This window comes from Ipomoea nil, unplaced genomic scaffold (genome assembly GCF_001879475.1).
Source record: "Ipomoea nil cultivar Tokyo-kokei standard unplaced genomic scaffold, Asagao_1.1 scaffold0688, whole genome shotgun sequence".
NCBI lineage: Eukaryota > Viridiplantae > Streptophyta > Magnoliopsida > Solanales > Convolvulaceae > Ipomoea > Ipomoea nil.
In genome coordinates this window covers 461,433-593,011 of record NW_017617116.1, presented here as the reverse complement: position 1 = coordinate 593,011, position 131,579 = coordinate 461,433, and the positions used below count along the sequence as shown (strand labels likewise).

Genomic DNA, 131,579 nt, shown 5'->3' with positions numbered 1-131,579 from the left:
CAAAGCCCTCGCAGATGTCTCTGCAGAGGTCAGGTGGGTTGTCTCGCTGCTTTGTGAACTTGGTCTCCACTCCGGCGAACCATCCACTCTCTGGTGCAATAATCTAGGTGCCACCTATCTCTGCGGAAATCCTGTCTTCCACGCCAGAACCAAACATGTTGAGATTGATTTCCACTTTGTTCGAGACAAGGTTGCCTCTGGGGACTTGGTTGTTAATTTTGTGTCTACAAAGGATCAGCTGGCAGACATTTTCACCAAACCGTTACCGGGGCCCCGTTTTGAAACTCTCCATGACAAGCTCAATGTTGTGGCTCACCACCATTGTGCTTGAGGGGGTGTGTTAGCAATATTATTATTATATGTTACATCTTTGACTAGTCTTTGTAATAGGTTAGTTCTCTATGGCTTTCCTGATAGATAGGATTAGTTTACGCTGATTGTTTATAGTCTATAGTATTGTAATCTCTATTCTATTGGAATTGAACTGTTAACGTTTATCTCATCGTGCGTAATGTGCACATATTGACATGTGTGTTCTTTTCACCTTCTTTCCTCTGTGACTAATTGAGCTACTCATGCGGATTCATTGACAATATCATAACATAGAAAAATGTAAATACTCGATGTGTCTGAGCAGAGAAAATAAGAGGGACCTTAAGCTGATAATAAAAGACTACCTATCAAAAACAAGGTAGATTGTCTGTCGTCGATTGTTTCGTTACAGGTCGTCACTATGATGTGTATACTGTTTTTGATGTGTATACTGTTTTTTAGTTAAAACTTAATATTTTTTTATAAACACATAGAAAAAATATTATATTTTAACTAAAAAATATTATATATCTCACACACCTTACAGTGAGACAATCTCAAACAAAACCTATATTCTTTTTTAGGAATATGTTTTTTTTTTTTGTCAAATTAAGTTTTTGTTTTTCTTTTCACTAAAATGAATATTTTCCTTTAACGATGTTATCATTTTTTATAAACATTGAAAAATCTGAAAAATAACTTAAAACATTTTTTGAATTTCTAAACAAATTCTTAAATCTATTAAAGCAAGTTTGGTTCACGGAATGAATTTTGAGGTAATAGGAATGCTATTCTACAAGGAATGGAATAGGCAAGGAATAGAATATGAATTGAAGTTCGAAGAATTCAGTGAAGAGTGGACTTCCAACAGTAGCAGCGGCAGAGGACAAAGACGACGCTGGTTTGTTTTATTTCTGAGCTTATTCGATCTGCTTTATTTTTTATGATGATGATAGATCTGTGTCTTCGATTTTCTGAGCTTCTCTGGCTCGGCAATTTCCGATGGCAGAGGACGATGCTTCTTTGTTAAAGTTGAAGGCACCAAGTCCGAGACCACCCGACACCTTGAGGGAAGAAACATCATCTCCAGTTGCGATCGCAACCTCTCGCCGGTCAACAAGGTCATCATCACATGCAGTGACAACTGCTCCACGTCCAGACAGAACTAGGGTTTTTCATTAAGGGGCCAGCATCACCACCAGTTTCATTGTTCGTGGAGACAATCACCGATTCAGATCGAACTTTAAGCTATTCTTGAGAACTCATGAATAGCCTAATACAAGGGAGTGGCCAAGAATCTCTATTCCCTTTGCAAGGGGTATAGGTTATTCCCATGAACAATATTCCTAGGAATAGGTGGTTTTACCAAACAAAGAAATAGGCCTATTACTGGTAATGTTATTTCATTCCAGACCTATTCTGTGAACCAAATGTGCCATTAATCTATTATGTAAAACAAGTATTACTAGCCTTTCATTTGCAATGGTTTTTACTAGCCTTTCATTTATAATGATATTAAACGTCACACATGGTGTTATTTTGATGTCAAATAGCATATGTTTCCACCATAATAAGAAAGTGATTTATATTTTTTGTTTTTAGTTTAATTTGTAATGACTTTTACTAGTCATATATAAAGTACTATATACATAATTTATAGAGACTTAAAATGTTTAAGAACAACTAAAAAATCTTTTATATACAAAGATTATATATTATTTTTTGCGCATCAACATTTAACCTTTATGCTGAATCATTGAGTCACCGTGATTTAAATCCTCCCGAATACTTCGTCAAACCAGGGTGTAGGGGACTAGGGGACATACCTTTTGGTTGGAGATTCAACCTTTTTGGAGAAGAAGAAGCTTAGACTAGCGAATTGTATTAGCTATTTATAGAAGGTGTGTTTAGTAAAATTAATTATTAACTATTACAGCTAAATTTATAAGGGTGTGTGTGTGTGTGCGCGTGCGTGCGTGTGGAAAATTATATATAAATAAGTTGGATAATAAATAAGTTTAGTGAACCCTTATTAACTGAACCAAACACATAAAATGAGAGAAGGGAGTAATTGGAATCCTTGTAAAACAGTTGCAAAATTCAATAAGGAAAATGCAATTTGTACTCCCAACGAACTTTTACTCATACTACTGGAAATTATTGAATTTCCGACCACCTGAAAGTGATCTTAAATTAAGTAGAAAGTCTTGTTCCGACCACTTTTGGTCTCCGGAAAAAACTTTGTTGCTATTTCCGACCACTTTTTGCTTTCGACTTGATTTAAGATCACTTTCAGGTGATCGGAAATTCAACAATTTCCAGTAGTGTCACACACACAAAACTTTGGTGTAGATACCTGTATTGGGACCCACATAAAAAAAATAGCTTATCCAAACTCGTCACATCATGAAGTAAAATTGAAGAAGTAAGATTTGGGAGTAAATGTAATAAAACTCATTCAATAATTTACAAAGTGAGCCGAATTTGGTTAGTTTAACGACATGGATGGGAAAATTGGAAAAAGGATGCTAAAATATACGAAAGTGGTTGTAAGAGTACAAGAAGAAAAGCACAAGGCATAAATCAAACACAATCTATTAATCTATTACACTAATCTGTTTGGAAACTCGGAAAATGACTTCTGGAAATCATTTTTCGGGTTTTTGGTGTTTGGGAAGGCTGAAAATAAAATGGTCAAAGAAAAATGCTAGTTAGTCAATGGAAAATGAGGGCTAAAATCCGGAAAATGACTTCCCCTTTTTTTGGCGGAAGTCATTTTCCATCTTCCAATCAAAACACGCTCAAACCTTCTTCTCCCAAAAAATGACTTCCCCTTTTCGATTTTTTTTTTCAACCTTCTTCACTGGTTTCCCCAGCCGGAAACCAGTTTGGTTTCCGGATGGGGAAACCAGTGCAGTCACTGGTTTCCGATCGGAAACCAGTGAATTGGTTTTCTGCATCGGAAAGCAGATTTGGTTTCCGATGCTGAAAACCAGTTCCGAAACCAGATGCAATTTTTTTTTAATTTTTTTTATGTCAAATTATGTTGCTGTTATTTTTTTGTACTGATTATATAATAAAATACTTTTGCTTAATTTGTGAATTTTAATTTTCAAGACTTGATTATTTATGTATTTATGTTGTTTCTAACATGTAATTGTGATTTCAAATTGTCATATTCGGTATATAATAATTAAAATGTTTTAGTATGCCATTTTGTTCATTTTCTGGAAAATGAACCAAACACCAAAAGACAATTTTCCATCATTTTCTGGAAAATGAACCAAACACCAAAAGACAGTTTTCCATTGTGCAGCCAAACACAGGAAAGAAAAATGACTTTTAGAAAATGACTCATTTTTCAGAAATCATTTTTCGAGTTTCCAAACAGACCCTAACATTTTTTATTTTTTTTTTTTGGTGTAAACAATCTATTACACTAACAATATTTATCCCTGTTTGGACCTAACCATTATATTTAACAATGCGCATGAAGGAAAAACATAAAAACATAAAAAGAAAAGGGCTAAAATTGAAACGTATTTTTAAGAGTACCAAAAAAAAAAAAAGAAAAAAAAAAGCGCAAGATATAACAATTAATGGAACCTATTACATCAATAGAATTTTTATTTCCATCTTAATTAACTTAACCATATTAACTCTTATTAGATTTGTTGGATAAATTTAATAAAACAAGGAATAAGGGTCAAATAGGCCATCGAACTGCACAGGATAATGCAATTAGGCCACTGAACCTAAAAAACCAACAATTAGGTCCCTAAACTAATCAATTTCAAACAATTCTTCCAATTTCAAGGTTTCCAACAGGTCAACAGGTCATCCTCTCAAATTAATTATTTTTTAAAAAAAATAAATTATAAAAAATAATTAATTTTAAATTTTGTTTAAAAAAAACATACGTTGTCTCCGGCCAGTCCAGTTTTTTTGTTTTTTTTTTTGTTTTTGTTTTTTTTTTGTTTTTTAAATATTTTTTTAAATTTAAATAATTAATTTTAAAAATTTATTTTTAAAAAATAATTAATTTGGAAGGATGACCTGTTGACCTGTTGAAAACCTTCAAATTGGAAGAATTGTTTGAAATTGGTTAGTTTAGGGACCCAATTGTTAGTTTTTTAGGTTCAGTGGCCTAATTGAATTATTGTGTGCAGTTGAATGACCTATTTGACCCTTATTCCATAAAACAATTAAGAAGAATAAAACTCAAAATACATTAAAACAAAACTAAATAGCCCCTAGTTGATTAGACAGGGTTCCACAAAGAAATAATGGACCAGATTTTGCCGACAAGAGAAGTGTCACCCTGAAGATGACCAAAAAAAAAACGGTAATCTTATTTAAGTTGTTTGAACATGAATCCGGCGGTGCTATTATTGCTTTTATAGTTTTAACTAGATATATACACGCATAATGTGTGATTAAAAACTGCCCAATAAACAAAAAATAAATAATAAATAAAGTTACATAATTGAAGTGAGTTTAAAAACGCCTAAATTTTATAGTTATTACAAGATGAAAATTTTATTTTTGATGATAAGTCGTATAAACTTTTAACAATATATTAAATTTAGTAGATATTGAGTTTCTAAATGATTACATTTTTAGCAAATACAAATCGTTTTCTTTTGATAATTGTTTATGTTTTAATTAAAGTTTTAACAACGATACAATAATAAAATGAGAATATTTTGTTTACAATATGTTAATAATGCACATATTCCACATCAAGTAAGATACAAATGAAAAAAAAAATTACATTTAAATTCTACTAGAAAAAGTAATATTTAAAATTGAAACAATGGTCAAATAGACCACTCAACTGCACACCAAATTGTAATTGGCCATTGAACTAAAAAAAATGTAATTGGGTCCCTGAACAACGTAACTTATGCAATTCAACGCAAAATGACATGTTTACTTGTAAACATGCTGACGTGGGCAGGTATCGAATTTAAAAATAATTTTAATTAAAATAATTATTTAAAATTAAAAAAAAATGCTCCTTCGGCCGAGACGAAGCCGATCCCTTCATCTCCGGTCGTCTCCATGGCTAGGGAGAGACGAATTGAATCGGCCCGATTTTTTTTTTTAGAAGGGTTATTTTTTCTAAATTTTAAATAATTATTTTAATTAAATTTATTTAAAAAGTTATTTTTTAAATTCGGTAACCGCCACGTTAGGTAAACAGGTCATTTTAGGTTGAATTGCATGAATTTGCGTTGTTCATAGACTCAATTGTACTTTTTTTTTTTTTTTTTAGTTCGATGGCTCAATTGCAATTTGGTGTGCAGTTGAGTGACCTATTTGACCCTTATTCCTTTAACATTTTAAAAACAAATTAAAAAAAAATAAAAGTTTTATATTTTCGAATATGAGAAATTGTATTAAAATAGGTACATATTATTTATTGATTTAAAGTATAATTAAGTTAAACTATAAAAAAACCACGTACACAATATGTGTGCATGTATTTGCATTTTACATAATAATAAAGGTATAATTGTCAAAAAGAAAAATATTGATGGTATAATTAGTAATAAGATATAAATTTACAACCCAAAAAAACACTAAAGAAAAACATTTAATTCTACCAAACATATGTTTTTTTTTTTTTAATTCAAGTAAAAGAAAATGTCAAAAGAAAAAATGTGAATGGTAAAATTGAAAAGAAAATGAAAATGTACAACACAAATAACACTCAAAATTAAAAAAATATTTAATGCAACTTATACTATCAACATAATTTTTATTTCAGTTGGGAACTAATATTATTGATTTTCATTAGATTTTAGATGAGATTAGGATTTAGAGGTAGAGATAGATATAAATGGGTTCGTTTAATAATGTTGTGTGTGACAACTGTGAATTATACTGTAATGGTGAATGGGGAGGTGGGGGGACGGGTCAGACCGACTCGTGGACTCAGACAGGAGATCCTCTTTCTCCTTATTTATTTATTATCTGTGCTGAGGTACTTTCGATGTTGTTGCAGAAAGAACAGATGACAGGTTCTATACATGGATGTAGAGTGGCCAGGGGTGCTCCCCCGGTGTCCCATTTATTCTTTGCGGATGACAGCCTGCTTTTCTTTAAGGCAAATATCCAGGAGGCTACTGTGATTAAAGAATGTTTGATGAGATATGAGAAACTATCTGGACAGGTTGTGAATGATAACAAGTCAAATATATGTTTTAGCCGTAATACCCAACACATGGCAAGAACACAGGTGGCGAGCTGCCTTCAGGTAGTGCAGGCGAGTAATTTTGGAAAATATCTGGGTCTCCCATCGTTTGTGGGTAGAAATAAAAGAGCAGTTTTTTCCTATGTGGAGGAAAAAATCAGGCAGAGAATTGGATCGTGGAACACAAAATTATTGTCTCAGGCTGGTAAGGAAGTTTTATTGAAAAGTGTGGCCCAATCTATGCCAACTTTTTCCATGAGTGTTTTTTTGCTACCTGAAACAGTTTGTCAATCCATTGAGAGGGCCATGAATAGATACTGGTGGGGAAGTGGCAGGGATAAGGCGATTCACTGGAAAGCATGGGATAAGTTATGTATCCCCAAGAAGTTTGGTTGTTTGGGTTTCAAGGAGTTGAGGGCTTTTAATTTAGCTATGCTGGGCAAGCAAGTATGGCGCTTTTTGACAAATCCAGAGTCTCTGGTGGCAAGAATATATAAAGTCAGGTATTACCCCACTTCTAGTTTTGTTGATGCTACTATTGGTAATTGCCCAAGTTTTTGTTGGAGAAGTATTATGGCAGCACATCCAATAGTGGTAGCTGGGATAAGACGCATGATTGGAAATGGGGAGACAACTCTTATTTGGGGACACCCATGGCTCAAGGATAATCCAAGTCCCTTGATACAAACAATTATGCCTGAGGAGTTGAGAGAGGCACGGGTAACAGGTTTGATTGACCCACAAACACAAACATGGGATCCACATATTTTATCTGATTTATTTATCCCAGAGGATGTGAGCAGAATAGTTATGATTCCTGTTAGCCCTGGGTATGATGACTCATGGTACTGGATGGGTGACCCAAAAGGTATTTATTCAGTAAAGAATGCCTACAGGCGTATTGTTGGGGATTATGAGAATAACTCAGGTGATTTTGATAAATGGGTTAAAATGTGGAAATTGAAAGTACCACCAAAATGGAAGACTTTTTTGTGGAGAGCAGTCTGTGATATTTTGCCTACTACCACAAATCTAATTAATAAGAGGGTGGAGGTTGACCCGACATGCCCTATGTGCAGATTTAATAATGAAGATGTGTTGCATGCATTAGTTTTTTTGTGAATATTCTGTATTACTTTGGAATATAACACAATTACCTATCACGAATATTATTACAGATTCTTTTGCGGAATGGTTAGCCGGGGCTATGGCAATTCTGACAGAGGAACAAACACAACTGTTGGTGGGTGTTCTGTACAATATTTGGAGAAGCCGCAATTCGGCAGTGTGGGAAGGGGCCATGACACGGCTGCAGGCCGTAGTGAAGGGGGCGGCAACCTTGTTGAATGCTTATGGTGCAGTACACGGCCGTGCGGCGAGAGAGGGAATACGGACACAATCCGAACCGGTGTTGCCCGGCAATCACATGCGATGCTATATGGATGCGGGATTTCGGCAAGAAACCGGGGAGGCTACGTATGAGATTGTGTTATTGGACCCCGATGGCTCGTTTGTGGCAGCTAAGAATGACAGATCACCTTTTTGTTTCACACCACTCATGGCGGAGGCAGTGGCTTTTAAAGAGGCACTGTCCTGGTTAGAAGAAATGAGTATAAATTCAGCCGAGTTGCTCACGGATTGTATGGTTCTGCGAGCTGCTATACATCACCAAACTACGCCCGTTCACTCGTACGCTGGGTTAGTAATTGATCAGTGCAAGACAATGATGTCCTTATTTAGTTCTGCTTCGTTAAGCTATGTGTCTAGACAGTTTAATTTACATGCGCATACTTTAGCTTCGTTAGCTTTTACACAGGAACATTCTATGTATTGGGAGTCTATCCCTCCTGATGCTATTATAGCTTTCATCAATTGATACAATCGACATATTGATTTTTTTAAAAAAAAAGAGGTAGAGATAGAGATTAGAGATTCATTCCAATCTTGAGTATAATCAAACAAGGAAACATTGCGGAGAAGGAAATTTGGTAAATTGGTAGGCTAAATTAATTAAAACTATATAATTTCATTTGGTATTGTAAATTCATTTGCGACGACTATTATTTTAGTGTTAAAATTTATCACGTTGGTGACCCCTCCATTTAAGACATGTCAAAATTTAAAAATTTTAAAGGCATTTTTGTCCTTTTAAATTTAAGATTCCAATTTGAGCATGAATAATGGATTTAAGCCCTAAGATTGACCCTAATCTTGAGTTCTTCTCCTCATTTTATCTTAATTTGAGGGGGAGAACTGCAAATTGGATAGATGACGAAAATACCCTTAATAAATTTCATATTTCGGCATGTCTTAAAGCCAGCGGGTCAAAGTCAAATCCAACTTGGTATTTGACCCTTCATTTTAGGGGGCCCTTCTTCCATTTTCCTCTCTCTCTACACTTAGAGAATACTCTCCATTCTCTCTAAACATGCAAAAACAACATCAAGTCCGTTTAACAGTCCAGGTCCACCCGATTCGCATCGAGAGGCACAGAAGCTGGCCCAAAGGGAATCATCACTTGTGGGAATCGAACCCAGGTTATCCCAGAATTCTCCCCCACAAAGAGAGCTCATTTGCCACTTGAGCTACCATGTTGGGTTTGTGTATTCTCTACATTGTTTATACATACAACATACATTCTACATACACCGGAATTACCCTTATCAGTCGTGGATGAAAATTGATACTGAAACAATAGTTGTAGATGAAAATTTATATGAATTAAACATGTGGACCAAACTGTCATTTTGCTAATACTCGTGGGATCAAAATTAGTATTTGTTCATAATAATTATATAAACTTGATCTATAATCAACAAAAAGTTAACTATCATTTTGAAATATAACTAGTATTTTACATGTACAATATAATGAAGAAAAATTTGAATTATATTCAACAAAAGTTAGTTATCTTTTTTAAATATAACTATTGTTTTACCCATGCAATGCACAGAAAACAATTATGTTATCATACATTTAAATAAAAAATTAGAAAAAAAAATTAAAAATATGTTAAAATGTACAATATAAAAATATAGTTTGGACTTTCATACATTTAGTTAGATATGTATTTTCATAGATACAAAATTAAAATTTGTATGGTTAATACTCTAATCAGGTACATATTTATTAGATAAATTTATAAACAAAATTTATATAATGAAATTGATTTATTTCTAATTGTATTATATATATATATATATATATATATATATATATATATATATATATATATATATATATATATATATATATATATATATAAAGTAATTCCAACAATACTGCAATATGAATAATAATTAAAGGAATTATATTTAGAAATCAAAAGATGTAAATTATAAATTTTGTATGAGTAGATTTAGACTATAACCGGACATATTTCATTATATTGTATATACATATAATATTTATTAATTTGTATTTTGAATACCAAATGATTCGAACCCTTGGCCTTTATTATAGCCAAACATATGCATGCTCTTCCAAATTTGTATTTAGGAAAATTTTATAATAATAATTTCTCTAATTATAATTTATATTGCTAGATTTATAATTAAGATAATTAAATTTAGAAATTGAATAATTTGTATTTTAATTTTGTATGATTAAAAAAATGTACATATTTTCATAGCGTACAAATTACTATAAATAGAATATATGTCTACATAAGTGGATAAAAACAAACATTGATAATACTTTTTTTTTTTTAATTATGTATATATATATATATATATATATATATATATATATATATATATATATATATAGAGGCGGGTTCAGGTGCGGCAGTGTCTTACGGTGCGGTTATTTCTTACGGTGCGGCAACACCAATAGTTCACCAAATATGCACCATCAACGTTAGGAAATACACCACACAAAACAGAGTAAACAGAGCCCTGCATCACCAAACACACACCATTAGGTGTGAGTAAAAACACCATACACTGTTCGGAAATACACCATTGGGGGTGGTGAGTTATATGGTGTGTTTTTTTGAGTCTGTGGTGTATTTTGTGATGTTTTATTACATTTCATTGGGGTGTGTTTTTATTACACTGTTGGTGCATATTGTTAACACTGTTGGTGTATTCTGGAATTTGACCGCACCGCCGCACCGTAAGACCCCGCCGCATATGAGCGCTCTTCTATATATATATATATATATATATATATATATATATATATATATATATATATATATATCATATTTTTCTTTGTATACAAAAACATTCTTATTTTAAAATTTTGTATTGATATCCGAGTTTTGTTTTATAATTTACTTTCATCATATTATAAACTTTTGCTTGTTATCATAAATTGTAAATAGATGTTTGGAAAACCATTAGTTTTGTTTCTAAATGTTGTTCAAACCTTCAACTGTAGCATAATCAAAACCACTTTAAGTTATCATTTAAATAATGTTGGGTAAGTTCACAGTAGCTTTTGTGGTTCAACGTTAGTTTGTGGATTTAAGATAAGTTTTTAACTAATTTTTTGGAATTTTGTTTCTTCTAATTCTATTATCTTTTATTCGTTACGTTTTAAATTGATACATAAGACATCATTCTTACCCCAAATAAGACATCATTCTTAAATATGTGGTTAAATGTAATACATTCACCCATGAATTCTTAATGGAGGCTAATGGTTTAGCCCTTCCTAGTTCCTAGTGGGGTGCGTGATGACTAGATTATTCTGTGTTATTTGGGTATAGTACCCCTTCTTATCAAATAATATAAGAAGAAATAATTGGGAACAACAAATAATAAGAAATGATTCACTTTTAATCTTTAAATTATATGGCAAGTGTAAAGTTGATCCTTAATTAATTATCATAATTTGTAATTTTAGTTTTTAATTAAATCATATATAAAAGTAGATATTTTTGCCCATTTAGGGACCAATATTGCAACTTTTACATGTAATTCTTTTTTGTAGTACTACTGACTCTGTTACAATGTAGTATATGTCCATACATACTTTCTCAACATATTGAAACACAAAGAGTTAATGTCCTATTTGTGATTCGGATTTGTGACCTCCCATTTGGGAGAGCCACAGTTATGTCGCTTGACCACAATGTCTTTGGCAACTTTCACAAGTAGTTACTTGACCAAAATATCCGCTTTTGTGATTAAGGGGTTAAAATTGTAAGTCATGATCATTAGAGACTAAATTTGTACTTGGTCTATTACTAAGGACTAAAAGTACAATTATTCCTAATAATAATAAGTAATGTGATTTGTATTTTTTGGGGGGTGTAATATCTTGTGGGGAATTTATATGAGTAACTTGAAGTAGTAAGTTAATTCTTGAATTAAATATGGATGATATAATGTGCTGCGTATAAATGATTCAAATTATACAAAAAAAAAAAAAACAAAAATTGAAGGTAATTATACAAAAATTAGTGCAAAAGATTTAATATAAATAGTATTTTCTCCTTGTGACCCTCCGCCGCACAAAAAAATAATAATAATAAATAGTATTTGCTCTGTATAAAACATCAATTTATGTTTGTTACTTGTATATTTAATAATTAAATTAAACAATAAATTGTGACATTGAGACTGGCTTTTCATGTGTTCCTTTGAGGTTGTGCCCTTCTTGTCTTCATAAAAAAAAATTAAATTAAACAAGTTAGGAATTTGTGATTGGATAAAAAAAAGTGTAATTTAATTTTGATGTTTGTAGGATGAAGTAGAGGAGGGCCAAGCTAAGCGAAGTTGGCGGCGAGAAGGTACCCAGAATTGAAGTTGAAGTTCACGAGTAGTGTGATATATATGATGAAATATGAAATAAGCGTGTCAACAACCAAACCCCAATACTATATTGTACCATTTTTCAACTTCAACTCTATTACCATATCACCTATGTCGACACTTTAATTTTCTCATCTGTTTTGTCTTGCTCATCACACGTGGCGTAACAATTGCAATATTATAGTAGTAATATTTATAAGAAAAATCGTGCTCATAACGTGTTGTATTGCAGGCCTTTTAACTCGTGAAGAACAGTAAGAAGAGGAAGAGGAAAATAAAGAACAAAGAAAAAAGAGATTTCTTATTCATCATCAACTCTGTACATCATTACATCAATATATATAACAGCTATTACAAGATCATACCATAAATATAAAGCCGTTACCAATCATATCATTAATGCTAAAATAATGTCCATAATTAGATTTTACAACAGATCTTTGAATTATTACATTATTCTTTTTGTTTTTCCTTCGATTTTCTGAAGCTAAGTAACGGTTTTAACCACATATCACTCTTGAAATGCATCATATTTGACGAAAAATGATATATTACATAGATTATCAAGAACCGACGAATAATTTCATAGAATTTTCTTCATTTCCCTCTAGGCTTGACCACGGTTCCGGTTTTGATTCGGTTCCAATTCGGAATCGCCAGTTCCGGTTTCGTAAATGGCCAAACCGGAACCGAAACTTTATAGTAAGGTTCAGGTTGGAACCGCCGGTTCTAACCGGATTTATTAAAAAAAGTAAAAAATAACTTTAATTTTTTAATTTTTTCCGGTTCCTTGTTATCTCGAACCTTAATCGGAACCATATTGGTTCCGGTTAGGAACTGGAACCGGAATCGTACGGACGGTTCGGTTCCGGTTCCGGTTCCGATTTCAATTCAACAGTGCACGGTTCAGTTCAACCGGACGGTTCGAACCGAACCGTAATCACCCCTATTTCCCTCTATGAATTGTCATGTGTAGTTAAGCATGAGAATAAATATTCTTAGGAATGAGTCATTCCATTTAGAAGAGGAATAATTATTTCGGAGGTGCCCATAGTATTAGACTATTCCTAAATTCTCAAAATAATATTGATTTCTAATTTACTCTCACATTAAACTTAAAATTTGTTAGATTTTTGTTCTCCACATTGCTACACCTCTCTATCTTCTTGTATGGCATTTGCTACAACTAATCATTATTCATATTTACATTTTTTTTTAACATTACTACTATTATTCATTTATTTGGAATTTATTGAACATTATTAATAACATTTATGTTGTTTTTGAATATTTTGTTTGAAAAAGAAAAACTTATGTTATTCTTCTTTGGGATAAGGGTCAAATAAACCCTCCAATTATATATCAAAGTGCAATTAGACCCTCAAACTAAAAAAAACATTCAATTGAACCCTTAAAGTGATTAAAAGTGTGCAATTAACCTATTTAACAGGTTACCAAAAAGGTAACCGGTTAATTTGAATTCCTTTAACATCTACGTGGCATTTGATTTAAAAAAATTTTAAAAAATAGTTGTCCACGGTGAGAAGCGGCCGGATTCTTAGTCAGATCCGACGAAGAAGCTGACAGGCTTCTCCGTGAACGAATTCTCTATTCAGATTTGGACGAAGAAGCCCACTGACTTCTCAACGGAGAAGCCATGGTTGCAAGCTGCCATGTCGACATGTCGTTGTGTACTTGTGTGCTGGGTTTTTTTTTTTTTTTTTTTTTTTCTTTTGAATTCTTTTTGACATGGAAGAATGTAGTTTTCATTTCCTTCCTCAAATGTATATTCACACAGGCTAAGAACATGGTACTAATAACAACAATACACAGTAAAACTTAGTAAAAACTGGACTAAATTCTATCTACCCAAGGGAGGAAAGTGCTATTCTGGAACAAAATCAAAATCATATCAATGCCTGATCACCATAGGAAGTTTCTTCCCTGCATCTAATCTTCATCGGCGGAGGCTTGAACGAGCCGCCGGTCTTCTTGGGAAGCAGAAAGTTGTGAATGTTGGGCATGACGCCGCCATTAACAATAGTCACATCTCCGAACAACTTGCTCAGCTCCTCGTCGTTCCTCACGGCCTAATCCTCGTCTTCTTGTTGTTCCTCACCGCATTTCCAGCCAATTCGAGGACCTTAGCAAAGAGATATATAGACCGGAGCTCCGGCACCAACACGCTCCGACCGGAGCTCCGGCACCAACACGCTCCGTGTACTTTCTGGCCTTGAGGAACCAAGTGATACGACTGACGGGGAACTGGAGACCGGCCTTGCTGCTCCGGGACTGAGCCTTCTTCGCGGCACTGGAACCGAGAGTCTTTCTACGTCCGACCATCGCTACTATCACCGCCAACGAACTAAAACAGAGAAAAACCGAAAGCAGGAAGAGGATTTACATGTTCGTAGAGAGAACAAATGCGAGTGGTAAAAAATAAGTTTAAAAATTAGTAACCTATTAATAAGGTTAATTGCACACTTTCAATCAGTTTAAGGGTTCAATTGAATGTTTTTTTAGTTTGAGGGTCTAATTGCACTTTGATATATAGTTGGGGGGTTTATTTGACCTTTATCCCTTCTTCTTTTGAATATTGTTAAATGTTCTTCAAAAAAATTATTTCTTATATAAATATTTTGTTTGCTTATAATTTATATATCTTTTTTTTTTTTATAATATTGTAGTTGCTATATAATAATATTATTTGATTTCATGAATAGTAAAGTACTCCTTTTCATTCACTTTGGTACAAATAAAAAACGATCCTAGCATGTTTGAAGTCTTGGCAAGAAAGCATTATCTTGGTTAAAGGGTGCCTGGCAGCCGGTAGTGTTAAAGATGGATTTCCAAAACATTTGTCATCTTCTCAACTCTCCCTCACTTGATTACTCTTACACTGGTTGTGTTATTCATGATTGTCGGTGATTAGTTAGGCAGTTTGAAATAGTGACCTTTCATTTTATCAATAGATTAGCAAATTTGTTAGCCCACACTCTAGTTAAGATGGCAGATTCCCAGTCTAATTCCCCTCTTAGACAACTACAAGGAAAATGCACAAAGACAACACTGCACAGACAACAAATTTTTTTTTTTTTAATAAAAGTGTTGTCTTTTGTGTAAAAGACAACAGTTTTGTTCAAAACCGTTGTCTTTGACGCAACACTTTATCAAAGACAATGATTTTTACCGAACCATGGTCTTTAGTATGTCGTCTTTGTGCATTTTGTAAAAAGACAACACCCAAAGACAACAATTTTTAAAATGAAATCAAACGTTTTGTACAAGATTCCATTTCCAGTTCTAGTTCTTCCAATATAGGGATCGTGAATTGCCAATTCAAAACCAAAATTGAATTGCCATCATATCTAGTAATACATTCTCAAAGATACTAAGAACTAACCCTAAATTGATAATTAAAATCTAAATTGATTAAAAATCCTTGAGTTGTATTAAGAATTTATAAGTTCTGCTAAATGATAGTGAAATGAACACATAGTATTAATGTTATCATATCTCTAGATTTGAAATGATCACATAGTATTAATGTTATCCTATCTCTAGAGTTGCATGCTACACCTTTCAATCATATGACGATATAAACATGCAAGTGGTATCTCGATCTCAAATACATGCATCAAACAAGAATCAATAAGTCAAGAAAAATTAATTCAAAAACAATAAAAGCACATGATTGAATCAACAATAAACAATTGAATTAAGTTAAAAATAACAATTAATCACAATGTCTCATCATATGGTTTATGACAAATACAAGTACTACAAGTTTAGCCTCTAAACATAATGAAAAAAAGCAATGAATTCATAAAAGCAACAAGGAAATTAAAGGACATGAAAAATCGTTTGATTTAAATCAAATCTTATATTGGAACTTTAAAAGCACTCCAATTCAAAGATGTGTTCTTGATATAGTTGAAAGTCTCCAAAGCTTCATTGAAATATAAATTCCTTGAAGTTTAGTATCACAAAGTTTTTCAAATCAACTAGAAAAGCAACTTTTATAGAAAGTCAACAAGTAACAGATACTAGTGACACGATGCATGTCAATGTCTTATATCTTCTTTAAAAAAAAAAAAAAGATTTGCAAAGATAATTTTTCTTTCTTAGTCCAATATTCAACAACACACCCCTAGACATGAGAGTGTCTTGGACTTGTCATCCTCCCTAGTGAATTTTTCTTTATTAGTCTAATATTCAACAACACACCCCTCACATAGGGCAATAATTGCCCTATGTGTCTAAAAATGTTTTTCTTTTTGTTGGTCAAAACACATGGAAATAAAATAATAAGCAATTAAGTATCAAAAGCCTACCAAAATTAATTTATACACAATTAAGAATGCTATAAATTAGAAGAAAAAACATAGGCGCAAATGATGAGCACTTATTAAACTCCTCACACTTAAGCATTTGCTTGCTCTCAAGCAAATATAACACAAATATGAGCTCCAAACAATAATGACATCAACCAAAATTATCTTCAAAAACTTCGCAAGAATAAATCCATCACAATGGATTCCTACAATCTAAAATTATATCCCACAATAGATGTTAACAACCTCTTACGAAAAACACTCAATTACTCGAGTCTTGCAAGAGATTATCTCTCACTCACAATCTTACGCTCAAGACATGATATGAAAGGATTGCAATTATATTGGTTTAGGAGAAATGATCATAACTCTTGTCAATATAAGAAAAGAAAGAAAATGCAAGTCTTTTTTTTTTTTTTTTTGGAATACTACTGACTCTATTACAAAGTATAAGTTAAATCGTCATTTTTCACAATCAGTCTCAAATATCAAATTATTAATTTGAAGTACATACACATCTCTCATTAAGTTGAAAATCTTAAGAATTTAATCTTTCTGTCTCTCTCTCCTCATCCTCTAGGACCTCTTCACATCAAACATCCTCCCCTTTGCATTTTCATTTTGCTCAGTAGGTAGAATACTTTCACTTAGCATTGCCTTTTTCTTAGCCTACAAACTCTCATGCCTTTTAATTTTCATTTGGTGGTAATCTCAAAGTCTCTCCTTTTGCCTTGTGTCATACAATAATCATACAATAAAAACATTTATTTAAAACATTACCACCTATCGCTCTAATAGACTAAACTTGCGCATTATTCTTATCAAGTAAAGACAAAAAAGTCATATGGATAAAATAGAGCTCAACTTTTAACAAGTAATTCAAAAGAAAATTAAAGTCAAAGCTCACTTGACTCATGAGTGTGTGCAAATGTAGTTCTAGAATGCTCATTGTTTGGCTCATGTATGTAGTCACTCTTACATATTTCAATTTGAAATATCATTAGGACACCACTGAATGCATACTAATCATTCATGCAAATCAAATTATCATCATACTTAAAGACTTACACTGCTTTCAATATATGTGATGTAGATAAAGGACTAAAGAATAAGGGAGAGAGAGCTGGATTAATAATTATAAGTCTATAAATGTCATATGTAGATAATCTACCTTAATTAACACCAATTGTTTGATGTTGTTGGATCCATTTATATATCATTAATTTAATTATTTGTTGCTCAATTATTGCAAAATCTTGAACTACACTTATATATTGTTATTAAGTATAACAATATATTGTTGCAAAGTATTTTTTTTTTTTTTATATTAGGCGGTAAGTTAAAAGGGAGGATTTTGTTTTTAATAATAGTATTGACTGATTAGATTAATACTAAAATAATGCCCTATAATTTTAATCTAAATTATTAATAACCGATTTTTTTTAAATTTTTTTAAAAATTTTTGCAAAATCTTTCTTATATTCATATTCATTAGATTAATAGTAAAATAATGCGTAAAAGTAATTTTAAAACATTATGACTTCTTGAATTACGGATTCTTTTCCATTTTTCCTTTTTACTGCTAACTTTATTATAATTAAGTGTTTCGGCGGGAAGTTAAAATGGAGGATTTTGTTTTTAATAATAGTATAGGAGTATAGATTATTAATAACCAATTCTTTTTTTTTTTTTTTTTTTGCAAAATCTTCCTTATATTCATTAGATTAATAGTAAAATAACGCCATGTAATTTTAATCTAAATTATTAATAAGCGATTAATTTTTTTTTTTGTTTGCAAAATCTTCCTTATATTCATATTGTGAGCATATAATATATATAAACATAAATGTGCAATTCAACCATTAGCTTAGGTTTTTAGTTGAGATGGAGCACGTGATTCAATTTTGTATCAGAGCCATATCAAAGGTTATGAGTTTGAATCTCGGGTTGGAGCCCATCAAAAGTAATCAGCTTAAGCTTCTCAAATGCTACTCTTATTATAAGTATTCGGGCGAAAAGTTAAAAATGATGGTTTTGTTTTTAATAATAGTATATATAGATATAGATTATTAATAATTGATTCTTTTCCATTTTTTTTGCAAAATCTTCATTATATTCATTAGATCAATATTAAAATAACGATCTGTAATTTTAATCTAAATTATAAATAACATATTCTTTTCCCTTTTTTTTTTGAAAAATATTCCTTATATTCATATTCATTAGATTAATAGTAAAATAATGCGTTGAAATAATTTTAAAACATTATGGTTTCTCGAATTCCGTATTCTTTTTTATTTTTTTTACTGCTAACCTTATTATTATTATTAAGTGTTTGGATGGGAAGTTAAAAAGGAGATTTTTTTTTTTTTTTAATAATAGTATTGATTGATTGGAGTAGTACGTGAAGGAATAGTATTGTTGAATAGGAATAGGAATTTTAATATTGTTTTATTGTATTACGAAATATGAATTTTTATGTAGAATTGTAGTACGGATAGGAAAGTAGGAAACAATATATCCTATTAGGAATTGTATTACACTATTTTACAATATTACGCAAATCTTAATATTATGGAACTATTTTGGAATGGAAATTAAAATTGAGAATTTTGTTTTTATTAATAGTATAGATTATTCAAATAAAGTATTCTTTTTTTTTTTTTTTAAAAATCTTTATAATTTGAAATTTAGCATTGTGTATTTAATATTATTTTTTGTGTAATTTTAAATATATAAATTTTATATACTAATACGAAACTAAATATTATAAAAGTTAAATTATAAATAATTTGAGTTAAGTCTCGTTAATTAAACCAAACATAAAAATAAATGAAATAATATGTTTACTATTCTAACTTTAATATTCTTTATTTTTAAAAACTGGTTTTATATTATTTAAGAAAAATGATAGCTAACTATCATGTAGTGTTATGGCATCCCGGTTACCATTCTAAATGGATGGTCATATATAGGTTCGAAACCCGATGACGGGGGCTTAGATTCTTTGAGGTGAAATTATTTGAGAAAGTATAGAACGGATATTGTCTTGTAAAGAATCATGAGTATTTCAAAATAAAAAAAATCACACACACACAAAATAAAAAAGTAAAAACACATTATTATTACTCTTTGTCAACTTAACCCTTAAAACCTGGACACAAGGGATCGTGGTAATATGGTAATTTGTGCAAGGCGAGAGGGGCTCCGGGTGGGGGAAGATTTAATTGAAAAAAAAAAGAAAAGAATCATGAGTATTTTTTTTTTTTAAATCATGAGTATTTCAAAAAAAAAAAAACTAAGAAAAATGATAAATATACTTATCAGATTTTATTAGCGAAATAAAACAATAAAAAACAAAATCACACACACACACAAAATAAAAAGTAAAAACACGTGATTATTACTCTTTGTCAACCTAACCCCTAAAACTTGGGCACAAGGGGTCATGTTAATATGGTAGTTTGCGCAAGGTGAGAGGGGTCCGAGTGAGGGAAGATTTAATTAAAAAAAAAAAAAAAAAAAAGATTCATTGCAGCTGTTCATCTGTCCAAATCTATGAATCAAAAATATTGTTTTTGTTTAAAATTTTATTTCTTTCTTTTAAAATAATATTTCACTTGGCGCAAAAAATAAAATAAAATAAAATCTTACCCAAAAAAAGATAAAATAAAAATCACCACTATCATTGCTCAAGATGGTTGGTTCAATTGCATTTAATGGTAATCGTGTATGAAAAATGGATGGCTAGGATTGGTTTTCCCAAATGGAGGGTGGAGATGTTGGTGGGCATCACTTTCTATCATATTCACAAGATACCAATTTATTGGCGGTGTACTTGAGTATCTCAATTTGGTAAGAAGTGCATAAAGTCAAATCTCTTAACCTGGGCAATCTTATTGCTGGATTGTTTTCATGTTGTAGTCCCAATTATAACTTATTGAGTATCTTTATCCTTGCAAATTTCTCACTCTAAAAAAAATGTGTCTCATTTTTACATCATTAATTTGTAAATCATTTACTATTCACACTATATAAATGTAAATCTAATCAACTTTCAAAAGTGAACTCCAATATATTAAAATAACATTATTAATTTATATTAATTACACTTAAATATTAAAAATGGAAAGAAACAAAATTTTTTTAAAAAGAAATACACAAGCTGCCGCAGCTGCTATTGCGACAGCTTTTGTACAAGATTTGCAAATTTACAAATCCTATTAACCAATAAATAAATAAATATATATATATATATATATATATATATATATATGATGTGGCATTTTGCCACATCATTTTGCCAATAGCAAATTGGCTGGAATAATCCTAGCCTTACAAACATCTCTTTATTTATTTATTTATTTATTTTGGATAAATCATGAGGAATTGAGGGAAGGCACACGATGTGGTAAATACCTTAAGTACCACAAGTACATAGCGTACAAGGTCAAATCGTAGGTCGGTCTACTAATGATCTGCATGCTAGTTTAAGTTTTTAAGCTTGGTTGGTGACGTAAGGTTAGAGGTTCTCGAGCTAAATATGACTAAGCAGAAGTCTCTCCAAAAGTCTCTCCTCCTCGCATTTAATGCGCTATTTATAGGGGAGTTAGGAGAATACATGCAGAAGCTCGGCATGCGCGACACATGCTACTCATGCAGAGGGGCAAGCCGGAGGCCTCGAGGACTTCACCATGTGCCCGAAGATCCATGATGCTTTCACTTTATCCGCCGTCGGGTTAAGTTAATGGGATCGCAGACCAACTCTCGAAGTGAAGGAGGTCGGGTTGGTTACCCCGCTTCCCAACCTAAGAAGATCGGGAAGGATCCTGGATCTGAGGCCGCTAACCTATCCCTGGTCAGTATATCAGGGAGGTCGGGCCGAATTGTTTCAGGTCGGCAGATGGTCGGGAATAATTCCCCTCGGCGATCCGCCTGTATACCTAGCAGGCATATAGTACAGTCAAGTACGGGTCCCTACGTATATTCCCTATCAGCACAGTAGACAAAATAGATTATTGTTGATATTTTAAATTTCATTAAAATAATAATAAATGTGTAGCATTCAAAAAAAAAAAAAAATGTGTTGTGATAATTATATAATGGTAATATAGATTATTGTCTTAAAAACAATTTTGCAATTATGGTGTCGATATCAACTCAGTGTTCAGGTGTTGTTCTTCAAATTTTATACATTTATCTCTATATTCATACACTCATATTAGAGATTGGATACTCACACTTTATAGAGTTTTTTAGGAAGAGATGAGGGATACAAGAGAACAAGGAAAGTAATAAAGAACTTATAGGATGTCTGATCTTATGCTTCTCCAATGCCTTCTTTATATAGTGACTCGATAATCGCAAATTATGTTGTGCAATCGTGTGCACCATGCAAAAACAACGTCGTTTTGACTAAAAACGCGCGTCCCACTTAAAAAAAAAAATCAGGTTCGATTCCTGACAATAGTATTTTTTTTTGTACATAATTTGAATTATATATCCACAAATTCATAACTATACATCCACAAATTCATAACTATATATCCACAGTGAATGAATTACACAAAATCCAGAATGAATGAACTAAATATCCATAAATTTATAACTATATATCCACAAACTCATAACTATATATCCACAATAATGCTGTTGAGGGGAATCAAAACTATTTTTTTTTTTTTAAATGAGACACGCGTTTTTAATCAAAACGACATCATTTTGCAACCGTGTGCACCATGCATAGTGCACATGGTTGCACAGCATAACTATTGCCCTATAATATAATGCTTATGAGGAAATCCAGATTGATAATATTCTCAAAAACTAATAGAATTTTGTCGCATACATTTCTTAAAGAACCTCTGGCCCATTATATTATTTGTTATGATATTCTTTTATCAAGTAAATGAATGAATCTTAAACTCCTAAATGAGATAAAATCAAATGACATGTGTCTTACAATGAACAACCGGTAATGACCACATAGCATCATAATGCCCATGAATACTTTAGAAAGATCGTCTTTAGTCTTTTATAGAAGAGGACAATAATTATCAATTGGTATATGATTTTATCAAATTTATATTAGTATAGGCTGCTGAGCAAATAATATATCTACAAATCTACAAATACAAATCTATTAAGAGTCAATAATGTTAGGCCTTAAAATGAATGGTTCATATTATTTTGATTTTAGTATTATTTAAGAATTTTCCTTATTTACATTCTATTATATTATTCACTTCCCTTAAATAACCTAAATTCCGTTAGTATAAACTTTAGTAACGGAATATTCCGTTAACTATTTATTATTCTTAACTTACTCATTAATTTCTATAAAAAGGTCTTAGGTTCGAACCTCATCCCAATTGGAGTTGGCATAATTGTTAAACATATACTACGAATATATTATATATATAATATAAAATTTAACATAAACTTTGGTCAATTTGACCGACTAAATACATAGCATTCAAAGTTGAGCATCAAAGATTATAAATCAGGAACTTTAAACATCATTTAATTTTCTTACATTTAAAAAAAAAAAATTATGTTAAGTTTTTTTTTTCTTTTATTAATCTTCTTTTGATTATTTAGAACAAAACTTAATATTTCAATTATGCTTTTGCATTATTGGAATGATTTAGGTCATTATGGTATTAATATTTTTTGTATGTATTTTTATAATGGTACAATTGTACATTACTTTACAAATATTATACTATTATTTTTTTATCGGACAAAATTGTTCTTACATTATTGTCAGACCTGCACGACCTAACTACAAAGTTGTTGATCATAAATACAATTACACATGGACTCTAAAAGGGTACGACCATTTTTTAAAGAATTGACAATGTTGACATCCCACTGACCTCAATTGAATAAGTTTACACATCAGAATATTATCAATGCTTGAAAACTTCTAAAGAAATTTGTAAGTTAATTTAATTTTTACTATATCATTATAACAATATCTATTGTGACCATATATTTTGAATTATTTATTATCAATCGACAGCAATTGTAGCAATTGTCATTGACAAACTCTCAACAACGAATGGAAATTAAAAAAATCAATGATTTCATTATTTTTGTTGATGAAAAGTATGTACGCCACTTTATTACTCTTATTAAATTAAATAAATTAGTAGCCACAACAAAAAATAATACATATGCATTTAATTAATTTAGAATTAGATGTCTATAATGCCTTTATTTAAAAAAATTATTCAATATAAAAAATTTAAAAATAGATATAATTTTATTTTATTTTTTTTGGATAATTTCATTAGTTATATTATCTTTATTTTCTACCATTCAAAGGTTCCTTACCTTCAAATTTATTAATTTATTATATTCACTACATTGTTCATTGTCTTCTTTTTACATCATCTTGTAATTAAATATCAAAGTTATAATACAAAATATGTTATATATATTTATTTACCAAGTATATATTTTATACAAATATAATAAATATTAATATTTTGTTCAATACTTTCACATGATAACCTACGATACACCTCTCACAACACATGAAACATGTAGGAGAAAAATTACCACTACCAAATATTAATAGTTGCTTGTAAGACCAAGAGATCATAGTACAACTAAGATCACAGTCATATACACAGCAAGCCAAATCTAAAGCTTCATACACTATAATCTTATTGCACGATGTATCCCTCTAGGCTGCTACCACCAGTAACCCAATTGCACATGACACACACTACCAATTAAAAAAAAAAACAAAACAAAAAACAAAACAAAAAAAACAAAAAAAAAAAACAAAAAAGAGGACATGTACTGAAGATGAAGATAATGATAATGCTACCCAAAAGAGAATTAGAGAAATTTAAATCAAAAGTAGTATTTATTTAGACTATCGTTTTTAGACTAAGTATTTAGACTAGCGTTATTATAAAGTTGCAAACATTTATTTTAGTGACAATTATAATCAATCTCTCATATATTATCTTGCATTTATATACTTTAAATTACCAATTTAAATAAACAAATTCAATATTTATTTACCTATGTATGAACGTCTCATATGTAATATTGCATTGATATTTTGAAATACTTATTTAAAAATAATTATTGGGCATTATTTCATTCGCGCAAAGCGCGTAAAAAAAAAACATGTTTCAATTTGCATGTGCTCCATTTCAACTAAAAGCATAAGCTGATAGTTGGATTGCACATTTATGTTTATATATGTTCAACACGTTCGCTTACGTGTGCGAGCCGATTACTTTTGATGGGCTCCAAACAACACGTGGATCATAGCCTCTTTAGCATGACTCTGATACCAAATTGAAACATGTGCTTCATCTCAATTAAAAATCTAAATTGATAGTTGAATTGCATGGTTATGTTTGTATATGCTCAACACCCACCCTAACTTCTAGATCGTTAAGAGCAATCTATGATCAACCTCCCAAACATCAAGCCATGAACCTCTATCTCAATAGGCCCTTGGGATTCGAGTTTAGCCTTTTAGAAGAATGAACCTCTATCTCAATAGGACCATCCAACTCATAAAGATGGATATTGACCATAAATTCCTTACCTATTGTGTTGTAAACTCAATCTCCTTAATGTGTCAAAAATCAAATTAAACTTGATTTATTCATTTAGGGTCGGTTTGAGAATTTAGAAAATGTTTTTGCAAAAATATTTTTTTAGAAACTAACTTATTTTTAGCATTTTTTATTATTTGGTTAAAAGTCAAAACATTGTATTTTTTTATTTGATTATATATTTTATAAAAATCATTTTCTAAATTTTCAAGCAAACCTTTAGTAAAGATCAATCAAGTTGCTTTTAGATTTCACATACTCTAGAGAGTATTTTACTTGTTTTTTTTTTTTCTTGAATGTTATTTTTGGTGGAAACCACACATTGTGGTCCGGGTCTTTCTCTGTCCGTTTAACGGTCCAGGTCCACCCGGTTCGCTCCGAGAGGCACAGAAGCTGGCCCAAAGGGAATCGTCACTTGTGGGAATCAAACCCGGGTTTTCTTGAATGTTATTGACTGTATTACAATGTAGTATTTGTTCATAACTACTTTCTCAATCTACTAAAGAACAAAGAGTCAATAACGCCTCCACTGAAACTCGAACTCACAATGTTTTATATGGGAATCCAACCTGAGTGTCGTGCTTGGCTTACTTGCAATTTTAATTGTCTTAGAATTTCGTTTCTAACTTGATCAAAGACACTCATTTGACAAAATTCCTAGTGAGTCTCAATAAATATTTGGGCCTAGTTAATCCCAGAATTCCATGATTGTAAATATATATGTTTTTACCCAATCAAGTTTATGACAATGGGTTTCAAAAAAAAAAGTGTGTGACAATGGAATCATATTCATAATGGATCGGCTATATAAATCTATTAACTACACATCAACATACGTCAATAGACTGCATATATTATATAGGCAATTTATATCGTGGATTAGGGTCCAAATAGCATTGTGGACCCTGGATCAAAATGACGTCGTTTGATGTGTAAGTTTTAACAAATTTCGTAACTTCTCGTTTCTCATGTTTTAACACAAAATTTTAATTTATTCTATGCACAGAATTTTTACGCTTAATGTACAGAAATGCATAACATGATGTACAAAAACGCATAACACGATATACATACACATATTTTCTATTTTACTTATTCTCAGATCTGATTTATGTAAATAATTTATGGCATATAAGCACATAATTGCATAATACAAGACATAAATTCGTAAAATAAGACACACAATATGTTTTGTGTTATACAACTACTAATCAATTTCATGTACAGAATCCTCACGCTTAATGTATAGAATTGGATAACATGATGTACAGAAACGCATAACACAATACACATACACATGTTTTCTATTTTACTTATTCTCAGATCTGATTTGTGTAAATAATTTATGTTATATAGGCATATAATTGCATAATACAAGACATAAATTCATAAAATAAGACACACAATATGTTTTGTGTTATACAACTACTAATCAATTTCATGTACATAATCCTTATGCTTAATGTACAGAATTGCATAACATGATGTACAGAAATGCATAACACGATATACATATGCATGTTTTCTATTTTACTTCGAGATACATACACATATTTTCTATTTTATTTATTCTTATATCTGATTTGTGTAAATAATTAATGTCCTATAGGCATATAATTTCATAATACAAGACATAAATTCGTAAAATAAGACACACACTATGTTTTGTATTATACAACTACTAATCAATTTTAGGTACATAATCTTTCCGCTTAAGGTACAGAATTTCATAACATAATGCACAGAAAAACAAGATGTATAGAAACATGCTTTACATTAAAAAAAAAAAAAAAACTCTATAACGCGAACTGAAAAACAAACAGTTTCGGTTAAAATTAAATGTCAAAACGACGTCGTATATAATCAGGGATCGCGGTATAACGATTGTATTATATAAGACCAAGTATGATTTATTAGGAACATTAAAACTCCCTAATAACACAAGTAATTTTTTTTTCCAAATTTTAATTATATGCAAGGGATAAAAAATGATGGAAATCGTATCTCCACATAATTTTAACAAGTTAAATACATCAATAAACATTATAACAACGTAACATCGAGAGAAAAAAAAATTTGAGTTCAGTCATAGCTTTGATAGACATACATGATGGTACAAATCAAATATCAAAATGAGCGACTGAAAAGTGAGTTTTCAATTTGCAAAAAAAAAAAGTTTTTAATTCTCGGGTGCACTCTTCTAGAACACGTTAATTCTAATATTAAAAAACTAATTGTAATTTTAATTATTTTAGAATTAATGTTCGTAACCACCATGTTAAATTCCAGATTAAGCATATACTTTATGAAGGTTACAAACTGATTTTAAAATAAGTTTTAATGTTAGGTTAAATGTCATTTGACCACCTCGATCTCCTATATATATAAGCAATGGTTGAGAAGATGGATTTACGTGTCAAATACATATTCAAACTTTTTCTCTCCAAAAAAATCTATGTAATTGTTCCTCCAAAAACTTTGTATTTTACCCGTGTTCTCGTTCATCGAATTTATGTTTTGAGTGTTCAAACTTTAAATTGAAAATCGTTTTATTCTGAGAAACTTAGGATACAGAGTTCCTAGCACTTAAGAGAAGTAACAAATATGATTTTAAGGAAAGTGTGAGTCTCGAATTTGAACTTGTAACCCTTTCATTTTTGTGCTTGTTTTTCAAAAAATAAAAATAAAAAAAATCGTAATATTCCAACACATGATACAAAGGTTTTTGTTTTTACATGGTTATCCTCATTTTGCATCTATATCTTGAGAACAATATTTTTTTTAAGGGATGGAGAGTAATACGCTCTTAATAGTATTAATCATAAAAATATATATCATATTAGCTAGGTTCCGCATATTTTTTGAGTGTATTAGGGCACTTTAGGATTCCATTTGCACCCTTTGCACGCGAGAGAACATATATACTATATAATTCAAACTTTTCAAAAAAGTGTAATTGTATATATACTAGTGCAAAACTCACATCGATCCCTTTTCATTGTACATGGATTTATTTTACACTTATTAGATACAAAATCTATGTACTAATATCTATGTACAATGAAGGAGTAGCAACAGTTAAAATAGAATGTATTTGGTCAACAGGCCGGCTAGGCGGAATTTAAGTGTAAAAATAAATCTATGTACTGATATACATACAAAATCTCCATTGTCATGGCTAGGCGGAATATATTACTATATATAATGTATCAAATGTATATTTTATAGAATTTAAAAAAAAAAAAAAAAAAAAGAGTAGCTAGGAACAGTTAAAATAGAATGTATTTGGTCAATATCTGATTGAATGAGACGAAAAGACAAAAAAAAAAAAAAAAAAAAAAAAGTGATAGAAAAATGGAACTTTGCATGTTAAAACGGAAAGCAGAAAGTGAAGGGTTATCACTACTTGGAGGATGTTAATTAAGTTAGGAATAAGGTTTAAATTGGCCACTGAAAGTGCAATTAGGTCACTGAACTAAAAAAATGTGCAATTAGGCCACTGAACACTCCAAAAATGTGCAATTTCACCTGATAGCATGTTACCCTCAATTTTAACAGATTATCTGCTTACGTGGCAGCTGAGTTGGCATTTTTAATAAATTTTAATTAATTTTTAATAAATTTTAATAATAACTTTTTATTAAAAAAAATTTTTTAAAAAATAAAAACGACTTTATTTTATTTTTTATTTAATTTTTTCCAATTTTTTATAAAATTTATTATTAAAATTAATTATTAAAAATTATTTAAAAATTATTAAAAATGCCAACTAAGCTGCCACGTAAGCAGGTAACCTGCTAAAATTGATGGTAACCTGCTATCCGATTAAAATTGCATACGTTTGGAGAGTTCAGTGGCCTAATTGCACATTTTTTGAGTGTTCAATGGCCTAATTGCACTTTTTTTTCGTTCAGTGGCCTAATTGCATTTTCAGGTTACGTTCAGTGGCCAATTTGAACCTTATTCCATTAAGTTATTTATCCATACATGGCTCCGTTTGGCAGAGCTTATTTAGGAGCTTATAGCTTATTTTAAGCTACTAATAAGCTATAAGCTCTGTTTGGTAATGTTCTCAAAATAAGCTACTAGCTTAAAATAAGCTCCTAGCTTCTTAACTTGTTTTCCATCTTTATCCTTATTATTTTTAAAAAAATGACATAATTTACCCTTCCCAATTAAAAACATTTTCTCTTCTCCTTTATCCGCAACTTTTTCACCGCAATTATTATTATTATTATTATTATTATTATTATTATTATTATTATTATTAGATTTGCAACAATATTGCTACTTCATTATGAGATGTTAGATCATGATTATGCTAATAGTTTTATTTCAAAATGTTAATTTTTTTAAATACAAAATGTTAAATTTTAATATGTAAACAAACTAATTTAAATTTTACGAAGATGGTCTTTTTAGTCTTTTTACATTTATCAGCTTATCAAAAAACTAATTTTATCAAACACTTTCAATCATAACAGCTAGCTTAACAGCTCTTCAGTTTTCAACTCCAAGCTTATAACTTTTCAGCTTTCAGCTCCTTTTCAGCTTTCAGCTCCTAGCTTATAGCTTTTCAGCTAGGTTTGCCAAACAGAGCCCATGTAGATAAAGGCCCTGTTTGCTAAAATGGCTATTAGCTGATAGCTGAGTTGATTGTGTAAATTAGATGGTATAATTAATTGATAACATTAACTGATTGTGAAAAATGTTTGGTAAATTAACTGTTAGTTGATAGCTGTTTGGTATAATTTCTTTTCTCAAAAAGTTAATTGAAAAATTTGTTTGGAGTAGCTTTTTGAATTTTAGCATTTTGAAGTTGGAAAAAGCTAATTAACTAAATCAAATAAATTTATATTGATATTTTAACTAAATCAAACAATTAATAATGGTCAAATAAGTCAAAATTAGCCTATAGTCCAATTTTTTTATCAAACTGGGCTAAAGTAAATATTTGCCTGAGTATTGTTACCTGTATTAAATTATTATTATTATATTATTTTACATTATTATTTAAAAAAAAATTAAAAAAAAAAAAAAAAAAAAAAGGTTCTTATAGCAGACCAAATTTCATATGAGACGAAGAGTTTCGTCTTCGACAAAGCTGCTATTCCAGGTGAAACTTCGTCTAATACAAAGATCTTTGTCTTAAACGAAGCTTCATTTGAGACAACTTTTTATCTCTCAAACTGAGGGGTGTATTCAATCATGTCTTTCATAGAGTTTTAAAGACTTTTATAAATTTTAAAAGTTTGGAGGTATTCAATTCAAATTTTTAGAGAGTCTTTAAAAGTCAGGCGATATTCAATCAAGATTTTTAAAGAGTCTTTAAAAGTCGTGTGGTATTCGATTAAGACTTTTAAAGAGACTTTAAAAGTCATGTGATATTCAAAAAGTTATGAACTTTTGTAGACTTTTTAATTTTAAGACTTTTGTAGACTTTTCATTTTCAAATATAAATAGTTGAAATCCAACCATCAACCCCAAGATTTCAAAATTTTCTTTCTAACAACTTTGAATGTTTTCTCTCTCTATTTAAACTCTATTTTTCTCCCTATTTAAACTTTATAAACCTATCTAAATTCAATAAAATTATTTTTTTCTTCGTTAACCTATATTTTCCTCATACCTAAACTCTAATAATTTTTCTCTCTCCTAAACTTTACAATCTTAATCTAAAAATTCGAAATAATATTATTTTTACTTCATTATTGCTTGTTTATATTGATTTTTATTTTTTCTATGAATTTTTTATCCCTAACTTTCTCTAATTCTCCCTAAATACATGAACAAAACAAATTTTTCATCGTCAAATTTTAGTATATGTTTCATAATATTTATATAAATACTTATATATTTTGATTTTTATTCCTTTTTATGTTTGTATTCATAATATATATTTTTCCTTTTTTTAATAGCAGGTTACTACGAATAGCGAACTACTATTAGCAACAACAATTTGGGATTGCAAACAATAGCACACCTTGTTGTTGTTTGCAGTATCAAATTGTTATTGCAAATAATAGTACTTTGCGTGATGCCTAGCAATATATCAAGTATAATTTTTTATATATATTATTAATATTAGATTTTTATTTTTTTATTTTATGCAACTTGTAATTATATTTTTAAATATTTTATTTGATCAATTCTTTTATTATAAATTTTATTGTTCAATATTGTTATGAATTTCTAATGAATAATAGTTTTTTTTTGTTGATGTTTATTAATAATATATATAAGTAATTAGCTTTAAAAAAAAGAATAAGTAATTAGCATATAAGTCTCGACATACTATGGATAAAAATAATAATGTTGAGAATGTTGATGTGTGTGAAAAACTATATAATAAGAAGAATTTTATGATATATTATAAATGTTTTGTAAGAAAATTATAACTGATAAGAATCAAAATCATTGAAAGTTTGTAAGGATGTATTCAATTTAGAATTTCAATGACTTTTGTAGACTTTTTAAAATAAAAAATTGATAAAAGTCTATGAATGTTTTGTATATAGATTTTTATAGAGTCTAATAAAGTTCTGAACGACCCTATGAAAGTCCATCAAAGTTTATTAAAATCTATCATTTTGAAAGTTTTTAAAATTCTACAAAAGTCATGATTTAATACACCCCTCTAAGCTCATCTCAAGCAAAGCACTTATTTGGGAGACAAATTCATCTCTCAAATCAAAGACGAGTTTTATCTCTAGGAAACATCATATCCAAGATTGAAGACGAACTTTGATTTGAGACGAGGTATAGTGCGGCAACAAACTCTTCATTTAGTTTGAGGATTTTCATTTCTTTGTGGTCATAATAATCACTTTTATTGAAAAGATGAAAATATGTGCTCTAAGTCCTTTGGTTGTTGAACACAATCCAATCACATTAGAATGAGTGAACAACGGTAACTAAACTCCAATTTCACATCTTCCATTTCAATCTTTGTTTATGTCTTTATTTTGTTGACAAAGGAAGAAGATGGCTAATGAAAGTAATGATATGGATAAAGAATTTTTTTAAATAAAACATAAAAATTGCAAACAAAATTAAAATAAAATAAGCCACATGAGTAAGGTGATTGCATATTTACTAGTATATTCGGTCATTTTAGTGTAATTGCACTATGTTAGCTTGTTCAAGGGCTTATTTGTACTTTTTATAGTGTGATGCTCAATTATATTTTCGTAATTCAATAGTTTATTTGACCCTTTTTTTTTTTTCAATTATGTATATCAAACTTTGTATTATATAATGTGATTATTATATATATATACCCACACATGTTACAAATTATATTAACCCAAATTAAATAATATTTTTAATGAATAAGATGAATGTAGTCAAATTGTATGGTTGAGTGGCATAATTGTGGCTCTTCCAAATGAGATTTCATAGGTTCTAACCTCAGTGGGGTGATTGACTTTTTGTGCTTCAGATACTACATTATAATAGAGTCAATAGTATTCCACTTTTAGATTTAATTAATTCATGATAAGATTAATTAATTTATAACCATTGAATTAAAGGATTGTCAAACCACACAAGTATAGGAAATTAAAGCTTAATAGCTTATGTGCCAACATCTTTTTCCATTCAATATTACCAAGTACTTTGTGTGTGATTTAGGGATCCATTCTTGTGTGATCTAATCTAAAAGGTATTTTACATGCATGGTTTAAAACATTTTTCAATGACTGATTTATTTTGATTACTTTGCATATTTATTAGAAAGAGTGATGAGACACTCTTTGTATCATGTCTTTCTTCACAAAGTTACATCATCTTATAATTCAACTTCTTTGTCAATTTAGAGAACTTTTTAGAGCCTCTCAAGTTATTTGAAGTAACTATGTAATAACCTTAAAAAATGCAATAAGCTCGAAAAAAATAAATCACTTTTAATCTACAATTATTGTGACTATGATTTCATTGATATATACTACAGAGTACTATATTTAATTTGATCCTCTATTACAAATTTATAATTACTATTTATTTGATTTTATGTCTATTAAAAAAATTTGATAATTCACAACCTTAACCTCAGTATCTAGTATCCTTTCGGTCTCGGACTACTTTGATAATCAATAAAAATACAAATTACATTAGTACAAATGCTTATAATATGAACTCTACCCCCCCCCCCCCCCCCCCCCCCCCCCTTTTTCCCCAAAGATCCCCTTACAATGTTCTTGCTATTTATACAAGCCAATGAGAGCAAGTAATGATAATCATAATGCATTACCCATTGCACAAAGCATCATGGGAAAAAAGTCGCTCACAGTGAGTCGTTTTGAATATTATTGATTCTATTACAATGTAGTATCTGTTCATAAATATTTTTTCAACCTACCGAAACACAAAGAGTCGATACCTCACACTGAGACCTCTCATTTGAGAGGCCACAACTATGCCGCTCGATCACAAATCTTTAATTTGACTCTTCCTCTATACTTCTTCACCCAAAGCCCTAAATACCGGCTCTTTGGCATAAGCACAATTACCCATTGTGCCATCAAACCCAAATACCCAATGTTCCATCAAACTAAACAACTAAAAAAGAGAGTTCAAATTTTTTAAAGAGCAACTAAAGTGATTGAAGCAATTCAATGCTTCAATAGTAAAAATTTTAATTAAATGGACAAAAGTTTGTTAAACAAAAATACAATTAAAGCAATTCAATTATTTCAATTTCACTCCTATTTTCATTAACTATTTTGATATTAATATTGTTTTGGTGTGTTAAAATTTTCCTCCTTCCAATTCTTCAAATTTTAAATGTCAAATCTAATTTAAATGTAAAAATAAAAAATGAAATAAGAAAATAATATAAAGAGTTAGAGCAAATTATATTGTGAACCATGATTTACATTGTACAATAGATCTATGTACATACAAATAATATAGTATGTACATAAAAATTATAATGCAATATAATGTACATAAAAATGACACAAACAAATAACAATAGTACATGTAACTCTATGTACTTACGGTAATAAATTTTTATATACATATTAGTGATTTTGTGTATATACAATAGTGAATTTATGTAAGTACAATAGTATAAATTAAATTTATTTTAAAAAAAACAATATTTTTTTGGCTATTAAAAAAAAACAATATAAGTATATGATAGGATACAGAGATCATCACCGGAGAAGAAGATGAGACCTTTTCACTAAATTAAGAGCCGAGTCCTCCTGACAGCTGGGGAAGGAAGGCGTGGCGTCAAGTGTGCATATAGGGAGACTCATCAGAATAAGTGAATCGTTAAAAGGCAGGGTCATAGGAGAAAGTAATTAGAGCATCATTAAGGGCATTAAATACTCATAATTAGTTCATTAATTGTGGTTCGTTGTGGCCGAGTTTGGTCCTCACTCGGACCCCTATAAATAGCCTCTCAAAGCACTGTACCAAGGACAAGCTTTCTAGATATACACAATGATTTCCCGCAAACGCTATATTTATCTTTTATATTTCCTGATGATCTATCACCTTTTCCAGTTGTGTTGGACCCTTAATAGGCTTTCCAAAACTCTAAAAACCAACCATATAATTTAAAATATTTCAATTAAAACCTTTTAAAGACAATTTTTTATGCATTAATTTTTATGTGTAAAGTAAAATTTGTGAATCAAAGCCACCTAGTGAGGGTGAGGCGACATCTCCTGTCTCCACAACTACAAGGACCACAACAGTGACAATATAAAAGCATCCCTAATAAGGGGGTTGTGCACAGATTTTAAGAAATGAAGGATGATTTGAATGAAATAGAGTGAAGAGAGAGAAGATAAGAGTCGATTATGCTAATATGAGAATTTTGCAGCCACTGTAGGTCCCACTGTTGGGGAAGAGAGTTGCGCCTCATGATGTGTGAGGCGCAACTCTCGCGCCCAGGCGGGCGTGTACAGTGCTGGGCGCATAAATATATTGTTTTTTGTTTTTTATTTTTTTCAGATTTTAATTTTTTTTCTTTTTCTCTCTCATTCCATTTTCTTTTTTCTAATCACACATATAAAACCCCTCAAAATCTTCACACTATTTAAAATGCTCTAATTACTGAAGAGTGTTTAAAAAAAAAAAAAAAAAAAAACTACTGAAGAGTTGGTGCGGCTATGTATCCTAAAAAATCTAAATGATTTGGGGGTCCAATCAAAAGTCTAAAGTCTTTTCTCTCTGGACCTTTGATTAATTGCATCCGCGCTTTATTTTCTACTGTATCTTTCATGATCTGATTCTGGGACCCACCTTATATTTTTTCGAAAATGTTAGCGGATTACCATTTTATATTCTCTTTTTTTTTTTTTTGAAAATCCATTTTATATTCTCAATTTTACTTTTTTACAAAATTTTTGATGTCGACATTTTTTATGAACTCATATGATGAAAATAACCTATCATTACAAATATAAGAGAGTATAATTTGAAAATATATATAGTAGAACTTTATTTTTTTGAGTAGCTTTTTTACTTTTTCTAATTTATTATTGCATAAGTAAAAGATACAAGGTGTTTATTGTCAAATTATAGTGTGAATCATAACAGAAAGTATATTTTTAATATATTAAAAATATATTATTCGTGTACTGAATGTACATTATACAAAATAATGTACTTTAAATCAAGGTTGTAAAAATCGCTAGGCGCCTGGGGATCGCCTAGGGCGCCTAGAGCGCCTAGGCGGGCGCCTAGAGTGATTAATCGCCGCCTAGAGCACCTAGGCGGCTGCCTAGGGCGCCTAGGTGGCCGACCGCCTAGCGCCTAGGCGCGATTTTTGCAACACTGCTTTAAATATTCAAATAATATTTTTTTTTTGAATATAATATACATTTTAAATATATTAAAAGTACATTATTTAATAATATGGTCTCATGGTCCACGCAATGATGATTGGTATTTATTACGTATTGGCACGCGACCATGGAGTTTAATACTCCGTACTCCGTATTTAGACGTAAGCCCAGCCCACATTGGTTTAGGCCTGCGCCACACAAATCTTAAAGTCCACTAATCCACTATATTAGTCTCGAGTACTTTTGACTTCTCCCTAAGATGCTTAGTTTACAAATGTCAAAAGAGTATATGCGAGACTACATGAGTAATATTATATTTATTCTAATGTTTTATTTAAACTAATTTTACTTTTAGTAATCGATTATTATAGTATTGTCACATTTAAATTTATTTAAAAAAAATTGTCTTTCATAGGGTAAATAGATTTGTGCATACATATTTTTATCTATACTACTTAATAGTGTGGGAATAATATATAATAGAGGCTTTATGATTGTCTTAAGTACATGTGATAGGGAAAGCCGGCCATAGGAGGTCGGGGAAGTTCTGTTTGTACTACATACAACAAGATGAGTATAATTGTACAAGTATTAAAAGGACAGGGTATGTAAAGTATAATGGTAATTGAGAGGTTGAAAAAGCTCTAGTACAAGTTGTGAGAAATTATCCCTCTACATTAGGAGAGAGTTCCTATTTATACTATTGTTAAAATGGATGATTTTATTTTTATATAGGGAAAAAAGTTAAATAGGCTCTTGAACTTTTTCTTAAAAGTTAATTAGGCTTCTAAATATTTTAAAATTGCAATTGAACACATTAACATCTCATTTTAGTGCAATCAAACTCAAAAATCAATTAGTGACCTGCTATTACGGGTCACTAGATTTCAGTCAACATCCCGACAACCTCCAATGATATTTCCATCAACAAATCGACCGACGATCGTAGAATGACTCGCCGGTCAATTTTGAATTAACGGAGAAGGCAACTCTTTCCGGTGGTTGCTTTCTCACTGGAACGACAATGGTTGCCTTCTCTCCAGTGAGAAGGCAACCACCGTCGTTGCCTTCTCCGGCAGAAGGCAACCATTGTTGTTGCCTTCTGCCTCCAGTGAGAAAGACAATTTCCGTTAATTAAAATTTTGACTAACGATCGTTACGTTTGTTGGTCGGTTTATTGTTGGAAATATCGACGGAGTTAGCTTGAGGTTGTCGGAAATGCCATTCAAATTAGGTGGAGGTTGCCGGAATGTTGATTGGAACCTAGTGACCTGTAAAAGCAGGTCACTAATTGATTTTTGGACTTGATTCTACTAAAATGAGATATTGATGTATTCAATTGCAACCTTAAAATGTTTAGAGACTTAATTGACGTTTGAGGGCCTATATAGATTATTACACTTTAAAAAAAAAAAAAAAACAGATTATTACACTTAAGAGAAGAATTTTGCGTAAATATTGTCAAATTTTAGTCAAAGATTGTTTTGAATGGCGAATTAGGAATTTGAGTTCTATTTCTGCCCCAACAGGGAGTGACATGAACGGATCGATACGACGTCGTCCCATTAACCACTCCGTACAACGTTTAAAACCCTTGTGTTTACCGATTCAGAGAGAATGAGAGAGGTTTCGAGGGCACATTCATGGTTGCTGCTAAGATTTCTTACACAAAGGTCAGTTCTTTCAATTGGTCTTTCTCTAAATCAGTAGCTTTTCCTTCAAATGTTTCGGTTGATATCAAGAATTGTTGATCTCCATACTAGGGCCTCCTCCAGTATTAGAATTTCATCCCATTTTGTTCAATACACTCCATTTTCGTCATCATCATCAAGAACCCTAAAATCCAAATCGAACGATGCGGATAAGCACTCATTTGCAGTTTCTTATCTCATAGATAAATTCGGGTTCTCACCAGAAAAAGCTGTCTCGGCTTCCAAGTATTTGAATTTCAAGACCCCTGATAAACCCGACTCCGTGTTGTCGTTCTTGAAAGATCATGGCTTTACAGACAGGCAGATCTTGAATGTTGTCAAAAAGCTACCTAGTCTTCTCGTAAGTGATCCCAAAAGGACCCTTTTGCCCAAGATTGAGTTTTCCCGGTCTTTGGGTTTCTCACAGGACACTCTAACTACTATACTAAGTGCAAGTCCCACTCTTTTTAAGAGCAGTGTGGAAAAATGTCTTGTGCCATCCTTGAATTTGCTTAGGACTATGATTCCCGAAGAACGAGCGTTGATGACTTCCTTAAAGAGCTGTATACGCCTCCTTTCTCACGATCTCAAGCGTAATTGGGAACCTAATATTCAGCTCTTAAGAGAGACTGGAGTTCCGGAGTCGAATATAGTTTACTTGTTGAAATACCAGCCTAGGGCATTCCTTTATGACAGAGATAAGTTTAGGAAGCTTGTGGAGAAAGTGAAGGAATTAGAGGTTGACACGAAACAAGTAAGCTTTGTTATTGTACTTAAGGCGATGAGGATGGGCAGATTGACTTGGGGAAAGAAGATGGAGATCTTTAAGAACGCGGGCATGTCTGAAGATGAGGTTTTGGAGTCTTTTAGGAAGTATCCTTGGTTGATGATGATTTCTCAGGAGAAGCTTGTGAGGCTCTTGGATTTTCTCGTCAATAAAATGGGGTTGGAATCCTCGATTCTTTTAAGAAGACCGCAACTTAGTTCGTTTAGCTTGGAGAAGAGGATTATTCCTAGATGTGTAGTTTATCAAGCTCTGTTGGAAAGGGGTCTGGTCAAGGAGGATGGCAGCCTGTTACTTTACATTTTGAACGCTACCGAACCTAAATTTCTACAGAAGTTTGTGAAATGTCATGGGGAGCATGCTCCCACACTGCTAAAGATATATCAGGATTCACAAGAAGTAGGCTTTTCCCAATTATCTCGAGAATTAGTTTAATGTTTTTTTTTTTTGGTTCTTTTTTTAAATGTTGTAGTAAAAGCATTCAAGATTGCTTTTTGGATGATAATGAGCATCACTGGATTCTAATTTGGGAATTTATTATCGTGGCTGCTGCTTCCTCTTCTCTGTATCTTTTATTTTATGGGTTCTCAATTGCATATTTCTATCATTTTGTTGCAAAATTTTGTTTCCCTAATGGATTGTTAAGATCTATGTTAGATGCAATAGTTTTGGAAGCCTGCTATAGGTTCCCCTTTACTGCAACTGCAATGTGCCAATATTATTACTTCTGGTTTCTGTTGCATCTTCATAGTGATCTTGTTACTCAATAACCCAGCAATTGTAACTGCCCACTTTCAACATTTCCTATTCTCAAAGATTGTTTTCATCGGGACAATTTCAACCAAGTTGGTTAGACTATCGACTTGGTAACCACAAGGTTTTGACTCTTAGTGGGAGCAGCCTTACTTCCTTGTGGCCCTTTGTCGGTTAGGGTTACAAGGTGAGATTTCCCAAATGCACACTCTTGGATAGTGACTGAGTTTCCTTCCTCACTCCAAATTTGTGTGTGTGTGTGTTTTTTTTTTATTTTTTTTAATTTTTTTTTTAAAGTTGCATCCATCAACAATTTTGAACAGAACCAAAAATGGTAGCAATGTAAATGGAAAGTTAGTTTTAAACATATTGAATGAGATACATGCTACAAAATAAGATTTGCAGAATATTGGGGTTTTGATTTTTACTGTATTAGACTTGGGATATACGGAGTATATAGGCCTCAGTCAAAGTAACAAAGCAAGGAGAACAATGAAGGTTAAGGATCCGTTTGGAAACCCAGAAAATGACTTTTGAAAAATATTTTTCGAGTATTCAGTGTTTGGATGCAATAGGAAAATCTAGTCAACGGAAAACATTTAAGGAAAACATTTTCCGTTGACTGGGGAAAATGAAGCCATTTTGGTGGAAAATGACTTCCGCCAAAATTTGAGGGGAGTCATTTTCCACCAAAATGTTTAAACATATAGTTCTACTCATTTTTTCAGAAAATAAACTAAACACACCAAGTTTTCCAAAATGCAACCAAATACTGAGAGGAAAATGTTTTCGGAAAATGACTCATTTTTCAGAAGTCATTTTCCTACTTTCCAAACGGACTCTAAATGGGAAAAAATCATTATAGGACAGTTAAAACTCAATGTGGATGATTAAGTGGACATTGAAGGTGATAGAATGGGATTTGGTTGGGTCCTTCGAGATGATTAGGGAGCTTTCAAAGTTGCTAAACGTATTTTGTGGACTCGTGGAGGGGTGTCTTTTATCCAAAAGAAGCTGAAGTTATTGCCATTCGAGAAGCTTTGAGCTGGTTGAAAATTCATAATTTTGATAGAATTTCGATTGTAATAGATGCTCTATTGGTCCTTCAAGGTCTCATAAGTACTATTGGAGTGTCTTCTTTTGAATTACTTTTGCTTGATGAGTTAATTTGCTCATGTTTTTATCTTTTTTGTTAAGCAATATGCGAATAGGATTGCATATTTGTTAATTCAAGAATCTTGTTCTATAGGCTCTGTTTGGTAAACCTAGCTGAAAAGCTATAAGCTAGGAGCTGATAGCTGAAAAGGAGCTAAAAGTTGAAAAGCTATAAGCTTGGAGCTGAAAATTGGAGAGCTGTTAAGCTAGCCGTTATGATTAAAAGTGTTTGGTAAAATTAGCTTTTTGATAAGCTGATAAATGTAAAAAGACTAAACAGAGCTTATAACTTATTAGTAGCTTAAAATAAGTTATAAGCTCCTAGCTTAACGTTGCCAAACAGAGCCAATATCAGATTGTAGGGAGTGGGTTTACATCCTCCTCCTTTTATTTGTGAATAGGTATTTGAACCTTAATTAGTGTATTTCACGTTTTCTTCAAAAAAGAATAATGACGGATAATAATTGTACGATAACTATCATATTATTTTAAGAATAAAGGACAATTATGAGAAGAAAAATGAGATGTGAATATATATGTGTTCCAAAATATAAAAACATTAGATAGCAAATGTCATTAACAAATCATTAACAAAGTAGGTTTCATTATTAAGCAATTAATGTTGGTCTATTGCTAGTGACATTGGGTACATTGTTGTTCGTCATGTCAATAGGTCACCGAATCATGTGGTTCATGTGCTTGCACGGACGACTGATTCTTCCTCTGTCTTTGGAGTTTGGGATTCTATCCCGCTTGATTGTATTTTGGATCTTTTCGTAATTTAATGCAAGTTATTCTTTGATTTTCAAAATAATAATAATAATAATAATTAGTTAACTGGTTAAGTCATTAAGACATGAAATCAGGTCAACTAGTGAACCGTTCATGACATGATAGGTATAAATTTATTTTTTTGTGCTCATATTTGTTGTTAGAGATGTCATTAAATTACAAGTTACTTGATGTTTATCAAGTTAATTAATTGTATCTAAAATTATCATGTTTATATCAATTGCTTGATTTAAGTGTAAAATTATCTTTTTTTTTTTTGAAAATAAGTGTAAAATTATCTAATTGCACACTTTTTTTTTTTTTCTTTTCAATTTGATGATCAGCTATATTTTTGCGTAAGTAAAGGGGCATATTTGACTATTACAACAAGAAAAGAAAACATGAAGAGAAAGGTTAAAATGAAATGAAAAATAAGAACTGTGAAAAGAAAGAGAAAACAATTCAAAAAAAAAAAACAAAAAACAAAACAATTGCATTCAAAAAACACAACCAAATGTTGGGTAACCTCAACTAAGATGGTACGACATTCACACTTGTAATCACAAAGTCACGAATTTAGGTTAATTTACTTTCTTGTGGTCTTTTACCGACTAAAGTTACAAGGCATGCTTTACTTACACCCGAAAGGATTGTAAGATTTTCCTCATCATCTAAAATGGTCCTCGACTATGTCGTAACTGTGGGGCAGAACCGTGATTACATGCATGATGTGGGGCGGAACTGTGAAGGGGAAGGAAAGGGAAATTCTTGGGTCAGAGTTTAAGGAGATTGTGGCACAAAGCTGTTAGGCCTCCCTAATGTTTTTGATAGTGGTGTGAGGTGTTTTTGATAGTGTTGTGAGGAAGGAGAGGGAAGAAAGTGGTAAAATGACAGTTCTGTCTTTATTATTGACAGTCCATTAACAGATACATTAACAGATGACTAAATTAGGTAAATATTGTATAGTTAAGGATTTAATTGGATAAGAATAGTAGTCGATGACTAAATCGGTAATTACGACATAGTCAATGAACCATTTTGGTTATTAACTTAAAAAAAAAAAAATGTATTAGGACGACGTTTGGGACGTTCTGATTATGAAGTCCCTTTATCCCACTATCACCTACAGAGGTTTTGAAGGGAAATTAGGGTTTTACAATCGTGTAGGATATTCAAAATAAGAAGAGGTGAAGCTTTGTCAATTGATCTGTATTGAATTTTATTCTGAAAAATGTTCAATTTCATGGCGAAGATGCTTCCTCATCTGAGGTATTCAGTGAATAGATATTCCCCGATTCAGAGGTTCTACTTTCTTCACTTCGCCCCACTTTCCTCATCATCAAAAGCAGTGAAATCCAACTCAGAAAATGCAAAGAATGGCGACTCATTCACAGTTTCTTATCTCGTAAACAAATGTAGGTTTACCCCGGAGAGGGCTCTCTCAGCTTCCAATTATATGAAGATTGAAGAGGCTGGTAAACCAGATGCTGTGCTTTTGTTCTTGAAAAATCAAGGTTTTACAAAATCCCAGATCTCAAATATTGTCAAGAGGTTCCCTCCTGTCCTCGTATGTGATCCCCAGAAGACCCTTTTGCCCAAGATTGAATTTTTCAAGTCCTCTGGTTTCACACTGGAACAGTTGACTGCAATTCTAAATGGCTCACCCAGCACCTTCAAAAGAAGTTTGGAGAATCAAGTGGTACCTACTTTTAATTTCCTGAATAATTTTATTGGTTCAACAGAGAAAATTGTAAATGTTGCCAGGAGGTGTACTCACATTTTTGGTGTTGATGTTGAAGCATCTATAGGGCCAAATATTCAGCTTTTGAAAGATGTAGGAGTGCCCGAGTCGAAAATTATAAAATTATTGATACATCAGCCCAGGGCATTTGTTATAGATAAAGAAAAATTTAGGGATATTGTGGAGGAAGTCCAAGGAATGGGGTTTAACCCATTGAGATACAAGTTTCTTCTAGCAGTTCATGCCTTCAGGGCAATGAGCAAAGAGACTTGGGAAAAGAAGATGGAGGCTTATAAGAAGTGTGGATTTTCTGAGGCTGAAATATTCAAAGCTTTTGAAAAGAACCCTTGGTGTATAATGGTTTCTACAGGGAAGATTCTTGCAATGATTGATCTTCTTTTCAACAAAATGGGTTTTGAAAGATCTGTGTTCCTGAATAGGCCAGTGATCATTTCACTTAGCTTGGAGAAAAGGGTTATTCCTAGATGCTTGGTTTATCAAGATCTGCTAGCAAAAGGTTTGATTAATGAGGGTTTCAGGCTAGCTAATATGCTCGAGGCTTCTGAAAAGAAGTTTCTGGAGAAATATATAGCATGTCATGAAAAAGAAGCTCCTCATCTATTGAAGTTGTATACAGAAAAATTGGCTCTTCTCCATTGATCCTGACCCATATGAAGAGAGAGCCAGGTACTCTTTTACCTGCCTAGGTGTACATTTCACCATTTTTGCTAGAATATTGGTTGTCAATGGATGACATTTAGGCTTTCACACAACCAAGATGTAACTGAAGTGACTCAATTTAATTAAATGGCTGTGTTCTTGCCAACAATTCATTACATGTGTTTAAATCAATTGCCTCAAAAGTTTGGTTTTCTTCTCATTGTATAAAAGTATCAGAATTCATGTGGTTCCCGTGTGATCTTGCCTTTTCATCTATTTGAACCCATTTCATGTGATCTAATCTCCATATTGATACCACCGGGATTCATAATGGTTGACAAGTTGGATGCAGGGTTGCAGCGGAAGGCTCGGGGGTGGTTGCACTGCTATTATAGGTTCCTTAAAGCATGCTTATGAACTGAGATTTTTGATACATCTGATATTTGTTTGCACTACAGGAGCAGGGGTTTTCACTTGGAGAAGATTCCCTTATGTGCCTGTTTTGTAAAGCCATTATTATGCATCATGATTATTGTTTATGATCATGGGTTGTGAATAATTCATAATTCATAATTCATAATCTACCAACTTATAGATTTCTGGCTTAGCTGAGTTCAAATGTGTTGTGTAGTCCATAATCTTTGCCAAACTTAATTAAAATTGTTTATTTAATTAATCTATAATAAGGAGTGTCTTTTCTCCAAAAGAAGCTAAAGCCATAGTCGTTCGAGAAGCTTTGAGCTGGTTGAAAACCCATAATTTTAATAGAATACAGATGAGTCAATTCAGATTGAAATAGATGCTCTACTGATCCTTCAAGGTCTCAGGTCTCAATAGTACTATTGGAGTGTCTTCTTTTGATTTACTTTTGCTTGATGTTAAAAATTTGATGTGTCAATTTGCTCATGTTTTTATGGCAAATTATACTATGAGTAATTCTACATGTATGCCTGTTTCATATTCCCATTTTCTACTCCCTATGATTTAGCATGCCTTGATTGTTCAATTTAATAGGGGGCTATGATGTTTATCCATTCATTTTTCTTCTCCCAATCAAATTTAAACACAAGTGGGAGTAAAAGTTGTGAGTAAGTTTTTGAGAGTCCATGAAGTATTTTTCTTATATTATGGACCAGGGTATGCATTGCATTGTAGACCTTGGTCAACTTTCAAATTATGTATTTGCAGTTGACACATTATGTACATGCAGTTAACGGTTTCTGTACCTGTAAACAAATTGAATGCACATTACATGGTAATTAGTAATTACAAACACATAACATGATAATTACAGATACATGGATTGTTAACTGCAAGTACATAATATGTAAACTGTAGACACATAACATATTAACCAACATCTTATGTGTCTACAGTTAACATATTCTGTATCCGCAGTTAACAATTCATGTGTCTATAGTTATCATGTTATGTGTCTATAATTACTATGTTATGTGTCTTCAATTTGTTTACAAGTATAAAATGTTTTAACTATAGACACATAATTTTTAGAACAGAATTCACAATGCAATATGGACCTAATCCATTGTATAACAATTGTGTTTTTATCTTTTTGACGTTTTTGTTAAGCGATTTACGAATAGGATTGATCATTTGTTAGCTCAAGAATCATGTTCTATGTAAAATTGTATAAAGTGGGTTTTACCACTGTTGCAAAAATCTCGCCTAGGCGCTAGGCGCCCGGCCTCCTAGGCGGCTTAGGCGTCCGGCGTCTCCTAGGCGGCCTAAGCGTCCGGCTAGGCGTTCTAAGCGCCCTAGGCGGTCCTCAGACGCCTAGAGGGCGCCTAGCGATTTTTTCAACATTGGGTTTTACACTCCTTTTATTTGTGATTTTATGTATTCGAACCTTAATTAATGCATTCCCTCTCATGTTCAAAAAAGAACAATGTAGGATAATAATTGTACTATTACTATAATTCTTGAAGAATAAAGACAATTATTGTACTATTTTGAAGAAAAAAGAGATGTGAATATATGTGTACCACAATATAAATTTCAAATATATATATATATATGGAAGTGATCATGTGCGGGTGGTGCGTCCCGTGCGGTTGTGCGAGTGGACTCACATTAAGCAATGGCGCACTTTAAGTACACAACAGACGCACATTAAACACACAAACAAAATACATTCAGAACACAAACTCACGCACCTTAAGCACAAAACTCACGCATCTTAAGCACAACCCTCATGCACTTTAAGCACAAAACTCAAGCACATTAAGTACAAAAACACACGCACCTTAAGTTTTTACAACAACTCACATTAAGTACACACTCACGCACCTTAAGCACAAGACTCACGCACATTAAGTATAAAACTCATGCACTTTAAAGTTTCAACAACAACTAACATTAAGTACACATTCACGCACATTAAGCACACAACTCACGCACCTTAGGCACAAAATTCAGGCACCTTAAGTACAAAACTCATGCGCATTAAGCACTACACACTCACGCACATTAAGTACAAATCCCACGCACCTTAAGCACAAGACTCACGCACATTAAGTACAAAACTCACGCACATTAATCACCAGCACTGGAACTTTCATATATATATATATATATATATATATATATATATATATATATATATATATATATATATATATATATATATTTATTTATTTATTTATTTATAAACATTGGAAAATACTATATGTACTCTTATTCTCTACTCTCAAATTTTTACTTCCACACCTTAAGATTTTGATGTCCCATTTACAGAACCCACATGAAGAAAATAGCCTATCAATGTCCCCACCAGATTAGGGAGTAAATTTGAGGGGGTAAGATTTGAAAGTACATGTAGTAGAACTCAAAAACATTAGATAGCAAATGTCATTAACAAATCTAGTTAATACCAAAGTTAGTCTTCGACTATAATGGTTTTTTTCAATTTAGTCTTAAATGACTTTTTGTGCTTAATTAGGTCTTCGACTTTAGTGGTTTTACCCAATTAAGTCTTCGGGTGTTAGAATCGATGACTAAATTGAAAGAAAAAAAATCACTATAGTCGGAGACTAAATTGTATAAAGCAACTATAATCGAAGACTAACTTCGGTAAAACTACTATGGTCGATGACTAAATTTAGTATGAGTAAATTCCATTTTTAACCCTCAACTAATGTGGCATTGCCACATTTAGTCCTACTTTTTAAATTTTGACATATTACATCCTCGACTTTAATTTGATTGCCAATATTGATCTTCCGTTAAAATTTCCGTTAATCTACAGTTAAGAATAAGGTCAATAATATAATTTAATAACTTGTCTCAAATACATATTAAAATTCATCTTTTTTATTAGACTTCCTCCTCATCTCTCTCAAAAAAAAAAAAAAATTGCGCTATTTTTTTTTTTTTTTTTTTTACTTCCTCCCTCCGTAACTCTCTATGCTAAATTTAGAGTAAATACCTAAAATGGTCCCTCGACTATAGCTAAATTCACAAATTGGTCCTCGACTTTCAATTTCAATCAATTAAGTCCTTAACTTTGTAATTTTAACACAATTTGGTCCTCTGTCTATTTGACCATTTGTTGACTATGATTTTTGAGGATATATATGTAATTTCATGGTCCATCATCGGTTTTTTAAGGTTCCGGTTGCATTTCCACACCACACTATTACATTCGAATCCACTGCCGAAAGCAATCTACCAAATCCGGTCGCCTTTCTTCATCCCACCTTTGGATTCAATGTAGTTGAGTTCATACTAGAGCGAAGAAGACGGCGTGTTTCAGAACCGGTGCAATGTCATCCTGGAGGCTTCCACATGCTCCGACGAGAGCTGAAGGTTCTTCTGGAGATCGTCAATCACGGTCAACAAACGGTCAAATAGATGGGAAACCAAATCGTGTCAAAATTGCAAAGTTAGGGACTTAATTGGTTGAAATTGAAAGTCGAAGACCAATTTGTGAATTTAGCTATAGTCAAGGGACCATTTTGGGTATTTACTCCTAAATTTAAAAAGAATCAAAATCTCCAGGAACTTAGGGAGCTCAGTGTACGAGGTTTTTTAGTGATGTTATCAAAATATCAAAACTCCAGAAAATTAGGAGAAAAATCAAAACCTATCAGAACAACTGAAAATATCACACGACAGACCAGAACCTACAAATTCTTCACTGTTATGAGAACCCATTTGCCTTTACCTTTACCTTTATCACAATATGACAAAAAAAAAAAAAAAAAATTAGGATAGCGCGAAAGTTTTTTTATTTATTTTTTTTGTTTGTTTTTGAGAGGGGGGAGGAAGTCTAATAAAAAAGATGAATTTTAATATGTATTTGAGACAAGTTATTAAATTACATTATTGACCTTATTCTTAATGGTAGATTAACGAAAATTTTAACAGAGGATCAATATTGGCAATCAAATTAAAGTCGAGGATGTAATATGACAAAATTAAAAGAGTAGGACTAAATGTGGCAATGCCACATTAGTCGAAGACTAAAAATGGAATTTACTCATTTAGTATTAATAGATGTGAAATTACCAAGCTATCTAAACAAAAGACTAAATTGAGTAAAACCATCAAAGTCGAGGACCTAATTAAGCACAAAAAGTGGTTTAGGACTAAATCGAGAAAAACCACTATAGTCGAGGATAAAATCGGGCATTAACTCTTAACAAATCTATAACAAGTTTATATAAATTAATGAGTGAATTTTAATTTTGGTCATGTGACTATTAGGGTCTTGTTAATTGCAATTCATGACTTTTAAAACTGTTAATTTAGTACTTAATAATCAATTTTGGTCACTCCGGTCAAATTGCGGGTCAATTCTCATTGTAAAATTTTAATTAGCCAATTAACCTTTAATCTAAGGGGTAATTTCGTCTTTAACCATCATCCCCATCCATCTCCGCCAGCACTCCTTCGTCAACCTCCATCATCCTTCCATTCTTGGCGACCTCCGTTGCAGTTCCAACCCCACCATCCACGTTGACCATGGCTTGAGTATATCCTTCATCTCCTATCTTGAGCCCCACCGAAGACCATCGGAGAAACGGCGACAACGACGAAGAAAATAAATAGTAGTGACGAAGGTGACTGAGTGCGACGGCAGTGACAACCTCCACCGTGAGCAGACTGGCGACGTTGAGCAGGAGTGAGCATATCCACGTTGACCATGGTTTGAGTAGATCCTTCATCTCCTATCTTGAGCCTCGTCGGCGACCATCGGAGAAACGGCGACAACGATGAAGAAAATAAATAGCAGCAGCGGAGGTGACGGAGTGCGACGGCAGTGACGACCTCCACCGTGAGCATATTGGCGACGTTGATCAGGAGTGACTAGATCCACTTCGACCATGGTTTGAGTATATCGGCTTCCAGCGTAAGCAGACGTCGTCGATGGTTGTTTGAGCATGTCAGCCTCTAGCGTGAGCAGTAGACGATGACCGTTGTTTGAGCAAAACTCAAGTGACGTTGACCTGAAGAAGCAGTGGCGACCAAGCATGACCATCTCCGGTGTTGACCTCATTTTTCGACCACACATACAAAGACGAAATTGCCCCTTACATTAAAGATTAATGAGCTAATTAAAATTTCCCAGTGAGATTTAGCCGGCAGTTTGGTCGGAGTGACCAAAATTGATAAAAATTGAATAGTTATAGTACTAAATTAACATTTTTAAAAGTCGTGGATTGCAATTAACAAGACTCCAATAGTCACATAACCAAAATTGAAATTTACTCTAAATTAAATAATTTGTTAACTAGTCAAGTCACTCAGACACGATCATATGAGGTCTATCAAGATCAACTAGTTAATGGTTCATGATATGATATGTATAAAGTCAAACTTTTTTTTTTCCACATTAGCATATCCTCCGTCAACTAAGTAGTAACAACCTAGAAACATAAGTTTATAGTTTAATAAGAATGTATATTATATTACATGATATTTGGAATTTAATATTATAATGCTTACCATTAGGGACCTTAAGTGGATGCCTTCTAGATAATGCATTCCGAAGAACTCTACTATCTGCTACAGATCCTTCTCATCCCGGAAGAACGTACACAAATTGCATATTAGGTATACATACACCTAATACATTTGTTGCAATTTCACCCTTGCGAGATCGATATCTACGGCTTATCTTCTGATGACACTTGTATTCTAATGAAAGTTCCATCTAACGCGCCTAGACAATTCTAGAAACAATATCAAATATTATTAAATATATATTCACATTGTAATTAAACTTATAACTCAAGTGTAGGGGATATGTTTAACTACCTTAAACCATTTCCATCTATGATCTGTAGAGATAGCTGGGACTGGTTCAGGATCTTTGAATAAATGATTTCGGAGTTTCAAAACAGCATTTAATACTATATTAAAGTATCGACTAATAGTTTCTCCCGACCTTTGAAAATTATTTTGAATGATCCTATTTTTTACGTGACGAGCAATAATATGTAAAAATATTGCTACTTGCTCATCAACAAGCATATTTCTTGTTTGGCCTTAACCCTCCTATAGTTTGTAACATTGCACACAACTTCACAAAAGCACCTCATCCTAAGTTGAGATATGCATTTTTCATCACACGAATACACAGTTCGTAACATATATTATCGAGACCCTAAAGTATTAATAATATAAGATTTCACTCGTTTTTTATTAGAACACAAAGTTGTCAAGGTTGACATCATCATTATAAACAATAAACTCACAGAAGCACACATATCCAACCATACACGCAACACAACTACACATCTTTTCCTTCTTTCAGTACGAGTTATTAAACGCAATCGAGCCATACCAGCAAATTTAATTTAAAACTTGTAATAACTTATACAAATTACAATAACACTACTGTAAAAAAAAAAAAAAAAAAAAATAATAATAATAATAACACTACTGTGACAAAAAAATCAAAAAAAAAAAAAAACACTTTTGCAGCAAAAATAAAATAAAATATAAAATCAATAAAAAATAAATTAAAAAATAAAAATAAAACAATACTGTTGCGGCTGCGGAACCCTCCGCGCCACAACAGTGTATATATATATATATATATATATATATAATATTGCTGCGACGGCTCGCCGCAGCAGTATATATATGTATATATTTATAGAATTAAATATTAATAATAATTAATTTGTAAAAAATAAAATGCAAAAAATTATCTTTATTTTAAGCTTTAATTTGATGTAGATGTAGATGATAGAAAGAATTGCAAAGATTGATGCAGAATGGAGGACGAAATTGTTTGATTGATGCTGATGATGAAAGGAATTGGGGAAGGAATCGTAGATGTCGAATGATTCGTAAGGAGAGAACGCAGAGAATGATAAAGGTTAAAATTGAAAAAAAAAAAATCTATTTCTAAGGACTCAGAAATAAGTTAATACCAGGGGGGCCTGGTAATAGCTATTACCTTATTTGAGGTAATAGGCTATTGCTAGGAATATTATTCTGGTAATAGACATGGTTACCAAACAAAGGAATAGATCTATTACTGGGAATGCTATGTCATTCCCGGCCTATTCCGTAAACCTAACTGGCTGTTAAATTTTTGTCCCCTTTACTTTGAACCGATTAATTATAGACAACATTTACTTGTGATCCTTTATCAGCTACGATTATAAGACGAAGTATACCTACAACCAAAAAGGTTATGGGTTTTCCTTGTCATACCAAAAAAAAAAAACAAAAAAAAACAAAAAAACAAAACAAAACAAAACAGAAGTATTACGACGACGTTTGACGTTCTGATTATGAAGTCCCTGTATCCCACTATCACCTACGGAAGTACGGAGGTTTTGAAGGGAAATTAGGGTTTTACAATCGTGAAGGATATTCAAAATAAGAAGAGGTGAGCTTTGTGAATTGATCTGTATTGAATTTTATTCTGAAAATGTTCAATTTCATGGCGAATATGCTTCCTCATCTGAGGTATTCAGTTAATAGATATTCCCCGATTCAGAGGTTCTACTTTCTTCACTTCGCCCCACTTTCCTCATCATCAAAAGCAGTAAAATCCAACCCAGAAAATGCAAAGAATGGCGACTCATTCACAGTTTCTTATCTCATAAACAAATGTAGGTTTACCCCAGAGAAGGCTCTGTCAGCTTCCAATTATATGAAGATTGAAGAGGCTGGTAGACCAGATGCTGTGCTTTTGTTCTTGAAAAATCAAGGTTTTACAAAATCCCAGATCTCAAATATTGTCAAGAGGTACCCTCCTGTCCTCCTATGTGATCCCCAGAAGACCCTTTTGCCCAAGATTGAATTTTTGAAGTCCTTTGGTTTCACACTGGAACAGTTGACCGCAATTCTAAATGCCTCACCCAGCGCTTTCGGAAGAAGTTTGGAGAATCAACTGGTACCTACTTTTAATTTCCTGAATAATTTTATTGGTTCAACAGAGAAAATTGTATGCGTTGCCAGGAGGTGTACTCGCATTTTTGGTGTTGATGTTGAAGCATCTATGGGGCCAAATATTCAGCTTTTGAAAGATGTAGGAGTGCCCGAATCGAAAATTATACAATTATTGATAGATCAGCCCAGGGCATTTGTTATAGATAAGAAAAAGTTTAGGGATATTGTTGAGGAAGTCCAAGGAATGGGGTTTAACCCATTGAGATACAACTTTCTTCTAGCAGTTAATGCCTTCAGGGCAATGAGCAAAGAGACTTGGGAAAAGAAGATGGAGGCTTATAAGAAGTGTGGATTTTCTGAAGCTGAGATATTCAAAGCTTTTAAGGAGAACCCTCGGTGTCTAGTGGTTTCTGCAGAAAAGATTGTTGCAATAATGGATTTTCTTTTCAACAAAATGGGTTTTGAAAGATCTGTGTTCCGGAATAGGCCAGTGATCATTACACATAGCTTGGAGAAAAGGGTTATTCCTAGATGCTTGGTTTATCAAGATCTGCTAGCAAAAGGTTTGATCAATGACGGTTTAAGCCTAGCTAGAGTGGTCGAGGCTCCTGAAAAGAAGTTTCTGGAGAAATATATAGCGTGCCATGAAAAAGAAGCTCCTCATCTATTGAAGTTGTATACAGAAAAATTGGCTCTTCTCCATTGATCCTTACCTGCATATGATGAGAGAGCCCCCCCACCCCCGGCTACTCTTTTACCTTCCAAGGTGTACATTTCACCCTTTTTGCCTAGAATGTTGGTTGTGAATGATTGACATTTAGGTTTTCACACACCCAAGATGTAACTGAAGTGACTCAATTTAATTAAATGGCTTCTTTCTTGCCAACAATTCATTACATGTGTTTAAATCAATTGCCTCCAAAGGTAAGTTGGTTTTCCTCGATCTCATTGTATAGAAGTATCAGAATTTGCGTGGTTTGAGTGAGTTCTTGCCTTTTCATCGATTTGAACCCATTTCATGTGATCTAATCGCGCTTCTAGTCCATATTGGATACCACCGGGATTCATAATTGTCGAGAAGTTGGATGCAAGGTAGCAGCGGAGGCTCGGAGGTGATTGCACTGCTATTATAGCTTTCTTAAGCATGCTTATGAACTGAGATTTTTGATACATCTGATATTTGTTTGCACTACAGCAGCATGGGATTTATAGAATTTCTGCCTTGTTCTTTTATGTGCCTGTTTGGTATGAGTTATTATTATGCATCATGATTATTGTTTATGATCATGGGTTGTGAATAATTCATAATTCATAATTCATAATCCACCCCAACTTATACATTTTTGGCTTAGTTGAGTTCAAATGTGTTTTGTTTTTTATTTTTTTTGCTTCGGAAAAAATCATGAATTTATTATTATCTCATTTCTTTACCTCTAATCACTTGTTGCAACTCCAATATGGAAACAGTGTCTCATCTCTTATAGTCTTATGTGAATGTCCTCTTGCCTGCCAGATTTGGGAATCCTCAGCCGTGCTGCAAGGTTCGTCTTTTGTGCAGTTTGTTCAAAATGTTCTTTGCATGGGGGATCAGGATAATATTATTCTGGTTGCTGCCAAATTTGGAGGGTATGAGGGGGCAGGTTGCGGCTTTGTGTACGATGTGGAAAGAGGCGCTAACTAGGTCCAGTCCGATTTCGCATGGCGCGACTAGGCAGGAATCGTGGACTCCTCCGCCGTTGGGCATATTGAAATGTAATGTGGATGCGGCTCTCACGGGTAGGGTTTGCTTCTTTGGAGCGGTGGTCCGAGATCATGATGGGGCATTTGTGGCTGCTTGTAGCCGAGAGGTATATTGTCCATCCGACCCTTATCTTGCGGAGGCTATGGCGGTGAAGGAAGCTCTCGCGTGGATAAAGAGTAGCATAGCTACTGATTATATTGTGGAGTCGGATTGCTTGAGTTTTTGTAATGCTTTTCATTCTGTTAGTATAGACTACTCATATGTTGGTTTACTAGTTCAGCAATGTCGTTTAATTGCTTCTGCATTGGCAACGTTAAGATTAGCCATGTCAAAAGGATGTCGCTCATGTGCTGCTTACACGGGCTGCTGGTTCTTCCTCTGTCCTTTCCTTGGTGTGTGGAATTTGTTTCCTCCTGATTGTATTTCAAGCTTAATATAATGCATGCTTTGGTTGGTTTTCAAAAAAAAAGAAAAAAAAGAATCACTTGTTGCAACTAATACCTCACTCATCATTTACAACCAAAAAAAAATAAAAATGAAGTTAATGTTCTCAAATGTCCTAGACCAATGACCAATCCCAATTCCCATATACACATTTGAAAAGTTTGTTATAATACTCATTGTGAAATGAAAAGCACTACATTTAGTGATAGACAAATATATCTAAGTGTTTAATTCGAATGTACATAAATTTTTTAAGATAAGGATGGGGAAGGGTATTCCCCGAGTCCCCGTCCCCCATCTCCGCTTCCGTCAAAGCGGGAAATTGGATTCTCCAAAGACCTCTGTCAAAGACAGCGTCCCCATCTCCACATCCATCAGAACGAAGAATCGGATTCTCCGAGGGCAAGATAAGATCCCCATCTCCACATCCATCAGAACGGAGAATCAGATTCTCCGAGGGCAAGGTGCAATTGACATCCCTAGCATAGCAAATTTTAAGTGCAACTTGGGTTGTTTATTACTGCTCTTTGTATCCTTAAATCAACTTGGAGCATTGAGGGACTGAGCAATGAAACATAGATTTGAGGTTTGTTCAGAATACAGAGCTCCCTTTTCCCAAGCAAACAAGAATAGAAATGGAGAATCAAGACAAATATGAGGAGAAATTTATTCTCAAAATTTGTGACTTCTTAAATTCTCAGGGTTTATGGAATATTTTTCACAAGTTCCTGTGGAGGTAACAAACACAAAAATGTATAGACTGTTAAATTTTTATTATAGGCGATTGCTACAAAGATATTCCCAAACTTCAAATACTAACACCAAATGATAAAGTAGCTAGAGAAACAACACATCTCTAAAAATTTATGAAATATTCAAGAAGAAACCAAACTTCAAATACTATGAAGTTAATTGTCTATTATGTATCCTTATTCGTTAATGAACAGAGCCATCTTAACAACTAAGAATGAGTTTGCAGATGAAATTAATTCTAACTTAATAGATAGATTCCCAGGAGAGAGTAAGTGCTATGTTAGTTTTGATGAACCAATTGATTCGAAGCCGATGCATTGTAAAGATTATTTACACACTTTATCCCCAGCTGGCCTGCCTCCTCACAAGTTACTTCTGAAGAAAAATTGTCCTATAATTTTATTGAGAAATCTGAATCCATCGGAAGGATTATGTAACGGGACAAGATTAGTTTGTGATTCATTTGAAGATCATCTCATCAGTTGTTTGATTGCAGTTGGTGAATACAAAGGAAAACATGTCTTCATTCCAAGAATTCCTCTTGAGCCATCAAAGGATGAAAATTGTCCGATACCCTTTAAAAGAACCCAATTTCCTATTAAAGTGTGCTTTGCCATGACAATTAACAAAGCTCAAAGACAAACATTAGATTTTGTGGGAATCTACTTGAAAGAGGCAGTTTTTTGTCATGGACAGTTGTATGTGGCTATGTCTCGGGCAAAAAAAGCAGATTCGGTCAAGATGATTATATTTAGTGATGATGGTCACAACAAACTGACTAATATTACAAATAATATTGTTTATCAAGAAATCTTGGACTACATTTCTCAAACAACTGTTGCACCAGACAAAAACTAACACCATGTCCAACGTTTATTGATGTTAGTTTTTTGTACCCTCTTTTTCATATTTAAAAAAAAAAACATTTTGATATACTAATTATTTGCAATTGACAACTATTTATCACACATGTGCCACAGGATTTCTCGATATCAATCTGCAAAAGCTGTTGAATTCAGACAATTCAATTAAAGTGATATGTGTATCTATATTTGACAAATCATCTATGGTTCATTAAAGTTGTGTGACATGTTATTCAAAACGAGACCAGGTAATTTCTAAATTTAATTTCCTCTTTTCTCTTGTTTTCAAATGTACTCTAAATTCAAATGACAAATATGTGGTGTGATATTCTATTTAGTAAAGAATTACAATATAAATCTTCTTTAACATGGTCAATCAACAGCGTTGGACCCAAGCACTTAAAAAAAAACAAAATAAAAACAAAAAACTTTGGATACATACATACTTCATAGTTTTTGAAACTGTATCAATTTGAGTAGGGATGAGAGAATGTGTATATGCATAGTTTGAGTACTTAGATAAGTACAATTATAAATTGTAATGACAAAAGATTACAGATTATGGTATTGTATGATGCGTTAAGATACCTCACTATAGCCCACACACAATAACATAACCCTACTTGTTTTTAAGCGAACAACACATAATTTTACATCACATGCTCAAAGCTAGCAATATTCCATTCATCTTAATTCTCTACTTCAACATCTCAGCACACCTCTGTTATTTATGTATAATAACTTTTCTTTAGAAGAAAAAGAGATTTAAACAAATATTATTAATTTCTTCACAATTGTCTTTACATAAATGTCCTTTCTTCATAAAATACATTACCTAATAGTTACAACATTAGACGCTTTCATTTTAAAAACTTATACGACCAGTAAGTAACATAATTTTATGTCATATTGGAAACACTGGAAAATACATGTTAACTAAATAACACAAGTAGAAAATACTTGTAAAATAACGTCAAAAACCCTAAAATTTACAAATGTATATATTCATCATAAAAATTTTTTGTATTTCTTGTGAAAAAAAATCAAAAACAAAAAAAAAAATTACATCAATACTCATAAAAATTCATCAAATCGAAATAAAAAAACAAATGCAATTTATCAGTTTTAAAATGATTTACTAGTATATATATATATATATATATATATATATATATATATATATATATATATATATATATATATATATATATATATATATATATATATACCCTAATTTTTGCAAAGTCATAAAAACAACATGGATAAAAATAGATGGTTTATGCAAACAAAAGATGGAACATCATGATCAATGAAAATCTTCCGAGAATAATTATATATTTCTTTAACAAAGTGGAGAAGAAAAATCACTAAGACATAACAACTTACACTTTGCGGACCAAATTATCCTTTCTCTCGTAGGAAATTATGATTTGAAGTTGAAGCTTCAGCATATTACGTATGAATCATCAATATTTTCTATATTAATTAACCATAAATTAATTTATTAACTAAAATAATTGGAAAAAAAAAAACAATTCTTACTTGACATTTTCATTCTAAGCAAAAAAAAAAATAAATAAATGATAAAAAAAATCATAGCATTTAAAATATACGAAGTAGTTTCTTAATTAACAAAACACCAAATTTGGCCTAAAACATACATATATTTAAGTATATATTTTTTTTCTTTTGGCCCAACTCAGAAGCCCAATACAAACCCCAAATTGGGCAAACCATATAAGCCCATATAAATACAAAAAACCAAACCCGAAATCCATCACCTTGATTCTCCACCCCTGTCTGAAACAATTGCTCCGCATTGTCTCTGTCTGAGAACTATGCTCCGTCTTCTCTCTACATTTTAGCAATCACAGCCCTTGCTACACACCTTCTCGCTTTCATGTTCCATTTGTTTCATTTTTATTTATTTTTTTCTCCGGCGATGTCAAAGCATTTTGTTTCGAGATGATTCTTCATCTGCATGCGTCCATTTCTTTTATCCACATCCTGTTTGGCTTCGTTTTTACAATTATATGGGGGAAAAAGCGAAAGGATATGTTGGTCGCCAATCGCCTATTGCTGATTTTGGTAGATCGACTGTCCACACCGATCAGTGATATGGGAAAAAAGCACATCTCTCTCTGACTGAGTACGTGACTAAAATTTCGGTCTATTAAAAGGAAAGCTAAATAATTTCTATTTTTTGTATATATTTTTTTGTCTGGTTTTTGTATTATAGACCAACACTACTCTATTTGTTCATTTAAATTATTAGTAAGGAAGAGAAGAGAAAATAAAATTTAAAAAATAAAAAAACGAATTTGTTAGTGTATATGATTTGAGCTGCAAAATCTAATCTTTCCATCATTTGTATGCAGGTTTCCTACAAAAAATATCGCAATATTTGACATTGCTTGAGATAATCTGTATGGGTCGAGCCACCAAAAAATATATAGCAATATTATCCCACGAGTTTTTATTGGTAAAGTAGGGCAGTGGTAGTAAAATGACACTTTTACCCCTGCTAATTGAATTTTTTTTCTTTAAAACCTTACTACGGCTTTCTCAATTATTTAAAGTAATATATAAAGTTTTTTGTGTTTGGCTTTCAAAAAAATAATAATTTATTTTGAATTAGTAATTTCTAAATGATTTTTTATCTTTTATCTTTATTATTTTAAATAAAATTATTTTGACCTTTTCTTTTTACCAATTTTTTTTATTCATCCTCGTTTCGCAACTCCTTGCCCATCATCCTCCTTCATCTTTATTCCAACAACTAGGACCACTTAGATTGTTACAAAATGAGCCTCATGAGGTTATTTATACTTATTCAATTATTCCACCTCCTAAACATACGGGTGAAGATTACTTAGTCGTATGACTATGATTATATCTCTAAAACCTTCCCTAAAATTCTATACAATTATATGAGTTCTATAATGTTTTATTATGATATTCTATAAATTTTTACTCGTGCGATGCACGAATAACTTTTTTTTAATTATTGTATATTTAGATAATAAAATTATAAACAATTCTAATATTTAAAAGTATACATTTATTTAATTGTAAAATTAGTGCAAAAGTATCATTTAATTAATTAAATAATATATGACTCGTTTGACTACAGTTATCTTAGAAAAATCGATATATAATATAATTTATTTAATTATATTATTATTAAAATAAATATAAAAAAAATAATTTAATTGTAATTATTATAAAAATAAATCAAACAACCCATGTTTATCTTAATTTCCATAATAAGTATTAGGTAATTATACTAATATATGTGCTATTATACTTTTACTCCATATCGCATTTATTATTTTCATCCTCCATATCTGGATGAATTAATTATAATTATTATAAAAATAAATTTAGCGACTCATGTTTAATTGTAATTATACTAATATTTGTGTAATTATTAACTTAATTAACATAATAATTATTAATCAATTATACTAATATGTGTGCAGTTAATTCTTTAATTACCATAACAATTATTTGGTAATTAAACTAATATTGTGCAATTATACGTTTATATCTTAAGTATACAAATATGCATACATACATACATACATACATACATACATACATACATACATATATATATATATATATATATATATATATATATATATATATATATATATATATAGGAAAAATTGTAAAAAATGCCTCTCTATAATTGACCAATTATCAATGTTACTCCTGAATTATGAGGGTTGTAAATGTTGCCCCTCAATTATTAAAACGGTGCACTTATAACCCATCCGGTAACGGATCTGTGAATTCCTGTTAGTCAATGGCGTTATATGAGGGTAAATATGTAATTGACTTATTTTTCCTTTTTCTTTATATATTTTCCATTTCCCCTCCTCATTGAGACTGTCACCGATTGAAGACCTCGCACCTGCTACGAAAGAATAGGATTGAAGACCGGCCTCTAATCTCCGTTTCTATTCTCCGGCCACCGACAACTAGGTTTGTCCTTCTTCTTAGTTTCTTCTTCTCTTCTCCTTAACAACCCTAATTAATCGAACATGGGATTTTGCTTAAAGACATGTCTGGGGTAAGCCAAAGCTTTTCATGTTCAACAATGGAGGAGATACGCTGTCATTGTGGTCTTCTTGCACCCGTCAAAATGTCTTGGAGCTATGCGAATCCAGGAAAGAGATATCGAGCATGTCAAAGATATGGTGTAAGTAATTGTGATTGCAAATGTTCATTTTTAAATAATTATGAATAAACCCTAAATTTAGTGTGTTGGGATAATTGCAGGGGCATGGAAGTTGTCGTTTTTTCCAGTGGTTAGATTTTGATGTGAATGAGCGAGTAGCACAATTGATCAGAGAACTACTTAAACGATTGGATAAGCATCAGAATGAATTTCAGAAACTTGAAATTGAGATGGAAAAGAAGGAGCTTGAGGTGCAGCAACTGAGAGTAAAGATTACTAGGCTGGAATTTTCTTTGAATAACCAAAGAGGGAGAAATATGATTTTGGGGGGGGGGGGGGGGGGGGGGGGGATTAAGTGTAGGATTAATACTTCCCTTAATTTGGAAAGGGCTGTGGGAATCTGTTATTGCAGGTGATGGTATATTACAGTTGAAATAAATCCACTTTGTATTTTGTATGAAGTGATTGGTGTTTGCTACAAATTAGAGACTAGATCAAAATGAAACTGTAATAGGTGTCTAGCTGATGGTGTATATTATTTTGTATTTGAATGAAAAGTGAAGTGAAGTTGTTTATGGTGATTTTCATATTATTCTTTCTTGTTCATGTTGCTGTCTAATAATCTTGTTTAAAAAGCCTTGTTCTAAAGCACAATGTGCTGTCCAAAATCAAATAAGAGACAAAAGTGCAAAAGCCACAAAATACTGTCAAAAAGCAAATAGTAAAAAAAAAACACAAAATACTGCAAAAAGTCACAAAGGATCATAAGAAGATGTGCATAATTCATCAAAAGCACAAAATACATAAGTAGAGTTGATTTTGCCCAATTACAAAAGTACTCAATACTGCAAAAGTTTGGCAGAATTCATCTAAAGCACAAAAAAAAAAAAAAAAAAAAAAAAAAAACTGCCAAAGTTAAGCATTCATCTAATTTAATCACAAAAAACTGTCAAAGTTAGGCATAATTCACCAAAAGATGTGCATTCATCTACTTTCACCACAAAATACAAAACTACTTGGACACCTTTATCTAATTTAAGACTGCTTTTTGTTGTTATGCTTGGACACCTTTATCTTCTTCTTCTGTAGAGTTGACAAAGTAACAAATTCTTTTCCCCCCCTTCCTAATGACATTGTCTGGTGTTGGAAGCTATTCCATGTGTGATGAAATGAAATATGATACTTGAGGGCCATGATTTCCAACATTCTGACTTGGTTGAGAATTCATCATGGCCTGCACATTTGTTGTAGATATAATTTAGCAAAAACTGTTTACAGTATAGTCATGTTCAATAATACATTTCATCTAGCAAAAACTGTTTACCATTTCATCTAGTACAGATGTTGGCACTTGAGTTTCAACAACAACATCATGTTCTTCCACTTCTTGCCCTGCTCCTATTGCTGCTTCTGCTTTTGCTTCTTCCTCAACTGCCTGCACAGTTTTATTTGCAAAAATCAGGTTTTACATGTTTATTTAAGATCACTTTTAAACTAAATTTCCCCTTCTAACCTGCTGGTTTTTAACTTCACATTTTCTTTTGTTATGGCCTTTCCTTCCGCACACAGTACACCTTTTCAATTCACCAACTTTTCCCTTGTTTCCACTTTGATTTGCAGCTGATTCTTCCAGTCCTATTCTTCTTCTTTTTTTTGGCCTTCCTGGTTGTGCTTTATATTTGGGTGGCAATGGGGGTGGGAGACATGTCTTGTGCCATAACTCTGAGGAAGTAACTGGTAGTATGACTGGTTCATAACTCTTGTGCTATTGGACTTGTCTTTGGCCTCTTCTGCCAACTTCATTATCTTGGGACAGATATTCAAAGGATGTTTCTTCATGTTATCTCTATTTGTTTGCATCCTCGCCATTAGATAGACCCTACTGTTTTCACACATTGTTAGAATTCCATTGTCCCTAAACTGTAAGATTGAACTATTCCATGATTCACACAGGTTGTTTAAGAGAATATCACAGCTTGGAAAAGAGCTAAAGAAAGCCCTGCAGTAATAGTGAGGTTCCCTAGCAGTAACCCAATCAGCTGCTTTGGGATTGAGCTTCCTCAACTCTTCCATTCTAGTCAAGTATTCAGGTACAGTAGTAGCTCTACAAACTGCCCACAATTTCTGCTTTAACAACTGCCCAGAGAATCCATCTTTAACAAAATTAGCATGCATATGTCTCACACAGAACCTATGTTCTACCCCTGACAGTTTTTCCTCCACAGCAGGTAACAAACCTTTTTGTTTGTCTAAGATGATGGTCCAAGCATTAGGATTTTCTGAAATGTTCAAATCTTGGTCTAACAATTCCAAAAACCATGCCCATGTCTCTTTAAGTTCTCCTTCTACAATGGCAAATACAATTGGAAACATTGCATTATTTGCATCAACACCAACTGCAGTTAGTAATTGACCCTAGGGCTGTTAACGAACCGAACATAAACGAACGGAGGTTCCTCGTGTTCGTTTGTTAAGGAATTTGTAGGGTTCGTGCTCGTGTTTGTTTGTTAAGGTTTTTGAAAATCCTGTTCGTGTTCGTTTGTTAAGCGTTCGTTAGTGTTCGTTAACGTTCGCGAACACGTTCACGTACGTGTTCGTTAACCTTAACGAACATGTTCGCGAACGTGTTTGTTAACGTTCGTGAACACGTTCACAAACGTGTTCGTTAACGTTAACAAACACGTTCACAAACATGTTCATTAACAAGCACGTTCACGAACATATTCATTTACGTTCATGGACACTTAATAAACAAACACATGCACATGTTCATGATCACAATTCGTTCGTGAACAATATATAATCTACGTTCATGAACAATAATCAAACAAACAACACAACTACACAACTACAAAACTAATATAATATAATATAATATAATATATATGTTTATGAACATGTTCGCGAACATTATTAAACGAACACAAACGAACTTGTTCACGAACATTATTAAACGAACACAAACGAGCTTGTTCACGAACATTAGTAAACGAATACAAACGAGCTTGTTCACGATCTCTTAGCAAACGAGCTTACAACTGTTCAAGCTCTGTTCGTTTATTAACCGAGCTCTAAATTTTGTTTGTTGATGTTCGTTTACCTTAACAAACGAACATAAACGAACGCTTACCGAACACGAACACGAGTAGTTTGACGAAAGCTCTGTTCGCTAACACCCCTAATATTTGACCCCCCTTTTGGCACCCCTTTAAATGGCATCCATCCAACCCAATGAAAGGTCTACAACCAGCTAGAAATCCCTCTCTACATGCTGTATAACAAATATACAACCTCATAAACCTTGAACTACCATTGATTGTGTAATCCCCATCAACTTTCATTTTTGCACTTGTCCCTGGATTGCTTTTCTTCAACTCATCACAGTAATCCCAAAGCTTTTCAAATTGATTGTGATCATCCCCATATATTTCCTTATGTGCCAGCCTCTTAGCCCTCCATGAATGATGTTTACTTATGACAGAATTAAATTTCTTCTTCACTTTCTGTTGAAACTGAATCCTACTAAATGAATCATCAGCAGTTTTGAACTCATCTTGATAGTACTTAGCAACAAAACCAGCATTCACAGTCTTAATGTCATTTTGAATAGCACATGTGTGGTCTGGATTATAACTTTTAATGCTCAGTAGACTCCTAGAATTACTCTTTGAAGCATACATCTTCCATTTACAGTTATCATCCTTACATACAACAGTAATTCTAGCAGGTCCAATCTTAGTAAATTTGATGGCTCTTTTCCTAAGTGCTTGGTGACATTTTACAGCCCATTTGAAGTCATCATTACTGTTAAATATCATGCCAACAACAAACTTGAATCCTTCTTTTTCAAGATCTTTTTCATGAAAAACATTTGATGGCTTAGATAGCTCCAACTCTGAGTCAGATGAACATAAACTCCTCAACTCTTCTTCAGAATGGACAAAATCATTTTCTTCCCCATTATCTAAAACTTTTTGTTTGTTTTTTCTGATTTTAGACACCCTAACTACAGTAACATTACCATCCATAGTAGCATTCTCAGAGGCATTCACAGAAGGATTCACATTCACAGAGGCATTGACAGTAGCATTCTCAGAAGCAATCACATTCACAGTCACATTGTCTTTTAAAGTCCTACCATTATTATAACCTTCACCAACTTCAAATTCCCAATCTTGTAATGGAACATTACTTTCAGATTCTACCCATAACTCATCTAAAATGTACCCATCTGCATGTACCTCATAGTCCCACTGGTCATCTTCTAGATGTTCTACGTACATTTCAACCTCTTTATTTTTGGAAATTTCATACATGACACTCAACAGTTCAGCATCAGTTTTAATCTGTCTCACTTTAGGATAACTCTTAGAACCACATTTAAACCAAAACTTCACCTTCTTATCACAAAACTTTAAACTTTTCACCAGTTTTCTTAATTCTAAAATACTACCTTCTTCACTAGAGAATTTGTCAAAATACTCAATTCTACCATTCTTATATTCAACTCTAGGTTTTAGCACTAGATCTCCACCATAATACAGTTTGAGAGTGTACATACCAACCTCATCATCTGACAGTAAAGAAATAGCATATAAGTACATTAATTTCAAGTCAAACTACTGGGGACCACAAAAACAAAGCTCAATTTCACTAAATCGACATGTTTATTGGCAACACACAGAATTGGGGACCACAAAAACAACACTAATCTGGGCAGAATAAAAAATTGCTTAATTCACACAATGTTGGGACCTACACACATGGGAGAATCCAGATAACCATCGCACATGTTCAGTAAATGATAATACAAACCAGATAACAACAAACTATTAAGGGGTCCCTACTATTATAGTACAACCATTTATGACAAGCCAGACAACAATCTTCGAATTCCTATTAAAGTATTACTATTCAATTTAATACTTACATCTGGGTGTAGCAGTTAGTCCAGATAGCCTTCGACTAGTCATTATCGCATACTCCAAGCTTCGGTTTCCTACCAATTTACTCTGTACTAAATGAGAATTTAAGATAGGGTTAGGGTTTTGAACAATTTCACGAAGAAGAGAAGAAGACAGTAAGAAGAAGTTTTATACTTGTTGTCGGCGAACGAACACACGAATGGAAGAAAAGCTTAATGTCGACGACGGCTTCGACTTCGTGTCCTTCAATCGTCGAATGGGTTAAAGGAAATAATGTAATCTGTTTGTCTGTATCCTTTTGTCGAATGGGTTAAAGGAAAAGGGTAAAAGCTTTTGTTAAAAAGGTTAAAAGAAACAAATGAAAAATATAAAAAGAAAAAAAGGAAAAATAATGCAATTACATATTTACCCTCATATAACGTCATTGACTAACGGGAATTCACAGATCCGTTACCGGAGGGGTTATAAGTGCACTGTTTTAATAATTGAGGGGCAACATTTACAACCCTCATAATTCAGGAGTAACATTGATAATTGATCAATTATAGAGGGACATTTTTTACAATTTTCCCTATATATATATATATATATATATATATATATATATATATATATATATATATATATATATATATATATATATATATATATATATATATATATATATATATATATATATATATATATATATATTAATTACCACAGTAATTACACACAAAAATATGAATGATAATTTATTTTGTTCTCATAGTATTATACCATAAGTATAATATATGTATGTATGTATGTATATTATCTGAAAATTAATTATAATTAAAAAAAAAATCTAACGGCCTATATTTAATTGTTTATACTATTATTAGGGTAATTATTAGCTTAATTATCATAATAATTTTTAGGTAATTATACTAATATTGTGTAATTATACTTGTATACCTTATATATATATAAACGATCAAGATTAATCCACATTTCTTATGTGATAAAGTGTCCTCATTTGATCCTTAATATATATATATATATATATATATATATATATATATATATATATATATATATATATATATATATATATATATATATATATATATGTGTGTGTGTGTGTGTGTGTGTGTGTGTGTGTGTGTATGTATATAAGGGTTCATGTGAGATGGCTACCTTAGGTGAAAAATGCGGTGAAATCCTAGCAATAGATCAACTCTTCCTTTTTTAAAAAAAAGTTGGCAATGATACGGCACAACAATGTGCTCTAGAAGAAGGAAAAATGTGCACTGGAACACTAGAAAGGCAAAAATGTGCATGGTAAGGTAGAAAATATGAAATATTTATTGAAAAGACTAAATTAATGCATGATTTTTAACACAAATCATAAACAATCACAATATTCAACTAAAATCAAGATCAAATGTTCTTTAAAATTATATATATATATATATATATATATATATATATATATATATATATATATATATATATATATATATATATATATATATATATATATATATATATATATATATATATAACACCTTCGAACTTAAAGGTTGAAGGCACAATAACGTGCACTGTAAGGCACAACAATGTGCTCGATATGAAGGGACAATGTGCACTGGAACTCTGAAAAAAATAAACTAACTTACACAAAATTATCAAAATACCACTGCATTTTTTGAATAAAATTACTTCATTCTGAACATTGATCTGATCTGAATCAATGGCTAAGATTACATCATATTTCTCATTTATTTCACTATATATATATATATATATATATATATATATATATATATATATATATATATATATATATATATATAGGAAAGGGATCAAGTGCATTTGTGGCTTCCCGTGCGGTTGATTAATGTGCGTGAGTTTTATACTTAATGTGCGTGAGTCTTGTGCTTAATGTGCCTGAGATTTGTACTTAATGTGCGTGAGTGTTTAAAGTTAATATTCTCAAATGTCCTAGACCAATCCCATATACACCAATCGTTAAACATGCACCACGGTGCACATAGCACTGTGCCCCTCGCGCCTCCCAATTCCTAAAATGACGTAACTTATGTAGAGAGTTGACGTGATTATGTACATTATGGTATACAATTATGTACATTTCTTTATACAATTATGTACATCCGAAACAGGAAATTTATGTGTATTATGTTAAGAGTTTATGTGTATTATGTTAAGAATTTATGTGTATTAAGTATTATGTTAGAATACGTGTATTATCTTTTCAAAAAAAGTATATATATTTTGTTATACAATTATGTACCCCGTACATTTTTAACATGAGATTTATTTTTTAAAGAAAATTAACATCCGACACAGGATAGCGAAATTTTTTTTAAAAAAATCCGAAACGACGTCGTTTTGCACCAAGGGGCACAATGCAATGCGCGCCCTGGTACACGATATAAATTGCCCATATACACATTTGAAAAGTTTGTTATAACACTCATTGTGAAATGAAAAGCACTACATTTAGTGATAAACAAACATATCTAAGCATTTAATTCGAATGTACATAAATTTTTTAAGATAAGGACGGGGTGGATCAAGGGTATTTCCCAAGTTCCCGTCCCCCATCTCCGGCTCCATCATCTCCGGCTCCATCAGAGCGAGAAATCGGAGAGCGTCTCCATCTCCACATTCATCAAAACGGAGAATCGGATTCTCCAAGAGCAAGATAAGGTGCAATTGACATCCCTAGAATAGCAAATTTTAAGTGCAACTTGGGTTGTTTATTACTGCTCTTTGTATCCTTAAATCAACTTGGAGCATTGAAGGACTGAGCAAAGAAACATGGATTTGAGGTTTGTTCGGAATACAGAGCTCCCTTTTGCCAAGCAAACAAGAAATAGAAATGGAGAATCAAGACAGATATGAGGAGAAATTTATTTTCAAAATTTGTGACTTCTTAAATTCTCAGGGTTTTATGGAATATTTTTCACAAGTTCTTGTGGAGGTAAAGAACACAAAAATGTGTAGCCTAAATTTTTATTATAGGCGATTGCTACTAAAACATCCCCAAACTTCAAATACTAACAACAAATGATAAAGTAGCTAGAGAAACAACACATCTCTAAAAATTTATGAAATATTCAAGAGCAAAAAGTCCGGCAAAATTCACAATTTGCCGTATACGTAAGAATGCTCAAATCCACCAATTCACTTTTAGCAGTGAGGATATAACAAATTACAGATTTGATGATAGCAGTCTTCGCTTTACACCACTGTTCTGCATAATAAAAATTCAAGCCATTGAATAAACCGCAACAAAATGGAGATTGGCTCTCACCACGAATGCGGATAGATATCTCTTTTACTCCTCTTACAGACCCCTGCAACCAAAGCAATCAAGGAGTGTCAAAACAGAGAAAGAGATAACTGGGAAAATGTGTTTTTGTTCCTGAGTTCTTTGGGGAACAATGATTCTTGATTGTTTATTCAAAGAAGATAGCAACCAATGTGGTAAAATGATTGCAACGAAAAGAAAGTCATATACATCCTTGTGTAAAAAGTAGAAGATTAAAATGAACAGTCCATGAAAGTATTTCTTGAATAATAAGCGGAACATAATGGTCTATGTGTCTAGCAAAAGAGAAATATGGAAGCTTGATCCCCAGATTACCTACCCAGAAAGATCACCAATACTTTCACCCTTTCAATTATATACATAAAAAAGGATGAGGATGTAGAACATAGAAAGCTATTTTGAGAGTCAAAGATAGGAATTACTTAAATGCATTGCAATGCTTGGTGAAATGCACTTAACAAGAATCATGAGAGTAAGGCCTATTATAGATTATAGATGCATATAAAACCAGAAAGCACAGGGAACAATGCTTGACGAATGAGCAGAGAAGCAGAGGCCATAAGTAAATCTTAAGCAGAAAGAATCAAGGGAAGATAAATGAAATTCAGCACCAAACAGCATCACTGGATTTAAACAAATTCTGGAGTATCATTTATGATTTCACTGTCTATCTGTTGTGGAAATTTCTGTCAAATTAATCTCTGGGGATATGAGGAAATAAGCTAAGTCAATATTTGCAGAGGTGCAAATTAGGGGGCAAAAGAAAGTAAAGAATGAAAACAAGAAAACATTTTGAAAGACGCTTAACTGTACTAGATTAAGCTACATATTACTTTGTCATTTCTTTTCCCTACTGCATCAATTTAACATAAATTTTCATTCAAAATCGAAGAGAAGCATGTTTATTAAGGAGTATTAATTGTTTGTCTTTAACCGCATTCATTTCGAGCTTGCAGGCCGTTGCAGATGGAAACTATGAACTGTCATTTATATATCAAAAATAAAATATCTGGATGACTGTAGCCCCCTTTGACTACTCGAGAGAGGAGATTGTTCATCATCCACAAGCTCTAGGACAGAGGGATGAAACAAATAATTTGCTCAGTATTTGTTTATTTCCCCCTGTCCAGATACCTAAATTCACATTCAAATTTCCTTTCCACCTTAAAATTCCAGAACTAACCAATATATTTATTGAAGCAAACATTACTCCTCTATACATAATATATGTGCACTTATGACATCTGATTGATATTTGCATGACAAAATCCTCAAATTCCAGTTAGATTATCAATCCATAATATATATACCAATCTAATAACTGCACAGAAAAATTTAAATTATTAAAAACCGGAAACAAAATTGAAGCTGAGACTTGAAGTTGATTTACCTGACTTTCTTGACGAGGATGGATTTGAGCTTGCGAGCGAGTTCTTGGGAGCGGATCTTACGCTGGAGGGCTTTCTTAGCGAGTACCCGCTTCTCGCAGTTCTTGATATGGCGAGGCTGCTGGCGCTTTATGATCCGTTCGATCCCGCTGGACTGCATCATCCTTTGCATCACCACCAATGCTCTCTCTAGATTGTTGTTGTAGACCTTCACTCGGATTCCGCGGCATTGTTGGAGCTCCCAACTCACTGAGTTCAGGGAAGCACTGGGACGAGTGAAGACGGCGGCCGAGACGCGGTTCCGCAACCAGTTCATTCTCTACCCTTCTACGGCTTTCTAAATTCCACCACGAGTTTTTATTGGTAAAGTAGGGCAGTGGTAGTAAAATAACACTTTTACCCCTGCTGATTAGATTATGTTTTTTTTTTTTTTTTTCTTTTGATAGCTTACGTTTCTGAATCCTTTTTTTTTTTTTTTTGAAAGAAAGTCATAACATTAATTCATCAAGTCCGTAGACAAAGCATTACAAAGGAAAGGTGGCGGAATAGAAAGCCACTCGGAGCAACCAGAACTAGAAACGGCATATCTAGCTATAGCATGAGCTACACCGTTCGCTGATCGCTTTACAAAGGATAAAAACACATGCGAAAAGTCGCACAATACGTTTTTAATATCACTAAGGATTACATGGAAAGAGGATTCTCCTATACTCGATTTGAGACTGTTGACCACTTGAAGAGAATCTGTCTCAACGCTGACTTTATTCAAGTTTAGTTCTTTAATCCAGCTCAGTGCTTCCCTGATCGCAGTAGCTTCAGCTTCCCTGGGTGAGAAAACACCATCCCATTGAATTCCTCTAGCTGCTACAAAAGTGCCGTGTTCGTCTCTGATGACGCACCCAAAGCCCATCTTGCCGTTGATTGAGTCTATCGCTGCATCGACATTTAGTTTGTGAAAACCTTCCTGTGGTTTTGACCATTTAGGTTGCACAGTAGTCGACTCCTCATTAACTGGTAAGGATGGTAAGGCTGCTTCTCTCCAATCCTGCAGATACTTCGAAGCTTTAAAGACAATGGTCTCTGCACTTTGAATCCTCTTGTTGTTCCAGATCTTGTCGTTTCTTTGTCTCCAAATTTCCCAGCAACACACGATCACTGTGCATAATTGATCCCTAGGCAAAGATGATGATAGAAAGATGAACCATTCCTGGACAGATGAGAAATGAGCAGAGTTCGGTTGGCACCCAAGAATACTCCAGCATTGTCGAGCATGAATACAATCCACAAACAAATGCCATGCAGATTCCGTCTCTTGGTCACATAAAAGGCAGCACTCTCCACAATTAACTCTCTTGGATATTAGAAGATCCTTGGTTGGTAGACAGTTAGTGCATAACTGCCAAATGAAGATTTTAATTTTGGGTGGAATTTTGAGAGTCCAAATAAGAGTCCACTTCATTCTATCTTCTGCCCTTAATTCACCATTCAAAACTTTGTAGCAGCTTCTCACAGTAAAAACCCCATCATCATTCGGATTCCAGATTAGCTTGTCCTCTGTCTGGTGTTTTCCCAGCGGAATTTTTTGAATAAGATCTGCATCTCTTGTATCAAAGATCTCTCTAATAGTTTCCATGTCCCAGTAGCAACTATCAGAGGTTTTTAGGACGTCCACAGTTGCATTGTCCAGAAAAGGGTACGGGAAAGAAACAATCTGTGGATTATCGGTATCAGGCAGCCAATTGTCACCCCAAATCTTGATCTGATCTCCTTTACCCACTCTCCACCTGCTGTGTTTTCTGAGGACCTCCTGAGTTTCTAATAAACTACTCCAAATATAGGATTGGTTAGAACATTTTTTTGCGTCAAGAAAAGTTGAAGTGGGGTAGTATCTAGCACTGTAAATCTTTGCCACTAGAGAATTAGGATACTTGATTAGCCTCCAAGCTTGCTTGCATAACATGGCAATGTTGAAGTCTCTAAGATTTCGAAAACCAAGTCCCCCCCAGTTCTTATGGACACACAGCTTGTTCCAATTTTTCCAATGAATTCCCTTACTCTCAATACCACCCCCTTTCCACCAATAGCCATTCATTATAACTTCCACCTCCTTAATAAGATCCTTTGGCAGTAAGAACACCCCCATAGCATAAGAAGGAATGGATTGGATGACACTTTTAAGGAGGATTTCTCTTCCGGCTCTAGAAATGAATCTTTGGTTCCATCCCTGTATACGGCTGATTATCCTTGACTTAATGAAACCAAAAATCTGTTTTTTGTTCCTTCCAACCAGCATGGGCAAACCCAAGTAATTCCCACTACCTCCCTCACACCTAACTCCCAGAATGTCTCCTACTCTTCGTCTCATAGACTCATCAACGTTCCTGCTGAAACAGAGTGAAGATTTATCGAAATTGATTGATTGTCCAGAAGTTGAGGAGTAGCTGGCCAGCAACTGCTTCAAATTAGAGGATTCTGTAAGATTAGCCTTGAAGAAAATGTAGCTGTCATCGGCGAAAAGCAAATGAGACACTGCAGGGGCTGATCTGGCTACTGATATACCATGAAGTTTACCAGCATTCTCATAACTTTTAATCAAAGCACTAAAGCCCTCCGCAACAATGAGAAATAAGTAAGGTGACAAAGGGTCACCTTGTCTGAGACCTCTACTGGGAATGATAGGACCAATCTCATTATTGTCCTTCAGAACATAATACACAACAGTAGATACACAATACATAATCATGTCCACCCAACGGTTATTGAAACCCATTTTCAACATGATAGATTTAAGCAAAGGCCATTCAACTCTATCATAAGCCTTGCTCATGTCGAGTTTGAGTGCACCGTACCCCTCCCGACCTTGGGTTTTCCTTTTCAGATAATGCTGCATCTCATAGGCCACCATTATGTTATCCGTAATCAATCTCCCGGGGACAAACGCACTTTGATTATCAGAAATCAAACCCCCCAGAATAGGTTTTAGCCTATTAGCCATCGTCTTTGTGACAATTTTGTATGCGACCGTGCAGAGAGCAATCGGTCTGAGGTCTGCCATTTTTTCAGGAGTAGCCTTTTTGGGGATAAGAACAATATGGGTTTGATTTAGTCCCTTTTGGAACTTGCCTGTCCTAAGGAACTCATTACAAAGAGAGGTCAAGCTATCCCCAACAATATCCCAGTAACTTTGAAAAAAGCCGGGGTTTAAGCCATCAATACCTGGGCTCTTGTCCGGATGCATCCCGAAGGCCGCAGTTCTGACCTCCTCTCTGGTGAAGGCTCTCATAAGGGCCTCATTCTGCGAAGCTGATACCCCCTTGCGAATCTCTTGGAGAACAGGAATTTGATCACCGCTTGAGGCAGTGAAGATTTTTAGAAAATAATCCTTGATCAGATTCTGAATTTCCTTCTCTTCCTGAGTCCAGTTCCCAGCTTCGTCCCGGAGCCTCTTTATAGAATTGTTCCTCTTGCGCTTACTAACAGAGTTGTGGAAGAACTTTGAATTACAGTCACCATCCTTGAGCCAAAATACTTTAGCTCGTTGTTTCCAGTACATATTTTGTTGATTAAGAAGATGGAGCAAAGATTTCTGAATAGCAGCGAATTCCTCAATACCACGAACATCCTCTCTATCGCGGAGAAACTGAAGTCTGGACTTGCATGCATCAATTCGAGGTTGGAAGTTTTTGTGATAATTCTTCCCCCAGTTCCAAATGGCTTCACCGCACATATCAAATCTAGTACACAGTTCAAGACCCACAGAAGAGTCCCAGCTATAGTTGATAATTTCCCTGCATCTAGCCTCTTTAACCCAGCAATTTTCGAATCTAAACCGTCTTCTCCTACGCTGTCGGACCGAGGGGATAGGCCATATAGCAATAGGTAAGTGATCGCTCTGTAAAGCTTCAAAAGAGGTTGCCTTCGCTTCCTCAAACTGCTCGGCCCACGAGTCACTTACAAGGATTCGGTCTAGTTTCTCGCGGATCCAATCTCTAGTCCCTCTTCCTTTCTCCCAGGTGAACTGATACCCACTAAATTCAAAGTTACTCAATCCACTTTGTTCCACTGCTTCTTTGAATCCCTTAAGCAACCATTGAGGTTGGGGTCTTCCGCCTAATTTCTCACTTGGCTTGAGGATGTCATTGAAGTCCCCCATGACTATCCATGGTTTATTTCCTTGGGTAGCCAATCTTCGAAGAAGATTCCAAGATAGGTGGTGATTTTGCCTTTCCGAATGTCCGTAGAACCCTGTAAAACGCCAAACTTGCTGGGAGTTGTCCATACGGACAAGAGAGTCTATATGATTCGAAGAGAAGGTAGATATATTTAGTTCAATATCTCTTTTCCATAACAGGGCCAGACCCCCACTTTGACCCACAGCATCCACTGATAACAGCCCATCAAAGCCCAACTTAATTCTGATACTCTCCATTCTATGCGTAACAAGTTTTGTTTCCATTAAAAATAAAATAACTGGCCTCTTGGAGTGGACAATGTCCACAAGAACTTGAACCGTCGCTGGGTTGCCAAGCCCCCGACAGTTCCAAGCAATAAGACTCATTGAGATAGGCGGGCCTGAGAACCAGGTCCCGCCTCCAGCAAGTTTTTTGGCCCACTAAACGACTCATCTTCATGCTCCATCTCCATGATTTGGGTTCCATCTTGTTCAGCACTGTCTCTTTTTTTTCTTTTTGGATCACGGACCAACACTTCATTTAAAGGTAAGCCCAGCCCAATAACGTTCGGGTTAGGAATAACCCAGTCCAACTCTTGGACCGTTTGGCGTGGATATTGAAGAAAAGAGAATTGACTGCTAGGATGCAAAGAGTCATTTACCATTAAATGAGTCTGGACCCCCTCAGCATTCAGAATGGCTTTTCCAGCTGTCTCTCGATCAGAGTTGCTACCATTAATGCCATCAGTAGCATTAATCAGCGTGTTGAGAGATGTTTCCTTAACCTGAACATCCATTTGTCCTACCGCTTCTGAACCGTTAAAGGTGTTCTGATTGCATTCCGTATTCGGCATTCTCCTTGGTGGGGTGGACAGAAGCCAACGCTCCCCCGTTAACGGTCGAGATCTCCGGCCAGCAGCACGTAACTCCGGCCCATAGGGACGTTCCGATGGGGCTGGGTGCGACTCAAAGAGTTTCTGGCATTGACGATCTCCATGCCCGATCATTCCGCATAGGAAGCAGAAGGTTGGGAGCCTCTCATATTTGAACTCGACCCATCTGGCCTCTCCTCTGGGAGGTTTGACCTTCATCTTCCTCTTCAGAGGACGGGTGATATCCAGGCTCACTCTTATGCGGATAAACGCCTTCCAAGTTCCATCAAACTGAACAGCATCAGCCTTCTTGAAGTTGCCCAGGAATGCTCCGATGGTTTGGGCTGTGCGCTCACTCTGCAGACTCAATGGTATATTGAACGCCTGGACCCAAAAATCTGCTCGATTCAGCTTAGCATCAAAGGGAGATTCATAATCTGACAGTTGTTCAAGGACTAGGAGACACTGCTCAAATGACCACGGGCCACCTTCCATAACGTGAGCCATATCCAGTTCGTGGAAGAAATGGAATAGGAACAAGTTGGTTGTGACCTCCTTAACGATCATACCTCTGCATGGTCTCCAAACAGTGGCCATTGTGTCTTTGAGGAAGTTGAATTTCACAGGCCGCTCAGTAAGAAGTTTCCCCACAAGAGTAAAGGGAGTCTCAACTTTCGTATCAGCTTGAGGATCTTCCTCCAAGTTCACCAAGAAATCTTCATCATCATGAATGGACATAGAAGCGTAAGCTTCATCAATGTTAGAGGGATCATAACTGCTTGAGGCCATGGGGGACGCAAGGTGAAAACAGATTCGAGAAACAGGAAGCACAACTAGAGAATGAGGCTCAAAGGATACTAGTAAGAGACAAATGTGAGGAACTGCACTACAAAAAGGAGGCTTACACTTAACTCTGAGGAGTTAATGCAAAAGGGGAAGGGTAGGTAGAAGAAGTTAATGAAACAGTAATATATTTTGTTGGAGGGTTTGCATGAAAAAACTGTGTAAAAGCTGAAAAGGGGGTAATAATGATTCGCTGCTGAGTAAGAAGCTAAGGAGAAAAAAAAACATAAAGCTTGTCACCATGAACAAGAAGGAAAGAAACTTGTCACCATGAACAAGAAGAAAGGTGTCTGAATCCTAAGTGACTAGAACCCGGCAAATTATATCATGCACCACGATACATGATCAATCATGCACCGCGCGTCTTTTTTTTTTTAAATGAACATAAATTGTGTTTGTTTTCCGCTGTTTCGTACCCTTTTGCAAAAAGTAACCCTGTTCTTCAGTGTCATTTTGTATACACTGCAGTGTCAGTTCAACAAAACTACAGTTTCATTTCGATATAACTATAGTTTCATTCGATATTTATAGATTCAAATATGTGAAAATGTTATTTAATTTTATTTTATATACACTATAGTTTCATTAAAACACAACTACATAATCATTTTGATATAATTACAGCTTCATTGTACAATATACACTCAAATATGTGAAAAGTTATTCAGTTTCATTTTATATACACTGCAGTTTCATTTCACTATAACTACAGTATCATTTTGATATAACTGCAGTGTCGGTTTAGATATACAGTAGTGTCAGTTGATGTTTAATACACCAAACAAGCGGACTCCGTTAACTATAACCGCGGGCCGTTTCTTTACTTAAAGAAACGGCGCCGTTTTTTACCGCGGTGCATGTGCACCGCGGTCTACGATATAACGACTGCTAGAACCCCTATCCAAGGACGTTGGAAGAGGTGATCCTCTCAATCAATTCTCAATTATCACTTGCCGTTAAAGCAAGATTTCTAGAGTGACCCTTAAACCATTGATCTAAGCCTTGCAGGCCCAAGTAGAAATTTCACAGAAATTGACAAAAATAAGAAGAATTTATTTATTTATTTATGAAATAATGGTCAAATAGGCTATTGAATTGTACACGATAATACAATTAGACCACCGAACGTCAGAACCTAAAAAAAAAAATTATGATTGAGTCCCTAAATTAACCCATTTCATATAATTAGTTCAATTTACCAATTTTTACAGGTACCAAATTTAATTTTAAAAATATTAAATAAAACAATTATCTAAAACTTGTTTTAAAAAAACAAAACTTCGTCTCCATTGTCGGAGACGAAGAGATTGCTTCTTCATACGTCATGGAGATGAAGATACCTTCTTCGTCTCCTAGTCGGAGACGAAGGTCCCTTCGCCTCTAATGCTTGAGACGAAGGTTTTTTTTTTTTTTTTTTTTTTTAATTTCTTTTTAATTTTTTTTTTTTACAATTTGGTAACCTGTTAAAAACTGAGAAAACTGATAAATTGAACTAATTACATGAAATTGGTTACTTTAAAGACTCAATTGTATGTTTTTTAAGTTTAGTGACCTAATTGTATTATGGTGTGTAATTCGGTGGCCTATTTGACCCTTATTCCTTTATTTATTTTTGACGAAGGAGAATTGAATCTTAAATGTAGAAATACAATGTATTTATTATTTTTAGGTTTTTTTTTTTTTTTTTTTTTTTTTTTTGTGTGAAAAAGAGAAGAGTGAACAAGTTTGCTCATGCACTAGCTAGAGCTACTTGTTCTCAACCTGGTCCTTTTTGCTGGTTATCTTTGATTCCTCATTGTATTCAACACTTATTTTAATAAAATTGCTTACTATTCCCTTCAAAAAAAATACAAATACAAATAATAAACTAAAACACAAAAAACTCTAAATAATTGAAAATCTCATTTTCACTTTTTATTCTCTCATCCAACTCAGTTAAAATCTCTTTTTCACTTTAAGGATTGCAAGTCCAATGTGATTAGGGTTTATAGTTTTGTGCAGGATGTGATTTACGAGCTTGGGGTAATGTCACTTTTTAAAGAACATCTCATTAATTTCTAAATTGTCATTATGTATTAAGTTGTGTTACATAAACTTTTAAAATTAAATGTTGTTTCAAAATTGTAGTAACATTTAGTTACTTACAAATGTCGTCTTTAATTTGTAACAATTATGGAGTAATATTTATGTATATATTTACAAATAGACTTATATATTTTTTATAAATATACTTTCGGAGAAATTACCATTTTGGTCCCTCCTGTCAATGTAATCTTTAATTTTCAATTTCAAACAATTCGATGATCAAATTAGTTGAAGAAACCATCGTGAATTCCCTCAACATTCTTTGTATAAGAAAACAACATCAATCATAACCGGAAAAACTTGATCACTTATTGATACCAATCACTATAACAATTAACATACCCGAACCTACGACAATTGCTGATTATATAGCAGATGAGCATTCTGTTCAATCCTAATATATTTTCAGTTTTCATTCGCAACACCACCTAAACTTGTTTCAAAAATTCAAGAATGCACATGGGAGGGGAGGCTTAAGAAGAATACAAGATAGAGCGAGCAACAACAGGCAGGAAATATCATCACGAAAAATTGAAGTATAACATTAAATTATATAATCTCAAAACTAACAGCCATAGGCTGGCCATAGATCAATCGGGCACAAGAGAAGAAGCACTGCATTACAACTGGCAAGGCTTGCAAAAGGAAGGAAAGATGAGTTACAGGATCTGAGCAGCAGTGTTCAACTTTTCAGCCAAGCTGAGTTGTGTTCTTGTGATGCTCGACAAATATAGTAGGAGCAATTGATCCTGAAAAGGTATACAATTGTTAGTTACACACATTAGTGAAGTCGATATATCACAACTAACCATGGTACCCTACAAATATGCTAAGCTTAGCACAGGATGATTCCCTGCTCACATGCATAATTCAATATACAATATAGCAGAGTACAAAATCACATAAATGGAATTGGGGATTGAATACCTGAAGACTGTCATTCACAAGCTTATCGAATTCTTGTGGTGATAATTTTGGAATAGAGTTTACAGTTTCAGATATAAGTCTTCCAAGGTTATTGTCCGGTGAAATGCGACCTTCCTGAAAATGAGGAAATTAAAATAATATAGATTAAGGCTAAGCAAATGGGCCAGAAAGTTACAACCAAGAGAACAGTTAGTATTCTTACCACAACATCATCAACATATTTGTGAACATCATTGATCAGAGCAAGTAATCTCTCCATTGATGCCTCCATTCCTTCTAGGTCATTTGGAAGTTTGTCAACCACTGTTGTCTTCAGCATATCAACTAATAATGGAAATAAATATCAGTAGAATTTTCAGCATTAAAATTAAAAACAAATAAGCTTTACAAGTGCATGATAACAAAATTTGCAAGCAAGAACTCCTAATGCTACTACTACTTTCCAGTAATCCCAAAATCATCACCGTTCACACCTTTAAAAGTTCCATACACTATATTATCACTCATATAGACAAACTTACATGCACAGACATACATAAGGATGGACAGGTATAATATAGCAGGAAAAGTATTTAGAAGTTTTAAGATTTCAGGTAGACACATACATCCAACCCGCTCAGCTTCAATCATTCGCAAGTCCAATGGAATTTCTTGGAACTGTGCAGCAAGAGGTTGATCCCCAAGTGACAAATTCACAGAAATGAAAGCTTTGATGGTAGCCTCCCCATTTGTGAATCCAGTGTCAACAGTCAAATGAACAGGATTTGTAACTTCTCTAGAGTAAAATTCATGGATTAGAGCGCTACCGCCTGAAACTCCAAACCCAGTAGAAAACCTATCGATCCAAAAATAAAGACATCATGTTTGTCAGTTATTAAATTCTTAAATCACCAGGAACTTGGCATGTTGGAGAATTTACAAGCATTTAGTAAGAACTAAACAAAATTAAAAAATAAAATACAAATCAAGTGAGCAATAAAAGGTTGGGAATACTGTACTAGAATTTAACTTCTGCCAGGCTTAAGAAACACTGAATGGTATAATACTAGCCAACAAAACGAAGAAAATAATTTCCACATGCAAAATGGTTCTAACCAATGTTTAATCAAATCTTGCTGTCAATCTCTGAATGTGAAATGTCCATAGCTATTTATTTTTAGAACACAAGATATGAGAATGAAAGCATGTGTGAACCCTAGGTCACTGGCCCTCAGCCTTGGATAGGAGCAGATTACAATAAAGCATCTAAATTCAATACAGCAGCTAGTTCAAACATTGAAATTCCATAACATTTAACACTTCATCAGTTCATCTCATGCTTTGCCAGGATCATAAAAAATTAACCATATGACTAGGGAGAAAGCAGCAAATGAGTTGTATTAAGTTTTAATAGCCCTATAAAAATAATACAGTAGATGTGTATCCACACATCTACTTAAAGATCCTTCCGTCTTCAATCCATAATACTCATGAGCCGGCATGATACATTGGCATACCATTTCATTCACTAAATGCCCATTGCTATACTAGATTTTTGTACTAATAAACACTGGGAACAGAAAATTAAAAAATAAAAAATAGTGCTTTGGAGCAGAAAATACAAAAATTGAACAAAAGGCTAAAGCCTTGAAAAAAAATTTCAAGGCACAAAAATCAGATAAAAGAACAAGATGGCAAAAGTCTGTCATAACACAGGAAAAGTAACAAGCACATGGAATAAGAGAACATAGGGAATCACCATCCAACAATGACTTCCTTTGGATTCACTTTCTGATGGGATGCCAACATGTTATGATGATAATCAATATCCAAAGCAACCTGAAATTCAGATAAACTTCTAAATGAATCAATTCAGATTAATATTATATTATTATTGTTGGATTGATAAGCATGTTTATAGAAGCAATAATCAATCTTTGAAGTTTGAATAGGAACTGTTTTCTGCAAGATTCTAGCTTTCTTACTAAGGTTGGTCTACGAGATCCTCTGATGACCTATGAACTACATGGAAAGGGATATCTATCTAATCTCGGTAGAAATCCGTAGCAACAAGTTCAGGGAAAGTGGGCATTCTATAGTATTAGATATTATTGGATTGATGATTACTTGCTACAAAATAAATAAATGCTACGGAGTATATGAATTACTAATAAACAAATACTTCCTACTACTACTTTTCTGTCAAATTCAGCAGCTTGCATTACAAATAACTCAGCTAACCGAATACATAAGGTTTGAAGACGTGACCAATTATCAGACTTGTATGATCTAATTCCTCTCTTTTTAGCTGCTATTTGATAGAAACTGGAAATAAATCAGAAAATTTGAGAAAACTTAAACAGATGCGAACCTGGTCTTGGGACTCGTTGTGAGGAACGGCATAGGAGTTGCGAATATCGACGGTACCATCCGGTAAGACAGATCCGAGAAGTGTTCCAATGACACGCTCGGCTTGGTCGGGTCGCCGGACAAAGCAGTCGCATATGTTGAAAATCACCAGCGGGTGAACCCTAGCGGAGAGGGTTGTTGAAGAAGAAGACGAAATCTGGAGCACCGTTTGATCACTGGACGCCATTCTCGACCGCCGGCTGTTCGGACAGAGCTTTAGGGCAGACCGAGATGGAGAGTAACGGAGGCTAGGGTTTTGCTGATTGCTGGAAGAGACTAGTGGAAGACTGAAGAAAGAAGGTTTTGGGCCTATTTAATGGGCCACAAATGTTCAATAATGTTTTCTTAGACATGCAGAAAGCACGTTTTTATTAGGATTAGGAAAAGAAAAAAGTGTGTATGTTTAGTTTTAATAGGATTAGGAAAAGAAAAAAGTGTGTATGTTTAGTTATAACTTATAACATATATAAGCTATCAACAATTCAAAACATTAAATTCTGTATCAAATTTTACACTAAAAATATATTCTCAGCATATTTTTATTTTAAATTTTTTCATCTCTAACTTATTTACACCAAATTTTGAATCAAATTTTATTTGATCTCAAATCCATTTACACCAAACTTTATTCATACACTAAAATAATTTGTATTCTTATAATTTAAAACTTTAATTTTGTTTATTTTAAATATTTTAATATAAAATATAATTTTGATATAAATAATAATATTTTAAAATGAAATTTATGTTTTTATGTATTTTAATTTTTAATTATTTTATAGTAGATATTGATCTCGTTTTAAACGTCTCAGTGAGATCTTTAAATCTTTATAATTTATTTTTAATAATATAAATTTTTAAAATGAAACAATTGACAAAAAGATTTTGAAAATACCAAAATGGTGTAAATGAGTAATGTTACACCATATTTGGTGTAAGTTGTGTAACACTACTTATTTACACCATTTTAGTGTACAATTTGGTATCTTCCTTGGAGGAAGGTTGCACCAAATGGTATTTTGGTGCCTTCTTTGGAGATGGTCTGAAATAATGGTAGCGGCCATGTACAATCTCTATATGACCATCGCCATCGTTCTAGATTGTCTAGATCTAGACCTCATCTTCGACTTCGAGGTCTAAATATGGAACGGCCATGGCTGTTTGGCGAGACAATCATGGACGTCACTCTTAGACAACTATAGTTGTTCTCGCCGAACAGCCACGACTATATGTGAGACAGCCACCGGTGGTTATATTTTTTTAAAATTCAAATAATTTTTATTTTTTTAAAAAAAATGAAAATTAAAAATAATTAAAAAAAAAAAAAAAAGAAGATACATGTCAGCACCAAAATAGCTAACCTATTAAACATGTTAATTTGAAGACTCAATTGAACAATTTTACCAGGGGTTTGAATGAAACTTTTTTACTTGCTGGATCCAATTACACTATTTAGTTGACTTAAAGAGCCAATTTGATCCTTTTTTTCTTTAAATTTTAGAGTTAATTCTAGCAATGGTACTCCGACTATATTGATTTTCCAAAATTAGACCCCGACTTTTAATTTGGACACTTTAGGTCCCTTGACTTTCAATTTCTTTCCAATTGAGGTCCTTTCGTCAGAATACAATTAATTGAACTTTAAATGAAGGGGTAAACTCGTCCTTTCACCTGCCTATGTATTATTCTTCATATTTCTCCCTTGTATAAGCGATATATATGAAGATAATTTCAGTCGAAGTCCTAGAATGTTCCTCGTCGTTCCCCATTTATTGACTGCTCATGTGTGCGTTTCTCCATTATTGAGATGTTTACAAGGTATAACAGCGAAATACGAAGGGAAAAATACGAAGAATAATACATAGGCAGGTGAAAAGACGGTTTTACCCCTTCATTTAAAGTCTAATTAATCGTATTCTGACGAAAGGATCTCAATTGGAAAGAAATTGAAAGTCAAGGGACCTAAAGTGTCCAAATTAAAAGTCGAGGACTAATTTTGGAAAGTCAGTATAGTCAGAGAACCATTGCTGGAATTAACTCTAAATTTTACTTGCCACTCCACACACAATCCTTGTACCATGAACTATGATTCACACTGCATTGCGGACCATGGTTCATCTGTTATGTGTATGTGTTTTATGTTGTGATTTTTTGTGTGAAATTTCATGCCTTAAGAGTATGAATTCTGTACATGGAACAAATTAGTAATTGTGTCTTATGTTATAAATTTTTGTCTTATGTTGTGAAATTATGTTCCTATGAACACAAATTATGTACCTAAATCATATTTGAAAAATAAATAAATATATAACACGCGTATGTGTCTTGTGTTATAATTTTTTGTGTCTTGTGTTATAATATTATGTACCTTACAAGTATAAATTCTATACATTATCGTCTTGATCCAGGATCCATAATGCTATATAAAGCATTGTCCATTTTAAATTGCCTCCACACAACCTACTCTTTATCTATATGTTTTTAAGAAAAATCTTTGGTACCATGATACCATATTACCATCCTACCAAACTGAGGAATAGAGATGATAATTTTAGAAGGAATTCCTTCCTTTCATTTTTCAACTATTTGATACAACCAAATAGTCATACTCTTTCCTTTTCATAAGAAGCATTGGAGTATGATGCACTAATTTCTTTTCTATATTTTAGTTTTATTTATAATTAATATTAATGTGTATATGTAAACATACAATAGTCACATTAATTTTAAAGAATGAGTTAATACCCAAAATCGTCCTCGACTATAGTTGTTTTTCTCAATTTCGTCCTAAACGACTTTGGTGACCTAATATCGTCCTAGACTTTTGTGTTTCGCTCAATTTAGTCCCAGACTTTTGTGTTTTTGCTCAATTTAGTCCTTCATTTGTTATTTTGTCCATTTGGTGTTAAATAAATAGACAATTCAGTAATTTTAATATTGACATCTCTTTACTCATAGACATGTGAACTGCGAAATCTTTTTTTTTTTACGAATTACTCCTAAAACTGCGAATATCAAATTTGATTTGCAGGTCCAGGAGTAATTCTGGGTGTAATTCGTACAAGAAAGATGAATTTCACACTTCACAAGACGAAAGTAAAGAGAGATCAATATTGACATTATTGAATTGTCCCTTTATTTAACACCAATTTGACGAAATAACATATGGAGGACTAAATTGAGCGAAACACAAAAGTCTGGGACGATATTAGGTCACCAAAGTCGTTTAGGACGAAATTGAGAAAAACCACTATAGTCGATGACGATTTTGGGTATTAACTCTTTAAAGAATCATACTTTTGGTCTATTAATTGCTGATCATTACATAATTTAGTGAGTAAATACCCAAAATAGTCCCTCGACTATAGCTAAATTCACAAATGGGTCCTCAACTTTCAATTTCAACCAATTAAGTCTTTAACTTTGTAATTTTAACACAATTTGGTCCTCTGTCTATTTGACCGTTTGTTGACTGTGATTTTTGAGGATATATATGTAATTTCATGGTCCATCATCGATTTTTTAAGGTTCCGGTTGCATTTCCAGACTGCAATGTTACATTCAAATCCATTGCCGAAAGCAATCTACCAAATTCGGTCGCCTTTCTTCATCCTCCCTTTGGATTCAATGTAGTTGAGTTCGTACCAGAGCGAAGAAAACGACGTGTTTCCGAACCGGTGCAACGTCATTCTAGAGGCCTCCACGTGCTCTGACGAAGCTGAAGGTTCTTTTGGAGATCGTCGATCACGGTCAACAAATGGTCAAATAGATGGAGGACCAAATCTTGTCAAAATTGCAAAGTTAAGGACTTAATTGGTTAAAATTAAAAGTTGAGGACCAATTTGTGAATTTAGCTATAGTCGAGGGACCATTTTGGGTATTCACTCTAATTTAATCCCTCATTTCCAAAATTTTTTAATGTAATCCCTTAATTGTTTATCACATTATAAATTTAGTCTCTCTAATTATAAATACAAAAAATTTAATTTTTCAAAATTTTGAAATTGAAGATGATATAAATAAACAATTTGAGGACTAAATTAATTATATTTACAACTTGAAAGACTAGATTTATAATATGATAAACAAATTTTAAAAAACAAACAAGTGCAATTATCCGTACTTTTAAAATTAAAAAAAGTATTATTATACCATGAATAGTGCAAACTTTTACTCTAACCAATATAATTTCGGCAATGTGAATCATTGATAAATGTTCATTTTAGTATACTAATCAGTAAATCATCATATTTGATGGCTTAAAAATTCTTTTTAAGTAGTATACTTAAAAATAAATTTTCAGTATACTAAAAATGAACATTCAATATATTAAAAATGAACAGTGGTTCATGATATAAAGATCATGTAACTTCACAGGAGAGTAGTCACTCTAATTGAAAATACATCTCAAAGGTTTAATTGAAACATGTTTAAGGAATTTAATGTGAAAATTAACAATTCATTTCCTAAAAACACTTGTTTCTAAATTGTTTTTTTTCCTTGTCTTGTTTCCCATTTCTACCTACCTAGATCCTCTGGGAATGGAGACACAGTTGTAATAAAGGTAACTTAATGTCCATTTCACTGACCATCTCTATCTAGCTAACTACCCACTAAAGTTTTTTACTATCTGGCAACCCAAAAAATGAGAAAATAAATAATTGAATGAACACTATACATCTCCTAGTTCAGTTTATCGTTACGTGTTTCCATTTTGCCAGGCTCATTTTTGTGAAAAAAGAGCAGCTTTCTGTCAAGATTTGCCAGAATCCTCTCCTTCCTCGAGTTCATGAAAAGTACCATAAGAAGAAGGCGAGTATGCTTGGGGAACATCCAGTGCTACTGCCCGCTGCAATGCCGCCCTGTGTTCCTCCCTGTGCTCTTTGGCAAGAGATGCCTCCCGCTCCATTCTCTGCTGCGTGGGAATGTCCAAAGCGTGATCTCTCTCCAACATTGTCTGTACGAGGAAAAAAAAAACGATAGTCATAAATTGAAACTCAAAGAGAACCTGTGTCCTACAGTTAGGTACAGGCATAAAGGTGCCTCCTACAGTTAGGGTCTGCTCAGGACACCTCGTGGTCTGATCCAAAAAAAAGAGAACCAGTGTCCGGTGGTCCACCCTCCATCTATTAGGATCAAGCGTTTACCACTACGCCAGAAGTTATAGCTGATAGCGAAGGCGAAACTTTATTTCTTTATAGACTGCCATCACATTTTCGAGAGGAGGCAGAATGCTGGACTTGGCCCTTTACTGGCCTCCACCCAACACCATCAATAAAGTATCGTGATTTTGAAAGAAAAAGAAAAGGGTAGACTCACATCAAGTGCCCTTTGAGCTTCGGTCAATATGCAAATAATTGCATGATCAGACGTCATGTTGCAAGAGAGAACGATGTGTTCAAACCGCCCATCAACAGGTATAGCCGTCCTGACAACAGGTGATATCTTTGTCGAGCTGCAACAAGTGGAAGGAGGAAAGAATTGCTTTACACATTTTTCTAGTTGAGATGCGGTTTTGATAGGAGATGCGTTTCTTCTTGTATCTACTAAACACCCTTCAATATTTTCGGATAAAAGGGATCTACATACCTGAAGGGTTTCCTGGCAATGATGTGATAAAGACGACCCGGTGCATAGAGGCGCCTTGGATCTTTAAGCTTCTTCTCCTCCATAGTGCATGTGTCTTTCAGGCACATTATGCAGAGCACACATGGGAAACTATCAGAAGTTAATGGATATTAATCATTCAGTGAGGAAACAACCTAACACAATTGGATATACAGCTATTAAAAGTTTAAGGAGAGTTAATACCTAGTTTAGTCATCGACTATACTGGGTTTTCTTGATTTAGTCCTAAACGTCTTTTTGTGCTTAATTGGGTTCAGGCCAGGACTTCGATGGTTTTACCTAATTGAGTCCTCGGCTGTTAGAATCAAAGACTAAATCGAGAAAAACTACTATAGTCGAGGACTAAATTAGGTAAAATCACTATAGACAAAGACTAAACTGGATATTAATCGAGGGGAAATTACCGAGCAATCCTAATAGAGGACTCAATTAGGTAAAACCATCGAAGTCAATGACCCAATTAAGCACAAAAAGACGTTTATGACTAAATCAAGAAAAATCATTAAAGTCGAGGACTAAATTGGGTATTAACTCGTTTAAGCATGTTGCTGGTCTCTATTACAATGTAGTATCTGTTCATAACTACTTCCTCAACCTACTGAAGCACAAAAAGTCAATACCGCTCTGTTCATACAAGGTCACAAGGTCTTGGCTACTAGTCAGCATCTTTAAAACAGTTATAATACTAAACAAGAAAAATAAGCTCATGAAGAGACCTATCATTCATATAGCCATTTCTCTTATTAAGTTTCCAGGAGTTTTTGTGCCTACTATGATCAAATATGAGAAGAAAATCCAACCGGGGGCGCCTCAAGGGCAAAAGCTACAAAGTCGGGATATTCACAGGAAACTTCAATGGCTTTAAATTTCTATTTTAAAGTGCAACAACAAAGAAACAAAAGCACTAACTTCATTTGACACGAGAGTTTATCTAATTACAACTAAAAGGAGGCAAGACCTGCAATGTTTTACCAGAAAAGTGACTTGAAGGCATTTTCCTGTCCTACAGTAGTCCGAGGTAAGAAATCATCCTGATTAATTATCATAAAGTAATTATTAGTCCGTGCTAAAGTGGGAAAAACATAAGCAGAAAACGTAACTTAAGGAACAAAATAGAAAGGAAAACATCTGCTATTTCTTGCAAAGTATAGAGTGCATAAATATGCTCAAATGCCTGTTATTGTTAACTTTTCACTTTAAGGTGAAACGGCAGATACCAAGTAAACTGCCCCACAGGTCATTATAGATTCAAATATTGCATAGCTAAATAGCCCTAAGGATGAGAATAACAAGTATAGATCCAATCGATATCCTAGTTGTATATGGTCCTCGGCCAAAAAATCCTCTTTTGGAGAAGTTATTATACTGGCCAGGAAAATGACTAGATCCCCTTTCAACTGAAGGTTCCGTTTTATCTGTTGAGCATATAACCATTAATGTGCAATCCAACTATCAGCTTAGACTTTTAGTTGAGACAGAGCACATGATTCAATTTTATCAATCAAACCGAGCTGAACATCGTAGCAAGAGTAAAGCTAATAGCAACGTTACCTGCAAGACAACAGAATTGATGATATCCGCATATCTGACTGCCAAATTTAGCGATACACACCTTGCAGGAGCAATCGCGAAGCATCTAATCCGTCTTCTCTCGACATTGCCAAATTGCGCCCGGTTCTTCACAGCCAACATTGCCAACAACGTCACCACGCCTGCCCCTAAAGAATGCCCAGCAAACGTCAAGGTGTAGTTTGGATATCTCCCAATTAGCTCCCCCAAAACCTTCGAATCCGTTTCCTCAACCCATTGAGCCGACTTCAAGAGCCCATTATGAACAAACCCCCCATCAAACTCAGCCTGCCCGAGCTTGTCATCGAGCAGGACAAGATAATCACTCTCCTTAGCCAAGTTAAGACCCCTAATAGCCACAACTATTTCCTCACTGCCATGATCGAGGTATATCATATAAGGCGCCACTTTTCCCTGAGTATCCTCATAACTTCTCCTGAGAACTATCCAATCCAGATCAACACCATACCCTCCAGGAGGAGCCCAGAGAGGGTTTCTAAGATCATCCTCATAAACAGACAGAATATAGCGACAAAGGCGAGGCACAGGCTCAAATTCACTAGCGGTTGCAAGGCCCCAGTTCTCACTTTCCCTTCCAGCAGTGTAAAGAAACTTCTTCCACGCCCAACGGGCACAGGCTAAACAGTATACACATTCAACAATTGGCAGGCAGCACGCAAATGACATCGGTGCCTACCAAGCTATCATCTTCAAACACTTCAAAAATCACAACTTTCTAAAACCCAACCAAAGAAATCAAACATTCATAGTACCTATGCTTCCGGAATCGGATAATTTTGGAGAAACTAAAGCTTGGGTATCAAGAAATTGGGTTTTTTTTCCCCGGAATTTATGAAAAATTAGGACAAGAAATAGTAAAATAAGCTAAAAATACCTGATAAAAGAAGAGGAAAGCCCAACACCCATATGACAAGAGTGAAGAATACTGGTCCAGAAAGGATAGTAATAGTGGAAGATTGAAGTTGTATTAATCATCGGCAGGAAGTCCCACGAAGACACATGAAATTGCAGACATGAAGAATGGGGGCAAAAGAGACAATATTTGAACTTTGAAGTTCTGGAAAGAAGCAAAATCAATTATCTCATACCTGGAACTGCACGTTTTCGTGGGGTCCTTTAATGAATTATTTGTCGACTATTTAGCATTTTAGCCCATAGATTCTTTCTTCCATCGCTATATCGTGGATCAGGATTCACAGTGTACGGTAGATCCTGATTTAATATATAAAATTCGTGTTCATAATACACATATACATAAACACGATATAATGAACATTATTCTGTGCATTATAAACATGAATTCTGTGCATTATATAGTTGAGAACACATAAACACTTAACATAATATACAAAATTTATGTTCATAATGCACAGAATTTATGTTCATTATATCGTATTTATGTGTATATGTATTATGAACATAAATTCTGTACATTATGAAATCAAATTTTGTGTATTGGATCAGGGTCCACAGTGCACTATGGACCCTGGTCCATGATATAATTTGCCTTTTTTCTTTTACTAATTTAATATACTAGTTACCACGCGTACATTGTGCAAATAACCCAAAGTCTAATACGGAGTATCTATTTTTAAATTAGTGTTTCAGAATTTATCAAAGTATGATTTAGTATCGTATATCAATGCAAGATTATCAAAATTTTCATAGAAGTAAATATTTCAATAATGCATAACTATTACTTGTGATAAAAAATTTGGATTAACCGGTGCAATATCAGTTTTAGAAGGAAGCACCCTCACAGATAGTACCCAAACATAGTTTTTGCAACACAAAACCCTATTAATTGGCATGATCTATGTTTCCTCTTGTTGCCACTTCCGCCAGTAATGAATTTTTTATTTGATCTAGTCCCCTGGTGTGCTTTACTGAAATTTTAGTGCCTTAACGCAAAGTACCTTAAAAAACATAACCAAATCCTCATTCCCCCAAAAGACAATGATAATAGACATATAGTTCATCATCTGTGTTGAATATATACTGTAAATTAGGTGTACCATTTCATCAATGTCAATGTGTGATTCTAATTAATTGATCAAAATTCATGTTAAATTTTAAATTGTATTTTTTAACTATTCTCTAAAATATTCATAATATATGTATAATGAAGTTCGGACTTAAGACCTTCCTTATTAAAAATCAACGAGTAAGTTAAGAAGTTAACAGAATATTCCATTACTAAAGTTTACACTAACAGAATGCATGTGTATTTAGGAAATGTAAATGATATTATAGATGGTAAAGTAGGAAAAATAATAAAAATACTAAAATCAAAATAATATGAACCATACGTTTCAATAAACAATTACACCAACATTTTTTTAGGTGCAGTTAAGGGCCTAACTTAATCGACTCTTATTAGGTTTGTAGATAGATATAGATTTCAAACCTTTTTTTTTTTTGTCTAAAATAAAATTTGAAAAATGATAATAATCACACCTTTCAAAGTGACTAATAAGTGAGTGGAGTATAATTCTCATACATAAAAGTTATGAGTTCGATTCTTGTTAACACCCTCTTGGTCAAACATGACGCATGGAGTGTTCTTAGTGTGGTTTACGTCTCATGTGCACACTACTATTACACATAAATGAAGTTTATCCACTAACCATTGTACGCCATTAGATAGTAATTGTAAATTTTTCTCGTCAAGAAATAATAATAATCAATAACTCAATAGTTATTTTAGTGGTAGCGAAAAAGTATTTCAACCACTGAATTTTTATTATTTTTTTTAATAAATTGTCTACTTAATGACCACTTGTCAAAACACAAAAATATTAATAAATAGAATTAATTTCACTTTTGGTCCCACGACTTTTGAGTTCTTATCACTTTTGGTGCACAACTTTGAATTTTTTCAATTTTGGTGCCTAACTTTGTTATTTTTATCAGTTTAGGTCCTTCTAGCCAAATTGACGGTAAAATATTTCCAGATTTTATATTTTAGGGGCAAAATCGTCATCACATGGAAAGATCTTCAATATTTAAACAAAAGAAAAATCATATTAAGAGGAAAAGAAGAGTTTGCCAATGGTCGAAACTATAAATCCCATAGATCTGTCTGGTTTCTGCCCATCTTCCCCATTATTCTCATCATCAAACACCTATAGATATGATTTTACGGTGATCTTGTTTAGATATTGAAGATGTTTCCTTGGGATGAAGATTTTACCCCTAACAATATAAAATCCAACAACATTTCACAGTCAATTTGGCCGAAAGGACCAAAATTGATAAAAATAACAAAGTTAGGCACCAAAATTAAAAAATTTTAAAGTTGTGCACCAAAAGTGATAGAACATCAAAAGTCGTGGGACCAAAAGTGAAATTAATTCTAATAAATATGCCATGAAAATTAGCTTTTGAAAAAAAAAATATACAAAATCTAAACAAAGAGTACGTCATGACTACCTAACCCTCATTCTCTCCATCTTTTTTATTAGTCTATCATTTAAATTAAATTTGTGAACATTATTATTCTATAGTGAGGTGTAAAATAGTTATGCATTTCTAGGATTCTTCTTGCCTCATTGAGAGGTCAAAGTTGGCCAGCAAAGTAGCTATCAAACCTCTAAAGGTAGCATGTGTGAACTACAAATTACCAAGTCACTATTAGTATGTAACAATAATTCCAATTAAGAGCATTTATAATAGTGGGTTTTTTTTTTGTGATTTTTGAGAAATTTGTGTAAATGTAATTAGGAGAAAGAATATGAGAGGGAGAGAAAAAAGGAAAAAAAAAAAAGAAGTAAAAATGATTTTTTTTTTAAACAGTGTCAGGCGCGCTGTCAGCGTGCATGACGCGCTCACTGCATGCGCCCACTGAGCACACTTGTGACTGTCACGCGAGGCTATTACACTGTTCTATTTTTTCGGTGGGTCTCACTTTTCTACCATTATTTCTCTCCCTTGCATATGAACCTCTTGTCTCTCTCTCCGCCAACTTGACTCTCTTAAAATTTGTGAATTATCCACTGTTGTGGATGGCCTTAAGTATCTCATTCAACAAGTCAATCTAACAAGCTTAACCTTAGGTTTATATAAGAAATGGCAGCTAAGTTTAAAAAATTCTTAAAATTTTACTGACCTATTTGTATACAAGAAATAAGTTTTACTGTGATGAACATTAGCAGAACATCAAAACCAAAATGGGAAAGAAGTTCACTTTCATTTTGATTAGTAAATAAATTTTATTTTTCTCTCATAATGTGGTAGTAGACAAAAATGGTTTTTATTCCTTTGGCTTATTTATTTATTTTTTTAATAACTTTTGTTTTCTATTTAAAAACTCTTGTCCACGTCATCAACTCTCCACTAGTGTTCAATGTTTAAAGCTAAAATATTTATACTTGTCTGAATACATAGTCAATATTTCCCTGTTTGGCTTGAATTTTTTTAGATGTCTTCTCCACCACAACCTCATTGTCATAAAAAAACAATCACTAACTCACAAATCTAGATATGTTCTACAATTAAAATTAGATTATTTGACAAAAAAAAAAAAAAAAAATCATCTAAGCCATCCTTCGTCTCATAATCAATTGCGAGACGAAGGTGCTTTTGTCTCCTTTAAGATGAAATATGGTTCGATATATTCTTTATCGATTGTTTAGTCCGATTAAAAGATCATAAGGCTTTTTGTTTTTCATCAGACTAAATAGGATGGAGAAGATCTTCCATGCTTTGACTATGATGAATGTGTTGAATCTTGACAAGGAAGAAAAAAAAAATCTTGGCTGAACTTAGAAAAAAACATTAAAAATACTTTCTCCGTCCCATTTTATGTGTCGCTTCGATTAACGAGACGACTGAAGTTATTTTTCATCCAAATTTTCATAATATTAAGTTCAATATTAGTATACAAAATTTATATATTTAAACACAAAAAATAAATTTAAAAATAAGTAAAAAATGCTAAAGAAAATAAACAAAAAAGAAATAATTAGTTTGACCAATGAATAGTAAGTAGGACAAATAAAATTGGACAGAGAGAGTAACACATTAGATTCCACGTTGGCAAGTAACGGATTAAAAATTGACTCTACCGACTAATTGTAGGATTCAACGAAATTAGATGGTTGAGGGAGACCAGGACTATGTGGTCTAATGGTACCCGGGTTGGACTTCCATTTGGAAGGTTGTAAGTTCGAGCCTAAATGGAGGCATTATTAGCTCTTTGTGTTTCAGTAGGTTGAGAAAGTATATGAACAAATACTACAATGTAATAGAGCTAGTATGAGATGGTTGAGGGAGTAAATTGTATTTTTTGGGTTCAATGGCGTAATTGCATTTTCCCTATTATTTAAATGGCTATTTTTACATTTTTTTTCCTAATAAAAATAACAATAATAATTTGTACATATAAATAGTAGGGTGTGTCTCTTGTTAGACCATTTCGCGAATTCTTATCCATGAGACATGCCGGGCCAAAATAAAAATGTAATACTAATGAAAAATATAAAATTAATTAGGAATAAATTGTTTATTGGTAATAATTTTGAGGAAAATGTAATCTTTTAAAATAAAAATGTACAACAATATTTAAGAATTAAACAATTACTTATGTAAAAAGTGTAATACTAATCAATGATAAATTAATTGATTATTACTTATGATGAAAAAAATGTGATATTTTGATGAAAAAATATACTCTGTAATATTTTAAAACAAAAATATAATATTAAGAGTTAAAGAGTTACTTATGAGAAAAACTGTACAGAATAATAATACTTATAAGTTATAAAAGAAAGTGGAGATCCTGACACGGGATTTCGCCAAGTGACCCTAAGAGATCCTGACCGCGGAGAAAAGGCAATATTTGCGTTCTCCAAAACAAGAAATTGCGCATCGTGAGCTTCAAGGAGACGAAGTGATGCGCACCCGACATGGGGTTGGCGGTGGCGGCCGGCACGACGGAAGGGGTGGCGGTGACTGTTCTCTCCGAAGAATTTGTGGACATATTTAGTGAGGGACGGAGGGGGTACGGTGGTGGTGGGGTTGAGAATTGGAGAGAGAACGGATCCTGGTCTGCTGATACCAGATGAGAAGATGATCGTTCATTCAACTGAAAGAGGTTACAACTGAAACACTTAATAGTAGAGAGATAATCGTAAACTACTCCTACACAATAGGCTAGTCAACCTATAATTAACTTATTGACTAATTCTAATACAAAACTAATAACAATAATAATAATAATAATAATAATAACATGGCTTAACAGTAACACTTATAAAACTCAACCTCTCTCACTAGGATTGTTAACGAACCAAACATGAACAAACAGAAGTTGTTCGTGTTCATTTGTTAAGATTTTTAAAAATGTTTTTAAAAATATTGTTCGTGTTCATTTCTTAAGCATTCATTAGTGTTTGTTAACATCAATGAACACGTTCACAAACGTTTCATTAACATTAACACGAACATGTTCGTAAACGTTTGCCGAACGTGTTTCTTAATGTTCGTGAACATATTCATGAACACTAAATAAACAAACACATCATATACATTCGTATCATAATTCGTTCATGAATAATTTTTTTTTTTTTTTGTATTTTCCTTCTTTCGTCATAATTAGCAAAGCTCCTTCTAGATCCAGACGGAGCCTACTCTACGGCTCCTTTCAGAAGGTGCTCCATTTGGAGTAAGTAGCTCCTTGTGAACAAAGCCTATGGCTCCTTCCAAAAAGACAGCACCCGTGAGCATCTTTTTACAATTAACTAATGCTATCAACTAATCAAACTCAGTAACTAATCAGCTAAAAACTATTTACCAAACATCCTAATATACGATCACATATGCATATAATTTCTAGTTAGGTATTTATATTGAGACATTTAAGTAAATTGTACATATATAGCCTAAATATAAACCATTTAAACAAGTAAATGTTATACTCCCAGAATCTCACTTCAATACACAAGGTAAGCAACATTTGTTTAAATAAGTGACACCGCTCATTTCTGTTTGTAGTAGTATACACAATCCATTTTCCAGCCTTGTAAAATTTCCATAAAAATATGTGTGCACTTACAAAAGCACGAATAAATAAGGTAGGTGCGAAACTGCAATTTCAGTCGGAATTTCACCCCCAAAAGGCCAAAACACACTATTTTTTAGCCCAGCAAGAATCCCAGTTTAAGGAACTTCAATCACGAAAGTGAGTTAAGAAATCAATGAAGAAAATACGATTCCAGAAAACCCCATTCACTGAAACATTAAAAATTACATTACATATACTCAAAGGGTATATAACAAAGTAACAAGCACATATTGAGAATGCTCATGGGAAGGCCATATATGTGAATAGAAACAAGTCTCACTCTTCACAAAGACCGGAAATTTGCCTCTTCCTAACATGTACGGGTACCATAGTGGACTGCTATAATCAATCCACCTTTCACAGCTCAGCTCAGGGTAGATGTGATTTCAAAAACTTGACTGTAACCAAAATCACAATACAGGAGTTCTGCTCGACTGCAAATTTCGACAGCCGTGACTGTCATCTCAAGCTGAAGCTGATAGCAACAGTGAGAATTAGTAACTCCTTTGATATCACTGACCTGAGCCAAATCATGCTAAGTACTTGAACATGTTAGGGTTGTCCTTCTCCCTTTCGAGGTAGTCCCTAGTGATTAAGTCTTCAATCCTCTTTTTGATTGCTTTAACATCGGGCTGTGCATTGTGCATTGAAAATTAAAATTAGCATTTTCACAACGATGTCTAATCTTAAATTTTAGGAAAGAAATCAGATGAAGTAGGAGATGCCGGGACTTTACCTTGAACATGCGCCCCAGCTGCTCAACACACTCCATTACTAACTGCTGATAGCCCAAGACTTTCCTGCTCTTCATAATGCGCACTATTGAGGCATCAATCGCATATCTCCTGTCTTTATCAACATCTTCAATAACTTTTTTCTTCTCATCCACGGGAGGGAGAGGGATCTGCATTTCCACAACAAATTTCATTGCTTAACAAACTCATCAAAGGAACCCTGAATGAACCGAGCCATACAAAATTAATCTCATCTGATCTGTAATCAGTTAATCACCTTGATCCTCCTCATTTTGTCTGTGAACTTTGAGTTGAACTCAAAAACATCAGTAGGAGATATTGTCTTTGTGCTTGGCTCCTTACTGAGAATTTTATACTTTGCACATGATAAGGAATGAAGAAGTCTAACAACATCATCATCTGACAGGTTTAACTGTGTCATGATTTCCTGATAACTCAGACGATCGGATGCATTGAATAGCAGCAAAGTAGAAGCCTATTGACAGTAAAAGCAACAGCATCATCATCTGCAAACTCATGAAAATTTGCATAAAGATTTTGAGCTAGTTTGTCTATTTGAAAAACCTGGTATGTAGTCACAACTAGCTCAATAGTTTTTGGCTCAAATCTTCCGATGATATTACAAGTACCCAGCGAGTATATCCATGTAAGCTTCCTGTGCTTTGTTTTGGTTTGGTAGAAATCTCTAAATACTTCAACACATTTAACCTAATAAAACAATTCAGAGCAGTAAACAAAATTGCTTCAAAAAGTGGATTAAACAAGAGATGATAGTCCAGCTTTCTCCATGAATAAAGACATAGTGGAGGGTCAGGGGAGAGGAAATAAAACACAACAGAGTAAACCAACTGCCTTTTCAAATGATTAGGAAATGGGTAATACACTTTACCATCTCTGCTGGGAGGTTAAGATCGAAAGACTTGTAGCTTGGCCAAAAGCCCGTGGTAAGTACGGTAACAGTCAAATCAATACCAGGGTTTGCACCAGGATTATTACTGAGATACTCCTCAAAGCTAGTTTGATTTTCCCTAGCCAAAGTTAAATCGGTGACCTAGAAGAGGAGGCAAAAAAGGAGCACAGTGTCAACAACAAAAGAATAATGGGAACTTAAGTTGATAATTAAGGATAGATAATCTTAGCTTACCATCCCCTCCATCTTTGATGTGAACTGACCACCACATTGCTGCTTTAGCTTTGTCAGGATACTTCTCTCATGTTCATCATTGGCACTCTTATCAAATAACAACCGTCTAGCTAACTTTTTCCTGTTGACAACAAAACATTTATCTCAAAAATAAAATAAAACACAGGATAATATTTCTTCTATTTATTTCTGTTCCTTAATTTCTTTATGGAGCCTAACAAAATTCAGTGTTTGGATTAGCAAGGCATACAACCAAGCATCCCAAGCAGTAAAAGGTCAAAAGAACTAAAAAAAATGAAAGGTAAAGAGATTTACCTATAGAATTCTGCATATAAGTCCTTATCACTAATATAAGCAAGCAGCTTTACAACCTGAAATAAGGATTTGTTGTGAATCTTTCATAGCTCTAATATATATGGTAGAGATGGACATGGAGAAAGATATGTACCTTTTCCAGTGTCTCCTCGATAGCCTCATCACTCAATTTCTCACTTCCACCTTTTTTGAGAATGTTATCACAAAATGTAGCAAGAAGTTCTGCACTTGAACTACCAGCAACACCCTTGTTGCAAAAAACTTCAAAAGCTTCCTTCAGAGCCTGCAGATAGGATTTTTTAAAGCAGGAAATACACTTAAACTAAGACAAAGGATTGCGAAATCAGCAGTGGTGCTATCTCACTGACCTTGTGGAAAAGAGAGTGGTTTTGGAAACAGTCATTTACATAAGCCAAATATTTATCATGAAGCTCAATCACTTTCCTAACAAACACCTGGAATATTTGTAAGTTAGTACCAACTGAGAAATATGTTCAAGGACATTCAACATAAGTCATCAAATATACCTGTTCCTGAATACCAACAACATCTCTCTTTTCTGCCTGTAACAGAACATTTATTAGAAGACTTTATGTTTCAATTGTTAACTCAAATATTTTTTAGAACAACCACAAAATAATAAGAATTTGAGTTTCCAAATCCATAAAAGAAAACAGAACACATATATATTTCTAATTTTCACTCAGAATATTACATGAGAATGATGAAACACTTGCAGAGAATTTTTTAAATTTCCAAAATCAATAAAACACATAATAAAATCATTATGTTCAACTGTTCACTCATAAGAAAATATTTCACAGGAATTCAGGAATAGTGGATCAATTATAAGAATTTGATTTCCTAGTCTTTTTATTAAACAATGACACTTACAATACAAATTCCAATTTCCAATTGCTACTAACACTTCTCTACTAATCTAGGACTATATCACTGTGTTCCTTCAACAATTATTCTTGCACCATCAGCCCATCAAATAATGTACACCAAATAAAGCCCATGAAATAGGCCTGCACATTAATGGGACAAATACTCAGCCAAAAGGGCTACACCCAATACTCATACTCTGTATATGGCAGGGTTCAAACTCTTAACCTTCTGGTCAAGATCAAGATTACCTGAACTTAACCAACTAAGCCAGAGGTCATCTGCAAGAGTACTGTATCTCTATGGCTATCAGGTTTCTTAGAGTGGTTTACTAAATTTTCACAAAAATTAAACCTTGTTTCAAATAATCATATGTTATTTCATCTCCCTTACTCCAAATTCTAAGAATTCTAGCTCTTTACAACCACCTTCTCACACTCACAACCCTACTTCTAGCCTTGTAAATTTCACCCTCCAGGTCCAGCCATACCATATGCACCCTTCCCTAAAAATACTGTATCATTTGTCCCTACATTCTTCAGAAAATTCACCTTTAGTTCCCATAAAATCTAAAGCTTTATTGTTTAAGCCTTAATTTGTACAAAAATAACTGAAATTCACATGCAATGATTACATGTAAAGAGTATTCAGGGGTACACTTAATTTATCATCAACACATGAACTATTCTTCAAAACCAGAACACTATTGACGAAATTCAAGAAACCCGTGTTCTTCCTCAATTTTTCTTGATTTTAAATCTCCATCCTTCTAAACAAATGGCAAAATAGGTCTATGTTCAGTTTTAGGGGAAAAAGTTCTTAGTATTTGATTTTTCCTTTAGGGTCCGTTTGGAAACCTGAACTATTCTGCACCTAATTCTACCATTGCCAATCAAATAGGTACAAGGTCTACTCGCAATCCTTATCTTTTCTATAAAGTCCTTTCACAAAAATGTCTATCTCCATCATATTGTGCTTCCATAACTAGTTTGTCTTTGATTTTTGTTCATAAGAATGTCAAGGATCCAAGTTGATGGCTTGATGAAATTGAAGCACTCCACTCTTCCAGGACTTGGGAGTTAGACATTTGTAAAGGAAATAAATCAAATTCAAATAGCAATCAATCAAAGATATTTTAGAGTCAATCAATCTCCTAATTTTCCTGCACTAATTTCCTATCTCACATCAGTTTTTGTTAGAGAAAAGAACCAGGAGGTATTTTTATTGACTAGAAACTAAAGAAAAGAAACAGGAAGTCACAAGAGTTTTAGGCTCTTGCCCCACAAGAGTTTTAGGCTCTTGCCTAGCTACTAGAGCTTAAAGACTTAAGGAAGATTATTGGATGATTTACTCTCATCTAGAGATTCTAATTTATAGGGCTAGGAAATAAATAATTATAGAAAGGAGATGATTGTTGAGATGATTATGCCTCTATTTATTTTTGTCAAATCCCTTGAGTTAAGCCTTCCTTGTATATTATGATTTGCATCCTTCCTTTTTTTCTGAGTAAACCATCTCTTATTTTGGGTGCGTATCATTGCCACCCACCAAAGAAACAGCCTTGTCCCCAAGGCTAGATTGGAAAGACTGCCCTATATTGTCCGGTGTCGATTTGGTCAGTTACACCAGGCTCGTCGCTCGTTTCGTCCTCGTCATCCTCTGCTGCAATTAGAGTTTGCAAGGATTTATTCGGGCATACATGAAGCGGACTGTACAGTTGCTGACAACGGAAACAAAGTCCTTTGGCGCGCAGGTCCAGATACTCTTTGTTAGAATAATGTCGTGCCGGAGCTCGTGATGTTGATGTGCTGGAATTGCGTACTGAAGACTGCATAGCAGGAAACGCAGGTTGTGTTTGGGAGGAGAAGGAAGATGTTTGATTACTGCCAGAGAATTGAGACTGGGTTGGAATGGGTTTGGGCTGTGAATAATTCGAAAAAGAATTGGTTTGGTAATTCTTCCCATGCCCATTAGACCAAGTAGACCCACTATGTGAAGGAATTATCTGGAGCGCTGCATTTTCTTCTTGCAGATTGCGTCCAAGGAGCCGGCCTGTGGAGAGAAATTCAATTTCTCGTTCTGCCGCGCGAGCGACACGCATCGCTGTTCGGAGATCTGTCACATCATTCGGTCGGAGCCGCACCCGAATTGCGGGTTTCAAGCCATTGAGAAAAAGCCCTAATTGAATGTGAGGAGCAAGTCCAGGAATTTGGGCAATGCGAGCTCGAAACGCAGCGATGAATTCATCCACCAAGCCCGTTTGACGAAGAGCGGCAAGCTGTTCAAACGGTGGCCCAGGCAATTCGTCGCCAAATTCTTCCAAAAGGTCATGTGTGAATTGAGTCCAAGTAAGAGTGGGTTGTTGTTGTTGTAGCCATAGGAGCCAATGTAGAGCTGCCCCCTCCATACTAACGAAAGCTGTTGGGACCTTCAAATCCTCTCGGGTGTGATGAATGGCAAAGTACTGCTCCACTCTAGCTAACCACCCAATTGGATCGGTGCCTTCAAATGTAGGGAGTTCTGTTTTTCCAATGGGCAACGAGGTGTTGTCCGGCTGAACATGTTCTGGGAGAGAGGTTGAATTCGGCGTTGGGATGGAAGTTGATGAAGCACTGGCATTGTTGTGCCCTCCTCCTTGGAAGGAGAGAGCGAGGAGATCAGACATCCTAGCCACAGAAGCTTCCATGGCTGCAAATCGATCGTTCAATGTGGTCAATTCAGTACGGATTGCATCTTGGTTCTTCTCTAACGTCTCTATACGGGAATCTCGTGTGTTCGCCATCCAACGGCAGGTCGGATCAATTTGTTAGAGAAAAGAACCAGGAGGTATTTTTATTGACTAGAAACTAAAGAAAAGAAACAGGAAGTCACAAGACTTTCCCCAACAAGAGTTTTAGGCTCTTGCCTAGCTACTAGAGCTTAAAGACTTAAGGAAGATTATTGGATGATTTACTCTCATCTAGAGATTCTAATTTATAGTGCTAGGAAATAAATAATTATAGAAAGGAGATGATTGTTGAGATGATTATGCCTCTATTTATTTTTGTCAAATCCCTTGAGTTAAGCCTTCCTTGTATATTATGATTTGCATCCTTCCTTTTTTTCTGAGTAAACCATCTCTTATTTTGGCTGCGTATCAGTTTTGCTCCAAAAAACCATGGTTCTCAGACTCTCAGGTAAATTTTATAGTTTGCTTGCATTTTAGGTATTAACAATAAACTGAACTCGCTTTTCCTTTTTTAACTTAAGTCTAGTATGGGTATAATAACACTGACATACAGAACACATTGAAAAAGAAAGAAAAAAATATTACAAAGCACAAACCTTCTTACAGCTTGCAGCATCTTCTGCTTGTTTAACCAGAGTCATACCTTCAGCAGTAACATGCTACATGGGAAAAGAAAGCATACGTAGAGAAGTTTAAGAAACATACAAGCAGAAGCAGTAAGCTAAATTTTTGTACTATCATTCACAATATGCATGTATGATATAAAAAACCTGCTTAAAAATAGTAGCAACGGGCTCTAAACCTCGTGGTATTTTAGAGAAGAGTCTATACATTCTTGACAAGTCCTCCACCTGCATACATTATTGAATGGATCAGGAACTGCGACAATACGCAACCAAATTAAACAGCACCGATGTTCAGAACATGTTTTGAGTTTTGACTTATTGATTACCTTATCATCTCTAAGTAATGCATGGCATCCAGAGTGCTCCTTCTCAAGCAATTGGGTAGCATACACAGACAACAGCTCATGTTGCACTTTCTAATAGAGAAAAAAAAAAAAAAAAAAAAAAAAAAAAAAAAACAACAACAACAAAATAAGCCAATTAAAAGGGTCAGAAAAGCATAAATACGCATAGAAATAAACAAAAGGAGTAGTTTGTTAGAAAAATCCAATAAAAGAACAAAATACATAAAGGTGCTGGAATGAACCTCAAGCAATTTTGTCTCACTACTTGAATGAAGATAATGAGAGACTCTATCTTTCTCCCTTTTCAAACATTCCTCAGCCTATATGCCCAAAGAAATAATTAGAAAATAGTTTGAGACTTTGAAGGATGTGATGGAATGCAAAGTTAAGTGGAATTTCATATACAAAAAAGTAAAAAGTTGAGGATATTAACTTTCAACATGTAGTCTGGACATGAATCCTCTAAAATCCAGTTAGAGGCCTTTCGAGAATAATAAGCTGCAGAATCCTTGAGCATTGCAGCTTCAAAGTCATTTTCGTAGTAATCCATTTGCCCCATTCCAATTTCAACAAATATGTCTAGTACATTCTTCAACAAAGCTCTATCAATCTGTTCCCCTTCACGCTCTTGATCAATCTAGTCAGCAAATATCATTAGTCAACCAATTAAACTTGCACTTTGGGGTGAGGAAGATAGGACACCTGCAGAAAACATACCAAGGATATGACAGCATCCCTTACTTTTCCATTCAACTCTTGATACACCTGAATGACAGAAAATAGCCTCAAGGTTAATATACAATTTGAAAAGAAAAAAATTACAATAACTGAAATTATTTCAAAATCACAAACTAAATTCATGAGAAAAGATGCATGGAAAAAAGAAGAAGAAGAGCAATAGCATGCAACAAAGACATCAATTATAAGATACAGCCAAAATATCCACTAGAAGTGGCAAAAATAAATAAGAACTCTATATTTAAACAAATTTATTGTAGACAGCCACAAGTTACCAGATTTCGGAAACAAGTTAATCCAACTTCATTGAGTGCCGGTAGGGATCTCCGAGCAATAAAATAACGATCTAGGTAATGGAAGAATCTTGACAACCATCTAACCATGATTTTATGATTTGACCACCTCTTCACCAACTCTCTCAACATAAATTCGTCATGCTTTTCTCTCAAAGAAGGTAATACCTGAAGTAAGTTAACAAATTAAAATCTTAAAAGGTATGGCATAATGTGTGTTGAAAAGATGAGTATTTTGGCAATATCAAAAGAGTAAGGAAAAGTAAGTGGCAGCAAACTGAATCCTATATATATATACATATAAAATTATATATACTTCTCCTTAATTGAAGTTCCCCAAAGCATGGAAAGAAGCTAGGTAGTAGATAAAGTCTTTGGTCACCTCAAAGAGTTACCACCTTATAAATCCCTCAGTCACATCATAGAATAATACCTCTCTTCCTTATCCTCCCCATCTTCTTTATTTTGCTTCAGTTACATAAAGTTGCATAAGATACATCATGATGTATATAAGGCTATAAGCTTGTAAGTGTGGCTCTGTGTATCCCTACATATTCTTCCCATGTTCGATTTACAAAGTGCATATCCGGAATATATATATATATATATATATATATATATATATATATATATATATATATATATATATATATCTAAATGTGTGATTTTATCTTTCAATAAGTATTATCAAAATTATAAACTCAGCAGTACTCTTATTTTACATGTGTTTACCCTGTACTGTAATTATGTTCAAAAACTAACCGTTGATGTAATATATTCTTCAAAGGATTCCCTGTATTTGTCATACAATTGCTGAGAGTAATCATGTGGTGGTTTTTGCGTGCACATATTGTAAATTGTCCTGTGGAATAGACTAAAGGAAAAAGAATGGGGGAAAAGAGAAGTTCCCTACAATATAAAACCAAAGTTTTCATAATGAAGTGTTTAAAAGGATACGTGTATAACATCATATAGTCTTCAGAGCTGAACTGTGGCACCGGCAGTCCTTCCAAGATGTTTTTCAGTTTTGTTATCCCTCTTTGCATAAATTCCCATCCTTGATCTAAATCAATCGGGGTGCGCTGACCCGTGGCCATTATGATAACTCCAACACCTTAAAACTAAACAAAATGGTATTTCTGTTCAAAAAACCAGACAGGAACCTGCAGACAGAGCATCAAATCACAATCGAACCTCTCAACAAAATCTTGTCAATATTATATCACAAAATCACAGAGGTGAGTCCATCAGTAATAAAAACCTTAAACACAACCTCACAAAAGCCTTGCTCGACAAGTTCATATACCCTAAAAATTAACATTCTCAAATCAAGGGGAAGAGTAACCACAATGATCACCTTCAGTAAGTAAAACTGCTGAGAATGAAAATTAGACCTAACACAGATTTCAGAAAATCGATGGCAAAAAATATTCCTACACTTCAAGGAGCAATTGAAGGCATAAGGATCATATTGAAATGCCAAATAAGCAAATAAATTAAACAAAAACGTGAATTATACATACACAAATACACAAACAAGTATGCAAACAGGTATTTATATGCATCCAGAGTTGCTCATTCCCAAGGTAATCATATCGTGCTCGCAAGTTCATCTAAACATATAGGTACACGTATATATATAGAGAGAGAAAGAGAGACCTTGTTCAAGAAGAGATCGGAGCTCCGACAGTCGACAGAGTCTTGATGGAAGAGAGAGAAAGGGAGACCTGGGTGAGATATGTTTCCCGTTTCTGCAAAAAAATGCCCAAAGTATTCTCGTTTCCCATTTGAACTCAAGTAAGTTATTTGATTTCTGTTTCTGGCCCGCCTTTTATTGAAATTTATGTTATTACCCTGAATGAAAGTTATAATAAATAAATTAAAGAATGGTGTATTCCATCAAGAAAGTTATAGCAACTTTTTAAACTTTTCAAAAAGAATTTAAACTTTCATCAATTTTATAGGAGTCTATAAAAATTTGTAGGACAAACATTTATACATTTTTTTAAAAAATTCATATTAAAAAATTTACAAAAGTTATTAAAACTCTAAATTGAATACATCTTTAGAAACATTCTATAACTTCTATTAATACACTATTTATTTCTACAAAAATATATTTTTATAAATCATAAATAAATATATATAAATATATATATATATATATATATATATATATATATATATATATATATATATATATATATATATATATAATCAATTTTCACTATAAAATAAATGAGAATCCCTCAAAAAATCAACTTATCACAAATACATATATTAATAATTAATGAACATAGAATTACATAAAATTATGTTAATTATATAAAAATTTTGAGTTAAAAAATTTAGGTCAATTTTGCTGCGTAACTAGAAGATTTCTGCTGCGGATAGTATCTAGCTGTAAACAACAAGCTGTTGTTTGTATCAACTTCTTTTTGCTGTGAACAGTAGCAAATATTTATTTTCCGTAATAATTTTTTGTTATGATATTTTTAACAAATATATGTATGAAAATAAAGAGATAAAAATAAAATGTATATGAGTATTTATAAAAGGTTAATTCATTAATCATAAATAGGAATGTTTACAATACAAATCGTTAGAATGACAGTGCATTCTTTACAGTCAGACATAGAAACAAATTTCCTAGTAATGTTATAGAAAACTTGGATTGTAGACTGTTTTATAAATTTGAAGTCGAAGTTGTTGGATGAACTCGGTGCTTCTTCACAAATCTGGTCAAACATAGTCAAGCCTGACTCTAACCATATTATCTTTCCACGCTTATGATGAGAACTCGCCAAAGAAACGAGAGGGATACACTCGCCAAAGAGACGAGAGAAAACAAACTAGTCAAAGGAACAAAATGGATATCGTAGAATCAAAATAAAACAAAATAAATGGAAAATGTGATAAAAAAAACTTGTCAGATCTGGAGAGTCGGAGAAAATCTGAGATCTAACGCTTATTCCTAAAACAACCAGATGATGGAGTCTACTAATGGCACCGCCGACTCAACCCTCCATTAGAGCGCCAGTCGATACTTTGTAATATTGATCAGTACACTTAAAGTTTAAAATATTTATTAAATTACCACATTATTTTTCCTGTTACTTTAGAATTATTGATCTTCTCAAATCAACTATTAGAATGAGTTCTCAATCAGATTTCTCTTAAGCAAAATACCGGAATAATGTATAACTATCAATACCACAACATACTTTCTATACTTCAAATGGCTTCCTAAGTAAGATCAATCCATTAATTAACTCAATTTTCCTAAAGCCTTTGTTCAGATAGAAGTGTATACTACTACACATTGTTTCATTTTATTATCATTCATAGAAGTGCAAAAGCAGTTTATCTGCTCAGAACACATAACCAGCCATTCAGAAAGTAAAAAAGATACTCATTTTATATAATACTTCTGTACAATACAAGTATATATTTATAAAACACACATTATATTATTAGAAATTTAAACAAGGGAATTGATCTCTCTGATTCATTATTTGTTTAACAACTCAATATTTCTTATTTCTTCTGAGTTAATTAACCATATAAATCTGAAGTCAAGCGTGGTATTAGGAGGGCATGGAGTGGTGTGGCTTTGGGACTACTTATTCCTATGCTTCCGGTCATATCAATTGGCTCCATTGATGATCGTTTCATATCAAAGCTTTGAATTAGACTAGCAAGTGTCAAATGCACAATCTGTAAAGCCAAAGGCATACCCGGGCACATTCTTCGGCCACTGCCAAACGGAATCAGCTCGAAATGATTACCCTTAACATCAATGTCCTTGTAACTGGTCAAGAACCTCTCAGGCTTAAATTCATTAGGATCTGTCCACACCTTTGGATCTCGATGAATCTTTGCAAGGTTTGATATTATACGAGTGCCCTTTTGAATGTGGTAGCCGTTAATGGTGCAATCTTCCATGGCCTCATGGGGTACAGAGAGCGGGACCGCTGGATGTAAACGAAATGCTTCTTTCACCACAGCTTGGACGTAAATCAACTTATTTATGTCAGATTCCTCAACGCACCTTTCTTTTCCCACGTGAATGTCTAGTTCATCTTGAATCCTCCTCAACACGTTATAGTTGTTTAGTATTAAGGAGAGAGCCCATGTCAGTGTTATGCTAGTGGTATCGGTGGCTGCTACAAATAAGTTCTATCCATCGAATACAAATAAAAATTAGTATTTTCAACGAATTAAATGCACTAGTACAGAACAGCTGATCCGTTATACGTACCAAGCAGGTAGATTTGATAACCACATCAATATCAAATCCAAGAGGATGAGTTTGATTGGATTGAGCATCAAATAGGGAAAGCATGACATCCATAAAGTCTTCTTCTTCTTTAGATTTCAAATTTCTTTTTGTTCTATGCTCCTTAAGCCACCTATCTGCAGCACAATCCATTTCCTCAGCAGTCTTCCTCATAGCCTTCTCATACCCTCCCATGTCCATCCATCTCAGCCAGGGAATAAAATCTGACACCGGCATCTCTCCAAACAGCTCAAACAGTCTCCTAATGGACTTCAACAGTTGGCTTTCTTCTCCCATATCTTCCTCCCCGAAAAGCATGGCTATGGAGAGGTTCATGATCAACCGAGAAAACCATTGCCTCATCTCCATTTCCACCGCCCCAGAAGTTGGGTCCTTGTTGTGTGACCAGTGATCAAAGGTACGTTTGATGGCTTTTCTTACATGGGATTCCCTCACCTTCCTTAACATCTCGATTCTACGATTAGACAGGAGCTCAAGCATGACGGTCTTTCTGATTTCTCGCCAGTACTCCCCGTATGGAGCAATCCCGAACATGGAGTAGTTGTAGCCCATGATTTCAGAGGCCAGTAATTTGGGGCGAGTTGCGAGCTCCTTGTCTTTGGCCGTGAAGCATTCCTTGGCTATTTTCGAGTCGCTCACCACCAGGACTGGTACTGAGCCGAGTCTCATGCGAAAAATAGGGCCGTATTTATCCGCCATGGATGCCAAGATTAGGTGAGTGGGTGCCTTCTTCCGACCAACGAGCAGATGGAGATGGCCGATTATGGGCCATGCCCCTGGGACCTCCGGCGCTAGCCTTTTGTGCTTTTTGGGTGCAAGAAATAGCTTGCACATAAAGAAGACAAGCACAAATGTGCATGCTAAAGTAGGAATGATAAAAGTGTTGCATAGTGGGAAAGGGAATTCCATGCCTTAATTTGGATACAAAATGATGAACAAACTAAGCGAGCTATATATATATATATATATATATATATATATATATATATATATATATATGAGCAAAACCAATATATTTTGGTCTACATGCTTAATTATTATCAGTTTTTATCTATGACTATTGTTTTCTTGTTAAAATTAATCATGCCGGTCACCCTTCTAGTTAAATTAAAATAGGGCAGAATGTGTAATTTGTAAGGGTATTTTTGTCTATTCATATATTAATGGAATTGGCATATTATACATGAATAGACAAAATAACCCTTACAAATTACACAATCCGGCATGTTTTAGCGGGAGGAGTGACTGTATTGATCAATTTTGACACGAAAACAATAGCTGTGGATGAAAATTGATATAGTAATTAAACATGTGAACTAAAACTGTCATTTTACTAATACTCGTGGTACCGAAATTGATATTTGCTCATATATAGATTCCGGATCTATCATATGAGAACACTTCCGTAGGTGTGAACGTGTGAATAAGCATGAGTGCACACAATCTACTCCCAGACATCCCTGGATGACAGTGGAGACCCTGGAGTATATTGTGTGCACTCATGTAGTAATTTGTGCACACTTATGTTTGTTCACATGTCCTCATCACCTAGGAAGTGTTCTCATTAGAACACAAGCATATATATATATATATATATATATATATATATATATATATATATATATATATATATATATATATATATATATATATGTTTAAGTTCCAGTGTGAGTGAAAGTTTCCCGTGTGGTTGTGCGGGTGATTAATGTGCGTGAGTTTTGTACTTAATGTGCGTGAGTATTGTGCTTAAGATGCGTGAGGTTTGTGCTTAATGTGCGTGAGTCTTGTGCCTAATGTGCGTGAGTTTTGTGCTTAATGTGCGTGAGTGCGTACTTAATGTGAGTTGTTGTTGAAACTTTAAAGTGCATGAGTTTTGTGCTTAATGTTTGTGCTTAAAGTGCATGAGTTTTGTACATGTGCGTGAGTGTGTACTTAATGTGAATTGTTGTTAAAACTTAAGGTGTGACGTTTCTTTTTGTGCTTAAGGTGCGTGAGTTTTGTGCTTAAGGTGCGTGAGGGTTGTGCTTAAGATGCGTGACTTTTGTGTTTAAAGTGCGTGACTTTTGTGCTTAAAGTGTGTGAGTTTGTGTTATGAATGTATTTTATTTGTGTGTTTATTGTGCGTGTGTTGTGTACTTAAAGTGCACCAGTGTAATGCTTAATGTGCGTTCACCCGCACCTGATCCCTTCCCTATATATATATATATATATATATATATATATATATATATATATATATATATATATATATATATATATATATATATATATATATATATATATATATATATATATATATATATATATATATATATAGGAAGGTTCAAGTGCGGCGGTGCTGTTAGGTGCGGTCAATTGTAGGCCATTAGATTAGATAAATCTAATGAATCACATTCGTCAGGGCTTCTCCGATATTTTCGCGCACGTTCTCACTCTACGCGAACTGCAAGGCTAAAGTCGTCACTGGGCACCAGAAGAGGGAAAATCATAGTGTTGTGTGTTTTATGTTCGTTATTGGTGCATTATTAACCTTACTCGGGTGTATTTGTGGATTCGTGTTGGTGCCTTCCTGTGCGGTCAATGTGACCGCACTAATAGTTATACAAATATACATCATCCATGTTAGAAAATGCACACAAAAAAAACATGCACAAATTCGGTACGCATCACCAGGACACACTATTAAGTATGTATAAAAGCACCACACAGTGTTCGGACATACACCATTGGGGTGGTGAGTTATATGGTATATTTTTAGGGTGTGTTATGTGTTATTTTGGTGTATTTGTGTATTTCATTGTTGTGCTTTTTCTAACACTATTAGTGTCTTTTGTTAATACTGTTGGTGTATTTTGTTAACACTGTTGGTGTATTCTGTTAAACGATCGATATAAATGATCACTATAATTACCATAATACCCCCACTTACCAAGATGCGCTTAAATCTTCAAATCTTCAAATCTTCAGAAATTAGTCGCGATCATCAGATTAAGCAAAATGGACGATGCTGATATGACCTCACCGCCGCACCTAAGGACCCTGCCGCATATGAGTCTTATTATATATATATATATATATATATATATATATATATATATATATATATATATATATATGATTTGTATCAAATAAGAACATTGTCGTAAAAGAGAACTAAGCTAAGAACCATTTTAAGCTGATGATCTGAAAAGATCTAACAACTTTAAAGTAAAGGAGAGGAAAAATGTAATGTTATTTTTGTAAATAACTCAAACTTTGAGTGCAAGACTGCAAGTAGCAACACCATAGAACACATCCCATATCCCATATAAAGTACATCTAACCACAATATAATAGAGTACATCAAACTATATCATTAGTTGTACCAAAAGTGAAAGTTCATTGCACCGAGTGTTCACATCTTTGTACTATTTAAGAGTTCAATATTAATGGCTTAACTTTGGATTTAGTCTTTTGTTATAGTTTTTATGAATTTTAACAAATGTACTCTGTAATTTTACTTTTTGAATACTAGAGTTCAATATTAATGGCTTAACTTTGGATTTAGTCTTTTGTTATAGTTTTTATGAATTTTAACAAATGTACTCTGTAATTTTATTTTTTGAATACTATTGAATTTATTACAAGTTAGTATCTTTTTTTTTTTGAATGCTTATTACAAGTTAGTATCTGTTTTATAATTTTTCTAATTATTATAATTTATAGAGTCAATGTCCCATTATTAGAGTTTATTCTGTAATTTTACTTAGTTGCACTATATAATATTAAAAATTACACTTTAAAGTTTGAATTATTTATAGAAATATGACGAAATAAATGAATAATTTTGACTAGTTCCTAATCTTTTCATGTGGAGTGGTTCTCCGTGAGCCTGTATACATATCCCGTAAAAGAAAAAGGTGGAATGATCTTATCTGGGTCAATTTGAATTGATCAACTACTAAAAAATAGGGAGAAAATAAAAAATATACATATACAATGACATTTTGTTAAATTATTATGAACTTTTGTTATACACTGAGACAAGCTTGAGATCAGTAGTGCATCTGTTAATAAAGTGCATTGATATATTATAGTGTAACAAGTTTGAGTGTATTAGAAGTTTAGGACATTGTATTCTAAACACACTAGATTGAATTTATTCTCTCTCCATTTCTTATATTATGAAGAGTATTACCTTGTTCAGCCTTTTGGAAGAAGAGTATTATTTTTATATTGGGAAGAAAAAGTATTGCCATTATAATTCTTATCATGATTAGGATTCTTTGTATCATTATAAAAATACATCTCTTTACTGTCTACTTTCAATCATCATGGATATTGATCAATAATAATATCATTTAATTTCCAGAACTATTGTTCTATTCTCATCGAGTGCACTATTGATAGATGTTAAATGCGCTATCAATTATTGATCAATTCACTATCAAATTTATTACATACATCATAAGCAGTGTGGCGAAAGTCGGTCTAGACGCTCGTTTAGGAGCTAGGAATCCCTAGACTGTGGCGATTTCTCCCCTAGACCCCGCCTAGGCGCTCGCCTAGCGCCTAACTTGGCCGACTCGACTGCCTAGGCAGCCGCCTAATGCCTAACTCGGCCGAGTTGACTCGTCCATTTCGGTCAAGTTAGCCGAGTTAACCCGATCGACTCGGCCTTGCAAATTTTTTTCATTATATATATATATTAGTTCACCGTCCGACTACTGTCTAGCGCCTAGTACAACCATGATCATAAGTTTGTAATAATTACACAAATATTAGTGACAATTCTTTATTCAAATTTTCAGTTATGTACGTCAGATTATTTCAAATAAATGATTGAGATAAATCTACATTTTTATGAGAAGATAACTTTATTTCATATAACAAGTGAGGTGCGGATAGTACGTGTCATATGGTGACGTTGGTGAAAAATAGATAAAAAGATTTCTAAAAAGGAAAGTCCAGCCTGCAGATAAACGACGCTACCCGAGAACAAACACGAAGATAAACATCAATATATTATCTGAAGCCAAAAATAATGACAAAATCCAGGAACTTTCTGGTGGTAGACTGGTAGTCCTCATCAAGCTAGAAAAATCTATTCTATCCTGCTAAACATTACAACTCATCATCACACACTTCTATACCATTGCAATTCTCCACGAAGTGATCACCATCTTGCTTTCAAGCTACCTTATAATAATAATAATAATAATAATAATAATAATAATAATAATAGATGGTTTTATCAGAACCGGGTCCACCCTAAACGGGGTATAGAGAATATAAAACGGGGTTATGAAAATAGTAATATTATTGCTTAGGACGTGATGCTCAAAAGAAAATGTACAAAACTCAAAATACTGGGCCAAATAATAAATAAATAAATAATTGAAGAACTAATGAACAAATGGAATAAAATAACATAAATATGTTACCACCATAACTCAAACCCAAGCACACCAACAGGGAGGAAAAGACCCAAACCACCTGCTCAAAGAGGAAATCATGCATGCCTTGAGTGATACCCTTACATGGACCAGACCCCTCCCCCCTCCCCCCTTTATACTGTTAGAGGATTCCCCTGCACCCTCCACGTGTACGGCATCCAGGAGGTGTCAACTCCAGCCAGACACGCCTCTCATGTAGTCATGTCCTTCAATCGCCTCGACCACCTTATGCAGCTTACACCTGTCACATGCCCGAATTTACCACGAACAACCCGAAGAGCACCATGAGAGATACGCGGGCGACGCGCCAAAGGGGCGCGCACCATCGCGCCCCACGCCTTGCCAGGCGCGCGTCCCGCGTCCCCAGGCCGCCTGGGTGGCGGCGCGACCAGCCGCCACCCCGGGCGACTGGGCACGCCACCGGGGCGCCTCGGCCCCCAGCGGTCGATCGGCGCCCCCCCTTTTCCACTTCGCACTGCTTGGTCTTCCACCTTGCACCCTTCGCCCCTCGGACCTGGCTTGCCCCACCTTGTCCCCCACCTTCATTTCCTAGCCCAATAAGACTTGGGCCAGCTTCTTTCCTTCAACACCCTTACCTGGGCCATGATTTGTCCAATAAAATGGGTCCCTCTGGTCCCATGTCCCCATCATACGTCCCACACTTTCTTTAGTTGTCTTGGACGAGAAAATAAAGTATAGACACTCCCGACCTTCTACACACCTTGACGCTCTCGACTCATGGTCTGAAAGTTCTTCATCTCTTCTGGGCAGCTCGGTGCTCGATTTCTACAGCGTCTCACACATGCTACTCGTTAGGATGACCCAGTTCTCGCACGTGCCCTATAAGAAAAAGACAAAGATACTCGCCAGCCTCCCCTCGTGCAAGCTCATTGAGACGCTATACCTCGAGGGGTAACTTAGCGGTTCACCAAGGAGCGGAATATATCGGCCGCTACGAAGCAGGATAAGATACGTCGACCGCGTTGACCGATGAGAAGCGGGATATGTACATGTGGACCGTTGAGAAGCGGGATAGATAATAAGTCGACCGCTGCAGATGTGGGGTATATACATGTCGACCGCTGCAAGAGCGAGATAAATACATGTCGATCGTTGAGGAGCGGGATAGATAATAAGTCAGCCACTGCAGAAGCGGGATAGATAATATAAGTCGACCGCCGCAGGAGCGGGATAGATACATGTCGACCATTACAGGAGCGAGATAGATAATAAGTTGACCACTGCAAGGCCGAGTGGAGATGTGTACACCCCGGATTTAGGGATAGTGTCCCGTTAGTCTGGGTGTATTCGTACGTAGACTGCATGTTACTTCATGCGAGTACTACACACGTTTTAGTTTTTTTTTTAGACTTGTAGGGACTGATTCAGACTTGAAGTACGTGAACATATTTTTGTTTGTTTTTTTTTTTTTTTTTTTGAATTCCAAAAATGATCAGTGATAGAGTAAATTCATTTGGTGTATTTTGTATGTATATAATGTGTATGGAAAATGTATGAAGAATAGGGAGAACTCAGAGAAGATGACAGAACTCGGCTTAAGAGCCATTTTTATTTCATCTTGTAGAGAGAGAGAGAGAGAATAGAGAAGAGAAGGCGTAGAAGTGCCCCAAAAAAAAGGTCCCCTTTATTTGCTTGTGGCGTGAATGGCCCTTGTATAGATTCAAATATTGACTATTTGACTTTGACCCGAGCACATGACTTGATTATTGAACAAGAGCATGTAACGTATAAGAAGTTCATAAATATTCTCTATCAATCAGAAACATCTTTATCATTCATTAATCTTATAATTTCAATCATTTAGGTTTATCTCACTGGTTCAATTGATTATATTTAGAAGAAGAAATTAAAGTTTGAACCTCGGGTAGTGTTGAGATTATTTTCAAAGTGAGCAGACCCTTTATTCACACCGACATTTGGACCTGTCTGCTGAACCATTGAGTCACCGTGATTTATATCATTCGAAATACTCCGTCAGGCTGAATATTTGGGTCCTTGGGGTTAGAAATTCGAGAGAAAATAATAATTAATTTAAAAAATGTCAATGAATTGAATGGTGGGCATTTATGACTTGAATTTATTGCAGAGTGAAGAAGTGTGTGGAAAGCCTTGATGAGCTGAAGGTGGCTAATGCTCAAGTGAAGCAGGTGGTTGTCACCACCGCCAAGTAGAAGTTTTTGGACTTAGTCTACGTGAACATACTTTAGTACGGAGTGTACTTTTATTTTATACTTTCAATTTTTAATTTCACACAAAATTTTAGTGAAGACATTTGTATTGAAATAATATAAAAAAAATAGTTTATCATAATTATCAAATCAGAAAGTAAAATTTAGGGAGTAACTCTTTGAATACTTTGTTTTTTTCATTCAGCCGTCTTATTCAACAGTTGAAACTTGCTACATACTTGCGATATTTTGTTTATAAATCGGGAGAAGATGTTCATATTTTGTGTATCCAACCAAAGCCATGGAACTCCTTTCCCTACTATACAACAATAATATTGTCATCCCTACTTTAGCTTGCACCTTGGTGCTTCTCTTCTTTATGTGCAAGCTATTTGTTGCACCCAAAAAACACAAAAGGCTAGCGCCGCCGGAGGTCCCAGGGGCATGGCCCATAATCGGCCATCTCCATCTGCTCGCCGGTGGGAAGAAGACGCCAATTCACCAGATCTTGGCATCCATGGCGGATAAACACGGCCCTATTTTCCGAATCAGACTCGGCTCCCAACCAGTCGTGGTGGTGAGCGATTCCATAGTTGCTAAGGAATGCTTCACGGCAAAGGACAAGGAGCTGGCAACTCGCCCCAAATTCATGGCGTCTGAAATCATGGGCTACAACTACTCCATGTTTGCGATTGCTCCATACGGGGAGTACTGGGATGGCGTGAAATCAGAAAGATAGTCTTGCTGGAGCTGCTGTCTAATCGTAGAATCGAGATGTTAAGGAAGGTGAGGGAATCCCACGTAAGAAAAGCCATCAAACGTACCTTTGATCACTGGTCACACAACAAGGATCCAACTTCTGGGGCGGTGGTAGTGGAGATGAGGGAATGGTTTTCGAGGTTGATCATGAACCTCTCCATAGCTATGCTTTTTGGGGAGGAAGAAGTGGCAGAAGAAACCCAACTCTTGAAGTCCATTGGGAGACTGTTTGAGCTGTTTGGAGAGATGTTGGTGTCAGATTTTATTCCCTGGCTGAGATGGATGGACAGAGGGTACGAGAAGGCTATGAGGAAGACTGCTGAGGAAATAGATTGCGCTGCAGATAGGTGGATTGAGGAGCACAGAAGAAAAAGAAATCAATTGAAATCTAAAGAAGAAGAAGACTTTATGGATGCCATGCTTTCTCTATTTGATGATCCATCCAACCAAACTCATCATCCTCTTGGACTTGATAATGATGTCATTATCAAATCTACTTGCTTGGTATGCATAAACATTTTCTTTTAATCTTTTTGTCATTGTGTTGAAAAAGTACTAATTATATGCTTGAATTGATAGAACTTGCTTGTAGCTGCCACTGACACAACTAGCGCAACATTGACATGGGCTCTCTCCTTAATACTGAACAATTATGATGTGTTGAGGATGATCCAAGATGAGCTAGACACCAAGATTGGAAAACATAGTGCCATTATTGATGAATCTGACGTAAATCAATTGATTTACCTCCAAGCTGTCGTGAAAGAAACATTGCGTTTATATCCACCAGGTCCACTCGCTCTACCCCATGAGGCTATAGAAGACTGCACTATTAATGGCTACCACGTTCAGAAAGGCACTCGTGTAATACCAAACCTTGCAAAGATTCATCGCGATCCAAAAGTATGGGTAAATCCTAATGAATTTAGGTCAGAGAGATTCTTGACTACTCACAAAGACATTGATGTCAAGGGCAATCATTTTGAGATAATTCCATTTGGTAGTGGTAGAAGAATGTGCCCTGGTATAACTCTGGGTTTACAGATGGTGCATTTGATACTTGCTTGCTTGATTCAAAGCTTTGACATGCAAAGACCATCAATAGAGCCAATTGATATGGCACAAAGCCCAGGATTAACTAGCCCCAAGGCCACTCCACTCCATGTTCTCCTAATACCACGCTTGGCTTCAGATTTGTATGGTTAATTAATGAATATATAAGAGAGATTAATTCTATTATATATATATATATATATATATATATATATATATATATATATCTTTAATTTATAATGTCTTTTTGTAAAATTATTGTTGTATTAATAAAAGTTTTGAATATTTCTCACTTTTAGCCTTATGATTTTATTGGCATTTTCAACTTTGATTCTTGAATTTTCAAATGAAGCAATTTCAATTCGGTACATGACTTTCATTCTTTAGCAAATTTAACCATATATTCTTGCAATATATCCAACAAAGATATATTCTTTGTAGTAGTGATTTTTTGAATGATCTATAGTAGCGATATGAACATAGTGATTTTTTGAACCTACAACCATGCAGTAATCAATGTTGGGCGTCGGCCCGTAGGTTGGCCGAGTTCAATTCAACCCCTGCTCGATTCGAGACGTGGCAATCGAGTTCAATTCAACCCCTGTTCGATTCGAGACGTGGCGATGTGGCTTATCATGGAAGGGTGTGGTTAAATGGTTAATGTTCACCCACTTATCACCAATTGATTTTAAGTATGATGCGACAACCAGATAATCAAAAAACTCTGTGGTTAAGCGTGTGCTTGACTTACAACCATCACAAGATGAGTGACCCACTGAGAAGTAAACATAGTGCAGCGCTTAGATCCAACTGGCTTGGTGTTCAAAGGTTGCGGCAGGTGCTGAGAGGGGGATTGTTGGGTGTCGGCCTGGTTGGCCGAGTTCAGCCCCTTCTCGATTCGAGATGTAAGGATGTGGCTTACCATGGAGAGATGTGTTTAAATGGTAAAATGTACTAATTGTTGTTGGCTTGGTAACAACAAGGTTACAAGTTCAATTCCCCGTAGGAGACCATTATTGGTTGTCTTGGTTTGAGTCACTCAACTATGAACAATATAAGTCGATTTACCTCATTGTAGTCTTTAATTTGCCGGCTAAGATCGATTACAAAAAAAAAGGGCGATAATAGCACATTATTAGATTTTCAGAGATAATGTTAATATTATTTATTTTAAAATTTTCAATTTTATTTATAAACTTCTTAGTTAGTTGTAACTATTATGAACACATCAGATGTTGTTATCTTAATATTAAAAATAAATAAAAACAAATATGATATATGTGCATGTACACATAGTACATAGTAATATTAGTTATAAATTCATATGTGAAGACGCTTCAATTTGAAAACCAAAGCCGTGTTAGACTTTTAGAATATCCAACCTAGCTAGCTACATACCCAAATGAGATAAGATAAGGAATGGCCTAAGTGAGCCAAAATTAGTATGCGACAAGCTAGCTAGGTGCCAACATCAACGTTCTCTATATGCCAGTATTGGTGTGCCCGAATCTTTGTGTCTTCAAACTGAAAAGGAAATCCTCAAGATTTTAATGGCCATCAACCTTGACAATAGCAAGAGAGCCGAGGTGGGATGGCTACAAAAAGACAAGCTGCATGCATCCACACTTCAAGTGGGAGGAATGGATTAATTCTACTTGCCTTAACTTAAACAAATATCTCAATACAAACCAGTTTGGTTGGCGTGAATGACTGTGCACTCTTATCCCTTGAAGAGATATCAGGAGTTCGAACCCCTCTTATATAGAAAAATCAGTTTGATCAGCACTTTGTCCCTTAATTAAGTCGAACCTGCGCGAACAGAGATTATTCTATGATACGAGTTTAGAGGGTCTTCTTACCTGCTCAGGACACCTCGTGATCTGACAAAAAAAAAAGTAGAAGAGATAAAAATCAGTAGAGTCCAACACGTAACTCTTTTGGTAGTCAAATCCCAATCTTATCTTTTGATATCTCAATAAATCTTCTCTTTTGAAAATATAATTCAACTATCAATTTTTAAAATTTCAACTTTCTTCAGAAACTTCAACACAACATCTTAGTTCAAGAAAATCCATTTCTTTTATAATTAATATCTCAACAATCCTTTTACACACACATATAGAGAAAGAAGTTAATTTCATTTTTAGTCCTAGATTTATATGTGATAATCTACTTTTAGGTATTTTTATTAGAACATTATTACTTGGTCTTAGTATTATTGTGGATGGCCATTTTTAGTTCTTCATCAATAAAACCGTTGAAATGTCGTTAAATACAAAAACATTTCAATCTTTTCTATATAAAGTATGATGAACCGCTATATATATATATATATATATATATATATATATATATATATATATATATATATATATATATATATATATATATATATATATATATATTGAATACAAAAATATTTTTGTATTTAACGATAGAGTTAATACCATCTGAGATCCTCCGAGTATAGTGATTTTGCCACGTTTAGTCCTAAACTTTCAAATTGACCATCTGTGATCCTTCGACTTTCAAATTTAACCATTAATGGTCCAAGTTAACCACCCATATATGGTCCTTCAACTATTAAATTTTAACCAACCATGATCATTTCAAGAGGACTATGACTGGTTAAATTTCTAAAGTTGAAGGACTATGGGTGGTTAACTTTGACCACAAATGGTTAAATTTGAAAGTCGGAGGACCACATATAGTTAATTTGAAAATTTAAGACTAAACGTGGCGAAACCAATATACTCGGAGGACCCCATGTGACAATTACTCTTAACGATATTTATTAAACTGTTTTATTGATAAATGACCAAAAATGACTATGCCATAATAATATTAGGACCAAAAGTGGATGTTATGATAAAAAGGGGACTGACATCTATAAATCTAGGACAAAAAAAGAATTAACTCTATATATAAATATTGACAAAGTTTTGCACAAACCCTTCAACACAAGAGCACAAGAGCATATCAAGTTCATTCTTTTCCATCTCAATTTCAAGCTTGTGCGTGGATTTTATTTTGATGCTTATCCAATAGTTTTAGTATGCCTCTGATCAATTGTGTTACTTGCTCAGTTACATCAAAATCCAAGCACTAAAAAAAGAAGACAACTTCCATGCCCCGACTTAGCTCCATGACATTTTGATGGGTGCCAAATGATCACAATGACAACGTATCTCCTATATTGATGAACATGAAAACTTTGACTTCTAGATATATTCACATGCATACCTTAGATTTGCGATCTGCTAAGTTGGAATGGGCCAGAAACGGGAAACGTAGAATCAATCATTATTGTGTGGACCATGGTTTACACAATCTGTATGGACTATATTTGTATACTATAAAATAATGTACATTCAATACAAAAATAACGTACTTTTAGTATATTAAAAATGTACATTGTATTCATGGGATATACATTATTTGTGTACTGAGTGTACATTATATTGTATAATGTACATTCAATATATTAAAAATATATTTTTTGTTTTGGTCCACACAACACTGTGTGGCCGAATAATTTGCCACGAAGCAATGGACTAGAAAGGGGAAACGAAGAAAAGACGAAGGGGAGAGAAATGAAGAAGAAGAACCAAGAAATAAGAAACGGAAGGAGAAAGGGGAAAGGAAAAATAGAAATAATCTCTCTTATTCATGAAATATACATTTATAATATTTATAATATAAATACTCTCTTATTCATGATTTATTTAACTCAATGCTTCTTATTTCTTCTATATAAGTAAATTAACCATACAAATCTGAATCCAAGCGTGGAATTAGGTGAACATAGAGTGGTGTGGCCTTGAGACTAGTTAACCCTGGGCTTTGAGTCATATCGATTGGCTCTTTTGATGGCCTTTTCATATCAAAGCTTTGAATCAAGCTAGCAAGTGTCAAATGCACCATCTGTAAACCCAAAGTTATACCAGGGCACACTCTTCTACCACTACCAAATGGAATTATCTCAAAATGATTGCCCTTGACATCAATGTCTTTGTGAGTAGTCAAGAATCTCTCTGGCCAAAACTCATTAGGCTTTACCCACACCTTTGGATCGCGATGAATCCTTGCAAAGTTTGGTATTACACGAGTGCCTTTATGTATGTGGTAGCCGTTAATGGTGCAGTCTTGTATAGCCTCGTGGGGTACAGAGAGTGGAGCTGCTGGATGTAAACGAAATGTTTCTTTCACGACAGCTTGGATGTAAGTCAACTGATTTATGTCAGATTCCTCAATGCCCCTAGATTTTCCAATCTTCGTGTCTAGTTCTTCTTGGATATTCCTCAGCACATCATAATTGTTTAGTACTAAGGAGAGAGCCCATATCAATGTTACGCTGGTTGTATCGGTAGCAGCTAGAAGCAAGTTCTATCAAATACATATGCATATAATTAGCACTTTTCAACACATTGACAAAAAGATTTTTTTTTTAAAAAGAGCATGTTTATGCATACCAAGCAAGTAGATTTGATAATGACATCATTATCAAATCCAAGAGGATGAGTTTGGTTGGATGGATCATCAAATAGAGAAAGCATGGCATCCATAAAGTCTTCTTCTTCTTTAGATTTCAAATTTCTTTTTGTTCTATGCTCCTTAAGCCACCTATCTGCAGCACAATCCATTTCCTCAGCAGTCTTCCTCATAGCCTTCTCGTACCCTCCCAAGTCCATCCATCTCAGCCAGGGAATAAAATCTGACACCGGCAACTCTCCAAACAGCTCAAACAGTCTCCTAATGGACTTCAACAGTTGGCTTTCTTCTGCCACTTCTTCCTCCCCGAAAAGCATGGCTATGGAGAGGTTCAAGATCAACCTCGAAAACCATTGCCTCATCTCCACTACCACCGCCCCAGAAATTGGATCCTTGTTGTGTGACCAGTGATCAAAGGTACGTTTGATGGCTTTTCTTACATGGGATTCCCTCACCTTCCTTAACATCTCAATTCTACGAGTAGACAGCAGCTCCAGCAAGACTATCTTTCTGATTTCACGCCAGTACTCCCCGTATGGGGCAAGCGAAAACATGGAGTAGTTGTAACCCATGATTTCAGCTGCCATGAATTTTGGCCGCGTCGCCAGCTCCTTGTCCTTTGCCTTGAAGCACTCCTTAGCAACTATGGAATCGCTCACCACCACGACTGGTTGTGAACCGAGTCTCATTCGAAAAATAGGGCCGTATTTATCCGCCATGGCCGCCAAGATGAGGTGCGTAGGCGTCTTCTGACCAGCGAGCAGATGGAGATGGCCGATTATGGGCCATGCCCTAGGGACCTCCGGCGCTAGCCTTTTGTGTTGTGCATCATTTTTGGGTGCAAGAAATAGTTTGCACATAAAGAAGAGAATAAGCAGCAAGGTGCATGCTAAAGTAGGAGTGATTATTATATTGTCGTAAAGTAGGGAAGGGAATTCCATGGCTTTGGATACACAAAATATGAGCATCACCCCACAATTTATAAACATATATAAAACATCACAAGTAGTCAACTAGCAACTAGCAACTAGCAAGGTGCAAGAATGATCTGTTTTTAATACTAAGGGTCCGTTTGAAAAGCAAGAAAATGACTTCTGGAAAATGACTTCTGAAAAATGAGTCATTTTCCAGAAGTCATTTTCCTTTCCTGTGTTTGGCTGCACAATGGAAAACTGTCTTTTGGTGTTTGGTTCATTTTACAGAAAATGATGGAAAACTGTCTTTTGATGTTTGACTCATTTTCCAGAAACTGAACAGAATGGCATACTTAAACATTTTAATTATTATATACCGAAAAATATATTTTTATTTTTGTTTGTAGAATATAACAATTTTTTATTACAAATTCTATGCAACATAAATTTTGATTTATTTAATTCTAATGTCATTGCTCTCTATCTTTCTAGTACTAAAACTATTGTCACAATATGACAATTTGAAATCACAATTACATGTTAGAAACAACATAAATGCATAAATAGTCAAGTCTTTGAAAATTAAAGTCCACAAAGTGTTAGGATCCAATATAACAAGTACTAAGATCCAACATAACCAACCAACTACAAAACATACATAAAAATAAGTCTTAAAGATTACAATCCAAGTCTTAACATGCATGTTAACCAACAAAAAAGACATACATAATTTAATCCGTAGAAGAAATAAATTTCTCAATCCATTTCCTCTTCAAACTTGCATTCTTCGCATTGAAAATTCGCGCCTGAACCCATAGCTAGTATAGCACTTGTTGCACCCATAACAGTTGCACGCACATGATTTCTATCCATCTATACAATCAAAATAATATGACAACAAATAACAACAATTAAAACTAACACATAACCACAAATTAAGCAAAGCATTTTATTATATAATCAGTAAAAAAAAAATAGCAGCAACAAGTTCACTGGTTTGGCATAAAAAATCAAAAAAAAAAAAAATTGCATCTGGTTTCCGATGCGAAACCAGTGAGTCTGGTTTTCCGCATCGGAAACCAGATCTAGTTTCCGATGCGGAAAACCAGAGTCACTGGTTTCTGACTGCATTGGATTCCGCAACGGAAACCAGTGACTGCACTGGTTTCCGATTGGAAACCAATGACTGGTTTTCCGCATCGGAAACCAGATCTGGTTTCCGATGCGGAAAACCAGACTCACTGGTTTTCGCATCGGAAACCAGTCAGAGCCACTGGTTTCCCCAGCCGAAAACCAGTTTGGTTTCTGGCTGGGGAAACCAGTGAAGAAGCCATAACATTTGGAGAAAAAAAAATCAAAAAGGAAAAATGATATACCTTGTAGCTTTTCTAGTGTTGGTGAAGCTTTTGTGGTTTTGGATTGTTGGAGGAGAAGTGTTGGTAGTTCTCTGTTGAATGTTGAAGGAGGAGGTGAAGTGGGAGAAGAAGCAGTGAAGGCTTGAGTGTGTGTTGATTGGAAGATGGAAAATGACTTCCCCCAAAAAAAAGGGGAAGTCATTTTCCAGATTTTAGCCCTCATTTTCCATTGACTAGCTAGCATTTTTCTTTGACCATTTCATTTTCAGCCTTCCCAAACACCAAAACCCGGTCATTTTCCGGGTTTCCAAACAGACCCTAATATAATAATATTCTAGACTTATCCCCACTTTTTATTCTATTTTTTCAAATCTGTATTTACGTAACATAATTTAATTAATATAGCTAGACAAAATATTTGACCGACTTGCATCAATCACTTATTTACCTATTTATATTTTTTTGAAAATAAAGCTATCATATATTAATGAATGAAAACAACAATAGAGTCAGGATGGACAGAGTCCCAGTACAACGAGCTAGCCTGAGCAAAAGCTGCTGTAGTCAGAGTATGAGCATGTGTATTTAAAGCTCTAGAAACTAAGTTAATAGTGCAATGAGAAAAAGTAGACATTGTCACCCTACATTGGTCTAAAGGTATCCCAACGTAAGACCAAACAGATGAATTAAAAGATAACAAACTACTACGTAACTCAAAACAGTCTGTAAAGAGATCCACAGACAGAACACCTCAGTTTTTTAGCCACGAAAGGGCCTCCTTGCACGCCAATGTTTCCGCCATAAGAGGGGAGAAACAATCTGGTAATAGCCCGTTAACAACCACTAAGTAACCTCCATCATGTGCAAGCAACACCAGCCCAAAAGAGGCAACACCAACATCGAAGAAACACTTCGGTCGAACACCTTCCGCGACAGCAGCGACACTCGGCGATGAAGGAGGGGCGCGACAGTGCACCTGCTGCCAGTTTTGAAGAGAAGCGACCGCCTATCTCTGTGACACCCCGAAAATTTAAATCTCCAGACGGAATTAATTAATTCTAAGCTTGCTTTGCAATTCTCTCTTGATTCCTTAACCAATACTCGGAGAACTAGAATTGGCTAGATTCTTTAGTCAATTGAGTGAATCAAGGATTTGTACCTTGAGCTTGATGCCTTGTACCTAGCCTTTAAATCCTTCCTAACAATTTATAGTCAAGAGAGGCTACCTTGGTCTTTTCACACCCTTTCTTGTTGCCTAAGATATTTTTCCCTAACACACCACTTGACTTCCCACACTAGGCAAGAAAGATCATTTTCTCCATCTTCTCTCTAGAATCATAGCCCCTTCTCCAAGACAACCAAAGCCTTTCCCCAAATCCTACCAAGAACTCTCCAAGACTACAACTTTCTACCACCAAGATCTTAGGAAAGGTAAGGCCTAGCCTCGGGTAGTGTTTTTACATAGATTCTACTTGTCTTTATCTAAGTTATTGGTTTTTGTGTGCTTTTGGTTGTGTTAGAAAGACCTTGTAGAAGAGGGGCTTCAAGAAGAGGTTTAAAGGGGTGAAAGAAGGTGTTCTTAGGCTTCAAGAGGTAACCCATGTGCTACAAAACCTATTTTCTACTTGATAATATGGATTTCTTGCTATTCTTGATGTTCATGAGTGATTTGATGCATAATCTTGTGTTTATGCATGTTTAGAGCTTGTATCTAGGGTTCATAAATGCTATTCTTTAGGCTTTTCATGTGTTCAAGTTCCTTTCTTGTTGAATGTGAGGTTTTGGGTGTTTTGGACTTGAACTTGGCTTTATTGATGTTTTTCCCTGAAGGGAATTATTTGTGGGTACAGGTGTACCCGCAGGCAGAACAGCGGGTAGGCCTCCTACCGCCGTTCCACCCGCGGGTGGAGATGTTGGTGCCAGCGGGGGGTGCCGTGGGTGGAGGTCCACCCGTGGTTCCACCCGCTGGTACAATGCAAGGGGGTTGGCGGGTGGTTGTCCACCCACTGTTCCGCCCACTGGTACGTGATGCTTTGGCCTCTATTTTGTTGAATCATTGTGCAATTGTGTGTCTCATTTGATGTTTCGTACGTCTAGAACAGTGCCCTAAGTATCCATTATAGGATTATGAGTCTTGAATCTTGCCTAAAGGTCCAACTTTGTGATTCATTGGATTAATGTGAAGTTATTGATGTTCGTTTGAACCGTTATGTTTCTCCTATTGATTTGCATGCTAGTTACGATGTTGTTGGTACTAGTATGTGCTTGTTCATTCGTTCTCAATTAAGATTGGTAACTTGTATTCACCAATCAATATAATCTTTGTATTGAAACCTATTGTTATCGTGCTATGGTCTTGATTATTCGTTTCATGTCTTTCATTGAAGCCTTACGATTGAATCCCTCATTGTTATCTAGTACATATGATGTACTCTATTGATTGATCTTGATTGGGCTATTGATGAGCCTCAATCCTCTATGTCAATGACTATGTGATTGTTATGAGATTGGTGGTAATGCGCTGCGGTGCAAATGAAAGGAGATAGACTATCACGTGATTAGTACTATTCTATTTAACGACATTACGGATGTCCATGAAAAGCAGGCGGTAAGTAGGCGGGGAGCAATGGCTCCAGGAGGGATAAGGTTGGACTTGGAGTACAGGGTGGCACTTGGAGGTACATGTTGGAACTGAAATAAGTTTGGACTAGGTGATACAAGGTTGGAACCGGGCATAAGGTTGCAACATGTCATTGGTTGTGATCCTTGACTTTATTTGCTTATGAGCATGTTTGATGTTACCCTATGAATGTTATTGTTACCTTATCTTGTTGATTATATGTTGACTCTGTCATTCCTATTGATCTATTGAGTAACCGTATGATGATGTCTTTGATTGAGAGTGATTCCATTAAGTCTCATGTTTCTATTCCTCGTTTGAAAGATTCTATAATATGTATTCCAAGTCTCAAATGATTTCCTATATCTATATTATATGGTACTCAACGAGTAGTGGTGGGTTACTTAGCATTATTCGCTAACGGGTTCTGCCCCTTATGTTTTTCAGGTACAGAGTAGTTCCCGAGTGCGCTAGAGGACGAAGTAGCATAGAGTAACCTTGCTTTCTTAAGTTCCGTTGTAGTGGCCGGCGTGCCTTGGTTGACTCCTATAAACTAGATACTTGTTTTGGAATCATTAAGTACTTGACAGTTAGCTGTGCATCTAGCTTGTAGTTAGGTGTGGCGTGGCACCTTCCCGGTTTTAAAAGTTTAGCTTCCGCACTTTAATCTCTTAATGATTAGTTTTCCCTTATTATTAGACTTTAATTGCTTAGTTTGTGCTTAAAGTGTTACAGTCTCCAAATCGCTCTCGGCTGTGGTAGCTTTGCATCCCACACGGCCTGATTTCTCGCACGCCATAGCTGATATAACAAGGCAACCGTAAGTTCAACATTTGCTGTAGACAAAGTGTGTAAAATACCACGGAACCAACTATAAAAAGAATCAGCCACAATATTGGTGTTTGGAATAGAGCTCTCATGCCATACACGCCTAGAATAGTCACAAGAAACCAATGCATACATGGCATTTTCGTGAAGGAGACCACATTTAGGACATGTGGGGTTCACATCAACCCTCTTTAAATTCAGGTTCATTGTAGTGGGAAGGATATCAATAATAGCTCTCCATAAAAATGTCTTCCACTTAGGAGGGACTTGTAGTTTCCACAGTGTTAGCCATCTGTCAAAATCACCAGGGGCATTCCCATAAGCACCAATGACTTGCCTATATCCTCCCTTCACCGTATAGCAACCCTGATGATCATTATACCAATACCAAGTGTCATTATACTCGGGTATCCTCCCTTCACCGTATAGCAACCCTGAGGATCATTATACTAATACCAAGTGTCATTATACTCGGGGCTTACTGGAATCCTTTTAATACAAGCCACTTCATCATTCGTAAAAAAGTCTGCTAAAATGTGGGGATCCCATGTACCAGTTTCTTGATCAATCAAACCTGAAACCAGAGAGCCACTCAACTCATTAGGCATTATGGACTGAACCAAGGGACTTTCACCAGGGAGCCAATGATGTCCCCAAATTAAACTATCATTGACATCGCCCACCCTTCTCCTCACACCTTCGCAAACCAAGCCATGAACTGCCATAATACTCCTCCAACAGTAACTCAGATTATTACCCAAAGAGGCCTCATAGAAAGATGTCATTGGAAAATAACGAGCTTTATAAACCTTTGCTACTAAGGAATTAAGATCTAATAAAAACCTCCAGGCTTGTTTACCCAACATAGCTAGATTAAAAGCACGAAGTTCTTTAAACCCCAAGCCCCCCATATTTTTTAGGGACACAGTAGAGACGATCCCATATTTACCTATTTATATATTCCTATCATCCACCTAAATACTCAACCCTATGATCTGCCAATTAATTAATCATTAGGTCCCGGGACATTATGACTTTTAGAAGGAGGCCGGAGTTGAATAAACTTTTAAAATTTTTAAACAAAATTATGACTTTTAGCAATGAAATTCTTAAACTTGTCAAGTTTTGTTTGTAGCTTTGTTTACTAATTGAATGTGTAAAGTGTGTGAGTATAGTATGGATCAATAGATAAACGATTATATGAAAGTAAGTCATGAGTAGATATATTTTATAGTAATTTGAGTGTAGATTTGATAAACAAATCTTCTCGTTGTTACTCAAGCAAGTGGTAGTTATCCAAAAGCTACCACAATCCTCATTTTTCACTACCATTGTCCTAACTTATGTTGTCATTATCCTAGGGTAAAGATCATTTCTTTATTTGTGTAGGGCGGCACATACTTGCATCAAAACGATTTCTACCAGCTTATCATAATTTTGTCTCCTAGGTAGAGCTCTAAGTGTTACACTTTTGAGAATGTGTCTAACAACTATGATAGGGATTATTCCTCGATAATCGTGCGCATATGGTGGTCGGTAACAGACCCAATATATAAATAAAGCTCGGTCCGATCTTCAACGAAATGATACACCCACCTTCCCGACCATCTCACCTACCGAATTCCGTTAGAGGCAGCATATACAGGTGTTCCAGTAATCGTTGTGTCTCGGCCTAATAAGGTCGGGACGACCAACCTATCGACCTAGTTCCAGTGGCAGAATGCAATGGTGGTACACCCAATAAACTCAAGAATATTAAGCCACGCGGTCAAGCCATCTTGGGCCTCGGTCTGAGCTTGTGCATGGATTCCACGTGCCGTATATGCCGCACGACCGGAGTATGTTCCCTCTTCCCCCTATAAATACCGCATTAATTGTTATGTAGGGGGACTTTTGGCTATTTCTATACGCTAACTGTTAGTTCAAGAACCTCTGATCTGACCTACTGTTAAGTATTCCGAGCTTCCTAACTTAAACCAACAAGCAAACTAGGCAAAGGGACCGTAAACGGGACCAGCCTTAGCATTGTATTTCGTAGCTAATACCACCTGTATTTACTACATCAAACTATTTTATACCTTTAAATCTCCAAACACTTTCTTCATACAAACTTCTCCTGAGGTTGATTCATTCTTTTTTTTTTCTTGAAGTAATAGTCATTATTTGAGCTTTTGATATGCTGTCCTCAGAAGATTTTTCGTAGCTATTAGATAATACATCTACTGAAAGACCATAACTCATGAATGATAATGGTAGCTCTATCGATCATATATGTTCATTGAGAAAATCATATATAATGAAAAAAATTAGCAAGACTGAGCTGGCCGGGTTAACTCGGCTAATTCGATTGAAATGGAAGAGTTAACTCGGTCGAAGGCAGCTGCCTAGACGGCTAAGTCGGCCGAGTTAGGTGCTAGGCAGTTGTCTAGGCAGCCGATTGCCTAGGCGGGCGCCTAGGGGGAAAGTCGCTACGGTCTAGGGGGTACCTAGACTGATTTTTACAACAATGTTTAAAATTTGTAATAGTTTTGAAGAGATGAAGTATGTAGGTTTATAATTTTAGTTGAGTTGGAGAATCTATGGATCTAATTTTATTCATTCAAATTACCTACCTTGTTGGACAAATTCATTTTGTATACTAATTTACAAATAAAACTTGGTAGGTGATTAGATTGAATAGAGGATTGTTTATCGACGTGGAGTAATTTATCCCCACTATTATTTTAGAAATTTGTTGAATTAGTGTTAACAAAAGCTTAATTAAGCTTAATATTATTTTAGATTGACTTGTGATGGATAAAAGTTGGATGAATGCTTCTCGAATTAGTAAGGAATATGTAGACAGAGTTAGACAAATTTTAGACTTTGCGAACCGTCGTCTTCTGAATAATAATAATGAGAGGCTGTTTTGTCATTGTAAAAAGTGTTGTAATATGAGAAAATTGATCGAGTGCAGACGACATATATGATCGATCATCTAATCTGTGATGGAATTAATCTAAGTTATACAATATAGATATGACACGGTGAAGGTGGAGGAGTGACTAGTACATCTGACATGTATGTTAACAACGAAGCAAATGATGATGATGACTCTGAAGATCGGTTGGATGAAATTGTTCGCGATGTTGGAGAAGAGTTCACCGATCAATCAAATGAGTTGGATGAATAATTGAATGATTCAAAACAACCTTTGTGGGCGGGGTACAGTAAATATTACCCGGTTATCTGCTATATATTTTAAAATTATTCAACTTAAAAAGTTGGGAATGGATGGAGCAACAATAGTTTTACTGCCTTACTTGAGTTATTAAATGATATGCTTCCACATGGTAATGGCTTCCGAAGAGTACATATGATGCCAAGAAGATTTTGTGTCCCATGGGTATGGAGTATAAAAAGATACATGCTTGCCCTAACGATTGCATATTGTTTAGAAATAATGATTACAAAGAATTGCATGCATGTCCAATCTGTGGGGTGGGGCATCTTGTTACAAAACAAGAGAGCATAAAGCAAGTCGGAAAGGGCCACCAGCTAAAGTTATATAGTATTTCCCAATTCTTTCAAAATTTAAGCGTGTGTTAACAAATCCAAGCGATGCGAAGAACTTAACATGACATGTAGATTAAAGAATTTATGATCACAAGTTTATGAAAAACCTTTGATAATGTTTTTTTTTTTCTCTTCTGAATTTAGCCCTGGGTTGAGAAATGTTAGACTTGGAAATTGTACTGATAGTATGAATCTTCACGGTAGAGAAAATATAATACTTTTGATGAAAAAAATAATACTTTTACATTAAAATGTAAAAATATTGCATTTGTCATAAAAAGTATAACATTTTCCCTTATAAGTAAACAAACACTTAATTCCTAATTAGTATTATATTTTCATATTGACCCGAACCGTAATCTCACATAAGTGTAACCCTATAATAAGTTGTTAGTATCTGCAGGGACACCTACACCCCGGTGAAGTGGAGTGAATTTTGAAAAAATTCATCTGATACAAGTCAGGAGTGGTGATAAATAGTTAAAGTATAAGGTAAATTGGGTGATAAATATAGCCGGCCGCCCTCTCCAACCCGCCTCTCCCCATTGTCATCCTAAATGTGAGAGCTAAGTTAGACTTTTAAAATATCCAACCTACCCAAACGAGATAAGATAGGAAGGGCCTAAGTGAGCCAATAATATTACGAGGTCAAACTATCCCGCTGCCGACTGCATCGATCGTTGTCTATATTATGCCATTATTGGAGTCCCCAGCATCATATCAATCGTTTTCATTGTCTAGCTATATGCCATTATTGGTATGGTGTGCACTAAGTATTTTTTTTATTGGTGTGCCCAAACCTTTAATTTGTCTGTCTTCAAACTGAAATGCAAATTGTCAAAAGATTGTGAAAGAAAATTTTAGTTAGGCTATGTTTTGCTAGAACTTATTTAAGAACTTATAACTTATTTTAAGCTATTAATAAATTATAAAATTTGTTTGGTAATGTCCTCAAAATAAGCTAATAGCTTGAAATAAGAGCTTATTTTGAAACGCGTTTCAAAAATAAATTAGTTGCTTCCTAACTTTTTTTTTTTTCTATCTTTATTCTTATTATTTTAAATAAATGACATCTTATACATACCCCTCCCAATTAAAATCATTTTAGCATTTTTCTCTTCTCTTGTATTAGTATTAT

At 34.2% G+C, this 131,579-nt stretch overlaps 12 protein-coding genes and 1 pseudogene across 14 annotated transcripts; 6 read left to right on the top strand and 7 right to left on the bottom strand.

Annotated features, from left to right (window-relative positions):
• Positions 1-6,157: 6,157 nt before the first annotated feature.
• Positions 6,158-8,387, top strand: LOC109175379. The gene is made up of 2 exons (XM_019324643.1): positions 6,158-7,439; positions 7,690-8,387. The coding sequence occupies exons 1-2, from the start codon at positions 6,158-6,160 to the stop codon at positions 8,385-8,387; spliced, it is 1,980 nt and encodes a 659-aa protein (XP_019180188.1).
• A 5,836-nt stretch (positions 8,388-14,223) lies between these two features.
• LOC109175551 lies at positions 14,224-14,669 on the bottom strand (annotated as a pseudogene).
• Positions 14,670-37,588: 22,919 nt separating this feature from the next.
• On the top strand, positions 37,589-39,135 carry LOC109175273 (transcription termination factor MTERF2, chloroplastic-like). Its single transcript, XM_019324508.1, has one exon. It carries the CDS (start codon positions 37,720-37,722, stop codon positions 38,905-38,907), a length of 1,188 nt encoding a protein of 395 aa, XP_019180053.1. The 5' UTR covers positions 37,589-37,719; the 3' UTR covers positions 38,908-39,135.
• Positions 39,136-42,259: 3,124 nt separating this feature from the next.
• Positions 42,260-52,866, top strand: LOC109175850 (transcription termination factor MTERF15, mitochondrial-like). The gene is made up of 2 exons (XM_019325214.1): positions 42,260-42,282; positions 51,364-52,866. Exon 2 carries the CDS (start codon positions 51,462-51,464, stop codon positions 52,629-52,631), a length of 1,170 nt encoding a protein of 389 aa, XP_019180759.1. The 5' UTR covers positions 42,260-42,282; positions 51,364-51,461; the 3' UTR covers positions 52,632-52,866.
• On the top strand, positions 42,383-43,552 carry LOC109175378 (transcription termination factor MTERF15, mitochondrial-like). Its single transcript, XM_019324642.1, has one exon. The coding sequence runs from the start codon at positions 42,383-42,385 to the stop codon at positions 43,550-43,552; it is 1,170 nt and encodes a 389-aa protein (XP_019180187.1).
• A 6,845-nt stretch (positions 52,867-59,711) lies between the features above and the next one.
• LOC109175377 lies at positions 59,712-60,328 on the top strand. The gene is made up of 3 exons (XM_019324641.1): positions 59,712-59,716; positions 59,794-59,933; positions 60,014-60,328. The coding sequence occupies exons 2-3, from the start codon at positions 59,796-59,798 to the stop codon at positions 60,326-60,328; spliced, it is 453 nt and encodes a 150-aa protein (XP_019180186.1). The 5' UTR covers positions 59,712-59,716; positions 59,794-59,795.
• A 7,535-nt stretch (positions 60,329-67,863) lies between these two features.
• Positions 67,864-69,900, bottom strand: LOC109175852. The gene is made up of 2 exons (XM_019325216.1): positions 69,547-69,900; positions 67,864-68,181 (listed from the first exon to the last, which is right to left on the bottom strand). The coding sequence occupies exons 1-2, from the start codon at positions 69,858-69,860 to the stop codon at positions 68,172-68,174; spliced, it is 324 nt and encodes a 107-aa protein (XP_019180761.1). The 5' UTR covers positions 69,861-69,900; the 3' UTR covers positions 67,864-68,171.
• Positions 69,901-77,848: 7,948 nt separating this feature from the next.
• On the bottom strand, positions 77,849-81,127 carry LOC109175851 (eukaryotic translation initiation factor 3 subunit F). The gene is made up of 6 exons (XM_019325215.1): positions 80,793-81,127; positions 80,181-80,260; positions 79,048-79,277; positions 78,645-78,766; positions 78,443-78,556; positions 77,849-78,264 (listed from the first exon to the last, which is right to left on the bottom strand). Exons 1-6 carry the CDS (start codon positions 81,015-81,017, stop codon positions 78,175-78,177), a joined length of 861 nt encoding a protein of 286 aa, XP_019180760.1. The 5' UTR covers positions 81,018-81,127; the 3' UTR covers positions 77,849-78,174.
• A 4,097-nt stretch (positions 81,128-85,224) lies between these two features.
• Positions 85,225-89,130, bottom strand: LOC109175849. Of its 2 annotated transcripts, none has more exons than XM_019325212.1 (7): positions 88,923-89,130; positions 88,010-88,763; positions 87,431-87,489; positions 86,420-86,548; positions 86,150-86,285; positions 85,563-85,787; positions 85,225-85,532 (listed from the first exon to the last, which is right to left on the bottom strand). In XM_019325212.1, exons 2-6 carry the CDS (start codon positions 88,712-88,714, stop codon positions 85,584-85,586), a joined length of 1,233 nt encoding a protein of 410 aa, XP_019180757.1. In that variant the 5' UTR covers positions 88,715-88,763; positions 88,923-89,130; the 3' UTR covers positions 85,225-85,532; positions 85,563-85,583. The 2 variants fall into 2 exon arrangements, with proteins under 2 accessions (XP_019180757.1, XP_019180758.1); XM_019325213.1 differs by having other exon boundaries at positions 88,010-88,720.
• Positions 89,131-95,205: 6,075 nt separating this feature from the next.
• LOC109175796 (cullin-1-like) lies at positions 95,206-104,716 on the bottom strand. Of its 2 annotated transcripts, XM_019325152.1 has the most exons (20): positions 104,474-104,589; positions 103,900-104,056; positions 103,705-103,804; positions 102,925-103,110; positions 102,629-102,676; positions 102,345-102,548; positions 102,154-102,231; positions 101,894-101,983; positions 101,712-101,792; positions 101,538-101,600; positions 97,853-97,888; positions 97,694-97,780; positions 97,459-97,608; positions 97,326-97,381; positions 97,011-97,131; positions 96,756-96,917; positions 96,431-96,574; positions 96,123-96,341; positions 95,848-96,015; positions 95,206-95,743 (listed from the first exon to the last, which is right to left on the bottom strand). In XM_019325152.1, the coding sequence occupies exons 1-20, from the start codon at positions 104,553-104,555 to the stop codon at positions 95,642-95,644; spliced, it is 2,334 nt and encodes a 777-aa protein (XP_019180697.1). In that variant the 5' UTR covers positions 104,556-104,589; the 3' UTR covers positions 95,206-95,641. The 2 variants fall into 2 exon arrangements, with proteins under 2 accessions (XP_019180697.1, XP_019180698.1); XM_019325153.1 differs by lacking the exon at positions 104,474-104,589 and adding an exon at positions 104,602-104,716 and having other exon boundaries at positions 103,705-104,105.
• Positions 104,717-106,422: 1,706 nt separating this feature from the next.
• On the bottom strand, positions 106,423-108,148 carry LOC109175799 (cytochrome P450 CYP82D47-like). Its single transcript, XM_019325157.1, has 2 exons — positions 107,204-108,148; positions 106,423-107,121 (listed from the first exon to the last, which is right to left on the bottom strand). The coding sequence occupies exons 1-2, from the start codon at positions 108,074-108,076 to the stop codon at positions 106,498-106,500; spliced, it is 1,497 nt and encodes a 498-aa protein (XP_019180702.1). The 5' UTR covers positions 108,077-108,148; the 3' UTR covers positions 106,423-106,497.
• Positions 108,149-115,360: 7,212 nt separating this feature from the next.
• LOC109175800 (cytochrome P450 82A4-like) lies at positions 115,361-116,865 on the top strand. The gene is made up of 2 exons (XM_019325158.1): positions 115,361-116,129; positions 116,205-116,865. Exons 1-2 carry the CDS (start codon positions 115,641-115,643, stop codon positions 116,829-116,831), a joined length of 1,116 nt encoding a protein of 371 aa, XP_019180703.1. The 5' UTR covers positions 115,361-115,640; the 3' UTR covers positions 116,832-116,865.
• A 3,452-nt stretch (positions 116,866-120,317) lies between these two features.
• On the bottom strand, positions 120,318-122,188 carry LOC109175797 (cytochrome P450 CYP82D47-like). The gene is made up of 2 exons (XM_019325154.1): positions 121,151-122,188; positions 120,318-121,064 (listed from the first exon to the last, which is right to left on the bottom strand). The coding sequence occupies exons 1-2, from the start codon at positions 122,156-122,158 to the stop codon at positions 120,441-120,443; spliced, it is 1,632 nt and encodes a 543-aa protein (XP_019180699.1). The 5' UTR covers positions 122,159-122,188; the 3' UTR covers positions 120,318-120,440.
• Positions 122,189-131,579: the final 9,391 nt, after the last annotated feature.

Bases quoted from the DNA above. Each gene is read 5' to 3' on its own strand.
- LOC109175379 (XM_019324643.1), top strand. From the start codon at position 6,158: ATGGGTTCGTTTAATAATGTTGTGTGTGACAACTGTGAATTATACTGT. The intron at 7,440-7,689 runs GTGATTTTGATA...ATATTATTACAG, and splicing joins GGATTATGAGAATAACTCAG to ATTCTTTTGCGGAATGGTTA.
- LOC109175273 (XM_019324508.1), top strand. From the start codon at position 37,720: ATGTTTCGGTTGATATCAAGAATTGTTGATCTCCATACTAGGGCCTCC.
- LOC109175378 (XM_019324642.1), top strand. From the start codon at position 42,383: ATGTTCAATTTCATGGCGAAGATGCTTCCTCATCTGAGGTATTCAGTG.
- LOC109175850 (XM_019325214.1), top strand. From the start codon at position 51,462: ATGTTCAATTTCATGGCGAATATGCTTCCTCATCTGAGGTATTCAGTT.
- LOC109175377 (XM_019324641.1), top strand. From the start codon at position 59,796: ATGTCTGGGGTAAGCCAAAGCTTTTCATGTTCAACAATGGAGGAGATA. The intron at 59,934-60,013 runs GTAAGTAATTGT...GGATAATTGCAG, and splicing joins GAGCATGTCAAAGATATGGT to GGGCATGGAAGTTGTCGTTT.
- LOC109175852 (XM_019325216.1), bottom strand. From the start codon at position 69,860: ATGAACTGGTTGCGGAACCGCGTCTCGGCCGCCGTCTTCACTCGTCCC.
- LOC109175851 (XM_019325215.1), bottom strand. From the start codon at position 81,017: ATGGCGTCCAGTGATCAAACGGTGCTCCAGATTTCGTCTTCTTCTTCA. The intron at 80,261-80,792 runs GTTCGCATCTGT...TCTGAATTTCAG, and splicing joins ACAACGAGTCCCAAGACCAG to GTTGCTTTGGATATTGATTA. The intron at 78,557-78,644 runs GTAAGAATACTA...CCTCATTTTCAG, and splicing joins AATATGTTGATGATGTTGTG to GAAGGTCGCATTTCACCGGA.
- LOC109175849 (XM_019325212.1), bottom strand. From the start codon at position 88,714: ATGTCATTTGCGTGCTGCCTGCCAATTGTTGAATGTGTATACTGTTTA. The intron at 86,549-87,430 runs GTAAAACATTGC...AACTTCTGATAG, and splicing joins GCCTTCAAGTCACTTTTCTG to TTTCCCATGTGTGCTCTGCA. The intron at 86,286-86,419 runs GTATGTAGATCC...CACTTGTTGCAG, and splicing joins ATTGCCAGGAAACCCTTCAG to CTCGACAAAGATATCACCTG.
- LOC109175796 (XM_019325152.1), bottom strand. From the start codon at position 104,555: ATGAACTTGCGAGCACGATATGATTACCTTGGGAATGAGCAACTCTGG. The intron at 101,984-102,153 runs GTTCATTCCAGC...TTTCTCTATTAG, and splicing joins GTGAGACAAAATTGCTTGAG to AAAGTGCAACATGAGCTGTT. The intron at 97,609-97,693 runs GTCAGTGAGATA...TCCTATCTGCAG, and splicing joins ACCACTCTCTTTTCCACAAG to GCTCTGAAGGAAGCTTTTGA.
- LOC109175799 (XM_019325157.1), bottom strand. From the start codon at position 108,076: ATGTGCAAGCTATTTCTTGCACCCAAAAAGCACAAAAGGCTAGCGCCG. The intron at 107,122-107,203 runs GTACGTATAACG...TTCGATGGATAG, and splicing joins TTATCAAATCTACCTGCTTG to AACTTATTTGTAGCAGCCAC.
- LOC109175800 (XM_019325158.1), top strand. From the start codon at position 115,641: ATGTTAAGGAAGGTGAGGGAATCCCACGTAAGAAAAGCCATCAAACGT. The intron at 116,130-116,204 runs GTATGCATAAAC...TTGAATTGATAG, and splicing joins TTATCAAATCTACTTGCTTG to AACTTGCTTGTAGCTGCCAC.
- LOC109175797 (XM_019325154.1), bottom strand. From the start codon at position 122,158: ATGTTTATAAATTGTGGGGTGATGCTCATATTTTGTGTATCCAAAGCC. The intron at 121,065-121,150 runs GTATGCATAAAC...TGTATTTGATAG, and splicing joins TTATCAAATCTACTTGCTTG to AACTTGCTTCTAGCTGCTAC.